Here is a 144179-nt window from a genome sequence, read left to right as displayed (position 1 = left end):
AAATAGAGTCAAGACTTAAGTAACACAAATATACCTAATTAATTTGTATTATGGGTTCTTTTTTATTTTCTTGATTTTCTTATTAAAGTGCAAAAATCTATCAAATAGCTAAGTGAAATAAGCACTATTTGTTATCTCATGCCTTAGACAGAGTCAAGAAACAGTGTTTGAGAATAAGACCTTTAAGATTGGTACTGAAAGTAGAGTTAATTCCATAGGAGAATGCTTAGGAAGCTGGCAAAAGAAGGGGAGAAAAAGTGTGTGTGTGTGTGTTTCCAGAGTATACATTTTGACTAAACCTCTGTGTTTCTAATCCTCTTGGTCTAGATTTTGCCCATTACCATCCCTTCCTGCCAATGCTTTGATCAAGGTCACCATTGTCTTTCTAATTGTCCATTTAATGTCCTCTTTTCTGTTTTTGATCTTTTGATCTTTGTGTAGCATTTGCCACTTCCTTCCTCAGGAGTCCCTGTTTATTTTCTTGAATTTCAAAACATCACCATTTACTCAGACTTAACATGCCCTAGTACTCTCCTTTTAACTGTCCTCCTTCTCTGATGCTTTTGCACACCTATGATGAGGCAGTGACATTCGCTGAATCTTCTTCCACAAACTTCCAGTGTCCTACAACAGATCTTTCTTTATGACTCAAAATGTCCTTTTAGTTTAAAAGTAATTCCCATATTTGTCTCCTTTTGTCTATTGCCATTGCTTTTACCTTTGTTCCAGCTTCACTGAATCATATTTTTAAACCACTCCTTTGAGTATTTTCAATATGTCTGTGCTCCTGATGGAGAAAAAAATCTCCCAGGTTCCCAATAGTTTATTTTTATTCTGAAGATTGCTTCAGGATCCTCTCTCAGCTGTTCACTTTCCCTTCCCCAGGCTGTCATTTTGTGTGACTTTAAGCCTTGCCTTATTCTCATCTCTCTTCCCTTCATGCTGTTCCGGGGAGTCGTATGTTCTGCCTCCACTGCGTTTGACTGAATAAAGCAACTTCCAATCCAAGCACTGATGGGAAGAAGGCTTCTCGCAGAAACTACAGGATACTTCCATTCTCCATTGGATTTTCTTGTTAGGCAGTTCTTTGGAGTGGCGATTTTCTTTCATCTGGAACTTCCTTGAAATTTCATGTTTATAACTCTTTCTTTCACTCTTGGGAAGTAAAGGTCAAAGTCTTTCCAGTGAACTACAAGGTTTCACCTGGTCTAGCCCCATTTAGCTCCTTAAGCCCACTGAACATTCTGCTCTTCTGCTTACACAGCCTGTCATACCGTCCTCCTCATTGTTCTTCAGACTCAGCAGGCATAAACCACCAGGGGTGTTTGAATGAGCCGGTCCCTCTCCCTGGATGTTCTTCCCCCAGTTGTCCACAGGAGTCCTTACTTCTCTCTAGAGTCTTTGAGCAAATGTCCTTTTCACAAGGCGTCCTACCTGATTATCCAACTCACTACTCCAAGCCTATTGTTTTAAAGTATAGTTATAGTATATTAAGAGGCGGGGGGGAGTGGCTCACGCCTGTAATCCCAGCACTTTGGGAGGCCAAGGCAAGAGGATCACGAGGTCAGGAGATCAACACCATCATGGCTAACATGGTGAAACCCTGTTTCTACTAAAAATACAAAAAATTAGCCGGGCGTGGTGGCGGGCACCTGTAGCCCCAGCTACTCGGGAGACTGAGGCAGGAGAACAGCGTGAACTCGAGCTGGGGAGCTTGCAGTGAGCCTGGGCCACAAAGCAAGACTCCGTCTCAAAAAATAAAAATAAATAAATAAAATATAGTGTATTAAATATAGCATGGAGCATATTAATCTGCTTCCTGCCTGTTATACTAAAATATAGGGAAAATTTGACAGAACGGCCAACAGAGTAGAAATTGATTGCCATTTTCCACTGAAAATATAGTTTGTTACTCATAGTTCCCAGAGCATCCACCATGGGGACCCATGTAGGGAAGCACTATGGTCAGTCACAAGGTAGAGGGAGTGAGGGGAACTAAGGACAAGAGCCTTTATTGTGGGTTCTGCAGGAAGGACTGGACAAAGCAGGGCAAGCAGACTTCAGATTGGCAATTCGAAGAACTTCAGCAGGTTCTGGGACATAGGAATTGTCTCTAGTGATCTGGCACCTGGCCCTGGGGTGATTAAGGCAGGTATGTGGTACCCCCAGAGAATGAGAGTCCAACAAGGAAGGTGGTTAGCGGTGTGGACTCTTGGTTGGGTGGTTTATATTTGAAAGGCACACCCTCAGGAGTAGAGTTGGGGGACAATCAGGGAGGCAGGAGTCTCAGACTAGGCAATTCAGGCATATCATTGTTTTGTCCAGAACAAGGTGTGTCCAGCATATGCATGTAGGGCAGATGGTAAAGCACCAAGTTTACAGAAGCTAGTAACATGGTTAATATATTCATATTTCTAATTCTCTTTTCCTTTATCCATAGTATTTTTTTTTTTTTTGAGACAAGTCCTTGCTCTGTTGCCCAGGCTGGATTGCAATGCATGATCTCATCTCATTGCAACCTCTGCATCCCAGGCTCAAGCAATTATCCTGTCTCAGCCTCTCTAGTAGCTGGAACTACAGGCATATGCCACCACATCCAGTTAAGTTTTGTATTTTCAGTAGAGATGGGGTTTTGCCACATTGCCCAGGCTGGTCTCGAACTCCTGAGCTCAGGTGTTCCACCTGTCTTAGTCTCCCAAAGTTCTAGGATTACAGGCGTGAGCTACCACACCCAGCCTCCACAACATTTTATCACCTTCTAACTTACCATACCAGTTACCCATTATGTTTATTGTTTATTACCTGACTCCTCTCTTTAGAGTATGGGCTTCAAGGATAAGGAATTTAATTTCTATTTTATTAACTGATATCTCAGAACCTATAAAAATATGTAGCATGTAAGTACAATGACTGTTTATGGAATAAACACCTTTACCTTTAGCTCTACAAGCTATAAACTGTTGGCATTATATCCCATGTCCCACCCAAGATTCTGAGATGCTCTAACCTGGCTGAAAATCTGGCCCCTGATTGTACAGGACAGTCTGGACTCCAGAAACAAAATCTAACTGCTTAAGAGGTCTTATTCTTAGTTCATTTAGTTTTCATTTTGTTTTTATGTTGAAGACTATCTGGATGGAATAATATAGCTTCTACAACTCAAGGTCTCTCAAGCCGGCTTCTTTGTTAATAAATAACAAGATTCTTCACCTGTGATCTTTAGGTTATTGTGAATTCAAATCCAGAGGTGGATACACACACACACAATGGATGTGGATGTGTGTATCACAGGTGAAAGGGGAAGAGGAGGAAAGTGTGTATGTACTTCCACAGACAGGCCAGAGAATAGAAAACTCAGGATGATATTCATGGAAGGTTTCTAGGCCTTCTTTTCTGGTAAATCTCAATGTCTCTTTACATATTTTACAGAGTTATTACCATGGTAACTATTTTAAAAAGTCAAAAACATTGTAGCTTTATATTCTCCACTTAGAGCTTCTAAAAAGGGGGTGTCCCAGATACTTAACTTCCAAATCTTTTCTTTCTAATTACACAGCATATTGACCTTTTATACAATAACAAATTAGACATTTGTTTTGTCAGTGAATAGCTGTGTACAGTCCATGTCAGCTTGGCCTTATCACTCACACAGTGTTGTGGTTGAATTTCAAAGGAAATATACCACATTTGGTATCTCGATAAGATGATTATCTCCTGAATAAGTTTTCTGAATTTAACCACATTTCTTATTTTGTGCTTAAAACTTCTTTCACATCTATGATGGAATGAGAATAATATTTTAAATATCTCATGTGATAGGAATTATACTTCTGACAAATGTTGTCAAAACACCATGGAGATTAAGTCTATGCTGGAGTTTTTTTCTACCACCTACTTTCTTTAAAAAATTGAGAACTACACACTGAGACAAAAATTATGAAAACATACTTGGTATGCTTGGAACTAGAAGCTCTATCTTTTGTTGTTAAAATATACTACAAAGATCGAGTGTCTGGAGAACTGAAATCCATTTTGGGTTTTCGCTGCCATGCATAATATGTTGAGATACAACAATTGCCAGTTGGATCTCTTCCTATGCTGTCTACATTCACACAATATGTCTTCTGCTAGGCGTGATAATGAATGACAAAAAAAATTATACCCGTTGGTGGCAATGTTGTTTTCATAGCAATGGTCACTTAGTTAAAACCACAGGACTTTGCTGATTTTTCCCTTATAAACTCTGTTATTTTGACTTTTTAACTTGTGCTACAAGTTATTTCTGGCTTAAAAATGAGGCCAGGTTTTCTATAACTTCCAAGTATTCATCTTGTTATCTTTAAGCCTTTTTTCATTTCTGAGGGCAAACTAAATGTGAAATAATAAATAACAGGGTTGTGTGACCTGAAAAAGCAAATTCTGAAGACCGCAGGAAATTCTGTAAAACATTGCCTTGCCTCATCAAGAAATTACACATACATGTGGTAGAGAGCTATTTTGAATCCTGATTCCTGAATGCCTTTCATCTGGTATCTGTTTCAGAACTTATTACTTAATAGGCAGAATATGTGATATTTAGTGAAAACTTCCCTGAACATCAATTTTCATCCAACTGAAATAAAAAAACTTTCCAAGATAAGCAATTGATAAAGTTTAACTGTCTAAAATGATTTCATGTGTAGAATGGACATATGGGATACAAGAGTACATCTGGTGGTTGGAAACTGAGCATGTTCATGCATTGGCCTAAAGCCGTACTAGAATTCTTCACCCTCTTGCTCAAATTCCAACTCCTACAAGAAACCTTTCTAAATCACACACAGCTTTAAATTAATATTTCTACATCAACTCTTATCAACTTCTAAAACACTTTATTCATATATTTAGTGTTGTACTTATCACAACTTGCTTTACATTGATTATTTGTGCACACATTACACTCCATAGATATCAATTTAATTCAACAAGTTAACTGGACCCCAATCACGTGCTAGTCCCACTGCTGGACATCGGTAAGTAAATGAACTTTGCAAAGTCCGTGGCTTAGTCTTACTGAATTGTGTATTCCTCTTTCTTCCTAGAATGGTGTGTTTGTTGACTTTGATGAAATCTGAGCCTTTGTCATTCAAGAATGATACTGTCCTCCCTGTTTCTTGAATAAATGCTAGCAGCAAACCTAATGTCAAGAACCAAATACATGAATTGATGAATAGATAGTGGGCCGAGACTCAGAGACTCAAATACCAGGGATAAAGCAAGTGGGTTTAGATGCGGAGATAGGAGGAAGTGGAGAAAACAATATAGTCATCATAACAGAAACTACAACCACCACATTTATTGAACTAAGGACTGTGCTATGTGCTTCTTATAAATTAACTCACTTATTCTTCCCAACAATTGCCAAGGTGGGCATTATTTCCGTTTCATAAACGAGGAATCTTATAGGTGCTAATATCAGCTACCCGTCTGAGTTCTGTTTCCTAATTTTTTCTTTCTCTCAGAACCCTGATTTGGTTCAGATAGTCACCTCTTCCCAACACAGACCAAACACCTACAGAACAGGAAACTGATATTTTTACCTGTAGGAGAGGTCCTAATTGGTTTAATCGTAACTCCATACCTTGCCAATGATCTGTTCAGGAACTCAGGCCTAAAATGTTCAGCTCATGGTACTGCCTGGTTCTCAGAATTTGTTGAGAAATAGGCATGTGACCCAATTCAGGTTGAAGGCTTGCCTGAGGGCTCCCAGGAAAAAGGATTTTCCTTTACTTGGAAGCAAATCTTTCATTTCTTCCCAATTTAATAGTGATCAGATAGGAAGGCAGAAATTGCTACAGACATTTTGCCTTCATGACACAACTAGGAAGGATTTCCAGTTGGATGAACCAATGTCAATCTGAATCAGATTTTTTTTTTGTTTTGATTTGTTAGTCAATCTGAATCAGATTTTTTTGTTTTGATTTGTTAGTTACTGCTGAAAGCATCCTAAATGACACAAACTTGAAGCATGCAAGAGGACTGAATAACTTCCAAAGTCACACATATTGCAAGTCAAGAGCCAGCTTCAAACTCAAGTCCCTGTGACCAGAGGTCGATGCTCTAAACACACTTCTGCATGACCTGCTTGTGGCACCCTGGAGAAATTCTACATCAATCTTCTGAGAGTGCATCTGTACTTTTAATGTGCCCCTTGTGGGCTTCCTAAATAGGCTTCTGTTTCTGTCGCTTTTACTGACAATTTCTTCCCAATGTTGTGGTTCTTTTATCAGGGCCCTGACTCAGTATTTTCATAGCTAAGTTCCACCTCTCTCCCACAGTGACTGGAGACACTTTCTTAAACTCTTGGCTAGTGGCTGCAAGGCTGCTCCAACTCAGACGAATCTCTCAGGAATCCCATTTCACCCACCTGTGAAGCCATCTCTCTTTAGACCACCCCTCTATCCATGTGGACTCAGCAGCTCGGTCCCCTAAGAAATTCTGTAGCAATCCTGACTGGATTAAGAGTTCATTTTGTCTCACAATACTGACTTGGGCTGCTACTCTTGTTTCTCTTAGTCCTAAATATATTAGATTCCAGGGTATTTCTTTCTTGCCAACCCTGCCTTTCAGAACCTATGCTTTGCAATTGAAATGGGACTTGGCTGTGACAGTATGTTGGTTATGGTCAAAGATGGGCCGTGTGTACATATCACTATCGTACAAGGCATGATAAGAATTATAATCGACATCTAAACATGCAGTTGGTGTAGAAGGGAGATTAATCCAAACTTTATCTACAGAAAGGCAAAAAGACAAAAAGAATAAGAGAAAGAAGTTTATACAATGGATGAGAATATCATGTCTTATTTTTAACAAGCATCTGAGAACCCACAATAGTCAATGTTTTTCCTCTGCCCTGCCTTCTAACTCTGCCCCTTAAAGGTTTGTGCTGGCTTCTTTTATGATGTGGAGTTCTTGCTTGGTGAATTTGAAAAATGGAGACACAAATTGCTGGCATATTGAATTGCTCCAAGGACATAATGAAGTTATCTTGGCAGATGAATCAAATGATAGTTGTTAAGCAAAAAATCAGGAAAATAATTTAATGTTTATACAGTGTTGCCAAGAGTCACATCTTTTTAGATTTCAAAGGAGCAACTAGCTGCCCAGAAATCTTGATAAATGTATGTTGACATCCTAGAAAAGAGTGGCCATTCAATTACTTCCATACTATATCAGCTGAACAAGGAGATGAAAAGCATATGGTTGGAAAATGCCCCCAAGTTCATGAGGCCTTTGACTGTTTCTAAAATATTTGATATTAATATCCTTTTCAAGCTGGTCTCAGAGAATTTCCTTTCAACCAAGAAAGCTAAAGGGGGAATATTAGCCCAACTTAGGTATCAATTTAGATCAAATACACAAATTTATATGTATTCATCTATTCACTTATTCAGCCAGTTATTCATAAACCCTGAAAATATTTATCAGGCAACTACTTTGTGATAGACTATGTGTGAGGCTCCAAGCTTATCAAAACTAATGTGAAAAGAAGCTCTTTTAAGAAACTCACAATAGACTGGGCATGATGGCTCATGCCTGTAATCCCAGCACTTTGGGAGGCCAAGGTGGGAAGATCACCCGAGCCCAGGAGTTTGAGACTAACCCTGGCAACATAGCAAGATCCTGTATGTATAAAAAATAATAATAATAAATTACTGATGCTGGCAAGATTGCAGAGAAAAGGGAACATTTTGACACTGTTGGTGGTAGTGTAAATTGTTTCAACCATTGTGGAAAATAGTGTGGCAATTCCTCAAAGAGCTAAAAACAAAGCTACCATTCAACTCAGCATTGCCATTACTGGGTATGTACACAAAGGAACATAAATTATTCTGCCATAAAGACACAGGCGTGCATATGTTCATTGCGTCAATATTCACAATAACAAAGACATGGAAGCAACCTAAATGCCCATCAATGGCCGATTGGATAAAGAAAATGTGGTACATACACACCATGGAATGCTACATAAAAAAGAATGAAATCATGTCCTTCGCAGGGATATCGATGGAGCTGGAGGCCATTATCCTTAGCAAATTAATGCATGTTTGTTGCATGTTTTCACTTATAAGTGGGAGCTAAAGGATGGGAATACATGAACACAAAGAGGGATACAACGGACACTGGGACCTACTTGAAGGAGGAGGGTGGGAGAACAGAGGGGGCAGAAAAATTATCTATTGAGTACTAGGCTTAGTGTCTGTACAACAAATTCCTGTGATATGAGTTAACCTATATAACAAATCTGCACATGTACCCCGAACCCAAAATAGAAGTTAAAACAGGCCTGGCGTGGTGACTCACGCCTGTAATCCTATCACTTTGGGAGGCCGAGGTGGGTGGATCACGAGGTCAAGAGATCAAGACCATTCTGGCCAACATGGTGAAATCCCATCTTTACTAAAAATACAAAAATTAGCCGGGTGTGGTGGCGCTCACCTGTAGTCCCAGCTACTCGGGAGGCTGAGGCAGGAGAATCGCTTGAAACCGGGAGGCAGAGGTTGCAGTGAGCCAAGATCATGCCATTGCACTCCAGCCTGGTGACAGAGCAAGACTCTGCCTCAAAAACAAAACAAAACAAAACAAAAAAGTTAAAACAAATGAAATAAAAATAATAAAAAGGATATTTTTTAAAAGTAAAAATAAAAACAAAATAAATAATAAATAAATAATTAGCTGGGGACAGTGGCTCATGCCTGTAGTCCCAGCTACTCAAGAGGCTAAGGTAGGAGGATCACTTGAGTTCAGGAGTTTCAGGTACACCATAGTTGCACCAAACCACCGTAGCCTGGATGATAGATAGAGATCCTATCTCAGAAACAAAGAAACAAAAAAAAAAAAAAAAAAAAAAATCATTTCACAATGTAGTAGGATGTGGGAAAAGGGATTAAGATCCTGTAAATACTACTCATTGCAATGCAATGTGGTTAATACATGCTCAATCAGAGGCTTAAAAGATGATGTAGGGGCAAAGAGGAGCTAAACTCTCCAGGGAAGAAGACCCCACTGAACTGACATGTAGACAGAGACAGAAAGGAAGAGTCTGTGTCCACCATCCTGGTAAAAGGAGAGAGAATAATAAGAAAGAAGATATGGAGGCATGAAGCAGCTTGTAGGATGTTGGTGATATGGGTTCAGCAGGACTTAGAGGAAGACAGAACCTATGAGGCTAGAAAGATCTATGGCGCTGGATCAGAAGGGGCTGTGGGCTAAGACATTTTGATTTTATGCTACAAGGATGCTAGTCCTGAAGGCTTTGTTTTAAAGACGCTTTAGGAAATTTACTTGGCAGTAGAAGACAGGATGGGGAGGAGAAGAGCAATATGTATTCATAAAAACCACGGTAAGCATGCGATGCTTTCTGACCAGATATCTTCTTCAGGTCACTTTTTCCTTCTGAAGAGATACCCAGCCCTGGCAAACACTACACAACCAGAGACCCAAATAGTCTGGGTGAACTGTAGCAAGTTATTTAATTACTGAGTCTGTTTCCTTCTTTGAGAACAATCAATGGACTTTTCCATTTCTTACAATTTATTTAGAAAGGAAAGTGTTTACTATACGAGGGAATTAAATTCAATTAATATCTATGGCAGACCCACTATGTACTTATTATTCTGCTGTTTTAACAGAATAATTTAGCCCTTGTATTCTTCATAAGAAGCAAATGAGATGATATATATGGAATGGTTTTATGCATGGATATACAGGGATATTTATATAGTAATATGCTGGTTATTTTTTTTCTGGGTAGAATTATAGTATCAAGTGAAGAAAAGTGAGTAAAAATGGTGGATAGAGATTATCTGGATCAACCTCAACTTTTTAGTTAGTGTATTCATTATATACCTTAACTCATTTAAAATAAGTCACATCATTTACACATGAAGAAACTAAGTCCTGAGAAAAGATGGTCTCAGGGAAACATGGTTTTCTGGTGAGAGAGGGATATTAGAACTGCTTCCCCTTAGCCCGTCCACTGCACTTTCTCCTTTACTTTTCTCTTTTAGATGAAATTTATGTGGTAATGTATTTTAAGAAAATAATTGGAATCTCCCCTTAGAAACCAAGCAGTTAGTTCTTGTTTTTATAATTTTCTGATTGAGAACATTTGGTATGTATATGTGTCTGTGTTTGTCTCCTCCACCAAAAGACACACACACACACACACACACACACACACACAATAGTATTCTAATGTCTGATGTTCCAACTGACTCTGGTACCTTCAACATTGTAGGTAAATTCAACTACCCCTAGTTAAAAATGGAACAATAAGGGTAAGAATTAATATTCATTGAGCAATTGCAATGAGTCACACATTTAATACTTATGAATTAAAGAATTAATCATCCCCATTCTACAGATGAAAAGACTGAGGGACAGAGAGAGTCACATACGGGTTTAAGTTTACATAGCTGTTTAGTAATAAAGCTCAGGTTTAAATCCAAGTAGTCTGACTCTAGACCCCTTCTTCAGTTCTAATCTAAGGAAAACAAATCTGATCTAAAGAAAACACCATCAGCCCATGAAACTCAGCCAAGATGTTGATAATACTGGAGCTAAATTCCATAGTCTCACCTGGAGCTTTCCCTGGTGACCCTTGCAATGTTGAGATCCTACAGGGGACTGCATAGGAATGTTTATCAACATATCCTATGTATATGATAAACATAGGAATGTTTATCAACCAGAAAGAGTTGGGCAAGGTGAGTTGCCTTGCCTCTCTTATTAAGTTTATAGCAGACCTTCAGGCTGGAGCAAGCGTGGCTGAAGAGTGATGCAAAGAGTAAAGACCACCTCCTCGTTTTGTTTCCTTGACTGTTTTCCTTTCTCCCCACTGAAGCCTTATCTGCCTGAAGACTGGGTCTCTCAGACACACTGTCAGACAGAAAAAAGGCACGAGAAACTGCTTGGTGTGTGGTAGGGAAAAGAAAAATAAAAAAGCATTGGAAATGTTTAGCTAAAGTAAGAATCATGCTTGACTGGAATGAGGGAATCTTGCAGGAGATAAAAGCACAGATGGGGATGTAAGATTCTGTGATAAGCACAGATCCTCTTTCTTTTGTATGTTGGAGGGGAGGCAGCAGACAGCTAAATTTCCTTTCTGTATGTTATCCACCCATATTTCTTCTCTCCATTTGAAGGGAATATGTTGATCATAAGAACACGTAACAGAGAACCAAAGGCTCAAGATATCTTTTCTAAATGGAGGCTAGTCAGAACTCTGGCCATTCCAGATCCCTTGATTCGATATGCTATCATCTGTAGAGTAGTTCTCTAATAAGTGCACAGAGAAGAATTTTATATTTCATAGAAACCTGTATTAGACCAATTTAATTTAAAGCTAAAGAATCACATGTATCCCTGTAATGTAATGGAAATACAGCCTCTAACTCTGTAGGATGCCACACTACTGATATTTTTATAACAATAACAAAAAAATGCGTATTGAAATATCTTTTGTATTTCCTTGAAAAATAATGAATGTCCTTCTTTGTGCCTCCACCGGCTGTTTTGTCTAATCAGCTTTCTCGGACAAGTGGACAGAAAACATTTGTTGAATAACTGGTGATAAAAGCTGTCAGGAGTGGTTGAGAATGCTTTTCTTTCTTATTTTATGCAACCGTGGAAGAAATTAGATATGCATGTCATGCTGAGGGCATCTCATTTTGAGACTAAGCCAGTGCTTTTGAAACAATACTAATTTTCCAATTAGAGTGTGCGTAGACCATGGAGCTCCTTATGAATGAAAATCAAGCATGGATTGCATTTAGACGAATTCTGTGAAGCAGGATTAACAATACACAGGCTGGAGGAAATTGCCTCCGGCTGTAGTCTTTTATAAGTGGTTAGAGCCAGAATTGACAATCATCTAACCAAATTTCTCACTTTATAAAGAGAGGTGTTGCGACAGAGAGAAGAAAATGTTTTTCCTGTTGTTGGCAGAGGCTCCCCACACAGTGCCCATGCCCATTCCCAGGGAGATCTGTGTTTGGATTTTTATATATTCTTCCACTTTATAGTTGATGTCACTGTTTCATTTAATATCCAATATTTATTGATTTACAATGATGGCACCACTTTTATTTGATGTTTTGTCTTTGCAGTCACAATGAGGATGTTTATTAGCTTGTCATTTTCGTTTCAAATTTATTCTCTTGCCACTTTGCAAAATGGATTCATCACAAAATTGGAGATCTGGAGGATGCAGAAGTTTACTTTTATAGCATTTGTGTTTTTCTGATTGAGCCAGAGACTGGAATATTGCACTGAAATTATAACACTTTTCTTTACCAGAATATGTCAAAATGGCCATGTTTTGTATGTACTTCTGAATAATTCTGGAACCAAAAGGTCACTTAAAGAATTCTCTGAGCTCCCACTCACAGCATTTTACATTTAAGAAATTTAGACAGATTATTTAAATGAAGTATCACAAACTCAAATATTTACATGATACAGGCAGGAATCCTGGCATGACAATAGGACTAAGCTACTTACATTTCATGAAACAGCCTATTTCACATTCCATTTCAAAAACTGAGTAGTCCAAGTACAGCATTGGAAGGCAATATCCACACAAGTCTTCCCAATTTGGACCTGGATTTAAATTCAGTGTCTGATACCTAAACCTCTGTATTTGGAAATGAGGATTAAGACCCTGCTCTCATGAATCCCAGTGTCAGGGTTTTTCCACTCCACTGTATGGCTTTTCCTGTCTTCTAACTTATACGGCTACGCCTTTATTTGAATCCATCATCTATGCTGGTGAGGACAAATTCCAATGAAGAGTTTTCATTGGCAGCACCAGTCAGGCAATAATAAAAAGTATTTGGAGGAATTTTCTTGATTTTTCATCTCAAGTGTGTGTGTATGTGTGTGTGTGTGCGTGCGTGCATGTGTGTGTATGTGCCTGTGTGTGTATGTTCATGTGCGTGTGTCTGTATGTGAGAGTATGTTATGTGAATGAATACAAATGTGTGTGTACATGCATCTTGGTGTGCATGTGTATCTGCACGTGTGGGCACGTGCATGCATGTATGTATGTGTGTGTCTCTGGGTATGGGTTGGCAGCCTGGCACATGACCTGAATTTTTCCCTGTATTGCCCTGCTCAATTGTGTGGGCACATATCTATTTGCTACCATATTTTCAATGTCCGTGAGCTTTGGAATGGTTTGTTCTCTAATCCATTATGGCATGTTTTCCCTATTTATCATGACCTGCCTAAATCAAGAGTTAAATGCGTGCTCTTACAGGCTTTCTTCAACACCATGGATTGGCCAAGGGATATTTGCAGAAGGGGCAGGCTCTAGAAATTAATAAAAGCATCTGCCATTTTCTCCCTTAACTTCTCACTGATGCCTGCTTTTAAATTTCTGCACCCTTCTTCAGTAGACACCAGTGATTTTTGGACTGCTTATATTGTGCTGTTTTTGCCAAATAGGAAAGGGTTATAATTGATGTAATTTGATGACTTTCTCCCTAATTGTAGCGAGAGCTACTCAAATTGTAGAGAAGCAGGACGTACTAAAGACACATATACTTTTTTTTTTTTTTTCTTGGCTGGAAAAGCTTTTCTAGCAGTTACTTGTCCCAGAAGCCAGTCTCTAATCTTCAAGTGTTTCTGGAGAAAACATCAAAACCAAGGAGAAAAGTGTTTGTACACTGGTTTGTACACTGGGCACCTGCAGGTGGAATTTGTGAAACCTTGAAATACAAAGGGAGACAAAACAGCTTCATCTCTGCAGAAACTCACCATATTCTTGGGAGGATCCATTGGTCCATTAGTGGTTGAAGTGAAACCTATATGTGTAGGTTGTAATACTTAATTGAACTGCTTAGGAAAATCATGTAATAGTTTTTTTAAATGGCTTTAAACAAAGAATCTTTTTTCAAAGCCCAGTCAGGAAAAGTCCCAGTTATAGAAACTACCAGGCTATTTAGGCTGCAGCCTATATATCAAAAATACCCCAAGTGACCAAGAGATTTGTTGGTGCCTACACCAAAATGGACAATCCTTGGGTGTTGACATCTACCTACATCAGGCCTCATCTCTTTGGTAGGAAAGAAAGGAAGGGGAAGATGTTTTGCGAATGCACTATCTTACACTCATATAATACATTTCCCACAGTAAAGTTACATTTTCAGACACTCAGCTGTTATTGTCTTTTCTCTATACTGGGGATCAACAGTAACTTGTATTTCTATAGCATTTTCCCCATTTAAAGCTCCTGCATGTACTTTATAATGACCTTTCCTACTAACCATCATGCAGGTGGAGTCATTCCCACCTTACAAATGAAAAGAAAAAGGAACTAAGAATTCATGAAAATGGAAGTTGAAAACAAAGATTTATCCATGGTGGCTGAGGAGCCTGAGGTCAAGAGTACGCAACAGTCATCACAATTTACTGAAAAGTCAAAGCTTGTTAGCGGCAGAGCTAGAACAATATCACTGGTATTGTGATTCCAAAACCAGTGTCTATTCTGTGACTCATTCAATAAATCTTTATTGAGTACTTGTCACATGACAGTCAGTATCCCTGTTGCTGATGCTACAGTGGTAAATAAGACATGATTCTTGTTTTAAAGGCTCTGAAATTCAGGTCATGGAGACAGTGAACTATGCAATCAATTACAACATATAGTGTGATAAGTGCTGAGAGGAATCCAGGTATAGGAAGCCACTGAAACTGGGCACAGATCTGGGCAGTAGTGACCATTTCTGGAAGGAATCACTTTTGTCCAAGTTCTGAAGGACATATTGGTATTTTATAAATAAAGCAAGATTCTTAAAGGCATTTGGAACAGTAGGGAGTGAATGTGCTAGGACCCAGAGGTAAGAGAGAATGCAAACAAGAAACAGAATAACTGAACATGTCAACCTTGGCGACCTGGATGAAATTCAATCTTACTAGTGTGTAGTGGCAGGAGACCAGGCTGGAGATATTAGCAGGGGGCCTTGTTAGCTGGACCTCCTCTCTCTCCAGCACATTTGGCTACATCCCTGAGCACGTAATTCAGACTGCACCCTGTTTCTAATCAGAAAAACCCTGCTGTTCTTGGTATCTGAATGCAGTCAGACCTGGTAATGGGCCTTGCTTTGACCTTTGGTCTTTGAGGAAGAGACTTAGGATCTTGAAGACTGTCCAGGGAGTCATTGACTTTCACTTACAGAGAATCAAGTCTGCAATTAGTGAGGCCTGGGCACTTGGTATTGAGTTTGGCAAAGGAAAAATCCCTCTGCTGATAGGGGAATAGCTCTTCAGAAGGTGTTAGACCATCAGTTGCTTGCCAAGATTCTTTAAGCACCAGATACTGGAAGGTTAAACAGACCATCAGAGTACCTGGTAATTCAATATTTGGTACAGACATGCTAGTCTACTTGTAGGCTTGTTTTACTGAGACAAGCTTGTTTTATGAGAGCGATACACTTTCTAATATTTCTGTGATTTGACTTAAAACTCATGTTTGTTCATCTCAGCTAGACTCAAATCAAACAGAACAAGTAATCTGGCTCATAAAATACAAACTCAAGCAGTATGTATTACTTTAAATTGGCTATCTCTGGGTTCCCAAGAATTCCACATAGAGCTGCAGAAATTACCTTTGGTGATTACAGAGTTCCTACTAAAGTGAAACCATAACTGTGTTAGAATATTTAAGACACATTTGTTGATACAATTCTGTATGGTAGTTCCCTGATTCACCATGGAGAATGAATAACACAAGACAATCAGATGGCATAAATTCTTCATTTCAGGGAATATTTTTACCGAAGATCAGGGGAGACTTCCTTCTTGTCAGGCCATAAATAGTTAATTGTTTCTCTACAAACTGTAGTGAGTAAACATTGTAATTCTTTATGTCAGGTGTCAGATAAAAGTATATCTTAAATAAATTTCATTTGTTTTCAATTTAAGAAAATGATAAGTAAAAATAAAAATTGTGCCTTCATTGTTTTCTCAGTCATTTTCTGGTGAGGGTCTCTTTTAGAATTGCTTAAATGGTGTTATGGGTTGAACCATGCCCTCCAAAAAGATGTGTTGAAATCTTAACCTCTAGATCCTCAGAATGTGACCTTATTTGGAAACAAGGTTGTTACAGATGTCATTAGTTAAGATTAAGTCATGCTGGAGTAGAATGAGACCCTAATACAATATTACTGGTGTCTTTTTTAAGAAGAGAAGAGGGAGATACACAAGAAGTTCAGGTAAAGACAGAGGTAGAAATCAGAGTGACGCATCTACAAGTCAAAGAATGCCAACAATTGCTGACTGTCTCCAGAAGCCAGGAGAGAAGCAGGAAACTGATTCACTCAGAGCCCACAGAGGGAACCAACTATGCTGGTAGCTTGTCTTTGGACTTACAGCCTCCAGAATTGTTGGACTATGTTGTGTAAGGCTTGTGCTACTTTTTTATGGCAGCTCCAGGAAACTAAAACAAGTGATATAAGCAGAAATGGAAACTCCTCCCTTCCCCACTTTCCAGCTCAGGACGTAAGAGTGAATGTGATCGTGAGCTCCATGCTTATGACGTGGTTCCTGTTTGTTTTAAAATGAATTGCCTCCTTGCTTGACAGGAAGGACATCCAATTTAGAATTATCCTTTCCCATTGGAGCATTTCTATTCTTTTACAGAAATGTTACAAAATGAAAAGCCCTCAAATATTCGCATGATTCTTAGTGTAAGGGATGCTGGCTGTAGGACATCTTTTATTGTCCTTGTTGATGATAATGTTTATGCATTAGCTATTGGGACGCTGACACTCTAGGTCTTCTCTACCATGCTCTCCTCATGACAATTTAGCAACACTGTATGTTCACAGATGCGGAAAAAAATAATCCCAGGGCAAGCAGCCAGGATTGCAGCCTCCTAGGGTGGGGTTGTCCAGGGGTTCATGGCACATTCTGTTCCTCAGTCTTCCCAGTGATTGAGAACAGATGGGCACTAAACTCTAGGAGGCTTGGAAAAAAAAATCCTTGTATTTGACCATTTTCCAAGGCAAAATGAGAGAAGGTAGTCAGTGTTAGTTTGATTTGGCAATAGCACCAGACTAATAAAATAATGACAGCCAGTAGATCCTTTTAAGGTTCAAGGATACCCGTCTTTAGTACTATTATCACAGAAGCTCAGAGCCCACCAGTTGCATGTGTTAGTTTGGGTTCTAGTATGTGTCAAGTTTCCCCTGGTTGTTGGGTTAATTTAATTTCCAGATATGTAGCTGCTCCTTGGATTAACTTGTTGCATGACGCCAGATAAAATTTTTCCATTTCAGTTTAATTTAGATTATGAAAATCTAAAACTGAAATAAACCGTCATTCACCACAGTTTGGTAAAGTTTGTTTATTATGAAACAACAAATATCATACAATTCTCCCTAGGCACAACCTTGTCCTTCAGCTATTGAGGTGGTTTGAGTACCTGGCTTCTCCAAAACCATGGAGAACATAGCCCTCACATGGCACTCTAGATAACATTCATTGGTTTAATTAGTTGTGACACCAGATTTATTGACCTGAGGTTGGATTGGTCCAGCCTTTCCATGCTGTCAAAGGGGTGTTTTAACATGGTACCCACACTCCTTTAGAGCAAAACCAGCTGCCAGAAGAGCCCTAACTCAGCTGTAAATAAGGAACTAAAACAGAAAACAGGATTATTCAGACCTGTTGGGTAATTAAGACTTTGGCAGGTAGACAGTTTATCCACAAACCAAGGGACATCAAAGCAGAATGAGTTCCTTTTGGTACCATGAACCCAGGCAAGATGGCCATGGGGTAGTCTGAAGTATTGACAATGAGATGTGGTTTTCCTAAGTTTGGAAAAATTTGAGAACTATAATCAAAGCGTATATTTTTCAATATAGTCTGAGGCTATATTTCAATTTAGTCTGAGGCTAAAGCTGCTTGCATTAATGAATTTATAATTTTAGAGTTTTTGAATTTTGAGCTTTACATGTGATGTATTCTCTCTCCTGATTAACTAATCTTTGTGTTTGTCACATTTATTTTTGAATATGGAGGTTAAGGAAAGTGTATCATTGAGTAGTTGTGGTACTGCCTTTATGTGTCATATGAGAGGAAATTTGGAAATCAAAAAACATCAGGTCAGGCATGGTGGCTCATGACTATAATCCCAGCACTTTGGGAGGCTGAGGCAGGAGTTTGAGACAAGCCTGGCCAACATGGTAAAACCCTGTCTATACTAAAAATACAAAAATTAGCCAGGCGTGGTGGTGGGCACCTGTAATCCCAGCTACTGGGGAGGCGGAGGCAGGAGAATCGCTTGAACTTGGAAGACGGAGGTTGCAGTGAGATCATGCCACTGCACTCCAGCCTGGGTGACAGAAGGAGACTCCATCTCAAAAAAAAAAAAAACAAAATGTGTCAATTTAAATCCGACTATGCTGTTTACTAACCATGTGACCTTGATAGACACACCTAACCTCTCTCTCTCTGTGTGTGTGTGTGTGTGTGTGTGTGTGTGTGTGTTTTCTTTATGTGCAAGAAGTTTGCTAGAATAAAACTTTGGCGAGCTGGAATTCAAGTTCTTAGTGCTGGATGTAATTTATCAGTTGTGCTTGGAGCAAGCAGTAATACACAGAAACAGGAGTATAAAGCACTGAACTTCATTACAGGTAAGGACCATGAAACCTATCTTCCATTGCAGACAAGGGCAGACTCCAGAAAGGGTCCATATAAGGACCTAATAACAGTAAAATATTGTTGGGCTTAGAAAACAACTTCCTTTAAGACACAATATTTGTTCTCTAAAAAAGCAAGGGGCTATGATGATATAGAAAGGAGAATTTTTTTTCACATATTTTCAGTAGACTAGAGGCTATGCATGATTCTCGTTGTTTTCTATACATACTGTTTCCCTGTCTTGTACACCACTGCATTTTCATGAGGTCAGTCATGCCCCGTGAGTTTCTGCCGCTTTTCATTGTTTTCCCAAGTTTACGTTCCTTTAACTGGCCAGTATGTGTTAAAGTTCCTTAGGACTGGGCCTGATCCTTATTCTCACCCTGTAGGAAACCTCACACACAGCCACAGTTTTAATCATCACCAGATGTCAAAAACTCCCAAATAAAAATCTCCAAGTCCTAACCTTTCCTTAGAGCTTCAGATCTGTGAAACCAAGTGTCTGTTTCACATTTCCACTTGAATATAACAAAGTAACCTCAAATTCGACACGTCCAAAAACACATGCCTGGTTGCCATCTGCAAACCTGGATTTTTTTCAGGTGTTCTAGTTTAATCAATGATACTGCTTTTCATCAAATTGCATAAACAAAACATTGGAGTCCACCCTCGAAGCCTTTTTCCCCATCTTGAATTCACCAACTTCTCTATATTTCCACCATTATTTTCCTATCCAAGCTAGTGTCATGTCTTGCTTGAATTACAAGTCTCCGTCGATTCTTGTCCCTTCCAATCCAGTTTATATTTTCAGCCAAACTGATCATTTTAATGTGTGAATTGGAATAGTAACTTACCTTTTTACTTCCTGTAGGTGTGGGTGCCTATGTGCACACAAAAGTGTGAGCTTGTATGCATGCATTTAAGAACTCTTATTCCACTGTTGCTAGGATGAAATACCAGTTTTGAATATATGGTCTATAACGCTGTAACAGTCAAAGGCTTGGCAGAAAACAGATGACACATTCAAGTGAATAATTAAGAAGGATTTAATAAAAAGACTATTTTAAAAAATGTGGGCTGGCTTAAGGGAAAGCAGCAAAGGATGTAAAGCACCCTGTGGTTAGTGACAGTAGGGAGCTATCACCTCTCAGAAGTAAAGACACAATGGAAAGGAACATTACTGGAAAGGAAAGCGGGGAGAAGAGAGAGAGAGAGAGAGAGAGAGAAAGAGAGAGAGAGAGAGAGAGAGAGAAGTGGGCCATCATGCATGATCTGTGTTAAGTAGAGGCGCACAGCCACTGCTAACACAGGGCACAGCAAAGAAAGAGGGAGAGGAATACATTATTTCCTTACTGTCATTTCAACATTCGGTTTCCTGACAGTGACTCCCATTGGCTAAAGCACCACACCTGGAAGCTGGAAGGCAGGGAAGCCATTGATAGAGTTGTTAAAGATTGCTCTTGGAAAAGAAAGTAGGGCCGATCTGGAGGACCACATCCAGCAGAAAGATTTTCAGCCCCATGATCTACTAGTCAGTTTCCTGCCTCATCTCCTGTCTCATGTTATGCCATACCTTTCCCTAATACTCCTGTTCCATCCGCATAGGTCTTCTTCTTTCAGTTACTCAGATTTTGCATATGCTGCTGTCTCCACCTAGAAATGCCCCCATGTCCAACATTTTTCTTGGATAACTTTTATCACTTTCTTACACATTAATTTCATTATCATTCCCACATGGAAGTGTTTCCCGTACTCCCAGGCCTCTATTGTATACTCCATCATTACCATGCAACTTTCTTACTAGTAGTGTTACAGGAAAGGGGTCCCATCCAGACCCCAAGAGAGGGTTCTTGGATCTTGTGCAAGAAAAAATTCACGGCGAGTCCACAGTGCAGAGCAAAAGAAAGTTTATTTAAAAAGTGAGGTGGTGAAAGTCCAGCTACTCCATAGGTAGAGCAGGGCATTCCCAAAAGTAAGAGAAGGAATGTGTCTACCCTAGGTACAATGCTTGTTTATATATAGAATTGAAAAAGATCATGGGGACATGTGCTCTGGTACAGGGTTTGTGAGAAAGGATTAATTTTCTTAATTACTCTATTTTGCAAGTATCGATATTATTATCTTTAAAGTAAAATTTGGACTGCTTCTATTCTCAAGATATAGGGATATCAGGATGCTCCCAAGTCTGAGTCTGTTTAGTAAATGTTAACCATCTGTTCACTTAACTGTAAACATCTGGAGGCTAAGAATGCCTAACTTTCTGGGAATGCAGTCCAGCAAGTCCCAGCCTCATTTTTCTAGCCCTCACTCAAGATGGAGTCACTCTGGTTCAAATGCCTTTGACAGTACTTGTTAGAGGCCTAAATGTATATGTATTTCCCTGATTTTTTATTAATCCAAAACACCCTTGTGATACCTCCATGATGTAGCTTCTTTGCATCTAGCACAATGCATGGCACATGATAGCTGTATGTACAATATTTGTCAAATGAATGAATGCATTTATCATTCTACTATAGTCTGTAAGTGAAAAGGGGAAAAAAAAAGTTTTGAATGGATGACTCCCACACCTTTATTTTAGGATCTAACATTGGGAAGAAAGGGCATACTCTTTAAATAGTATATATCAATTCAGAAGTTGAACGTTACAACTTAAAGAATGCAATATATAGACATAAAAATAAGAAGACCTTAATTTTCAGAGGAAGAGTTAGAGTTGGGTAAAGATTTTTCTAATTGCAAAAGTTGTTACAGGATACTTAAAATATCATGGCTCTGTCCCTTGGTTTAGATTTTCTGATAGGAAATCAGCCAAATAAATGTAGCTTTCTAGAGATTTGTTTCCCACAAATACTTTCTTTGATTTTTATTGTCAAAATATGCATACTTCTGTTGCTAAAGGAAATCCTCAAAGGCAAAAGTAGCGACTTTCAGTCTGGGTCTGAAGCGGGGATGTTTGTCTGAAGCAGTTTTAGACACCAAATGGAAGAATGTTTTCAGTGAGGGTTCATGAGAAATTCATCTTCCTCTGAGTCTCAGAGGGAAGCTGAGATCTGACATGATTTTTTTTCATTGTATTTCTTGGTAGAATGGAGAAAGCTGAGATCCAAGCAAAAGAGCACTCCAAGTGTTCAGGTATTGAGCGCTTAAGTTTTAAGGATTATTTTTGAGAATACTGAGTTGTGCAGAGGATTATATTAATGAAATATGAATCTATCACCTGCCACTTGTGGTTCAGATTCCACTTGGGTGGGAAATATATACAATATGTTTCACTAGCTGTTGTATTTTAAAGGGTGTATGTAAAACATATTGGGGGTCTGCATTCAAATCCCTGAAACTACATACCACCCTCCTAATGGGTATTGTCGTCTAAAATATCAGTATGAATTTATATTATCCCATAATGTGTTCATACAATTTTTTTAGCCCAATGGGTTAGTGAGTAGCATAGTAAGTAGGAGTCCTTGGAAAGACATTGACTCTGACCAGACAAGATTAAGAATCCCAAGTTCTCATCTTTCAATTTTTTAGTATTTTATTTCATAAACTTACATTATTAATTGACTTTCAAAACAAATCATGTAAAATAAAAGGAGTCTTTCCCGTGTTTTTTGTGTGCAGATCAAAATGACAAATGACATATTATTATATTATTAGAGAACCAATATTTATCAAATAACTATTTTGTGTCAGCTATAGTTTTGGACACTGTATTATTTAGCTCATGATTCAATATAGCTGTATAACAAATTATCTCAACACAAAGTGGCTTGAAATAGTCATTTATTCTCATGGATCTGCTGGTCAGTTATGGTGGTTCTGCCGATCTAGGCCGGGCTACACTGGACTGCTGTACTTCGAGCTGCAGATCAGTGATGTGGCAAGTGCAATTTACCTCCTTTTATGTCTCTCATTTTCCTTTACCTCCTTACCTTCCTCCTCTTTACCTCAACTAGCTTACTAGTTGAGGTAAGCTCTTCTCATGACAATGGCAGGAGTGCAAGGAAACAAAGATAAATACCCAAGATCTCTGAGGATCTAGGTTCAGAACTGGCATATCTCTCATGTTTACCCAAATGTCACTTAACCAAAGCCAATTGCAGACAAGCTCAAAGTCCACCTGAAGCGAAATACACTCTGCCCATAATGAGGACATGGCAAATTGTAGGTAGGAGAAGGGGATGAGAGACTGGTGCCAATTATTCCATCTACCACAGGGTACTTTCAACTCTTGACCTTACTTAAATCTCACAGTAACCTTATGACATAAGTATTATTACACTACTTGGCTTGAATATATTCCTCCAAAATTCATGTTGAAACTTAATCTGTCATGCAACAATATTAAGAGGTTGTGTACAATATTTGTGTACAGAACAGTAAATGCACCTAATCACCTTAGGAGGTGATTAGGTCATGAGGACTCCTTACTCATGAATGCAATTGAGGCCTTTGTAAAAGAGGCTTCAGACAGCATTCAGCCATTTTTTTGTTGTTGTTTGTTTTCTGTCCCTTTCTCCTTGTAAAGACTCAGCTTTTGTTCTCCCCAGAAGATGCAGCAATCAAGTGCCATCTTGGAAGCAAAGAGCAGCCTTCATCAGATAACCACATCTGTCGGTTAGTTGGACTTCCCAGCCTCTAGAACTGTGAGAAATAAAGTTCTTTTATTTATAAAAATTACCCAGTCTCAAGTATTCTACTGTAGTAGCATAAATGGACTAAAACATCCATATTTTAGAGATAAGAAAACCAAGACTCATGAGTTTGAGTATCTGTCTTTGGTTCACAAATCAACTAAATAGTAAACCTGAGATTCAGCATCAGGTGTCTGACTTCACACACCATGCTTTCTTCACTGGAACATCTTTGAAAATTTTATCATGTTTCTAATAAAGTTTAAGCATAAATCTCTCAGTAGAAAAAAGGGAAAAATATATTTTGTTGATATTCTCTCCTCTTTTAACTTTTTTCCTGAAAATAATATACTAAGTAAAAAAAAATTAAATCTATGTCGGCAGATTTTTGGTTTTCCTTGTATCTTCATCACTGCTAGATGTTAGAAAAGAGGGAAAAAAACACAATAGAAAAAAGGATCTCACTATTTTTCCAGAAAAAAAATAAAATTACATTTAAAATCAAAACATAGATTTCAGTGTGATTCAGTTTTATCCTAGAATGCCTTGGGATTATGATCTCATGAATTTATCTTATTTTTTTCTTTTTAAAGAAAATCTGAATACTTGAAGCTGTAGACCTACCAAAGACTTCACCACAGGACATGAAATGAGTTTTGTGTGAGTCCACCCGGTAGAGGGTCAACCTATAAGAATAGTCTAGTCACACAAATTTTTTCCAATGCCTGGAAGAGATGATGAGTCGAGTTTCTCTGCAGTGGGGACAGTTGAGCATTTTACCCAACCAGGTCAAGCATATAAACAAATGAGGTTGGTCAGTAGCAAAGACCAGTGTGAAGGAACTGCAACCTTGCCACCAGAGGTATTTTCTCCCTTTCCTCTCTGTCAAAACATCATAGGACTATAGAGAAAGGAGGACACGTGGGAGAGTAGACAATATCTCTTTCCTTTCTAATTCTCTAGAAAAAAGATTTTCAGCTGGGGCATTACCACTCCCTGGGGGCAATTTGAACATTCAGGAGGTGTGTTACTATTGTCACAATAATATGAAAGTTGCTATGGACATTTATTGGACTGGAGTCAGGGATGCAATACATCTTGCAATATGTGGAAAATCCAATACAATAAATAATTGTCCTTCATCCATATAACTGTCAAGTGTTGTAAGCCCATTCATGTAGGTGAAAAATCTGTTAGGAGAACCTGCAGCATTACTCTAGTTCTTACATAAAAATCCAGCATTTCTTGGATGTTTTAGTTTACGCAAATTTTTTTCCAGGAATGTAATTACTGTGTATACATAATTGCTTTGTAATGTGTACAAAGATTATATCCTGTTTTATATGGAATTTATTTTTTAAAAGCTGTTCATCTTTTTGGAAGATCACACACTGATGGCAATGTTGCCTGTTAGCATTTATAGTTGGTGTTCTTGAGGTAGTTCTACAGAATCTGGCAAATATCTGACTACTGCATCATATCTTCTAGTGTGGTCATATCTGACTGATTATACATTTTAATTTGCTATATAATTTTATTATCGGCTGGGAGCAGTGGCTCATGCCTGCAATCTCAGCACTTTGGGAGGCTGAGGTTGGTGGATCACCTGAGGTCAGGAGTTTGAGACCCTCCTGACCAAAATGGTGAAACTCTGTCTCTACTAAAAATACAAAAAATTAGCTGGGAGTGCTGGCAGGAGCCTGTAATCCCAACTACTCAGGAGGCTGAGGCAGGAGAATCCTTTGAACCTGGGAGGTGGACTCTGCAGTGAATTCAGGTCAGGCCATTGCACTCCAGCCTGGGCAACAAGAGCAAAACTCCATCTCAAAAAAAAAAATTATTATCAACTCTCATTTTATATTAGTCATATAGTAATAATTGTATTGAATTTAAAATATACATGTACATGAAATAGATTGTGTTATAGATTAATTTTATCTTGGAATAACATGTTATAGCATATGCATTACAAAAGCAGTGCTAAGGTCTGAGTGTGTCTCCCAAAATTCATATGTTAGAAACTTAATTCTCAGTTCAACAAAGTGGCTTGGGTACCAGCTCAGCTATGGTAGAATAGAGCACCAAGTCGATTCCTAAGGTTTCCATTTTCAGGCCCTGGCTCCTGGACAGAATCTTTGGATCTGCCCAAGAGTTGGGGAACTTACTACCCTGAAAGGCCTGGTTGACTTTGCTGTCTGTTGATTGTAGAGCCCCAAGGTCTTGAATGAACGTAGGTCAGGCAGTGGTTACTGTGGGCCTTGGGTGAGACCCAGTACTATGCTGGCTTCAGATCTGACCCAGCACAGTCCCAGTGGTGGTGGCCACAGGGATACTTATATCAACCCTTCCCCAACTCCAGGCATCTCAGCACAGACAGAGAGACTCCATTTGTTTGGGAGAAAGTAAGGGAAGAGAACGAGAGTCTCTGCCTGGTAATGCAAATAATTTTTCTGGATCTTATCTAAGACCACCAAGGTGATACCTTGACAAGTCTACAAGAGCTATGGTGTTACTGGGTTCAGGGTACTCTCGGATGCAGATATGGCTGCAGTGACCAAAAACCTAGATTACAGCACCCAAGTCCCTTTGAATACCTGGAAAGCTTTCACAACAAGGATAAATAAAATAAGCCCAGACTGCAAAGACTATAAAACGTACTTAACTCTTCAGTGCCCAAACAATGGTAAACATACGCAAGCATCAAGACCATCCAGAAAATATGACCTCACCAAATGAACTAAATAAGGCACCAGGGATGAGAGACAGGTATATACGACCTTTCAGACAGATAATTCAAAATAGCTGTTTTGAGAAAACTCAGTGAAATTCAATGTGACACAGAGAAGGAATTCAGAATCCTATCAGATAAATTTAATGAAGAGGTTGAAATAGTTTAAAAGAATCAAGCAGAAATTTTGGAATTGTAAAATGCAACCGCCATACTAAAGAATGCCACTGAGTCTCTTAATAGCAGAATTTATCAAGTAGAATTAGTGGGCTTGAAGGCAGGCTGTATTTGAAAATAAAACCAGAAGATACAAAAGAAAAAAGAATAAAGCATGCTGCAAGATGTAGAAAATAGCCTCAGAAGGGCAAATCAGTTGTTGGTCTTCAAGAGGAGGTTAAGAAATAGGGGTAAGAAGTTTACTCAAAGGGTAACGGAATACGCCAAACCAAGGAAAAATATGTATATCCAAGTACAAGAAGGATATAGAATAGCAGGCAGAATTAATCCAAAGAAGACTACCTCAAGGCATTTAATAATCAACCTCCAAAAGGTCAATGGTAACAAAAGGATTCTAAAAACAGCAAGAGGAAAGAGGCAAATAACATATAATGAAGTTCCAATACATCTGGTAGCAGACTTTTTCATGAAAACCTCACAGGCCAGGATAGAGTGGCACGACATATTAAAAGTGCTGAAGGAAAAATAAACTTTTATTCCAGAATAGTATATCTACTGAAAATGTTCATCAGACACGAAGGAGAAATAAATACATTACCAGACAAACAAAAACTGAGGGACTTCATCAACACCAGACCTCTCCTACAAGAAATGTTAAGAGTATTCTTCTAAATAAAAGAAAAGAATGTTAATGAGCAATAAGAAATCATCTGAAGATACAAAACTCATTGGTATTAGTAAGTTCAAAGAAAAACCACAGCATATTATAACATTGTAATTCTGGTGTGTGAACTACTTATACCTTTGTGATAAAAGAGTAACCTATCAAAAATAACTACAACTTCTCAGAGAGACTACAAGAAGATAGAAATAGAAACAAAATGTGGGAGGATGAAATTGAGGTGTAGAGTTTTTATTAGATTTCTCTGTTTGTTTGCGCAATAAGTATTAAGTTGTAATCAGTTTAAAATAATGGATTGTAAGATATTTGTAAGCTTCTTGGCAACCTCAACAACAGATAGAAAAAAATTAAAAGCAAGGAACTAAAACATACTACAAGAGAAAATCACCTTCACTAAAAAGAAGACAGAAAGGAAGGAAAGAAGGAAGAGAAGACCACAAGACTGCCAGAAAATAAATAACAAAATGACTTAATAATCCTTATCAATTATTATCAATAATCTACTGTTAAATGGCCTTAAATTGGTTATTAGATAATGATAGATAATATCTAATGATAATTATATTCATCATAGATAATTATCTAACCATCATCTAATAATTTAAGTTTCTTTAAATGGGTTACACACTCCTATAAAAAAAATACAGAGTGGCTAAATGGATAATAAAACAAGATCCAATGATATGTTGCCTATAAGGAACACACTTCACCTATAAAGACATACATATATAGAAAATAAAGTGATGGATAAAGATATTTCATGTAATGGAAACCACAAAAAGAGCAGGAGTAGCTAGCTATATGTATATTAGACAAAATTGATTTCAAGACAAAAATTAAAAAAGACATGACTGTCATTATATAATGATGAAGGAAATTTTGGAAAAGGATATAACAATATATATGAATGTAATTGTTATATAACAACATATATCAATATAATTGTCAATATATATGTACTTAACACTGGAGTACCCGGATATATAAAGCAAATAATTTCAGAGCTAAAAGGATAGACCCAAAACAATAGCTGGAAACTTCAACACCTCACTTTCAGCATTGGACAGATCTTTCAGACAGAAAATCAACAAGGAATCATCGGACTTAATCTGCACTGTAGACAAAAACGGACCTGACAGATACTTACAGAACATTTCATGCAATGGCTGTAGAACACACATTCTTTTCATCATCACAGGGATCATTCTCAAGGATAGACTACATATTACATAACAAAACAAGACTGAAAACATCCAAAAATTTAAAATTATATCAAGTATTTTCTCTGACCACAGTGGAATAAAACCAGAAATCAATAACAAGGGGAATTTTGGAAACTATATAAATACACAAATGTTAAACAATATGACCCTAAATGACCAATGGGTCAATGAAGAAAGTTAGAAAAAAAATTTAAAAATTTCTTGAAACAAATGATAATGGAAAGACAACATACCAAAACCCATAGGACACAGTGAAAACAGTACTAAGAGGTAAATTTATAGCCATAAGCATCTACATCAAAAAAAAGGTAGAAAAATTTCAATAAACCATCTCATGATACATCTTAAAGAATGAGAAAAGCAAGAGCAAACCAAGCCCCAAATTAGTAGAAGAAAAAAAAAAAGATTAGAGAAGAAATAAATGCAACTGAAATTATGAAAACAATGCCAAATATCAATAAATAAAGAGTCTGCTTTTTGACAAATTAAACAAAATTGAAAAAGCTTTAGTCAGACTAAGAAAAAAAAAGAGATGACCCAGAGATGAAAAAGGAAACAACCAATACTGCAGAAATTCAAAGGATTAGTAGAGGCAACTATAAGCAACTATATTCCAAAAATTAGACAACCTAGAGAAAGTGGATAAATTTCTAGACACATGCAATCTACCAAGATTGAACCATGAAGAAATCCAAAACATAAACAGATGAATAACAAATAATGAGATTGAAGCTGTAATAAAAAAGTCTCCTACCAAAGAAAAACCCAGGACCCAATGGCTTCACTGCTTAATTTTACCAAATATTTAAAGAAGAACTAATATCAGCCCTCCTCGAACTATCTGAAAAATAGAGAAGGAAATACTTCATATTCATTCTACAAGACCGTCATTAACCTGATACCAAAACCAGACAAAAACACATGAAAAATAGAACAGAAAAATAGAATGTCCCTTCTGAACGTTGATATAAAAATCCCCAAAAAAATACTAAAAAGAAAATTCAACAACACATTAAAAAGATCATTCATCACGACCCAGTGGGATTTATTCCAGGGAGGGAAGGATGGTTCAACTTAAGCAAATCAATCAACATAATACATTATGTCCACAGAATGAAGGACAAAATCCACACGATTACTTCAATTGATGCTGAAAAATCATTTGGCAAAATTCAACATCCCTCCATGATAAAAACTCTTAAAAAAACTGGGTATAGAAGAAACATACCTTAACATAATAAAAGCCATATATGACATGCTCATAGCTGGTATCACACTGAATGGGGAAAAATTGAAAGCCTTTCCTCTAAGAACTGCAACACAACAAGGATGACCATTGTCACTACTCTTATTCTACATACTAGTGTTAAGTCCTAGCTAGAGCAATCAGGCAACAGAAAGAAATAAAGAGCAACCAAATTGGGAAGGAATAAATCAAATTATCTTTACTTGCAGATGATACAATATTATATTTGGGAAAATCTCAAGACTCCACCATAAAACTGTTAGAACTGATAAATAAATTCAGTAAATTTGCATGATACAAAATCAACATAGAAAAGTCAATAGCATTTCTATATACCAACAGTGAACAATCTGAAAAAAGAAGTCAAGAAAGTAATCCCATTTACAACAGCTACGAATAAAACAAAATATCTAGGAATTAACTAACTGAAGATGTGAGAACCATCTCTACAATGCAAACTATAAAATATGTATGCAAGAAATTGAAGAGGACATACAAAAATTTCAAAGATATTTCATGTTTATGGATTGAAACTATCAATATTGTTAAAATGTCCATATTACCTAAAGCAAGCTTGTTCAACCTGCAGCCTATGGACCACATACAGTCTAGGATGGCTTTGAATGTGGCTCAACACAATTTCATAAACTTTCTTAAAACATTGTGAGATTTTGGCCGGGCGCGGTGGCTCAAGCCTGTAATCCCAGCACTTTGGGAGGCCGAGACGGGCGGATCACGAGGTCAGGAGATCGAAACCATCCTGGCTAACGCGGTGAAACCCCGTCTCTATTAAGAAATACAAAAAACTAGCCGGGCGAGGTGGCGGGCGCCTGTAGTCCCAGCTACTCGGGAGGCTGAGGCAGGAGAATGGCGTGAACCCGGGAGGCGGAGCTTGCAGTGAGCTGAGATCCGGCCACTGCACTCCAGCCTGGGCGACAGAGTGAGACTCCATCTCAAAAAAAAAAAAAAAAAAAAAAAAAAAAAAAAAAAAAAAAATTGTGAGATTTTTTTGTGACTTTTTGAAAGCTCATCACCTATTGTTAGTGCTAGTGTATTTTATGTGTGGCCCAAGACAATTCTTTTTCTTCCAATGTAGCTCAGGGAAGCCAAAAGATTGAACAGCCCTGGCCTAAAGCAATCAATTGATTCAATGCAACTTCTATCAAAATACCAATAACATTCTTCACAGAGAGTAAAAACAATTTTAAAATTTTTATGAAACCACGGAAGACCCAGAAAGGCCAAAATTCTCCTGAGCAAAAGGAACAAAGCTGGAGGAATCACATTATCTGACTTCAAATTATACCATAGAGCTATAGTAACCAAAACAGTATGGTGCTGGCATAAAATCAGACATATAGATGATGGACAGAATAGAGAACCCAGAAACAAATTCATACACCTACAGTGAACTCATTTTTCACAAAGGTGCCAAGAATATTCACTAAGGAAAAGATGATCTCTTAAAAAATGGTGCTAGAAAAACTGCATATCCATGTTCAGAAGAATGAAACCAGATCCCTATCTCTCATCATATACAAAAATCAAATCAAAATGGATTAAATGCCTAAATCTAGGACTTCAAACTATGAAACTCCTATTAAAAAACATGGGGGAAACTCTCCGGGACATCTGGATTGGGCAAAGATTTCCTGAGTAATACTCCACAAACACAATCAACCAAAGGAAAAATAGACAAATGGAATCATATCAAGTTAAAAAGCATCTGTGCAGCAAAGAAAACAATCAACAAAGTGAAGAGACAACCCACAGAATGCAAGAAAATATCTGCAAACTATTCATCTGACAAGGGATTAACAAGGCACTTGAACAACTCTATAGGAAAAAAAAATCTAATAATCTGACTTAAAAAAAGGACAAGTGATCTGAAAACAAGTCTCTAAAGAAGACATACAAATGGCAAACAGGTATACAAAAAGGTACTCAACATCATTTATCATTAGAGAAATGCAAATCAAAACTACAATGAGTTACCATTTCCCTCCAATACAGATGGCTTTTATGCAGAAGACCAGAAATGACAAATGCTGGTAAGGATGTGTAGAAAGGGGAACCCTTGTACATTGTTCATGGAAATGTAAATTAGCACAACCACTATGGAGACCAGTTTGGAGGTTTCTCAAAAATTTAAAAATTGGGCTGCCATGTGATCAGCAATCCCACTGCTAGGTATATGCCCAAAAGAAAAACAAATCAATATATCAAAGCAATATCTGCACTCTCAAGTTTATTGTAGCACTATTAGCAATAGCCAAAATTTGAAGCAATTCGATTGTCCATAAATAGACTAACAGATAAAGAAAATGTGGCACATATACACAGTGGAATACTATTCAGCCATAAAAAGGAATGAGATCTTGTTATTTGCAAGAACATGAATGGAACTGGAAGTTATTAGGTTAAATGAAGTAAGCCAGGAACAGAAAGGGAAACTTTGCATTATTCACTTATTTTAATAATCTAAAAACTAAAACAATTGAACTCATGGAGACAGGGAGTAGAATATTTATGAGAGGCTGGAAAGAGTAGTTGGTGATGGAAAATGAAGGGATAGTTGACAGGTACAAAAGTATAGTCAGATAGAATTAATAAGATCGAGTAATTGCTGGCACAACAGGATGACTATAGCCAACAATAATTTGTTGTACATTTAAAAGTAACTAAAAGATTATAATTGGATTGTTCGCAACACAAACAAAGGACAGTTAGTTAAGGTGATGAATACTTCATTTACCCTGCTGTGATTATTATACATTGTATACCTGTGTCAAAATATCTCATGTACCCCATAAATATATATACCTATTTACCCACACAATTAAATATTAAAAAAATAGGAAAATAAATTTTAAATATAAAATACCCATCTTAAAGATCCTCAAATATCAAAATAAAGACATGGTACAAGTCAATAAAATGACATATGAACAAAATGAAAATATCAATAAGAAGATTTTTTTAAAAATGAAAAAGAAGCCAAAAAGTAATTATGGAGCTGAAAAGTGCAATAATTGAAGTAAAAATTTCATTAAAGGGATTCAAGGGCAGATTTGAGCAGGCGGATTTGAGCAGGGTGAAGAAAGGATTAACAAACTTGAAGATAGAATAATAGAAAGTATTCAATGGGAGGAACAGAAACAAAAAAATATTTAAGATAAGTGAGCAGGGCTTAAGGGATCTGTGGAACATCATCACACAAGTCAACATATGCATTTTAGGAGTCCAAAAGGAGTCCCAAATATATGCATTTTTCTCAGAGGAGGAAAGGGGATAGAAATAATATTTTTTAAAATAACGGTGAAACTTCCCACATTCGAGAAAATACATGAACATAAACATCCAAGAAGCTCAATAAACTCCAAGTAAGATGAACTAAAAGAGGTTCACATGAAATATTTTTCAATCAAACTATTGAAAGACAAAGAGATAATTTGGAAAGCAGCAATAGAGAAGTGACTCATTTCATACAAAAGATCCTAAGAAAATGAGTAGATGTCTCATCCAAAATTTTCTCATCCAAAAGTCAGAAGTCAGTGAGCCAATATATTCAAAATGCTAAGAGAGAAAAAACTGTCTGCCAAACACAAATTCTATGTTCAGCAAAACTGTCCTTTAAAAGTAAGGGAGAAATTAAGACACTCACAGATAAACAAAAGCTGAGCAAGTTCGTTACCACTAGATGTCCCTGATAGAGTTTCTAAAATGAAAGGACACTATACAGCATCTCAAAGCTGTCTGAAGAAATAATGATCTCAGTAAAGGTAAATATATGGGCAATTATAAAATTTAGTCTTTGTAATAATAATGGTATATACGTCTACTTTTTGTGTTTCACATGATTTAAGAGACTAATATATTAAAGTATATTAATCTCAAAGCTAGTATTATAATTTTGATTTATAGCTCTGTATTTTGTTTCTACACAATTTAAGAGATTAATGTATTAAAAGCATTAGTTTGTGTTTTTGGATACACAATTCATAGTGATGCAATTTTGTGACATCCACAACCGAAAGGGGTGAGGACAAAGCCATTAAAGAAGTAGAGATTTTGAAGTTAACCTGGCATGAATTCTGATTACTGTTTTAACTTAGGATGTTAAATATAATCTCCATAGTAACCATAAATAAAATAGTTAAAGAATAAACACAAAGGAAATGATAAAGACATTTAAATGTCTCACTCAAAAAACTCACTGAAGACAAGAAGATAGTGATGGAGGAAATTAGTATTAAAAAGCTATAAAGCATGTAGAAAATAATAGCAAAATATCAAAAGTCCTTCCTGATTAGTAATTACTTCACATGCAAACGAATTAAGTTCTCTAATCAAAAGTCAGAGATTGGCAGAATAGGTTAAAAATAAGCAAAGAAGCAATGCCCTCCTTCATCCTGGAAACCATTATCCAACTATGTGTTGTCTATAAGTAACTCATTTTAGATCTAACGACACAAACAGGTTGAAAGTGAAAGGATGGAAAAGAATATTTGACGTAGTAAGTAGTAATTAAAAGAGAGCAGGAGTATCTATACTAATATCAGACAAAATGAACTTTAAATCAATGCCTGTCAGAGGTGAAATGACGTAGTGGAAATTGCTCTAGGACCAGATCTCAGCTGTATAACCTACAAAGCTAAATTTAATACAATGCATAATCCTAGATTGAATCTTCGGCCAAAAAAGGTGTTATTGTAAAGGACATGAATGGGAAGGTTGGCACAACCTAAATATGTGTTGTATGTTAGAGTGTTTTTAATATTAGATTTTTAAAATTTGGTAATTGTACTATAGTTAGGTCAAGAGAATATCCTTGTTCTTAGAAGATACATACAGAGTATTTACAGGACTAAGAGCCATTATACCTGTAACGTACTCTCAATGGTTCAGAAGAAGAGGAATTAAAATAATGATAATATATGTGTGTGGAGAGAGAGAAACCAAATGCATAAAAATACTAAAAAGTGGTGAATCCACATGAAGTATATAGATTGTGTTTATCCTACTATTTTTCCAGTTTTCTCTTGCTGTGAAATTCTTCAAAATAAAAAAGTTGAAAAAATAAAAATGGAAAAGAATTGAGGCAAAACAATGTGATTTATTACAATGTGGAATATACATATACAATGTCTGTCATGGATACATATTATTGAGTGAATACTTACAACTTCTGAGAAATATATATTTTACATTATCTACCAGAACATCTAGACATATTTATGCAAATATGAAATGGAAACGAGTTGCACAAAACAATACTTATTCTCATTTGTTCTACTTGTGGTATTGTATTGTATTGTATTGTATTGTATTGTATTGTATTGTATTGTATTGTATTGTACTGTACTACATTGCATTCTATTAGGTTTCCTTTTTCAAAATCTTTTCTATGCCATCCACTGAATTGGTTCTATAATCCACTCATAGATCACAAACCACGGTTTGAAAATAATGGCTCCATGTGACACATTGTGAATATCTGGCAAGACATTAAGTATGAGAAGAATTTAGAGGCAGATGGAATTACACGGACTGTGGTAATCTGATATATATTCACCAATGGGAGGGAATTAAAGTTGTTTCATCAAAGAAGATACAGTTTGTAACAGGCATACTCATATACAAGCTGAATAGTATATTGGTCCTCTTGAATTTGATGCTTTTTTTTTTTTTTAGAAATCAGTATAGTTACACTATAGTGAATGGGAAGTAATAGTTTGGTAGAAAGTTGCATAAAAGTTTCGTATATTGATTCCTAAATAATAGATATGATTTAATTATAATTACATGGATTTCAGTTAATGTAAGTTTTGCTGCATTAAGCATTTGTTTGTGTATCATGGCATACTAATAGAGATCAAATTAGAGACACAGTTCCCAAGAACTCACCATTCTTCTTTATATGAGATAATTCTAAAAACTATATCCCTAATAATAAATATTGTGAATATATTCTAAACTTACCATGGGCTAGCCTCTGTTTCAAGTGACATATAAGCATCACCTCACTTAAATCCACTAATGACTCTATGAGGTGATTTCTGTTGTTAAACTTGATGTACAGTCAAGAAACTGAAGCTCTCAGAGGTGCAGCTCCTGCCTAACTCTATGCAGCTAGTACATGATGAAGTCAGGATTGGAACCCAAGTCTTTTTCAATCCAATGTCTAACTGCAAAAACCTTAAACAATATACAATAAGATGGAAGATGCATGAATGGATTCCCCCAAGCTTCTTTAGGAAGTGTGATCCTGTCAATACCTTGATTTCAGACTTCTAGCACCAGATCTCTGAAAACATAAATTACCGGCCGGTCGCAGTGGCTCACGCCTGTAATCCCAGCACTTTGGGAGGCCAATGCGGGCGGATTGCGAGGTCAGGAGATCGAGACCATCCTATTTAACACAGTGAAACCCTGTCTCTACTAAAAATACAAAAAATTAGCCAAACGTGGTGGCGGGTGCCTGTAGTCCCAGCTACTGGGGAGGCTGAGGCAGGAGAATGGTGTGAACCCAGGAGGTGGAGTTTGCAGTGAGCCAAGATCGCACCACTGCACTCCAGCCTGGGTGATAGAGCGAGACTCTGTCTCAAAAAAAAAAAAAAAGGAAGGAAGGAAGGAAGGAAGGAAGGAAGGAAGGAAGGAAGGAAGGAAGGAAGAAAAGGAAAGAAAGAAAGAAAGAAAGAAAGAAAGGAAAGAAAGAAAACATAAATTACCATTGTTTCAAGCCACCCAGTGTGCGATCATTTGTTATGGTAGTCCTAGGAAACCAATACAAGCAGTGTGACAAAAATAGGGGCATTAATTCAATAATCAAGATTTTCTTACAAACTGAATGAGGGGAAGTTTGAGGATTTAGGGAGAAAATGTGAGTTTAGGAAGCACAACTTTCAAAAAAATTACTCATACCTATATTATTGAATTGCTAGGTGCAAACTGAATATTCACTGTCCAATCCAATACAATTTTGTACATAATACTGATAAACATATATGTCTCTTTGTTGGGTTAGTGCTTCGCTTCATATATAATTCAATAGCAGCGTGGCTACTGATTCTTGAATAAGTTCTATAGCAGAGATTAATCGTGGCTTTGTTTCATGTGCACTTGGTGACCAAGGAAAAATAATTACAGCAAGCCAAGTCATCAGTGTCTTTACTGTCAGGGTGCCAGCCCAGAGGCAGGGGGGAAGCTGACATTGAGCCATGAGCAGCGTAAGTAAGATGGAAAGCCTTGACTCTCTCCCTGGCTGCACTCAGCGGTCCAAATCCAATAACACAAGCACACCCAGCAAGGGGCATCACAATTCCAAAGAATGAGTTGGGATAGATCCTTATGATTCTGCGATCCCACGCAAGAACTGAGCCTTGGAGTCAAGAGATCTAATTTTTTACACACACACAAAATTGATTGTTAAATATTCACAAATAATTCAATGAAATAACACTGTGCAGGTTGTACAGAGAACATCCGCAGGCTATATACAGCTCTGTGTAGCACAGAGAGTTCTCTTATTAAATATATTTCTCTTTCCTGTTGGGTCTGAGGGCAGCAGGACTCAGGGAATGAATGTAGAAGGCAGAGTTAGGTTAAGAATTTTAACCTTTGTCATCTGCAGGTGGCATTCTGTTCTACAGAGCTGAGCTCCGCTAGGATACATTGGCATAGTTAGCAGGTTAAAGAAACAAACCAAACCAAAAACCAAATACTCTTGGTATCAAAGAGAAGATAGGCAGGGAGGGACTAGCCTAACTGATTAGCCATCTGCAATCCATAAGATCAAGGGAGACTGAGAACATTTCTTGTTCTCTTTCCTTAAAGTATGAGAATTTGCATGGTTAAAGTCTAGACTACTTTTTAATTCATTTATTATTATGGCTGGAAATTTTAATATTCTGCCAGAATTGTTTCTCACTTTTCTAGGGTTGAATGAGGCTGAATCTTACTTAGGTGGCTACTTTTATTGCTTATAATAGGAAAAGGGCTGAAATAAGTAGGGACTGATAATTTATGATAAATTAAATGAAAATTTAGCCCTTAGAGTTGTGTTGTCTAGTACAGGAACCACTGGCTCTCTTTGTTAATGCTTGTGATGAAGCCAGGATTTAAAATACTCGTGAGTCACATGGGACTATGAAGCTCTTGGATGTGGCTGGTCCAAATTGAGATGTGCTGTTAATAAATACATGATGGATTTCAAAGACTTATTACAGAAGAAAAAAAGAAAAGGAAAAAAGTCAAATATCTTATGTTGAGATAAAAGTATTTTTGCACACATTGGGTTAAACAGAATATGTTATTAAAATTACTTTCATCTGTTTCTTTTTACTGTTTGTAATGTCACTACAAAATTTACAATTACATGTGTGACCTGTATCTGGGGCTCACATTTATTTCTGTTGGACAAGACTACTTTAGAGGATCATGAGTTAGTTACCATTTGTTATGGAAACTTAATTTGCTTGTTAATGAGCAAATGTTTCTCTTGGTAGCTGGATAAAATAATGTGATGCAGAACAAAGTAGTTTAGTTTGCTGGAATTAGGCAAATAATATGACCTCATGAACATGCCTTTTACAGGGTAGGTATTTCTTATAAATATTTATTCCAAATACTGTGAGTCAAATGCCAGAACAGGAGGTAGCTGATGAATGCCTGTCAAAGCAATCTTCACTTAGATGAGAAAGTATAATTCTAAATCATAACACAAATTATAGCTGCATGCTGCATTAGCCATCCTAATCTGCATAGTATATTTTCTATAATGAATTTCCATGTGATAACACCAAGTCCAGATGTAGCATTAGGATGATCAGTAAGCTTTTTAGATCAATTTATTATGAATGAAAGAGGCATTTGTCTCTTCCTCACACAATTTAATTTGCATTGTCTTTCTAGAAATCTTAAAAACCCAAGAGAAGGAACTGCAATAGACATTAAACTGATTCAAAGATGTAAGCCCTTAGTTTCTTTATGTAACATGGCTGTTTTTTGAATAGAAATGGAGGTATTAATTTGGAAAGAAAGTATAAATTTTGCTTGATGATGAAGGAAATATTGGAGTTTATGCTCTTTGGGCAAATGGAGAATAGTTTGTCAGAAAATTATTGTTTCTAACCAGAAATCTGAATATTGTCAATTTGAATTCAAATTATAGAAAGGATTGCTATATCCTTGTAGGAAGACAGGAATTTAAATGAGCGCCATTACTAAGACATGCATAATGTTCTTAGCATTATCCTATAAATAGTGCTATTGGGTGTGTGTGTGTGTGTGTGTGTAATTTTGATGTCCAGATCAAATGATCCAATGGCACTTGTTAAATGTCTTTTATGTGCACACAATATTAGTTTCTGTTAAAATGACAGAATAACACACATTTTTTTTGAATTATAAACTTTTAAGATTGGAAAGAAAAGAGCCTATAGTCCAATCCTCTGCCCAGAAGTGACAGACATCATTCTCAGACTTTTATTATCAGGTGCCTCTGCCTCAAACCTCTAGCCTTAAGTAATTCACAATCTCATATAGAACATTCACGTTTTACAACCTCTTGAAATTTTCAGACATTTCCAGTTGTCAGCCAAGGACATCTTTATATAATTCCAAATTCTACTTCCTTAAAATATAGATGTGTAGGGAACTATCTCATGCTGTCAGACATACTTCATTCCTGGTAGTTCAGAGCAACACTCAGTACTTACTTTTGAATGAGTCGTATGAAAATTATACAAAGTCATCCTCTTACATATTATCTTACCTAATCAGGTGATGCAATACTCTATTCTGAAGTCTCAAGGCTAATGTCTTGAGAAGGTTTTATAATATGAGGTTATGTAGTAGGTAAGAATTTGGACTATGGTGTAGAGGGTCTTAGATTAACATTTCTTAGCATTTTTACTTGTTCTTTGACCTGAGACAATTTATTTGACTTCCATTAGAGAAGCTCTGCTTTTATATATTCCATGCATTGGCATATGGAATCAGATTTCCTTTGCTAAGTGAATGAGCTAAGTGAATAAGCTATTCTTTTTAAAAAAATTCAGAGGGTACTAAGCAAACTCCTTACTTCACCAAAATGACCAGCTCTGCAGAATCTGTAAAAGATAAACAGAGGAAAAGGAAAACTTTGCTTATTCTCAGGGATGTTGTCATTCAGTTGAGAAAATAAGATATAGTCACACGGAAGGATAGCTGATTGATGTGTACCAGAGGAATGATATTAAAGAGCTGGGGAGTGTAGTGGTTAAGAGCATGGGCCCTGGAGCCAGGCTGACTGGTTCATGTACCCACTTTATAACTTATAGCTGTAGGTCTTGGGCAAGCTACTTAATCTTCCTGAGCCTCATCTATAAACCAGGGATAATAATAGTACTATACAGTATTATGACAATTAAATGACATAATACATGTGAAGTTTTTGAACAGTACTAGTAGTATAGTAGGCATTAATTGATTATACTTTCATACCTATATTAATGCAGAAAAGAAAGAATATTTTTATGCAGTGAAGAGCATAAAGGAGGTCCAAGTGTAGTTAGTAATTGTCCAGATCCACGTGGGTAGCCTGTGTGCTTATGCCAATCTTGAAGCACCACTCTAGTCTTTGACACAGCTCAGAGTCACTTGATTCCCCACAAGACATACACAAGAAATTGATATTTTCCTAAAACAATGTGAGGAGATTCAAAGGAAGGTTCAGGACACTTAACCTAACCCAACATCATGGATCGCTCTTTGATCCACTCTGTTTTCCTCAAATCTCTTTCTGATGTTAAACACCTTATCCATGACTTCTCTGGCAGCATTGCCTCTACCACTTTTCTCCTGGTAGACCCCAACATACTACCTCAACTCAGAGTCTCAAGATGTTTCTGGTTCACAGCCTCCCATTCGCAATTCTGCTCAGCAACCAAAGAATCTACTTCAGAAATTCTACTCATTAGATGAAGAAGAGGCTGCTAGAATGTATTTCCCCTCTGAAAAATCAAACAAAAAGAAACCAATGGAGGAAAATGTGATCTCACTACCAAGCAATGTCAGAGGACTAACGTTGGATAAGAATGCCTGATAAAAACTGTTGGACTTTTTTTCAGTAGGTGCAAGAAACCACCACAAGCTTTTGGGTAAGGGAAATAAAGAATAAACACAATCCTTCTGAAGAGAACCTACTTGTGTTGGTCAAAAAAAATCAGAACTGGAACCAGAACATCTAAGTTTCTGTGATTTGACCTTTAGAAAATCAGTTTGTCTTTGAGATTTATTTCTCCATCTTCACACAATGTGGAGAAAGGCTTGAGTTAAAGGACAATTTGTTTTTCTTTTTGAATCAGAAATCTCAAATCCTAAAGTAGTTCACCAGATGTCACACCATCCATTAGAGTCAGAGCTGAGATTTTTAAAAGACCTGAGTTCTGAAGGCTGCAGACTCTATAGTGCTTAAGACTGAAAGTGTTTCATTTCTGAATTGACATTTTCATGACTAGCTAGAGTGATTAAATCCCCTTTATAGATTTTCTTTCATAGTATGCCAATCAAGGTTGAATTCCTTGCGTTACTCTTTTATGCAAACTTTCACGGGATCTTCCCCTTCCTTTGGGGTCCGACCTTTGTCCATGCTGTCTTCTCTGCAAAACATCTTGTCTTTCTAGATAGAGGTTGAAGAATAAAGAAACATATGGATGAGCACCTTGTCTGTGCCAAGCTAGGTCCACACACAGACAACCACATCTGAAAGTGAAAGGATGAGTTTTATGCATTTCTGAATTAGAATTTGGAGAAATGAAATGACTTATTGAATTACTGGAGAACAGGCTTAACCTAAGTCTAGGGATACTCATTTGGATGATTTGACTATTTTTTTAAACACAGAAAAGTGATCATTATAAAATTTTGGATAATGGTTACTTAGGGGAGGATGGGAGATGGAAAGGATATGATAGGAATGTAGCTCTTGAAAGTGGCTTTTCTAATAATGAGCAAAAGGCTATTTCTTGCCTTGGTTAGTTTCTATTAATAGTAATTAATTAAGCTATACATTTGCCTTTCGTGGTTATCTACATTTATGTTTTAGTTTACAGTAGAAAGAGTGTGACAATTATCCAAAACTCATCAGGACTTTTGGTGTTCGTGGTATAGGTAGAATTTGAAACCAGTGATGAGTCTACAAAGACTCAGAAGCATTGTGCCACTCCAGGCAGTAAAAAGGTGCAGCTAAAAGTATTAAAAACCTTGGTCACCAAAACTTTAAAAAACCCACAGAGGTTCTCTCTCATCTTTCTTCAATTTCTAATTTGATTTCAGAGAGGCAATATAAAAAATAATCTTACTTTTAAAGATACAATTAAATAATGAGTAGTAATTCCACTAAATTAGTCACTGCTTACTATTAAAAAAAATAAAATGCTATTTGCCAGAAACTGCTTTTTGAGTAAAATAATTCAAATGATATTCATTCATGATGCCATTTCAGATACCCATTGGTCCAACATGTTAAACTTTTTATTTGTGTTCTCCTGGGTCTTCAGTAACTACGTGATATAGGGGTCTAAGTGGCTTAGGCAGCTTTGTTCTGAGCTGTCAGGTCTTTCACAGTAAACCTGTGCAAAGACCTTTATTTCATTTCTACGCCCCGTAGTGCTTGAGAGAGACCTAAAAGTGAAGAATGGATTTTACATTGTCTTGAAGTTCATGATTGCCCTGCTGTTTAAAAAACATTTTTAATATAGGAGACCATTAATTACTAGGATTCTGATTGTAATTGCCTGGTCTCAGAATTGATGAACAAAGCCATTTTAGAAAGCAATCAATTTGAAATCTAATTTGTTGGCGAAATGAACCATATAAACAAAATGCCACTCGCAGTTTGTCTAAAATGAGATGTGCTTAACGAGCCCATCATCTTCTGCGATCCTCATCACTACGGGTCGCAGCTACCTCAAATGTCATCAGTTGGATCCAGCCCACAGAAAGCTGAAACAGAACACTGCCCTGTGAGCAGACTGAAATGGGAAACAGATGGCTTTGCAATCCTGCAGGGTGACTTTTGGGGGCAGCTCTGGGGTGAAAGCAGAGTGGCTACTGAGATCGACAAAGTGCCATAACACACTCATCTGCTCTGTGTCATCCACCAGAAGTAGCTGTGATGGTTTAGGGTAACTCATTCCATTCACCTGTGTTCAGAATACAAAAGACAAAAATACAAATAATTATATTTAGGAAAGAGGATATCTGAATTCTTTCTTATGAAATACACACACAATCACACACATATACATGTAAAACATACATATATAAAATATATAATGTGTATGTGCGTGTAAATATGTATATTTATATGTATGTGGAGAGAGAAAGAGAGAAATACATCAAAAGGCAACTGACAGGCTCTATTGTAGAAACTGTGCTTTGCACAAAGTTTGGTATAGGACTCCCTTCTTTTTCATTATTTAAAGAAAAAAATGCATGTAAAAGTTTTACTGGGTCATCTTTGATAGAATTACTTCATGGTCTTAAGACACTGTAAATTCTTAAGTGGATCATAAGAGAACTATTAGGGTGTATGAGTTAAAGTCTTAGAGTTAAACTTGTTTTCTAATATTTTAAATTTGATAGGCCATGTGTATCTTGAAGCTTATTTTTAAAATTTTACTCAGTTGGCATACAGAAACCAGCAATTACTTGAAAATAGAGTGATCTCGGAGCTTTGTAAGATTAAAATTATAAAAACTGAAATAAACACGAAAATGACTACTTTTATCATGAGATTGTGGGAAGTATTATACTTGAGAACTGGAGGGAGGTGAGCTACTTAATTCTACAGCAAAAATCCCTTCTGATTCAAACGCTCTATGTTTATCTAACATCAAGCAGGGGCTTTACAGAGACCTTTGGGCTGCTGGCAGATTTATTTTCCAATGGATCGCTATCGAGAATATTGTATCCTATAGAAATTACTATGAGTCGGCTGGGTGCAGTGGCTCACGCCTGTAATCCCAGCACTTTGGGAGGCCGAGGCAGGTGGATCACGAGGTCAGGAGATCGAGACCATCCTGGCTAACAGGGTGAAACCCCGTCTCTACTAAAAATACAAAAAATTAGCCGGGCGTGGTGGCGGGCGCCTGTAGTCCCAGCTACTCGGGAGGCTGAGGGAGGAGAATGGCGTAAACCCGGGAGGCGGAGCTTGCGTGAGCCGAGATCCGGCCACTGCACTCCAGCCTGGGCGACAGAGCGAGACTCCATCTCAAAAAAAAAAAAAAAAAGGAAATAAATTACTATGAGTCATACAGCTTTGTTGCTCAAAGTCATGGACTGGTGGTATGTAAAGAGAGTTCATAGTAAATGCAACATCTCTGGAGAAATAAACAGCATTTTAAGAACACTGGAGAAGCCCTTATTTATGAAACTCTTTAAAATTATTCCTTCAGAGAACTGCCAATCCTCTTTGGTAACATGTAACTCTACATTAACCAGAACTCTTCATTATTCAAAGGATGAATTTCCCTTCACCTTTTAAGATAACACTGGAAATTTATTTTGTTTTTGTAAAATAGCATCTAATTTCTGAGAATTAATGCTAATTGGATGGCAAATGGATGCCAGAAAGAACAAATGTATATGTTCTTTGGTTAAATATAGATATGTACATTGTTACCTGAGAAAAATACTCTCTAGTGAAAAATTAAAAGTGAGTATGAAAAAAGTAATGACAATAATAATGTCAGTGTTGAATACTGACACACACAAGCCACATACATACCTACATGCACACACACAAACATATGTGCACACACACAAACATATGTGCATACACACACATCACATCCAGATCTAGATCCAGGAGTATATTTTATATGGGTAATATGAATTCTCTTTCTTGTTTTGTATAATGTTATATGGGCTTTATTTTTTAACATTTTAAACATCAAAGAGTAAAGAGACAACCTCCAAAATGAGAAAAAAAATTTGCAAAATATTTGCAAATTATTCATCTGGCAAGGTAATAATATTGAGAATATACAAGGAACTCAAACAAAAGGACGAGAACAAATAATCTGATTTAAAATCGGCAAGTGATCTAAATGGACATTTTTCAAAAGAAGATATACAAATAACCAAGTATATGAACAAAATGCTCAACACATTAATCATAGGGAAATGAAAGTCAAAACCATAGTGAGATACCATCTCACCTCAGTTAGACTGGCTGTTGTAAGAAAAAGTAAAAGAGAATAATAACAGCAAACACTGGTGAGGGTGTAGAGAAAAGGGAACTTTTATACATTATTGATGGGAGCCAGGGGATGAATGGTCCAGGACATGCCATCTGAGGATCAGGACATGCAGACTCAGAAAAGCTGTCACTACTTCTCTCTTCCTTAGCAAAGTGGCACCTTCACCCATGGCATGCTGTTCCTTGCATGGCTGGTTCTTCCCTTCATTCTTTGCCTACTTAACGCCATCCTGTTCTCAGATCTAGGCTCATACATCACTTTCCAGGGAAGTTTCCCATGATACTCTGGGAAGATCAAAGTCCTTGTAATACTCTCCTAAGACTATGCACTCCTCATTCACAGAATCTAATAGAATAGCAATTTTAGGTATGTTTCTATCGCTAACCTTGTCTTCTGTTTTAGAGTGTGTGGTCTTAAGAGAGATAATGTCTGATTTTTGCTTACCATTGAATCTCTAGCACCTGTATTACACTTGGAAAATAATTGATTCTCAGTATGTATTTTTGAATGATTTAATGGGTCCTTCCAATTTTGTGTCATTTACTGATATATCGGCCTTTTCCATGTGGTTCTATCTAGTTAAATACTTAACATATTGACTAGCAAACAGATAGCCTATTGTTATGACAGAAGACAGCCTCACTGGCCCCATTTCTGGCAGCTGCAGCATCTGGCTAACCAAAATTCAGGCAACTTCGCTGGCTCCAGGATTTATGATGTTGGAATAGTGTAGAGCTTTGTGCCCTCCCTGCCTGCATTAATCCATGGTTCTTACCTCTAGCTTCGTTAAACTCCAAGACTTAAAAAAGCCACAGGAGATAATAGAAGAAATTTTAGAAAACAATAGTTGGAATAGAATAAAACAACAACAACAAGTCATTAACCTGTTTTGGACTATTTGAGAACTTCTTGAAAAACTCAGAAAATAGTTGCTGGATTCTACCACAAGGGCATTATATCAGGTTTTATCGTATTAACGCGTTCATCAGCTGCAGATACAGATAGAATACTTTTGTGACAAAATGGGAAGTCAAAATAAACTAAAATAGATCAAAATTTAGGCACGATAAATTTCATCATAAAACTACAGAAGTAGGTTGTGAGATGGAAGAAATTACAAGGAGTGAATTAATTTTTACAGTTTCTCAGTTGAGTTATATAGAAGGACAAAAATGGGCCAGGCATGATGGCTCATGCCCATAATCCCAGCACTTTGGGAGGCCAAGGTGGGTGGATCATGAGGTCAGGAGTTCGACACCAGCCTGACCAAAATGGTGAAACTCCGTCTCTACTAAAAATACAAAAATTAGCCAGGCATAATTGTGTGCACCTGTCATCCCAGCTACTCAGGAGGCTGAGGCAGGAGAATCGCTTGAACCTGGGAGGCGGAGGCTGCAGTGAGCCAAGATTATGCCACTGCACTCCAGCTTGGGTGACAGAACGAGACGCCGTCTCAAAAAAGAAAAAGAAAAAAAGAAAAAAAAAGGAGAAAAATGTAGTGGGGGAAAGAAGAAATAGATTTTCCTAAGCTTGTGAGGCACCTTGGTTAGGACATGAGAATCTTCGAGGCTTGCCAGGGCATGATCTGGCCATTAAGAGGATAGCATTAGAAGTCTTCAGTTCATGTAGGAAGAGACAGTGGAACCACTGGGGAGCTGTAGCTATTGAAGTGATATGTTAAAAATGGCAGCCAGGAGAGCAATTCTGCAAGTATTAGGCTGAGCTTTTGTCTCTAGAATAAGGGTCTTCCTGATTCTCCTGGATCATCCACAAAGCCATCTATTGACTTCCGACTGCAGCCGAGGCCATTGAAGACAGTGTCTGGGGAGGGAGTCTGAATACGAGGCAGTTATGACAAACACAGAGCTCTGCCTCCTGAGGGGGCTGACTGTGCCAGGCTCTCAGAGGACATAACGCGCTTGTTAACGTTTGGTTGAATAGCACCAGTCTCCACAGAGGACGATTTGGGTTCCCATGGAGAAGTCATCAACACAGGGGAAGAATTCAGCCAATTATGCCTCACCTCATCGATCCTATTTAGATGGTAACCCCATGGGGCATGGACCATGTCTTTCTCTGTGTATTATACAGTGTTGAGGAAACACTTGGCACTCAATAAATACTAATCAGGAGCTTGTTCCTTGTCCCTCTCAGCCTCCCACTGAGCTGATCTGAGGAAAGAATTCCCTTTGAAGTTCCTCGTCCCCATGCTTTTTGATAAACAATATGGAGGCTCGGAGAGAGATGAGAAATATATACAGTCCTGGAGCTGTTTCTGGTGTCTGTGGATGACAAATGCTATCTCTGTAGTGATATACTTGGGGGTTAAGGGGCATACTTAGTGGGAACATGCAGTGGGAAACACCCCTCTTTCCTCTTCCATAAACGTCTTCCTTTTTGTTTCTCACAGATTCATGATTTGTGCTTTCAAACATTCATTAATGCTACTACCAAGCGGTCTGGCTGAGCTGAGAAGTACAGTCTTCATAAGTTTTAGTTCACTTTAGTTGTTCATGCACTTTACCTTGCACATAGAGAAAAGTAAAGTATAGCTGGGTAACAAATTAGAGGAGAGAATATAAAAAGAAACATTATGAAAATTAAAGTATATTTAAAAGATACCCTGTGATAACTTTAACAGGGCCTTGTTCAGAAGTTTCATATAGCTCTGAAGTGTCTCTATCCAAAAATGACTTTGTTTATTACACTGTAAAAATTATAATTTTTGCATCAAGAAAAAAATACAAATCTTTATAGGCATTAAGATTTAGGAAAAATGCAGAAAATACTATCAGTGAAATAAGGCATTATGTGCATAAAATATGCATTATATATGCATATTACGCATGTATACTATCAAAGGAATATACAATTTGCTTTACCTACTAGGGAAAGTCTCAAAGTTTTGTCTCTGACTAATGAGACCAAGACATCTAACATCTTTAGACAGGTACTAACAAGGTTAAATTATCTTTAGAAGATGTTACCATAAGTTGAAATGATGGCAGTTCTAACATTTTTATGTACTCAGTTCCACTTTTCTCTCTCTCTCTTTCCCTCCTTCTCCCTTTCTTTAATCTCCATTTCAATATTTTATTTATAAAAACTATTCCATCTGACAACTTACAGAGATGAAGGTTTACCTAAGACTGATTCCATATGCCACTGGCATCTCTTACTTTGCATAAGGTACGGAAAGAGAATGAGGCATGATGCAGCAGGACTTTAAAGAGAAGTGTAGGCTGGATGCGGTGGCTCACGCCTGTAATCCCAGCACTTTGGAAGGTTGAGGCAGGTAGATCCCCTGAGGTCGGGAGTTCGAGACCAGCCTGACCAACACAGTGAAACCCTGTCTCTACCAAAAATACAAAAATCAGCCAGGCGAGGTGGCATGTGCCAGCTACTAGGGAGTCTGAGGTAGGAGAATCATTTAAACCCAGGAGGTGGAGGTTGCAGTAAGCCAAGATCTTGCCACTGCACTCCAGCCTGGTTGATAGAGTGAGACGCTGTCTCACAAAAAAAAAAAAAAAAAAAAAAAGAGAGAGAGAGAGAGAGAAGTGTAATGCCTACTCAGATTTCTTTTAAGTATAAAGTCAAATAGCTAAATTTTGCCCTGACAGGTGTTGCAGTTCTAAAAAGGAAAGTAGGAAGTAGAAATATCTTTGCCTAAAGGTAATATGGACAGGAAAATTTTGTTTCTGCAAATTTCCCATTTTGGTGTTGTTTTCTTAAACTTAATCTGTCCATAAATTAAGGCCAAAGAATAAGATGTTAAAACTGTAATAACTGAAACACGTGGAAGTTCACTGGATGCACTATTTTTTCACCTTTGGTCATAATGAGTCCTCAGGTTGAATTCATAGAGTTACAGAATATCAAATGAGGGTGAAGTTAGCTCTGTTCTGTATAGGAGAATCACATCATGTTTAGTGTTATATTCGGTTTTGGAGACTAACATATTGGAGAGAATTGAAACCCAATATATTAATGAAAGTTTTAGGAAGTGGAGAAGTATTTCGCTCAGAACAAAGAAGGATGAGAGGATAGGTGAGTTGGAAAAATTACATTGATACGAGTTATTTTTGGTTTTAAACCAAATTTTAAAAACAATGGTTTGGGCCTGGGAATAGTTAAATCAGCCATTTGAGTGATGATCTTTTCTGTCATAGTTGCTGAGACTGGGTAATTTTTAAAGAACATAAATTTATTTCTCACAATTCTAGTCACAGGAAGTCCAACATCAAGGTACCAGCAGTTTTGGTGTCTGTGGAAGTCCTGGCCTTTGCTTCCAGTATGGTGCCTTGTTGCCATGTCCTCTGGAGGGGGTGAATGCTGTGTCCTCACATGGTGAAGGGGCAGAAGGAAAGAAGGTCCTAAGCCAGTTCCCTCTAGTCCTTTCATTAAGGTTGGTGCAAAAGTAAATGTGGCCTTTGGCATTCAAAGTACTGGCAAAAACCACAATTACTTTTGCACCAACCTAATATAATTCACTAAACCATTCATGAAGGTGAAGCCCTCATGACTTAAATCACTTCCCCAAAGGACCCCCTCTTAGTGCCACCACAATGGGGTTAAAGTTTCAACACACAAATTTTGGAGGACATTCAGGTCATAGCAGTGCGGCCTAAGTGATGGTGATGACCAGAATGTTCAAATGTGAACAGTGATCTTTAGCTCAAGATCAAATAGCAGTTAATGCCCACAATCAGATCTGTTCATTCAGATAATCTTTCAATGAATAATGATTGAGCTCATACACTGTAAGAAATAGCTACTAGGCAATATGTGGTGGAATGAGAATGCTATACTATCTGAACCTAAGGGTTTTAGTTTTTAGAAAGGCTTTAATGAAGGAACTACAAATTTGGTCTTTAAATATATTTGGTAAGTGCTAATCTATAAAGTGCTTAGAGGATATGCCAGAGGGAATATGATCTTTCCTGATGGTGGGCTGGGTTGGTCATGAATGACTTCACAGAAGAAGTGATATTATTCTGAGATGTAGATATCAAGAGAGCACCAAAGAGAACTGTGAAAAGAAAAGTTTTAGGTGAATTAAATTTAAAATAGTTTAAGCAAAGAACAACTTGTGAATCGGGCAGCCTCCTGAGCCACAGCAGGCTCAGACACTTCAGCTCGGCCACGTGGTGGAAGATTTATGGATGGAAAAAGGAAAGTGACATACAGACAATGAAAGTGAGGTACAGAAACAGCTGGGTTGGTTACAGCTTGGTGTTTGCCTTATTTGAATCAGTTTGAACAGTTGGCCACCTTTGACTGGCCAAAACTTAGTGATTGACACAAGAGTAGACTACAATCTGTATACAACTCCATTTAGGTTATAGTTCACAATGTACAGAGAAACCTTTTGGTCAGACTTAAAATACCTAAGGAGACAGCTTTAGGCTAAATTTGATTTAACAGATTGGACCAGGTACAGCGAAGAGCAAGTGTGAATAAAGACATGGGAATAATGTTCTAGGGAAGAAACAGTGTGGTGCATTTCAAGGAGTGATAAGACACCCTGTATGAAGAGGACATGGAAAATGAGAGGGAAAGGGCTGTGTGATGAGAAAGGGGAGGACTTGCAGGCTTTGATGCAGACTTTGGATTTTATTCTAAGAACAAGGAGAAGCTCTAAGTGGGGGATTGGTATCATGAGATTCACCTTTTGGCAAGATCACATTGACAGTAGTGTACAGAATGGTGTGGAAGCTGTCATGGTCATCGGTGGAGAGATGTTTTAAAAAGTCGTTGAGTAGTTTTCCACGCACAATAGCCAGAGTCACCTTTTCAAGGTCCCTAAGGAAGGTGTAAGTACAGAAGACAAAATCAGACAGGTAATTACTTACACTCCCTACAGAACTCCTTTTTCACACTCCCATCTATTCCGTGATCCTGAAATAGATGGACCCCATGGAAACCACAAAAATTCCCTCTTTTTCACCTCTCAGGGTAGAGCCAGGTTGAAGTGACTAGCTCCAAATTCTCAACATTAAACCCTGTCTCAAGTGTTAGGTAGTCCAAGAGTTTTTATTCCTTTCTTATCAGGGTGAAACCACCAGGTTCCTTCTGCATAACTCAGGGTCTCCAAATACAGCTTTGTCCCCTGTGGTGGAGCTCCTCTTCCCTAAGGTGGAGTGAAAGGACAACCCTGCCCGAATGAAACTTACAGATGGGCATATGAAACATTCTCATGAAACATTGCATATACTTAGTGAGACATGATTATCTTCCCAAATTCTATAGGGAAACATTCCACAATTGGCCCAGATTTTCAAAAAATGGAATTTTCAATTTTCCCCTTGGGAATACATTTACATCTTCTGATCTTAAGTAGAATGCTGTTTAGAATTCCTTGTTCTATTTATTCACTTGTTTTGCAACTATTAGCATTCTCTATATATCAGGTGTAGGAGCATGTGTGGCGGAGGCAGTGGTAAAGGAAGCCAACATCATGTCTGTCTGCGTGGAGTGTACAGGCACTAAACAAGCACACTTAATATTGAAGATATTTGTTGACTGCACACTATGCAAACACTGCATTAAGGACGTTGCATATAGAGGTAAACTGAGAAGATATTATTTCTGCACCTAATCGACCTTATATGGACCAGTGGTGGCGAGAGACAAATAGCAGAGCAAATAAAAATACAATTACAAGTTCAGTTAATGCTTAAAGGGAATGTCAGGGGACCATGAGAGAGAATGATGGTGAATTGAAGAAGCCAGTCTGAGAAATCATGCTTAGTTGACAGTTGAATAATAATGATTAGCCAGGTTGAGATTAACTGGGAACATTATTCTTGCAGAGGTAATAACATTCATGTAAAGGCTTACCTAGGGCCTTGTAGCATGTGGATATTTAAAGATGAGGAAGGTGACACATGTAAACAGATGTGTCCCTCAGTAGGGCTACTGAGGAAGAGCAGGGCCAGCCCAAGAAAAACCTGTAAGGCCAGACTCAATATTTTGTATTTTATGAAAAATGGAAAGCCACTGAAATATTTTAAATAGGGGAGTGTATAAACTCTGTTACATGTTACATAATCACTCCGGATGTGGGTGGGGAGCAGACTGATGGGGAGTACTGAGAATAACATTGTATAAGGAGGAAATTCTAGAGAAATCAGGGCTACTTGAGTCACGTAGTGGCAGTGGAGATGAAGAGATGTGGAAGGTTTGCTATGGGTTTGGATACAGAATTGTGAGATGAAAAAAATAAAAATAAAAATAAATAAAAAAAAAGAATTGTGAGATGAGTAACTATTTCTTAGCAGAACTGACACTGTATTCTTCTAAGACATTCCGTAAAATATCTAGTGTAAAGGGCTTCCTGCTGGAGAACACAGGATACTTGGAATTTCATGTACATAAAACATCCAAGAATTTTCTCAGACTATACTTACATCAATAATTTTAAAACTTTGGATTTATATAATTTGTATCATTTTAGTTGACTGTGAAAACTGTAACCTGACAGTCACAAACATGTTTTTTCCATATTTTATCATTCATAGAATTTATATATATTGAGTACCTACTAAGTGTCCGGTGATTAACATACATTATTTTAGCACATATAGACTCTCCCCCATAGTATATAGAATAGATGACATGAAAAGATATCCATATCTTAATCCTGAAAACCTGTGAATAGTTACTTTACATGACGAAAGGTACTTTGCATGTGTGATTCAATTAAAGATCTTAAGGTGAGAGGATTATCCTGGATGAGCCAGTTGGGCTCAGTATATTCACAAGGGTCTTTATAAATGAGAGACCAGAGGGTCAGAGTCAGCAAAAGGAGTGTGATGGTGGAAGCGGAGTTTAGAGGGACATGCTGTAAGGATAGAGGAGGAGACCATGAGCCAAGGAATGCAGGTCCCCACTCCCAGCTGGAGAAGACAAGAAAATGAGATCTCCCCTGGAGCCTCCAGAAGGAGCACAGCCCTGACCACACCTTGATATCTATCCTTGTAAGACTCACTTTGCACTTCCTAGCTACAGAAGTGTAAGATAATAAATTTGTGTTATTTTAAGACAGTAAGTTTGCAGTAATTTGTGTGTGTGTGTTTTAAATTTTTTTTGTTTTTATTGTTTTTATTTATTTGTTGTATTAGCTTTTATTAAAAAGTTCAGGAGTATATGTATAGCTTTGTTACATAGGTAAACTTGTCATGGGGGTTTGTTGTCCAGATTATTTTGTCACCTAAGTATTAAACCTAGTACCCACTAGTGATTTTTCCTGATCTTCTCCCTCGTCCCACTTTCCATCCTCTGATAAGCCCCAGTGTATGTTGTTCCCCTCTATGTGTCCACGTGTTCTCATCATTTAGCTCCCACTTATGAGTAAGAACATGTGATATTTGGTTTTTCTGTTTCTGTCTTAGTTTGCTAAGGATAATGGCCTCCAGCTCGATGCATGTCCCTGCAAAGGACACGATCTTATTCTTTCTATGGCTGCATAGTCATAGTATTCCATGGTGTATATGTACCACATTTTCTTTATCCAGTCTATCATTAATGTGCATTTAGGTTGATTCCATGTCTTTGCTATTGTGAATAACAACACAGGAAACATACACATGCATGTGTCTTTATGACAGAATGATTTTATATTCCTTTGTGTATATACACAGTAATGGCATTACTGTAGCAAATGGTGTTTCTGTCTTTAGGTCTTTGAGGTATCACTACACTATTTTCCACAATGGTTGAACTAATTTACACTCCAACCAACAGTGTATAAGCATTCCTTTCTTTCCACAATCTCATGATCATCTGTTATTTTTTGCCTTTTTAATAATAGACATTCTGACTGTTGTGAGATGGTATCTCATTTGCATTTCTCTAATGATCAGTGATGTTAAACTTTTTTCATATGATTATTGGCCATTTGTATGTCTTCCCTTGAAATGTGTCTGTTCATGTCCACTTTTTTATGGGGTTGGTTTTTTCTTGTGAATTTGTTTAAGTTCCTTACAGATGCTGGACATAAGACTTTTGTCAGATGCATAATTTGCAAAACTTTTCTCCCACTCTGTAGGCTGTCTATTTTGTTGATAGTTTCTTTTGCTGTGCAGAAATTCTTTAGTGTAATTAGATTTCATTTATCAATTTTTGTATTTGTTGCAATAGATTTTGGTGTCTTCATCATGAAATCTTTGCCCATGTCTGTGTCCTGAATGGTATGTCCTAGGTTTTCTTTCAGAGTTTTTATAGTTTTGGGTTTTACATTTAAGTCTTTAATCTATCTTGAGTTAATTTTTGTATATGGTGTAAGGAAGGGGTCCAGTGTGGTAATTTGTTATAACGGCAATAGGAAACAGATCCTTCAGTAGGTTTGGTGCTGAAAGATAGGAATGGGATGGTAAATTGAGGTAGCACGTTTAAAAGTAAGTGCTTTCTAGGATATTATGTGAAAAAAATCGCATAATATCTTGAAATTATGTGAAGAAATATGACATTTTATAGAATGAAGATAAGGATTCAGTGGACAGGAAGAGATAAATCATAAAAGGGAGAGAGGGGAAAACTGATGAAAATACAAAGAAGATGGGAATGGCAGTAGAAGAAGAGGAATAGGTGATCTAGAGGAAGAAATAGACTGTTTTTAGTTTCTGAGACCACATAAAAGATACAACAAAATCTTGAAAGGCATTTAATAGGGAAGTTGAAGAGATTTGTTATGGTGATGACATTGATGTTGGCAATGTAGAAAGTAATGTCATTTTCTTTTCTTTCTTTTCTTTCTTTCTTTCTTTCTTTCTTTCTTTCTTTCTTTCTTTCTTTCTTTCTCTCTCTCTTCTCTCTCTCTCTCTTTCTTTCTTTCTTTCTTTCTTTCTTTCTTTCTTTCTTTCTTTCTTTCTTTCTTTCTTTCTTTCTTTCTTTCATGTCATCCAGGCTGGAGTACAGTGGTGCGATCTTGGCTCACTGCAACTTCTGCCTCCCGGGTTCAAGCGATTCTCCTGCCTCAGCCTCCCAAGTAGCTGGGATTACAGGCACCTGCCACCATACCCGGGCTAATTTTTGTTTTTTTAGTAGAAATGGGGTTTCACCATGTTGGCCAGAATGGTTTCAAACTCGTGTCCTTGTGATCCACTCCCCTCGGCCTCCCAAAGTGCTGGGATTACAGGCAGGAGTCACCGCACCCAGCCCGAAACATCATTTTCAATACTGTAGGGCTTAATGGTTAATGAAGTAAAAAAAGTTGTGATTTCAATTAATCAAATAGAATGGTTTTCTGATTTAACCAAACCAGGCCAGACTTGAGTCAAAGCAAGCAATAACAACAATCACAACAAAATAGCTTGTGTGAATTGTAACAAAGGCATTCAGAATAGACTTGCAAAATTATAATAGAGGGGCATTCAGAATAAACTTGCAAAAGTACTTTCTAGAGGAATTAGACACTTACTAATGTCATGGCCAAAATAAAAATACAAAAGAGGGCCTGTCCAGCCACACAAAGGAGTGAATCACCTAGAAAACACATCCAAAACTCTTGTTCCCAGTCTCAGTCCATATTGGTAACCTCAGGTGACTTGAGGCAGTCATTTGTCTCACTAGATTAGGAAGAAAACTTCCTAGGAATAAACACAAATCTGAGTTAAAATTGGAATACTAAAAAAAAAAGTAAAAAAAAAATTAAAACCCATTGCTATAGCATAAATATGTCGATTAGTTTTTATTCACTCTATATTTTTCTGTTTGCTTTTTAAGGTTTTAAAAGTATTTATGAGAATTTCAGTGTTGATTTGAGAAATGTATAATCAATTTGAAAATTTGGGGATATTTAATTTGTTAAATCCTCACATTTTTGGGTTATGAGTTAAGTGAGTAATGTGTGAATATTTAGAGAATATTGGCTATCTAATTTTCTAAATTGAACTTAGAAGAGAATAGGATCTAGGTAGTTCTCTTAACACTCCAAAGTCCCTGGTAAACTATAATGAGCCATCCCCAAAGAGTTAAGCCAGAGAGACACCTTCCTTCTGGGAGCTTGTATTCTCCTTTGCATGCCTGAATTTAATAATATATACTATCCTGCTTTGCATAGCTGTTCCATTCAGTATATCTACCCATTAATTTATCAACTGCCTTTTATGCATTTGTCTATTCATACAACTCATTCATATGTTCATTAAACATTCATCAAGTGCATACTTTTGGTGAAGAACAATGGTGGCACTGGGTATAGAAAATCAAATAAGACAGAGGCCCAGCTGTCAAGGAGCATTCAGACCAAAGGAACCTGGAGATAATGTTATCACAGAAAATGAAGCAAGTTCTGTAACAGAGCTAACTAGAGAGTATGGGAGCAAAGGGAGAGGAATCTTAACCAGCCAAGAGGAACAGCAAAGGTCTTCAGGAGGAAAGTGTCCTTGGATTGAGTCTGTCCTTAAGAAAAACATTCCTGGGAGAGGCAAAAGAATAGCCAAAGACTCTGAGACAGCACCAGCATGGGTCATTCATGAAACAATAAATAGATTAGTTTGTTGGAGCTAGGGGTTTATTTATTCCAAGTCATCAGCATCAATTGTTGCAACATCCTCTGGTAGGCCTTGAAGGATACAGTGGTGCATAAGAAAGATGTTGACCTAGTCTTTTTGGAGTGCGTATATTATTATGGAATGACAAAATAACTAGAAAATTAGGCAGAAATAAAATTACAAAAGGCCTTATGTATGAAGCCAAATTATCTACATTTTATCCTGCACAAGTAAGGGAATTACAATGTCAATTAAGCTTCATTTAAGAAAGATCAACTTGGTTGCAGTGTAGAGAATGGATTGGAGAGGTGGAGGTATTTGAGAGTTGACATAAAAAGACTACTTAGGAGTCTATTCTGGGAATTAAGGCAAGAAGGAATTCTGAACTAAGGCAGGAGGATGTTGCAGATGAGATTTATTTAGAGCTATTAAGGAGGTAGAATCTATAGTACTCTGGGACTAACAGCTAGCCATGGGGGAATGAGAGACAAAGGAGTCAATGGTGACTCCTGGTATTCTGACTTGGGTTGCTGTGTGAATGTGTTGCAACTTATTAAGACTGGGAATGCCAGATGCACAGGTGTTTGAATAAATCCATAAGCTTATACATTTATGTATTCTGTTCTCACGAAGTTATGAGCTCCCTGCAGACAGGAAGCATTTCTTAAACCTTCCTTATAACTTTACACCTTCCCACTCTCTAAGCAGTCATCCCCATCTATATTAGAAACTCAATAAGTAACCATTGAATCATTTGAGGATTAGATTTGTCTTCTCCTATAGAGATTACTGAAGAGGAATTTCAGCATTTCCTCATACATTATGTGTGAAACGGGGTGACAATTTTTCCCAATTGGAAGCTTTCCCGTTATTACTGAGAAAAGACGATCTAGCCTATTAGCTGGAAGCAGATAAGGTTCTCTATCTCTGAATTAGATATCATAGAATGATGTCTCTAAAGAAATACTGATTTATTCTTTTCTGAAACACGTCTCAAATACAAAAGGTTCCTGATAACTTAAATAAAAATGTAACACTATTCTAAATCACAAAGCATAATCTATCCCTATATTTTGGAGATCTATGGACTAAAGAGAATTTCTCACAGCCTCACAGCCTTCCGTCTCAGAAAACTAAGTCTTCATGGAAGAAGCAAAGGTGTGCTAGTGTCAGGGCCATGCAATATCCACTTAATTCACAGGGGATGCTACTGGAAGGGTTGTGCAGGGAAGGGGCAAGGGAATATTGCAGCAGCTTCCCAGTGGAAAGTCAATGTGAGTGATGAATGTTTCACTAATTCCCAGTGTCCTTACTAGATTGCTGATGCTGATTCTCCCCACCTCCTCGACACACACCTCCACTTTAGTTGAATCTCTTCATATCCCTCTTGTCTCTTTTCTCTATTTAGGCCAGTGAAGGAGGTTCACACTCACCTCAAGAAGAGCCTGAGGATAAAGGGGAGCACAACATGTCTTTTGCAAATCAGTATATCAATCAACTAGTATTTATGGACTATTAAATTTGAGTGGAGCTACACGTTTGCAAAGACAAAGGAAACAGGTATGATATAAAGGGGTTGCCTTCAAGTCACTTACATTTTACGTGCTGAGCCCTAACCAATGAAAAGATAACTAGTAAACATATCTTTGGAATGGTTCTTATGAAACTATGAATTGGTAATCTTCTCTTCCATAGAGCTTAGTTGCCTATCACAATGAAGATTATTATTTTTATTTCTTTTTTTTATTTTTGTAAGTGCTGGAGAGGGACAAGTCTAAACATAATATCATCTCTAAATTATACTGAAGACATTGAATATTGAAATAGAGTTTCTTATAGCCTTCATGTAACACGACATGATAATGGTGTAGCCTATTTGATATCACAAGGGAATTAAGTTTGCTCTTTTTAATCATCTGGAGACGAGTAATTTGGCATATGTTGCAATTACAAGGATGCCTTTCTCTGAGACTATTTTTAGAGATAGCCACAGCTTAAGACAGAAGAGCATTGTTCGATTTGAGAGCTGTAAGGAAGGAGACGACATCAAAGGCTCCTGAATGTAGTCGGACACTTCCTCTTCTCTGTACAGAAGGTTGATTGGGTCTGCAAAAGTGCACCAAGGGCATTACTACACACAAGTTCAGCCTTTCCTCATTGCAGGTTTATGGGGCTTGTAATGTCAAGATTCATGAATTTCAGGGACTGTTCTTGTCCTTGGATCAGATTTGGAAGCAGCTTTTGATCAGTGAAGTGAAACAATTAATTATAATAAATAATGCTACTAGAAGTCCTCACACAGTCAGTCAAAGGAGGAGGGGAGCCAAAGAAATAAAGCTTGTCTCTGGCAGAACCTCATCATCTGGGCTGCCTGGACCCTATCCTGTTTGGCTACAGCAACCACAGCTCACGAAGCCTCTGGTGAAAGGCACAGTTGCGCCATATTCTCAGCCAGTAGGTGGTGTTGGGTTTCGGAAGAGGGGAGGGGGTGATAAAAGAAGCTCTAAAGGATCAGAGAGGAATGCAAAATTGTTTTCCATTCATCTGTACTTGATTGCTTTGTGCCCTGAAGCACATGATTTAATTATTTTCATCATTGCCTCAGCTTCCTCAGCTACCAGTCTCGTTGATGGCAATAAAATTATTCAGCCTTTACAAAAAATGCAGCCATAATAATTCTTGACTCAATGAATACTTAAGGCTATAAAATCAGCTCCTTGAATGACCACATCCAATTGAAAACATCAACCCAGGGCTTTCTCAACAATTAAAGTAAAATATAAACTTACGTGAGATAGAAGTGTCCTACTTGTATATTCATAATAGCTACCTGTTATTCATTGCCTTCAACTTATATTCACTATCTCTAGTCCACACAAGAACCCTCTGTGAAGGTATTTTTTCCCGTAAGGGAGCTCAAAAAAGCCCTGAGTCAGTGTTTTGAGTTGATACTGTAAGGTGTGTGGGAAGGAGCAGGAGTGGAGCTGGAGAATGGCCAGAAATGAATGCTTGAAGTACAGACAAAAGCAAATCAAAAGATAAATCTGCAGCAGAAAATGCTGCAAATGGAGAGAAATAGAAAGTTTCAAGCCCAGTCCGAAAATCCTGTCGGAAACCCGGGGGAGATGTCAGAAATGAGCTACATGGCCCAGGAGTTTCTCTAAAAGTGTAATTTTCTTGAAAGGCCCCAGCAAGAGGTAGTGGCTGTGTCTGGCACTCTCACAGGCTTCCATTGCAGGGTGTATGTGCTTTTTAAATCTGTGTGTGCACACAAGCATGTGTGTGCCTATGGTGTGTATTTTAATTTAACCTCCTTTATTTTTGTAATTTCTTTATTAAAAGTGCTTATGGAATCCAAATCTTGGCTCATTGTAAACTTAGATGAGTTAATCCTAAAATTTGCTTTTGTCATCTGAAATCAGGGACAATAAAAATGCTATTTCACAAAGTTGTATGGCATAAATGGATGTGTAGCACTTAGCATAATGAGTGTTTAAAATAAGTATACAATGATTGTCAATAATTATTTATTTTCTAATTTATTTACCTCTCCTCTTTCTTTCTTATACACTTGCTCACTTATTCACTTCCTCAGACTCACCATGCTGCAAGGTTTCAGGTGATGTGTTATTTAGTGCTGTGTACGTTCCATCAGGTAGAAAGGATTGTGTTGGAGTGACAAAGCTAGGAGTGTATGTGTGTTTGTATGTGTGTGCCAGCGTGCTAGGGGGTGGTGGGGGGCGTCATCTTGAGGATATGCTTGGTTAAAATGTGGTATTTATTCAATGACATTTTCCTACTCATATAAGGGTATATAAGGTGGGCATACAGTGCTAGGGTGGTAATCAGCAGATACCTGGAAAGTATTACTGTCCTTGCCCTGTGGCTGGTTGGTTTTGTTCAAAGTCACGGATGAAGTGGCTTTTCCATTAAACATCTGGGCAGAGAGGCATGGTTGACCGCTCATTTTGAATCAACTGGTGGCTGAGAGATTTTAAGTTCTTTTATAACTTTCATGTTATTAGTACTTCCCAAGTGCATATTTGTTTTTATAAAAAATATATTTACTGTCACCCACTAGGAAAACTGTGAACTACAGTCACTCCTATGATTCTACTGTCTCTCAGAGTTTACAAAGGGTCTTGCTGGGCTGTCTGTAAATACCTCAGGGTAATGGGCTGCTCATGGGGATTGTGATGAAGAGGACGGGTGGGTTTTAGTGTTGGGCAGTGTGGCTCTCAAGCTTAATTTCACCACTTATCAGTTATGTGACCTTGGGCAAACGACTTTATCTTACTGATCCTGAGTTTCCTTATTGTCTGTAATTAATTCCTATCTCCCAGAGGTGCTGTGAAGATTAAATGGGGTGAAGCATATTAAACATCTATCACAGTGTCTGGACCAGACTAAGTATGCCATTAATGTGAACCCAGTTGCTACTGCCCAAAAATACTAAGGACAAATCCAAGCCTTGGTTAGGGTGTTAGATGAAATGATCTTTAGGAAACTGTCCAAGCCTAAGATGCTATGACACTGAGGTTACAAACCAGGCAGGTATACTGAGAAGTGATGCCTTACAGTGCGGGTATGCTACCTCTCCCTGCCTGCTCTTGTAAATTACTGCATGGTTGGGTGCACACATCATCCGACCTCTTAGGGCTTGACATTTTCCAAGTATTAATGGGATGGTCCCATTTATATGATAACGATGGGAAATGATTGCTGATATTTAAAATAAAGGGTACTATATATTCCTTAGCAATTAATCAGTGTGTTTTTGCCACATGAGAATGAATTTAAGCTATAGAGGGAAAATAGAATTTAGAGTTTAGAGTCCACGACAGCTGAGTTCAAGTTCTAATTGTAAGTGGAGGTTAACCCTTTGACTTCTGCTTCCATTGTTGATGAAATGAGAATGATGCTCACTACCCATTGGATCGTGTGAGGATTAAATGAAATGAAGCACATAAAGTACCCACACATCAAGCACATAAATTACCTACGCATCATTTCTACCAGTGAAAACAATTATGATGTTCAAAGAGTGGATTAACAAAATAATGACGGGCAATAAAAATATCCAAATTAGATGCTAGAATTTCAAATTTTAAAAAGTTTCCTAATATTACAAAGAATGAGAAGTATTTAACATATCAGAGTTTCGATCTCTTTCCTTTCTTTCCATTACAATAGGTCTTTATAGACTTTTACTAGAAAGGACCAAATAGTAAATATCTTAGGTTTTAACTGGTCCTATCCTTTCTGTCGCAACTATGAAATTCTGCTGTTGTGTGATGACAGTAATAGACAATAGGTAATAAGTGAGAGTGGCTGGGCTGTGATAAAACCACTCACAAAAGCAGGTATCAAGCTGGATTTGGCTTGTAGGAGCATAGATTGCCAACCTTTGCTTTAGAATACTGATTTATCCAACAATATTCATTAAGCATCTATAATGTTTAAAATATTGCCTTTGAATGTTCAAGAGGCAAAGATGCATCAATGTCTAGTATAGAGAAATAAACATTTAAAACCAAAACAAAAAATTTCTAATACTAGAAATTGATTGACCAGAGTAGGCTAAAAAAAAAAAAAAAAAAAAAAAAAAAATTGTTGATAAGGTAATGGCTAAAAGCCCATCCTGTATCCTGGGTTAAATCTTGCTTTTTTACCAATTTATAATTATGTGACTTTGAACGAGTTACTCAAGTATTCTAAACATCAATTTGCTCTAAATCTATTAAATGGAGATAATAGCTTCTAACTCACAGAGTTTTGAGAATTGAACACCAAAATACACACAAAGTACATAATAAGCAGTGAATACAGTTAGTTATCATCCTTCAGAAGATTGAAGGAACACAGTCACTGCTACTGTGCAATCCCTACTCAAGCCACAGTGGACTAAACCATTGTCTATGTTGCTCCCTCTTCCTGGTTTAACTTTCAAAATCCTACTCATCTTCAATGATGGTGAGCAGATATCTTTTCCTCTGGGAAGATTTCCCCACAATAACAAATATGGAGTCAGTACCTGCATTTATAACTCAATTTTTAGGCCTCTTGATCAGGAGCCTCCCTTCACAGTATTAGTCCCTGCCTCCTATCACTCTCTTAGCAAATTTTGTTTACAGTTATAGCATAGCACATGGTTCTAAGCAGATTAATACTATGTTAAGCCATGATGATATAAGAGGTGTTGCACACCAAGAGTTCCCATTTTGTCATTATAATCACCTGCCTATCAACTTCTTTACGTTCTCTGTTGCTGCTGCCCTGTTAGGGATAGTCAAATACATTGTATGCATTTTAAATATTTTCTGTCCATATCTTTATCAATTTAGGACTGAAAGGGTTTACACCCTGCATAAAATTCTGCAAGGGGCCTGTTCCTTGTTCCACTCAGTCATTCAGTCCTTCTGCCCAAAATAAACACTGCCTTGTTTTCTCAGGCTCACTGGTAGTGGGAAAAGAAGGACACTGCTTTATTGTTATTAGGTTGAAGCATAAAAATGGCTATGTTTTTATAGGTCAGATGGTTGAGTATTAGTAATTTCACATGGATCAACCAAGTGATGTTGTTATCATTATTATTGTGGTAGTGATTTGTGCTTTTTGATTAGAGTTTGAGCTGAAAATGAATTTCCAAAAGAGGGCAGAAATATTGATGTCATGATTCTTATTTGTGTATGCAATTAAATATCTATCTCTTTCAGTCCTAGCTACAACAACTTAATCACTGTTTAATCATTTCACCACCAACAACAAAAAAAATATATATATATATGCTTTATATATTGCCATTAGTTTATTAATTCAGCAGGTGCTTTATAATATTTCCAATACACATTCATGCATTTTTTTTCAAACTAAATAAAGAAGAATTGTATGTCCTTGGAAACACACATTAGGTTAAAAAATATAATAGACAGGGACAGGGGTAAAGTCTGGGGAAGCATGTAGAATAAATTTATTAACTTATTCTAGAAGAATAAAGGTAGATTTAATGGATTGATTACCTAAATAGCTATGAATTTTTATGCATCCCAGTATTCACATCTTTGTAAAGTGACCTTATAACTCTACTCATCAGGAGATGAAATCCATTGGTTAATCCCTTGACTTGAGACTGGCTTTGAAATTTATTTTGATCAATAGAAGACAGCAGAAGTGGCATTGTGTTAGGTGTGGTTGTAGGTTTCTGTATCCTTTCCCACACCCAATTGCTTTCATAGATGCGTGTTCTGTTTCCTTTTGAACAGCCCAGCCGGACCTGCTGGAGAATGAGAAACCATGTGGAGTAGAACTGAGCCATCCCAGAACAGCAGCACCCAGCTGACCTGGCAGACAACTGCAGATTCATGAGTAAGTCCAGTCAAGAAACACCCAGTGGAGCCCCACCTAAACCACAGACCCACAAAATCCTGAACCCAACAGGCCCCTACATGTTGGGATCGTTTGTTACACAGAAAAAGATCATTGATACGCAGACTTCAGAGAGAAAGAGTCCAACTAGTTCTTAAAATTAAATGAGAGATTGCCAGAAAGACAAGAGGATACAGGGAATTCAAGGCAGGGCAGATATTGTACTAACAGGCTCAGATTTATGAAAGGGCATCTATTGTTCTAAAAAGTGAGAAATGCAGCCGGGCGTGGTGGCTCATGCCTGTAATCCCAGCACTTTGGGAAGCCAAGGTAGACGAATCACAAGGTCAGGAGTTCGAGACCAGTCTGGCCAACGTGGTGAAACCTCGTCTCTGCTAAAAATACAGAATTTAGCTGGACGTGGTGGCACATGCCTGTAATCCCAGCTACTCTGGAGGCTGAGGCTGGAGAATTGCTTGAACCCAGGAGGTGGAGGTTGCAGTGAACTGAGATCATGCCACTGTACTCCAGCTTGGGCAGCAGAGTGAGACTCCATCTCAAAAAAAAAAAAAAAAAAAAAAAAAAAAAAGAGAAATGCAGTAAATCATGATCATACTGATTTTAGGATATAGAATACGGAATGTACTTGAATGTGTGCATGTACGTGTGTATGCATGTGTGGTTATGATACATGGTTATGTGTGTTGGGGAAATTGGTAGGGTACAATGAAAAATGAATCTGGAAGAGCAGGTTGGAACAAGGCTGAAGCTTATGAAGCTACAAGACCAAGCTCATGAAATGGGTTCTTGTTGCAGTTGATTTTGGGGACTTAGCAAAAATTCGTTGCCAAGCCCAGTGTTAGGGAGGGTATTTCCTGGGTTTTCTTTTAGAATTTTTATAGTTTGAGGACTTACATTGAAATTTTAATTCATCTTGAGTTAGTTTTTGTGTATGGTTAAAGGTGAGGGTCCAGTTTCATTCTTCTTCTGCATATGGCTAGACAGTTACCCCAGCAGCATTTATTTAATAGGGAGTCCTTTCCCCATTGCTTAAATCTTAACTGAATTAACACAGGAACAGAAAACCAAATACCATATGTTCTCACTTATAGGTGGGAGCTAAACATGGAATACACATAGATATAAACACGGGAACAATAAACGCTGCAAACTACTAGAGCGGGGAGGGATGGAAAGAGGGAGATGTGGGTTGAAAAACTACCTACTGAGTACTATGTGCAAGACTGTGGTGTAGTATGCCCATGTAAGACACCTGCACATGTACCCCCTGCATCTAAAATAAAAGATGAAATTTAAAATATAAAAATAAATAACTCAATAGGAGAAATGGGTTCTAGCTTGAGCATTTTCTCTACTTATCTGTAAACTCTCCAATTTGAGATAGGGAAAAGGATTGGAGGATGAAGAGAGTGAGCTACCAGTCATTGAGGGACTACTGCACGCCGAGGACTCTGTTGAGTGTTTTCTACAACCAGTATTTGCTATAGTCCTTGAATCGCTTTGGGTGATATTGTGCTAACTTGTGCAAAAGGAAACAGAGGTGGAGAGACTGTATGTTCAGGTTTGTCAGGACAGTCTTGACTTACACTTATTGTCTGGGCAGAAAAGAATGCCCTCTTCAGAGCTAAAAGGTATCTGTCTTTGCATGGCAAATGCTATAATTGTCCTCCTTATAGGTTATATAAATTGCCTGATTTAGCACAACTGATAAGTGACATAATTGAGGGTTTTGTTTTTGTTTTTGTTTTTTCTTCCTTGGCGGGGGTGGATAGAATCTTACTCTTTCGCTCAGGCTATAGTGCAGTGGTACGATCTTGGCTCACTGCAACCTCCACCTCCTGGGCTCAAGCGATTCTCCTGCCTCAACCGCCCTAGTAACTGGGATTACAGGCATGCGCCACCACATCCGGCTAATTTTTGTATTTTTAGTAGAGACAGTGTTTCACCATGTTGGCCAGGCTGGTCTCAAACTCTTGACTTCAAGTGATCCACCCACCTAAGCCTCCCAAATTGCTGGGATTATAGGCGTGAGTCAAGGCATACTTGAGTTTTGAACTCCCACATTACACTAATATCTATATGACTATGCCTCTCACACTGTCTGGTACATACAGTTGTATTAAATAATTGTTTAGTATTTTGTTTGTATAATGATTTGAGGAATGAACTTTTTGTCCTATGGGATACGTCTTAGGCATGATCATTTGATTTGGGGGAAAACTTGCCCCAATTGATAGAAAATCAAATGGCCGTAATAACACATCTTTGATACCAATTTAGATTCACCTTTACTGACAAATAAGAAGAACCTTTTCAAAAAGATAGTATATAGATCATGAAAAATGTATACAGATATGTGTGTGGCACAGAAAGGGCAGAAAGGTCAATCATTTTCACTCAGCTCCTAACCACAGGTTGACTTAAGTCAGTAGATTGGCTTTGGCTTTGGGCTTGAAAAGGAATCATACCTGTCTCTGCCTGCCAACTACCATGATTACTGAGTATATTTCCTGTCTCTAAGCCAATCAAAGCACAATTCTAACTCTAAAAATTCAGAGAGGTGACGTGGTTCCTGATGCAAGTATTGAAAATAGATCCCATTCCTCACATGGTCCCCCAGGGTACGTACCTCTCAGCAAACTTGATATTAATTGCTTTGTTTTCGGGTAGGTCAAGTGTACTGTCACTTCTCTCTGATTATATTTTTCCTGGAGCTTTTTAGTATCCAAACTTGTCTTGCTCTATCACACACAATTGATGTCCTACATGATCAGCAAATTAACACACAGCCCAAACAATTTCCTGTGGTTATTAGGCAGTCTGATCAGAACTGCCCTAAGGTTCACCACAAACGAGGAAGTCTAACCTGAAAACTATTAAAAGAAATAGATGAAGCAAGACATTCAACTCTACAGGGTGGACGAGAATGCTCTCTTTTAGTGAAGACTTGCTGGACATGGCATAGGTGTGTTTACACAAAGGATTATCATTCTGGGAGATGTGACCCTACACCACATCATTTAGAAGGACTTCTGAATTGGGGTTTACAAACATTCACTGAGTACCTGCTGTGCTGTCCCTGTGCAGGTACAACAGTCAGACATAACTCTTGCTCGTGTGCCAGTGAAACCACCACCAAGATAAACCAAACTGAGTCTAAATCCTACATCCTAAAATTATTACTTGTGATTTAATTACTGATTTTCAAATTTCCAAATAACAAATTTCTGTTTTCTGTTTTTATGATTATAAAAGGTAGGCAGTTACAAATTAGAACATTTTGTAAAATTCGTAAAAGAATGGAGAAAAAAATCACTGTACAGACTTGGCAGCTGTTAAATGATTAGTTATTTTCTTCAAATCTTTTTCTCTTTGTTTATACATATATGTATGATTATATCATACTTGGGTTTATGTTAGATCTACATAATTTATACCTTTTTTTTTTTTACCATATAACATTAACAAAATATGTACTTTCCTAACCACTTAATGTGCTATAGAAATATTTTACTGGCTTCATGTGTTTCAAAGTTATGGATATGCCATCATTTTCTTAATCCTTCTCTTATTTATGAATATTTAGATTAATTATAATCTCTCCACATTATTACTAACTTTGTTAGGAGCATCTTTATACATTTGTATTTTTCTCTGTCTTGGATTGTTTCTTTAGTCTAGGTTGGAGAATTGCCATTCCTAGATTCAAAGGTATGATATTAATAATTATTTTTGTATTTATTTAGTGATACTTGTTAATAATTTAAAAAACTCAATAATCCTAATGAGTTTATGAGTAAATGGTACTAGTTGTAAATTAAAAGTACCCTGGTTTTCTCCTGCACAGAGGCAATAATCTGCAGAAATTTCTGTTTTTTCTTTTTATGGTATTTATCACCCTATCACTTAACATGTTTAATTGCTATATCCTAACTTTTAAAATTAGGTAATATTATTATATTTCTGCCATGGATGACAAATATTCAGACCTTATACAACTTTTCTCTTTCTCTTCATCATTTCCCCAAGCATTTCTCGTCTCTCATTACTTAATATAACTTAAAAGTATTGGTTACATCAATATTCAGTGTTTATTACATTATGCAAGTAAACTATGAACTATACATAAACACCATAAAATTTATTATGTAAATGTTATTTACAGGTGGGCCAAAGTGTATATGTTGGAGCTCATTTCTTATAAAACTTTTCACTTTTCTCAGAATTTGTAATTGCCTTTATTTTTAACTGATGTGTATCATATCTACCTGTGACTAATTCATCTCCAAATTCTCTATCAAATCTATAAAGCAAGCATATAATTAAACATATAAGATAATCTATAACTTTTTTAAAAATATCAATATCCTTCCTGGAGTCTTCTGATCACCTATTTTAAATAGAACAGATTATTTCTTCGCAACCTCAGTCCCTGAAACCACTAATCCATAATTATGTGGATTTAAGTATGCTATATAAATGTAATCAGAGAGTATATCACCTTTGGAGATTACCTTTTTTCACTTAGCATAATTCCATTAAGATCCATCTATGTTGGATGAAACAATGGTTAGTTGCTTGTTATTGCTGAGTAGTATACATGGTATTGATATATACCATAATCGTTTAACCATTTTATCCACTGAAGAACATCTGGTTGTCTCCAGTTTTTGGCTCTCTGAGCACTTATGTTCCAGAAAAGTTGTCCCAATTTTAATTTCCAAAAGCAGTATAACAGGAAAATATGTCCGCTCCCTCACTTGAGAGCAGAAGGGTTTTGCAACTTAACAATGTGTGTGTCCTCAGAACTTAGCATTGTCTGACCATGTCATAAATAAAATACATTTGATTTCTGAATGACTGAGATGTTCTAAGGCAGAGGCGTAAGTAACTACTGTAGAACCTCAGAGATCGCAGTGTTTGAGGATTCAATGGAAGAGACTTGTGTTGTCCTTTGAAGAGTGGATATGATGTGATCAGGCAGCAGGCTATGAGGGACATGGTCGCATTGTTAAAAAAGGGACATTGTCCTTTAGTTAAAGGGACTGATCAAATAAAGTATGTTAAAAATGATTGAGTAGATCAAGTTGGATAAAGAGTAAAATTTGCATAGATGAGGCAAGAAAAACAGTATGAAAAGATAAATTTGAGAGCAGATTGTGGATGGCCTGGAAAGTGCAGTTGAAAACTGATGTTTTTCTGATAAACTTTTGAAAGCCATGCCCAGTTTGTGTTTAGAGAAGGACTGATGAAGGGTGCATTGTAATAAGTCATTTGGTGGCCTTTGTTGCAATACCACAGTTGCTTATATCCAGATAATATGTATATCTTTGCCTGTGGTCAACAAAATCTCAAGTGCAATATCATTTTCAGATAAGCAATCATCAATCACATCAGAAGTCAGAGTCTATGAAGAGCTTCTGTTACCAACTAGAGGAGGGGGTAGCAAAGTGAGAAGGAGCTCTGAAGACAGTCACCGGAATCCTTATCAGTCAGAGAAGGATGAGGACTGGGATATTTCAGGTCCCTCAATCTAGAGCCATTTTTTGCCTTGCTTTCTGTCCTGACTATCAAAGCCTCCTAATGACAGTAAAATATTGCCAATAGTGCCAGCCCTCACAACTTCTGCACCTTCCATGTATTTTACAGGCAATGTATCATTTACCCCTTACTACAAGCTTGCATGGATGTTATTTTTACTCTCATTCTAGATATTCAGTGCCTTGGGCCTAAGGACACATCCTGAGAGGGCACAAATAGGGTAAGAAAATGCTACTTGTCACAAAAAAAGCAGAGGCCACAGAGAGAAAGAGAGAGAGAGAGAGAGAGAGAGAGAGAGAGAGAGAGAGAGAGAGAGAGATTGGAGGATCTTCAAGAGCCAAATCAGAGAAATTCTGCTACTATCACTAACTCAAAAGTGCTGCAAAAGGGCAATAACGAGGCCACACATAGAAGGAAATAAAGTTTGAAGAGCAGGAAGGAAACTGGAGTGAAATAGGAGTGGGTGACCCAAAGGGAGTCCTGGAGAGGGGCCTCTGCAAACACTGCAGTGATGATGGTTACTTGCCTTTTGATCCCTGGAATATGAGTAGATTCACTCAACATAAAGGAATGGAATAGCTTCAGACAGGGTCTTAAAGTGTCAGAGAGATTTTCCCATGGGAGAAGAGGCCTGAAGACCAGAAGCTGCCCAAGGGCACTGTGGCAGATGGCAACAGGAGGAACAGTTACTAACGCTGAGCTTAATATAGTGACACACGTTTCTTTCTTGCAAGTAATGCAAGTAGCATTACTAATGCGACTAATACAGAGGGCGTCCCTCTGTATCAGTCAGGGTTCTCCAGAGAAACTGAATCAATAGGATGTGTATGTATACAGGAAGATTTATTTTAAGGAATAGGCTCATATGATTGTGGGGACTGTCAAGTCTGAAATCTGCAGGCCAGGCTGGGAGTCTGGAGACCCAGGGAACAGTTAAAGTTGCAGTCCAGGTCTAAAGGCAGTCCGGACACAGAATTTCTTCTTTCCTGGGGACCTCAGTCTTTCTTCTTAAGGCCTTCCACTGATTGGATGAGGTCTACCATATAAAGAAAGGTCATTTGCTTCTCTCAACGTACTCTGATTTAAATCCTCATCCCATCTAAAGAATATATTCAAATTAAGATTTAGATTGGTGTTTGACCAAATGTCTAGACATCGTAGCCCAGACAAGTGAACACACATGAGATTAACCATCATGGTCTTGAGCTTCTGGGTCATTTCAGGTTCCTGTTCAAAGTGAGAATGAAATCATCCCCACTGCACGGCGGCCAGTTCTCCTCCTGCTGCACACCAGCTCTTGCCATACTGTTGGAACTTTCCTCATGTGGGGCTCAGAAAATGAAGAGGAAAGTTTCTTCCTCCTCAGGGCTGTGCGTAGTGAATCTGAGCAATAAGCCGCAGGCAGTCAGTTCTCTGCATTCTTGACAACAAAGCAGAAAGTGGGTTTCTGGAATAAACTCTCTAAACCTACCTGCTCCCTGGAGGATCACAGCTCTATCCAGGATTGGCAGCACATTCTCCTGCTCAGAACAGATGAGGACTCTTGGAAGGATAAGTTGAAAAGCTAGGTGCAGAGGGCTGACCCTGGCAGGGGCCCAACCAGACCTCATCAGTCACACGAGACTTCCTCATGAGATCACCATGGGACTGAGCCACAGACTTAACCTGGACATGCAGAAACCCAAGAAGATGCTCTACGTGCTGCAAAAATGAACCCCCAAAATCATCAATACATGACTTTTCTGGCGACCGGAAACATTAACTCCCTTCCTGTGCTAGGGAGAAGAGAGTGATTCTATTTTGAATGCTCGGTCGATTTAGAAATCATGCCAGATTCAGATGTGGTCAGCAAACTGTGGACTAGATATTGTCTGAGGCCTGATTTTATGTGACTAAAGAGCCAAGAGTGGTGTTTACACTGTTAGAGGTATGATGAAGAAGAACGAGGAGTGGGAGAAGGAGAGAAGGAGGAGGAAGAGGAGAAGCAGAGATCATATACGGCCTGCAAACTTAACATACTTATTATTTGGCTCTTTACAAACAAATTTGCCAACTCCAGGACAAAAGAAAGAATATATGATCTAAAATCAGATTCTTGAACAACATTGGTGTTGCTCACCGTCTGTAGAACTCAAGGATGATTATTTTGACTTTGAACCTAGGTGTCGTCACCTGGGGAGCACTGCACACCCACCTTCTCCTCCAAAGAGAATTCTTGCAGGAAAGAAACGTGTGTAACTATATTAGGTTCAGCATTTAAAAAGGACATCAACATAACAGTGAAAATACTTCAAAGATTCTGTTAATATAAAGTTTAAAGTAAGCAAAACTCTGGTAGGTGTGTGGGGTATGGCTACTATTTTGTTGACCTGAGTGCTGGTTACATGGGTATCCCTGCTTATGAAAATTCATCACAATTTATGTTCCGTTAGGAACATTTTTTGAAATGTGAATTACACTATATTAAAACATTTTAAACTACATCTAACTGAGAAACCTTTAGAAACTTCAAGAAAAACAAAAGGTTTTTCTTGAAGTCTAGCAATAAAATAATATCTGAAGGGAAGTTTGTGTTCAACAAAAAAAGGGAACAGGATGAGATGCGCCAGTTTGGCTTAATCAAACCACACTATTCTTTACATTGACTTGCAGCCCAGTGTTTCTTCCACTTCACCACGATATTTCACCTTTTCTGCACCTGGAGAGGTAAACACCTGTTGGATGGTGGTGACCAACAGGGCATTTAACTGAAGCTTTGCCTATGTGATGTCCCAGTAAGGACTGGCTCCTAACAATCTGCCCCTGCCCACTCCCTCCTCATATCTGGTTCTGTCCACATGTAAACACATACTCTGGTCACATTAAACTATTCCTTTTCCTGATCATATCAAGATGCCTCACAATTCTGACCTTCATACATTCCATTCCTGCTCCTCAAAATACCATCAGCTTTTTAAAAAACTGCTTAATTTACTCTTATCATAACTAGTAACATAGAAGAATTTTATATGTAGTTTATTAAAAATAACTTTGGGAAACTGTACTTTTGACTGATCAGCAATAAAACTATTGAAAAGATAAGGTTATCAAATAATTACCCCATGTTAATCCTGAAAATAATTGTTATAAGCCAATCTTGTAAATTCAAGACCAGATACATTATAAATAATCACAAATATTAGAAACATATTCAAAATGTCCATATGTTTAGTATACATAGAAAATTCATTGACTGAAATAAGTCATGAAACATGGACTGGAATTTTGTGGGCTCTTAAGCTTCATTTTGTCCCTACTGTTTTAAAATTTCAATGGTTTGGCCCATTTCTGCATTTGTTAAAACTGTAATCTTAAAATATATTTTTTAAAATAACTTTACAAACACATAAATATGCTTAATCACTAACTTGGGAAACTTCTGTTGCTCCAAATCAAGTACTTCTCTTTGTCTATGAAACATTCTCCAGCCAACATCACGACTGCTGACCGATTTCCACTATGTATGTGACGCGTGCTTCTATGAGGGAGTCCAGGACACATACATGATTATTTATTCGTATGTTTACCTATCCTAGTACCTCAGACCTCTTGAAGAGAAGAAATGTCCTTTCTCCTGGTGACTGATACCCAGTAGAGACTCAACATGCATTTGTTAAATAAATGGCTGGAGAATCCTTATGACTTGAAGATAATGTTTTAATATGACAGAAAATTGTTTTTTCCATTTGTGTAATTCTTCCTAATGAAGTAATATTCCTTCACGAATTGGTTAAAGCTTTCTTTCTAAAACATATATTTATGTCAATGAATTTTAACACACATAGTGCTGTGATTTTCAAAACCAGTCAATTTTATTTAAGAAACTCAATAGAAAAGTTAAAGACTCAGTGAATTATACAAACATTTCAGATTATTATTATCTGATTATGGGTTATTTCTTTCATGAAAGAGAGCCAAAAGCAAAAATGAAGTCAAAAACAAATCATTTTTTAATGAAATATTGACATTTAACTCCTGGAATAATTAACTAAAAAATAATATAGAATTTGTTTCATAGACTAATTGTGAATAGTTAAGAAGGTCTTCACTGAATAACCAGTGGTTTATATAGTAAAAATGTTGTTAGATAAAAGGTAAGAGTTAATCTTGTGCTTATTGAATAATACATTTTTGTGTTTGAGAACCCAGCTATTTTGATATTATTTAAAACACTGCCATTAGCTTAATGTGAGTCTTTTGGAAAATATCTTTCAACTATCTTCCTTCAATTTCTCCATCTATAAATAGTTATAATATACTGCAACCCTAAAATAACTCAAGATTAAATTTAACCTATTTGTGTTGAAGAATGATCTGAGATGCGATACCCAAAATGCTCACTAGATGGCAGGGTTCCCATTTCAAAGGGAGCTCTACCTTGTTACAATAACAAACAGAATTCGAAATGTGTTTATTTGCGTGGCTATAAATATAGCACATCTGATCCAATTTTCCACTGGGTTCCATGTTTTTCAGTGATTTTTCAGCCAGTTTTTTAAAAAGTCAGATTAAAGACGTTATTCGATATGCAGCCACATTCTTTCCAAATAATCAAAATTAACCCGTATTCCTTATTTTTAATCAGACATTGCATATCCACAGTGTCATTAGCTGAAATAAATTATGAACCCATTTATTGAGTGGTGTGTGATTTTTGAACACAGTTTTGCCAAGCCCTCAGCATGTGTAAGTATGAACATCTCTGGAATTTATTTACAATTCCAGAAAACCAAAGCAACACCTGCTAAATTTTTTTATATTCCTGACAGGGTGCTCACTGCTGTTTAAAAGCCATTCCTACTGTGGCCAGTTGTGACTGTCTGAGACCAAATATTCTCAAGGTGAACTGAACTGAATTTTCAGACAAGTGAAGGTGCTTTGATCAACTAAGTAAATGTATGTGGTTAATCTTTGAAAAATAAATGGCATGCATACAGGCAACGCTATTATTATTACCAGTTATCATGATTATTGTTGCTGACTATTTTATTTCTAAAACTTTCAGAGGAGTACTTTCCAAGAAATTTAAGATCAAGGAAAAGAAACGTATTTCTTCTAATCTAACATAGCAGATTTGGTGTTTCAACCAAAAGAAATTTTTCCACTTGCATGGTTCATACTGAGTAACCTTTTATTAATGGGAAAAAGGAATCTTCCAGACTTCCCTGAAAATTCCAGATTTGCTTATTCTCAATATTTGTCATAAATTGCTAAACTTTCTAGCCTACATTTAAATTATTTCAAGGCAGAGTCATTGGAAGCATAACCCTGCCTTTCCATTTGCAAAGCCACACAACACTCTGAAAAGAATCCCTCTTAACATAAAACGAAGTGATATATCATGTGGTCTTCAGGGTAAAATGTGAAACAAATATACCAAAATCTATCTTCCTTCCATAACAACAACAACAGCAACAATAACAACAGCAGCAAAACTAGGTCACACTTGAAACGCCCCCCGCCCTTGTCATGGACAATAGGGTTTTTTAAATCTCTCTTCAGTCTCTGGGCAGTGTTTAGACACAAAGTATTTTAATATATCATGAGGTCCCTGCCTTTCTGCCTAATCCTACTCTATCATAATGCATCTAGCACAATGGAGATGCATGCATGCTTAATTTCCATAAATTACACAGCCCGGCATTTTCATAAAGACAAATTCCAATTGTAAACTATTAAACCTAAGTCAACGTCCTTTGATGTCTCTGAGAAAGATTGTGGGGGAAGTGTAAGCATTCCCACATGGGGACGTGTTCCCTGGAGTAGGTGAGGAGGGAGGTAATATTTTTTTTGCCCGTTGTATCTCTTTATTAACTTGGATGTGTTCTTTTGAGGCTGAAGTGAGTTCCTTTACAGAAACTTAAACAAACAAACAAACAAACAAACAAACAAAAAACTCTTAAACACTGGGGGGAAAACCAGAACCACACATCACTTCTCCCAAAAGCTAAACTCTTAATCAGAATCAAAAGAAACTCTGTTTCTCTGAAGCCATGGCTTGGTTTCAACCTCTAAGGTGGGAACCAAATCTAGCTGCCCCTAACCAATAGCCTTACTCTTTGGATTATTGGATTTTATTTTTTTTTTCTTTGTTTCGAAACTCTCTCCTTCAAGCTCCCTTATAACTATGTAGTTAGATCAAAGGGAATACCATCCAGGCCTCTCCATTCAGGTACCATGGAGCTTTCATTATTTAGCTGTGGAATTTCCTCAGCAGATCCTGTTCTCAGCATCCTGTTGACATAATTTAACATACGGGTTACAAAGACTTCTGTGCGCCTTCTCCCTTCCTGTTTACTTTCACTCCTCAGTGGAGCCCAGGGCTCAGAAGCCGGCTCTTTTACATCCGAAAGCTGGATCACCTCCCCTCAAAGCAGGAAAGGTGTGAAAAGTAAGCAAGGGAAAGCAAGAAAGCAAATACAGTGGCTTTTTAACAGTGCTGCAGACCTGGCTCGGTCTGAGAGGTGATTCAGTGAGTGAGAATTCTGAGCAGGGGGCAGGATGGGGACCATGGATACATTTCTAGGTCCTGCTGAGTTGGTCCGTCACAGGGTGGCTTTGTTGTGAGATGTGACACGTTATGAATTCCTGGAACCCCACACACACTCGCATGCAAATGTAAGTTGATTTAAACACAAGAGGTGGCTCTCAGATCCAAGGCCACTAACCAGAACTGGTGAGATGGAAGATTTCTTAGTTCTGTAATTACTCCTGAGGCACACCTCTGGGAAGACGATGTCTTCCTAACTGTGTTTGCAAATGTTGGCTGGAAACCATGGGGGCCTGGCCAGAAATCGCCACGTGAGCCATCTCAGGTCCGGATGAGTCAAAATGTCATAACAGAGGAAAGGCGCCAAAGGGTATTTCAACAGCAATTTGAATTTTGTAAGCACAACACAACGCAGCTGTTGAAGGTTCAGGGCTTGTGGCATGCAGTGGGGGCAAGCCCAGGGTGTTGGTGTAGGGAAAGTGTCAATGCGTCAACTGCCAAGTGATTTTGAAGCAGACATAGAGAGACCACAGATGATGGACAGAGCAGATGAGGAAATGCTTTATTTGCATGAAACTGCTGAATGATGCACATTTCAGAGCAGGTAGCACAACCTTTTCCGTTTCAGGTGCCCCACGAAAAAGATTTTCTTAAATCCATTTTGGCAAGCCAGCCACAAAAGGTCAGGCATGTGGACCCAGAAAGTATAGGGGTGAATCAGTGTTCAGTGTGGATTACGGGTATCTGAATACCAACTTAGGCAAACTACAGCCCCATCAATTCAATGCACACCTTTCTTTGTAAATTCGCCTTGGGTATTTAGGTATAGTTTATGTGACATTTTTTGAAATCATCATCATTAAGAAAAAAACATATATATATGTTTCTATACCTATACCCTTCCCGAATACAATGGAAACTAAAATGATTTTATTTTGCTACTTTCAAACCAAATCCCAATTTTTGTTGATAAAATCTGAAATTTAAAACCACATTAATAGTAAATGTATACTTTATATTATGATTATGTTACTATTATAAATATATGAATATTTATATATTTTAGTTATATTTATAATTCTTTGCAAAAAGTATTGTCTCATCTGTTTTAGTGTATAAACTTTAATAATTCTTCAAACTTATAGTATATGTAGTTTTACTTCTCATTACTATATATTTTTAATACCATAATGCCTCCATAGTTGATGTCTATATTTTGGTACTAATTACAAGTGGGCTTTTTGAAAAATTTATTTTATTTTCTAAAACATTTCGCTTAAGGGCATTATTTTGACTGGAGTGATCCCAATTTCCATTTCATCAATTATATAGGAGTTATATGTAGAAACTTGAGATAATTGGTACAGTATTTTCCATTTATTTTAGTACCCTTAAAAGACTGATGCTCACAAGGTTATCCTTCAATTTTCCTCTGTGTGTCTTTGTGTGTGTGTGTGTGTGCACGCGCATGCGTGCATGTGGTTAGGTACCATTGTAAAAGGACTTGAAGACTATACTTTTATTCATTTGTCAGCTGTCTGTGATGCAAACTGACTTTTTCTTTTTTTTTTTTTTTTTTTACAAAGGGTATGGAAGGAAAGTATGCTTTGCAAATCTCATATAAAGTTGTGTTTCCTTTGTTCTGATAGCAGGACAACAACATAGCTTGTTGTAGAAATTTTGGGTCAAATGTTTGTTTACTCACAACACTGAAATCTCATGTATTTAACATATTTGTGGAATATCCACTGTCTGCCAGGCACCCTCTTACATTTTGCAGACCAGGGAACGAGAGTGCAGATTCCTCATGTAGTTGAACTTGCATTATTGTAGTTTAAAAGACACCTTTTACTTTCTTATCCCTCCTTTCTTTCTGTTCCTTTTTATTTTGAGTGGGCACATGTAGAGACATTTTTCTCCTTTAGTTTTGAATGTGGAAAGTATTATTGAGTATATATGTGAGGGTACTTCAGTTTTTTACTAATTGTTCTTGTTTTGGGGAGGACCTTCCAAGATGGGGAGGTATTCTATTAAATACATGTCACACACACCTCTTCATGTTTTATTTGAATCTTTTCTCTCATATTTCATCCCTTGTCCTTTCACTCTGACATATAGAATAATTAGGTGAGCTCTCTTCTTGACTATTTTTTCTTCCATTCTATTCCATTTCTGTCTACATTGCTGTTTTTATTTCATCAATGACATGCTTAATTGCTAGGTATTCTTTCCTGATCTTAGTTATCTCTTCATGATTGCCTATTCCAGTTATTCCGTGCTGTGTGTCTTCTCTAATTTGTGAGAAACAAAATTTAGATATTTTCAAAAATATGGATTTCTTGTAGCGCTGAGGAACACATGCACATTCCTCTGACTGCTTTCTCTCTTTTGAAGCACATCTCATATGTATATATAGTGTTTTTTTTTTCTTTGAGATGGAGTCTCGCTCTGTCACCCAGGCTGGAGTGCAGTGACATGATCTTGGCTCACTGCAACCTCCGCCTCCCGGGTTCAAGGGATTCTCCTGCCTCAGCCTCCCGAGTAGCTGGGACTACAGGCATGCACCACCATGCCTGGTTATTTTTATTTTTATTTTTATTTTTAGTGGAGACAGGGTTTCACCATGTTAGCAAGGAAGGTCTCAATCTCCTGACCTCATGATCTGCCTGCCTTGGCCTCCCAAAGTGCTGGGATTACAGGCATGAGCCACCGCGTCTGGCAGAGAACAGCATCTTTTACGTGTCTGAAAATTTCTCAAATTCTGCTCATGTTTACAAAGAGAGATTTCGGCTGGTTTTGTGTAGATTGTGTAGATTAAAATGAATCCTGTTGTTGAGGCTTCCTGTCTGATTCTTACAGATCCAAATGAAGGGATAAAGAAGAGGTTTTAATTTACTCTAGATACACTTATTTCTGAGATTCAGCAATGAAGAACAGGTAGATGGTGGGGACTAAAAAGTGAGCTAATCCTATAATTTCCTCTAGGCCAACTCATTTCTTTGCCATTTTGTTGAGCGTCTCAGGGGGCCTCCTACATAATTCTCTTTTCCTGACTATTGCTGTAGAGTTTTTATGTTTGTGGCCTCTGGGATCAGAAGTGCCAACGTATCTACAGGGGTCCTTGACAGTGACACAGTCCCTCTCAACTTCTCTACTTGACTTTCTGACTTGGTAGGAGAGGTTTCGTTAAGTTCTTTCGTATTTTTCCTAGAACACAATGCTGTCCCTTCATATAAAAGGAGTTTCTACCCACTTTTCCATTTAAGTGAGTTTATGCAAACTCTATGGCATAGACCATTAGTTCTTCCCTCAGTAACTTTCTCTATTTCTTCTATACAATTAGAAGCTTCAAATGCCACATAGATGACCAGCTAAAGACCACATTCACCAGCTTCCCTTCTAGTAAATTTTCATCATGTAATTGGATTTAGGCAAATGGTAGGAGAAAAAATGTGGTATATGCAATATCGTGCCTTTAAAAGAAAAGGGATGTGTATCTGTGTGTGTGTGTATACACACACACACACACACACACACACAGAGAAAAGAACATTCTTTCTCTCTCTATATATATATGTATATATAAACACAAGACAAAAGATATATATGTAGTCCTATGGGATTAGGTGACTTACCTTCTGTGAACCCCCAGAACTTATTTAGAAACTGAGGCTGATCACAGTAATGGGTTTTTGTAAGAACTAATTGGGTAATTATATTCGATTTTATTTGATAACTGTAAAATCTTCTAAAGAGCCATTTGTTACAACTGGCTCTCACTATGTAACAGACTTCCCATATTATTAACTATTAAGTAAATTTATAACTTACGAAATGAAATTTTAAATTGTGCTTTTGCTTTTGTGTGTAATCCTGTCTTTATATTTTTGGATATATATATATATTTTAATAACTTGGGGGGTACAAGTGGTTTTTGGTTTTAGGAATGACTTGTACAGTGGGTACATGGATGAACTGCATGTGTGTGCATATATATATATATATAAAAAACAAGAAAAGTTCCCTTGTCCCCCTCACAAGGTGTGTGATGGGGGTGTTGCTGGCTTCTTCGATGCCCTGCTGCTGAAACCTCTAGGGGGAGCATGCAGATGGGCAGGTTGTGGGGCTCCAACCCCATCGCAGCATCTAGGGTTGAGTGTTTACAGCTTCTGAAGCCCCACTGTGTGTGTGCTGCCGTGCGCTCTTTTAGTTTAGCCATCCACAGGCAGCTTGTGTTAGTCAGCTCCACTGGACTCCCTGACTTATTGCAAGGGCAGAGAGCGTTCTGAATCCTGGGGTTTCTTCCTTTGGTGTATCGGGAAGGGATCAGAGGGCACGTGGGCTTAGAGAATGAGTGCAAGGTTTTACTGAGTGGAAGTAGCTCTCAGCAGATGGAGGAGCCAGAAGGGAGATGGAGTGGAAAGGTGGTTTTCCCCTAGAGTCAGGCTGCTCAGCGGCTGGGCTCTCCTCCAACTGCCCCAGTCAAACGCCACATTGTTCGGCTGGTCGATGGGCTTCCAGTGACTTTCTCCCCATGTCCAGTCACTTGTCTTCTTCTGCTGGTGTGTTCCTCTTGACGTCCAGCTGCTTGTGTGTGTGCGTGCTAGGGTCTCCGGGTTTTTTTATTGGCACAGGATGGGGGTGTGGCGGGCCAGGGTGGTCTTGCGAAATGCAACATTTGAGCAGGAAAACAGAAATGCCTGTTGGCACCTAGGTCCATGGGCGCAGGCCCTGGCTGGAGCCCTAGGCAGGGACCACACCCTCCTCTACCTAACATTTCCCTGAATCCTTTCCATCTCATATGTGTGTGTGTGTGTGTGTGTGTGTATTTGTGTGTGTGTATATATATATATGGAGAAAAAGAATGTGTATACATATTCCTTTCCTCTCCTTTTTCTGTTCATTGGAATTTGCATGTGGTGGAAGGAACTAAAATAGTGTCAGAGTCAAGAGAAAACTTCCCCTTTGCCTGCTGAAGGTTCACTGAAAAATCAACTCACAGAATGACATACAAATGTATTTAACATGTACACACAGGAGTCTTTAGAAGGAAAAACCAAAGATACAGGGGAAATTGTCTATTTTATGCTTCGATTCAACAAACTATGGACAGCTGTGTAGACATATCATTGGACAAAAAGGGTATGATCCAATTATAACAGACTGAGTTGGGAAGCCCAGCGAGGCCTGTCTGTCCAGATTCTTCTTGGCCTCTCTGAGCACGCATTTCTTTCTTGTGGGTGTGAGGCAGGACCCTCTCTGGAATGGGGGTCTTACGACCTACAGTCAAGTAAGGTGAGATAGGTCATTTCCTTGTGGAGAGTTTTTACACAGAAAGGTGTAGAAGAACTCAGAGCAATATTATTGGGTTTTATGGCTGGTTTAGGGGGGAAAAGTGGTTCTGATTTCAGTGATCTGCCTTGGGAAGAAGGATTCTAGGTTTTATGGGTAGCCTTTGGGGAGAATGGGACTGAGAGATAGGAGGGCAGGAGAATGTCAGAGAAAAACTTTGACTTTTGAGGCTGCTTCTGAGGGCTTCCTTTTAGGGTATTGTTTTGGGCTATTTTTTGGGGTATTGTTTTCTGAGTCCCATCATTAGTCATCTTAAACCACCAGATGGGGACCTGCATGTTAAAGTTGACAGAACAATAAGACAGAGTAAGCCTGGGTTCCACAGGGGAGAAAAGATTCCTTTTCTTACCCATCACAAGTTTCATAGCTGAGATCCCCCATAACCAAAGGCAGATAGACAAGAGTAAAACATTCAGATTTACTTGATATAACTTTTATGTGACACGGGAGGCTTCAGCATAAAGATCCATGGAAAGGAGGAAAACTATTTTTGTGAATACATGTGCAGAAGTTGGAGTGGAGGGCTTGAAAATGGGTATAATCTAATGGTAATGCTTGGCGGGGGTGGGCGAGGAACTTAGCAATGTCTGTTTGTTCAGATTCTTCTTGGTGTCTCTATGGGGCATTCCTTCCCTCTGGGTACAGGGCAGGACACTTGTCATGTGAGGGTCTCCAGGGAAGAAGAGAGAGAGAGGCCAGAGAGTGACCGTCTTAGGTTTTATAACCTGCTTCAGGAGAGAATGGTGAGAGAAGGTTGGAGAGACCTTTCTGCTTCTGTTTTTTTTTTTTTTTTTTAAATGCCAAGGTGGAATATTTTGGGTAGCATGCCCTGAACAATTTCAAAAGTGTGCAACTGTATATCACAACCGTGTAGGGCCCCAAAACACTTTCCTCCTGTATCTGAATGAAGATTCTATAATCGAGTCTGCTGAAATGAACTGACGATAGATAAAGCAGGGGGAAAGGCATACAAATGTATTGTGTGCATAAACACGAGAGTCACACAAAATATGAGGTTCAAAGTGGGGGCCAGGTGGCAGAAACTTAAGTAGAAAGAAACGGGGGCCTCTGAGGGGGAGGGGAGATGGTGACACAGACCATGGAAGGATAAGGAGAGAAAGAATGGTGAGCAAAGGCTGTCTTATGTAGATCAAGTTTCTCAGGTAACAGCCCTTAGAAGAGTAGCTGAAAGAAGAAGTGAAAAGTCTGTCCCGGAGTGTTGTCCTGGGCATGGTGAATTTTAATTTCCTTTCCTGCAATACAAATTAATCTTCCCTGGTCAGGAAGATTTCAGAAAGGAGATTGAAGGCAATTGTGTTTCTTATGGAAGAATTTCCCTCAGTCAGACAAGGAAATTTCAGGGACAGCTTCTCCCTGCACTTGGTAGGAGAAACTAGGGAGGGTCGGAGAGTCCTTGATTCCAAAGCACCTTCGAAACCTCTCCAGTTTCCTTTAGTTCTTCATGCTCAGTGTGCCAAGGCACCAAACATTGGGGTATTGTTTTCTGAGCCCAACACCTGGCCTGCTTACCTCTGGACTGCTGTGTGAGTGAGAAACAAACCTTCCCATTGTGTATGTGCTGTTACACTGGTCTTTATCACCTTGACTAGAAATCTCTTTGCAGGGCACCTTGCCCTGGTTTCTGGTAGTGAGGTAGGTAATTATGTCAATTGTTTCTTGTGGAATCTGGACGACATCACCACCTCCTCTCACTCGTGAAAGAATTTCAAAGCTAAGACAATGTCACTTTACCAGCGATTGTTTCTCCTCTCCCTTCCTGATTTTTGCATACTACTATAGTACGATCTAGAGGTAGTGCTTTTATTCACTGATGAAACACACATTACTTATGTCTACTATCCAGTCTTCACAAAGCACCAAGTTAATTCAGGATTCCTCAAATAATTTATCATTTAACAGAGGGAGATGGAAGTATTAAAAAGTAAGCATACTAAAACGAAGGAGAGGCATGTCCAGGTGACAGTGAGAGCATAGAGGAAGGGTGTTGACTCAACATAGCTCATACTGCTCTTACGTAGTTTTAAAGAAACTCATATCATTTTAATATCCCATTTCTATGATGCTTCCATCACATAAGCTGATTTTTGCTCTCCCTTTGTTGTGAGGAATGGATAAAGGGCAATTGGTTAATAAGTTTGAGATCATTGTTCATTGAGTTGTAAGCACTGGTCATATTGCGAGATGACCTTAACAAATTCTACAACTCAACTTAAATGCTTAAGTACTAACATGCAGAATTATTTCCTGTCTGAACTCCTACAACAGATGGTTTTCTTGCTACAAACTTTGCTGTAAATTATATGCTAAGATAGGGCACAGACCCCCTGCCCATTGCAGTGCAAAGTGCTGGACAAGGAATACCATCAATAATCACTTGTTGAGTTTGGCAGGGAGGGAATGAAGAAGGGAAGGAAAGATGATAGGAAGGAAAGAATGATATAGGAAGGAAGGAAAGAAGGAAGGAAGGAAGGGAATAAGGAAGTAAGGAAGGGAGGGAGGAAGGAAGGAAGAAAGGGAGGGAGGGAGGTAGGGAGGAAGGAAGGAAGGAAGGAAGGAAGAAAGGAAGGAAGGAAGGAATGAATCATGGCATAGCCTATGTTACTTTCTAGATCACAAGAAACCAAAAATAAGTTGGTGCTTAGTATGTCTTATGCATTGCTACAAGTGTTATTATTGAAGCAAAAATAGAAAAACAGGTAGCTGTATCATTCAAGTTACTGTTAGACTCCTAGGTTGGTGATTTACTAGGTCCTTGGCATAATAATTAACCTCAGTGAATCTCAGATTCCACATCTGTTGTTTGGGCATCATACCTGTCATGCAATGTTTTTGTGAAAATGAAATGGAATATCTGTGTAACTTCTTAGCAAAGATCCAAGTTCATAGTAAATACTCAACAAATGTTAATGGTATATGCATTTTAATAATATACTTGTTATTTGCAATATATTAGCTATGTTGAAAAGTACATATTTCAAATAATAAATATCCATTTACCAATCTCTCAGATGTATTGAATATTACAGATATACACAAACTCCTTTATAGGAGGTAGGCATTCTGCATCAATTTTAATCTTTGAAATCATTTTTTCATTACAATTTCCACATATGTTATCTCAATATATTTTTGCTTTTCAAAAATTCTTTATTGATTCACCAATGTATATAATAAAATAATTTATTCTGAAATTAGAAATGAAAATAATTTGACATTAAAATTATTATTTATTTATTGTGGCCATAAAGGTCTACGTGTTTTGTAGTTTTTCCTGGATTACATTCTGAAGTTGAAAGTTAATATATAATTGATAAGAGCTTAAACATATTAAAATATTGTTAATAGATATTAAATGCAAAATGTAAAATTTTGCTGGAAATCCATCTGTTGTTGAGATAGGCAGGGCTGGATTATCTAGTTATGTAGGAGCCTTTGCAGATATTTCTATTTTGAACTGTCTCTTTGTTAAATACACCTCTTTAAAGCAACTCTTGATAATTGTATTAGGGATAAGGGCATCTTTGTCTTATTATTATTATTATTATTATTTACTTTAAGTTCTAGGGTACATGTGCCCAAGGTGCAGGTTTGTTACATATGTATACATGTGCCATGTTGGTGTGCTGCAGCCATGAACTCATCATTTACATTAGGTATATCTCCTAATGCTACCCCTCCACCCTCCCCACAACAGGCCTTGGTGTGTGATGTTCCCCACCCTGGCAGCTTCTTCTTTTGAGAAATAAAGGATTAGTTATTGTGAAACAGGATATGAAGAAGGAGATCCTATCGTCACCTTCTCAGTTTAACTTTAGGATATATGGCATATATTGAAGACATGAAAATTGCCTCCCTTAAATTCCCTTAAATTATCTATTTAGCTTTGTGGGGAAGAGCGATATGAAGAGGAAGCAAAGATAATACAAATAGGAGTTAAAAGATAGTACATTGCCTTTGTGTATTTTTTAAAGCATTTTTGTTCCGTTTTCTAAGTATAAAATACATGCATTAGTAGTAAAAATTTCTACCAATTGAGGGCAAGCATATACATATAAACCCAATATTCTATGATAAATACTATAAACACTTTGTATATTATACTTTCTGATGCTTTTTTCCTTTTATTATTATACGTTAAGTTCTGGGATACATGTGCAGAATGTGCAGGTTTGTTACATAGGTTTACAGGTGCCATAGTGATTTGCTGCACCCATCAAACTGTCACTTACATTAGATATTTCTTCTAATACTATCCCTCCCCTAGTCCCCCACCCCCGAGAGGCCCCAGTGTGTGATGTTCCCCTCCCTGTGTCCATGTGTTCTCATTGTTCAACTCCCACTTACGAGTGAGAACATGTGGTGTTTGGTTTTCTGTTCCCGTGTTTCCAGAGAATGATGGTTTCCAGCTTCGTCGATGTCCCGGCAAAGGACATGAACTCATCCTTTTTTATGGTTGCATAGTATTCTATGGTGTATATGTGCCACATTTTCTTTATCCAGTCTATCATTGATGGGCATTTGGATTGGTTCCAAGTCTTTGCTATTGTGAACAGTGCTGCAGTAAACATACGTGTGCACATATCTTTAGAGTACAATGACTTGTAATCCTTTGGGCATATACTCAGTAATGGGATTGCTGGGTCAAATGGTATTTCTGATTCTAGATCCTTGAGGAATCGCCACACTGTCTTCTACAATGGTTGAACTAATTTGCACTTGCACCAACAGTGTGAAAGCATTCCTGTTTCTCCACATCCTCCTCAACATCTGTTGTGTCATGACTTTTTAATGACTGCCATTCTAACTGGCGTGAGATGGTATCTATTGTTGTTTTGATTTGCATTTCTCTAATGACCAATGATGATGAGCTTTTTTTCATATGTTTTTTGGCCACATAAATGTCTTATTTTGAGAAGTGTCTCTTCATATCATTCACCTGCTTTTTGATGGAGTTGTCTTTTTCTTATACATGTATTTAAGTTCTTTGTAGATTCCAGATATTAGCACTTTGTCAGATGGATAGATTGCAAAAATTTTCTCCCATTCTGTAGGCTGCCTGTTCACTCCGGTGATAGTTTCTTTTGCTGCACAGACAAGCTCCTTAGTTTAATTAGATTCCATTTGTAAATTTTGGCTTTTGTTGCCATTGCTTTTGGTGTTTTAGTCATGAAGTCTTTGCCCATGCTTATGTCTTGAATGGTATTGCCTAGGTTTTCTTCAAGGGGTTTTATGCTTTTATGTCTTACATTTAATTCTTTAATCCATCTTGAGTTAATTTTTGTACAAGGTATAAGCAAGGGGGTACAGTTTCAGTTTTCTGCATTTGGCGAGTCAGTTCTCCCAACACCATTTATTAAATAGGGAATCTTTTCCCCATTGCTTGTTTTTGTCAGGTTTGTCAAAGATCAGATGGTTGTACATCTACAAGCATCTGATGGTTTTTTTTCCTAAGACTCTATTTACATTTTAAATTTTTAAAATTATATATGATATTTTCTTAGATTTTTTTCTGCATAAAAGTATTTAAAAAGTATCATAAAAGTATATTCCATCAGAATATAACATTTTATATTTTTATTATAATTCAGTTCAAAATATTTTTAAATTTTTCATGTGATTTCTTCTTTAACTCATGACATTTTTATAAATGTGTTATTTAATTTCCAAAAAATTTGAGTTGGTTTTTAAGCAGCCATTTGTATCCTTTGGTCTTTTTTTAAGCCGCAGCCAGAGATTCCATTCATTTGTAAGTTGGCTTACTACAATTCTTCAAATTAAGACAACAAATATTTTATAATACACTATTATTTTATATATGATGAAGAGAAAAAAGTTACCAATCATACCATGTATTACATCATTGGATGTAAGACATAGCTCTATTTTAGTGCTGTTAATATGTGAAAACCAAAACAAAACCTATGCCTTTGAATTGACAGAATGTATTATTGCCTTCTCAGCTCCGAACTCATGACCTTCAATCTCCTAGGAAAATCCATAGTTATTACAGTAACCCCCAAAGTCCTTATGTAGTCTACCAATTTCTCTCCCTGACTTCTAATCTCTCTTTCCTTATACCCTGCTACACTCATCCTTACCATGCTCGCCATTCTGAACTTACTGAGCTCAAGGACTCCAGATGTACTTCCACCTCGGAACCTTCATTACAACTTTGTCTCCTCCCAGGCGCCCACGGCTTACTCTGTCACTTCTCTCAAGTCATTGCTCAACTTTCTTCTTCACAGCGAGACCCTTCCCAGCCACCCAATTCAAGCATGAAATATTTGCTTTCTCTATCACCTTCCTGATGGAAACTCCTTCCTCATTTTCTTTCTCTTCATTGCCCTTATCCGAATTTGACCTACTACAGAAAATTCTACAGAATAACTCACAGTTAATATTTTCCCAGTTTGCATAGTACTATGTTATTAATATCCATTGGATTTATATTTGAATGCAACATCTTTTGAACATATTTATACAAGAAAAAAATTACTAGGCCCACAAGTCTAAAAGCAACATTTTAAAATGAAATAATATTCATGAACAGTCTTTATATTGCAAATATCATTGATAGAACATACAAATCTCAGGAAGTGAGAGTAGAATGTCAACTAAGGTGATGCACAACATGCTACCATGTTGATGTTAACTATTTATTAACATCAGTTGTTGGGTGAGCAAAATTAGTGTTTCATTTATTTTACTTCCCAATGTAACCATTTGTTATTAATATTTATATATTTGATATTTTTATTATATTGTAGGATATTGGTTGGCTTGGAGATTAATGTGTCATATATTCCTCATCTGGAACAATGGGGAATATATTTCTATAATATGTTTTACATTTTTCATGGAAGTTACAATTTTCATGCAAAAACATTTTGCTTTCAAGAATGGATGAGAGATTCTGGCTTATACGGTGAAACCCCATCTCTACTAAAAATACAAAAAATTAGCTGGGCGTGGTGGCAGGCACCTGTAGTCCCAGCTACTCAGGAGGCTGAGGCAAGAAAATGACTTGAACCTGGGAGGCGGAGTTTGCAGTGAGCCAAGATCACACCACTGCACTCCAGCCTGGGCGACAGAGTCAGACTCTGTCTCAAAAAAAAAAAAAAAAAAAAAAAGAATGGATGAGAGAATTAGTGATGGGAGTATTAGTGATGGGAGATACCTATGTGTATCTTACTTGTTGCTTCATTATTATTATTGCTATTAGTAGTGCCTTTCTCCCAAAGAAAAATTCAATGAAGGAAAGCCTTTATGTCTGTTTTTTTCACTAGAGCTAGGATGGAGCCTAACACATTGTAATGACTAATAAATATTTGCCAAATGAATGAGCATTGCTGGCCTCTTTGACATTTTTTAAATAATTTTGTAACCAATTAACTGAATTAGTTTTTCTGTTGCTCCTAATAGTTTTTCAGTTGATTTTTGTATGTTTTCTCAGTAGAACATAGAATTATTTGTGAATGATAAATTTGACTTTCTTTTTCAAAAATGTTTCATGTCTTAATGCATTAAAACTTTGAGAAGACATTCAGTTTTGGTTTTTGTAGCAGGCTGTCTTAGTCCGTTTGGGTTGCTGTAACAAAATACCTTAGACTGAGTAATTTGTGAACAACAAACTTTTGCTCACAGCTCTGGAGGCTGGGAAGTCCAAGATCAAGGCACTGGCAGATTCAGTATCTGGTGGGGGCCTGTTCCTCATAGAAGGTATCTTCTTGCTGTGTCCCAACAGGGCAGAAAGTGTTAACTAACTCCTTCAGGCTTCTTTTAATAGGCAACTAATCCCATTCATGAGGTCAGATCCATCATGACCTAATCACTTCCAAAAGCCTCAGCTCTTACTACTCTCATAATAGGGATTAGTTTTTCCTCTTTCTCTCCCTCCCTTCTTTCTTTCTTTCTTTCTTTCTTTCTTTCTTTCTTTCTTTCTTTCTTTCTTTCTTTCTTTCTTTCTTTCTTTCTTTCTTTCTTTCTCTTTCTTTCTTTCTTCTCTCTTTCTCTCTCTTCTTTCTTTCTTTCTTTCTTTCTTCTCTCTTTCTCTTCTTTCTTTCTTTCTTTCTTTCTTTCTTTCTTTCTTTCTTTCTTTCTTTCTTTCTTTCTTTCTTTCTTTCTTTCTTTCTTTCTTTCTTTCTTTCTTTCTTTCTCTCTCTCTCTCTCTCTCTCGCCTTTCTTCTTTTTCTTTCTTTTTTAGATGATGTCTCACTCCGTCATCCAGGCTGAAGTGCAATGACATGATCACAGCTCACTGTAGCCTCGATCTCCTAGACTCAATTGATCCTCCTACCTCAGCCTCCTGAGTAGCTGGGACTACAGGCACGCCACTACACCTGGCTCATTTTTCTTTTGTAGAGATTGGGTTTCACTGTGTTGCTCAGGCTGGTCTTAAACTCTTGGGTTCAAGCTATCCTCCTGCCTCTGCCTCCCAAAGTGCTGGGATTACAAATGTGAGGCACCACACCCAGCTGGATTAGTTTTCAACATATGAATTTTGGGATAAAACAAATATTCAAACCATAGCACAAGTATAACTACCTTAGTTCTAATTTTAATGGTTTATGTTTTAATATCTGTTTGTTCACCAATAGATATGATGTCAATTGATGTTGATTAATATTTATTATATAAAGAAAAACTCCTACTATATAGAGTGTTTTCAGTTTTAAGTGGAATGATTAATTTTTATCAGAATTTTTACATAGTTTTTCTTCTGTGATGTGAAGCTGGTACATTTCATGATCTTGATCTACCCTTTCTTTCCCTGTATAAACCCTAACTAGCTCTTACATGTTACATTTTTAGTGTTCTATTGAAATTGATTGGTATGTCTGTCAGGATAGCCTAGATGATGTCATGGTTAAAAGCAATCTCAAATATCAGTGACTTAAAAATAACAAAGACTATTTCTTGCTCCCATAGAGTTGTCTTGGGTCTGGGTAAATCTTTGGAGCAACTGTTTTCCATGTGCTAGATCATTACTAAACCTATATATGGACACAGCTGCCACAGACACCAGAGAAAGGGAAGAAAGTGGTGAAGAATCAAGCACCGGTAATTAGTTCCTACTGTGCAGGAATCATGGCAGTTCTGGCTCATCTTCTATTGGCTGTAGAAAAATCACATGGCCATGGTTAAATTCAAGAAGCCACGTAAATCAAATCCTTCCACATGCCATGAAAGAGGTGGAAGATGAATACTGGTGAATACTACAAAGGCTGCCAGACTAGGCTAGTATTTTATTAAGGATGTTTACACGTTAATTTTTAAGTAAATTTTTGTATGTAACTTTTTTCTTGTTCTATTTTTGTCGAATTTAATTCCTAGGGTTATAAAATGTATGTGACAATATAATTGGATTTGTATTTTTTCTTTAAAGTTTGATACATTTGCTGAAAAGACTTTCTTATACACCCAGGCTTTTTTGGGATTACAGTTTGGCATTTTGAAAAAGAAATATATAAATCTTTAATGTCCTTTTGATCTGATTATTTCATTTGTATTTTTATAGAGAACTGTATATTTCATTGAGATTTTCAAAAACTTTACAAAGAACCTTAAATGTTTATTTTTGTTATTATACTTTTGGCCGCTTCTGTTTGGATAGCATAATTTTAATTTTTAATTTTGTGTATTTGTGTTTTTCTCCATTTCTGATGTTAAACAATCTGGAGACTTATCTATTGCAGCTTTTCCTTAAAAAATTATTTCTGAATCTTCTATATGTATTTTGTTGTATCATCTCATTTGTTGTGGTTTCTATTTTTCTCTTATTGTTAATTTTATTGAATAGGCAATCCAACACAAGGATATGCAAGGAAAAATAAAACTTTCTCTAACCTCTGTTCCTCAGCCACACATTTTTTCTTATTCAGAGGCCAAGTCAACTTCTTGTGAATTCATTCAGAGATACTCTAAATTATACACATGTATTTATAGTAATATATACATATTTTCTACGAGTCTTCTGTTTCACAAATGAGATTGTACTCTACATTGCATTTTCAAATTATCTTTTTGAATATAACATATATCTTCAAATTATCACATGCCTGTACCTATGGAGACATTTTATTCATTTCTATTGCTATGCAGTGCTGGTTTATATTATGGGACCGTTATTGGTTTATCCAGTCTTCTACTGTTAGAGCTTTGGGCATTCTCTGCCCCCATACCTTGATGCTACAAAATGTAGTAATGAATATCCTTGTACATCTGTCATTTTATACACATGCCAGTGTGCATGTAGAAGAGATACACAGGACTATAACCTGGACCAAAGGGGAGATACAATTTTTACTCTGATAGAAACAGTCAAATTGCTCTCCATAGAAGTTTCAATTTGCTCTCCCAGGAGTTGTGTATGAGAATACATATTTCCTGAGACAATACATTGCTATTAAATTATTTGATCTTGCCTAACCTGGCCAGTTAAAAAACATCAGATCTTATTGTAAATGTAATTTGCGTTTTCTCTTATTATGAATGAGGTCTATATATATTTGTTTAAGAGCCATTTGGAATTCTTTTTTGGTGAATTGAGTGAGCTTGTAGCCTCTGGCCATATTTTCTATTAGAATGTCATTCATTTTTTGTCTTAATTGAAAAGCACATTAGCACTTCACCTGCGACATGAGTTGCAAATATTAATTCACACTTTATCACTTTTCTTTTGGTACTACATATAGTAGCTTTTGTCCAAGCAGATTATTTTTTATGCCTTCAAAGTTACCAGATTTTTATGGCTTCTGTATTTTGGGCACTCCTAAAAAGGTCTTTGCTACACTGAAAATTCTTAAAAGCTCTATTACAGTTTGTTCTATGTCTTTTATGCTTCTTTTTTATGTGTTAAAATCTTTGATTCATGAGGTATTTATTTTGATGTGAAGTGTGAGGTAAGAATTTTACTTTATTTTCTTACACATGGCTATTTAATTTGTTGAACGAAATTTATGAAATAATGCATATTTTCCCTCAGACCTGAAATGCCAAATTCATCATACATTAAAATTCCATAATAGGCCAGGCGCGGTGGCTCATGCCTGTAATCCCAGCACTTTGGGAGGCTGAGGCAGGCGGATCATGAGGTCAGGAGCTCAAAAACACATGGCTATTTAATTTGTTGAACGAAATTTATGAAATAATGCATATTTTCCCTCAGACCTGAAATGCCAAATTCATCATACATTAAAATTCCATAATAGGCCAGGCGCGGTGGCTCATGCCTGTAATCCCAGCACTTTGGGAGGCTGAGGCAGGCGGATCATGAGGTCAGGAGCTCAAGACCATGGTGAAACCCCGTCTCTACTAAAAATATAAAAATTTAGCCAGGCGCGGTGGTGGGTGCCTATAGTCCCAGCTACTAAGGAGGCTGAGGCAGGAGAATGGCATGAACTCGGGAGGCGGAGCTTGCAATAAGCTGAGATCACGCCACTGCCCCCAGCCTGGGTGACAAAGCGAGACTCCATCTCAAAAAAAAAAAAAAAAAAAAAAAAACCGTAATATATTTGGTTCTATATGTAGACATATTTTCTGATGCATGGATATGTCTGCACACTGATATACCAATACTAAAGTATTCTTTTACTGTTTAGCATACTTTATTATCTACTATGACTAATCTCTCTTTATTCCTCTTGTTCAGAAATTTACAAGCTATTTCAAATTTATTTTTTCACTTAAACTGTAGAATCTTCTTTCATAGTTCCAGAAAAAGAAATATATTTGTATTTTTAATGAAATAATAATAAATTTATGGATTAATTTAACCTACAGCATGGTATAGCTTCCCATTTTGTAAGGTGAACTTTTATTTATTCTTAACTGGTATGCTCAGACCACTTCATCCCACCTTTATATTCATTTATATACCTACTTATATATACTATATATACACACTATATATAAAATGTACATATATAGGATATGTATATGTACATATATGTGTATCCTAACTCCTTTGTACACATATATACACATATATGTGTATCCTAACATCCTATATATAGGATGGGGGTATATATATACATAGGAATTATGATATGAATATGTACACAAATACATTTGGGTAAAAACCCTGCAGGGGGGCACAAAAACACTCCTTAAAAAACCCATGATCAGTAATCTCAGAGAGCCAAGAGAAGTTATTAGGTCTATGTAAAAATAAGATATTATCAAAAGAAATATTCAGATGACAGAAACAAGATTTTTGGAAAGCTATAAAACAGGAATACAAAACTTCATAGATATGCACCAGAAAAATTTGAGAAACTTTTAGAAGGTAATGAAAAAACACAGAAAAAACACAAGAACATTTAAAAAAAATCTGAAATGTTAAAAACGGGAATAATAAGAGTTCCAGAAAAAGATGATAGCAGAAATGATGTCACGAGAATATTCATTAAAATATTATAAAACAAATGACTTTCCATATCAGAAGGATCTTCTGAGAGAAGAAACACTATGAATTGTCTTATCTAATGAGTTATAATAGGTCATCCAAAATAGTAAATTTTTTTTTTTTTTTTTTTTTTTTTGAGATGGAGTCGTGCTCTGTCGCCCAGGCTGGAGTACAGTGGCTGGATCTCAGCTCACTGCAAGCTCCGCCTTTCGGGTTTATGCCATTCTCCTGCCTCAGCCTCCCAAGTAGCTGGGACTACAGGCGCCCGTCACCTCGCCCGACTAGTTTTTTGTATTTTTTAGTAGAGACGGGGTTTCATCGGGTTAGCCAGGATGGTCTCGATCTCCTGACTTTGTGATTCGCCCGTCTCGGCCTCCCAAAGTGCTGGGATTACAGGCTTGAGCCACCGCGCCCGGCCTCAAAATAGTAAATTTTTAAAAGTAATTATTCATGATCTCTCATGGTGTCTATGGGTCAAGCATGCAGAATTAGCTTGGTTGAGTGTCTCTGCTTTGGGATACCTCATGAGGTTGTGGTCAGATGTTGGTCAGGGCTTCAGTCTCCTGAAGGTTTGACTGGGGCTGGAGGATCCACTTCCGAGGTGGCTCCTTGCATGGCTAGCAATTTGGGGCTGGTTATTGGCTGAGGACTTCTGTTCCTTTCCATGTAAGTTGAGTGGTCAGGCAGTTATCAGTATATTGCCTCTGAAGTGAAAGAGAAATTGCTACATATTTATCTATTAAGGGTTGAATTGTGCCCCCTCCCTCCAAAAAATGATATATTAAAGTTCTAACCCCTCATACCTCAGACTATCTTATTGGGACATAGGGTCTTTATAGAGATAATCAAGTTGAAATGAGATCATTTAGGTGGGCCCTAATCCAATAGGACTGGTGTCCTCATAAAAAGAGAAAATTTATTTACTCACATATGAAGGTTTGTTACAAAGATAAACACACGCCATGGGAATTTGTTGTACATATTATTCCCTCACCCAGGTATTAAGTCTGGTACCCAATAGTGATATTTTCTGCTCCTCTTCCTCCTCTCATCCTCCCACCTTGAGTAGATCCTAGTGTCTGTTGTCTCTGTGTTTATAAGTTCTTATCATTTAGCTACCACTTATAAGTGACAACATGCAATATTTGTTTTTCTGTTCCTGTGTTAGTTTGCTAAGGATAATAGCCTCCAGCTCCATCCATGTTTTCACTAAAGGCATAATCTCATCTTTTTTATGGCTTCATAGTATACCATTGAATATTTGTACCACATATATCCAGATTATCCAATCTGTCATTAATGGACATTTAGGCTGATTTCATGTTTTTGCTATTGTGAATAGTGCTGCAATGAACATTTGCCTGTATGTGTCTTTATGGTAGACTTATTTATATTCTTTTGCGTATATACCCAGTGATATGGTTTGGCTGCGTCTCCACCCAAAACTCATCTTGAATTGTAGTTCCCATAATTCCCATATGTTGTGGGAGGGACCTGGTAGGAGATAATTGAATGATGGGGGCATTTTGCCCTATACTATTCTCATGGTAGTGAATAAGTCTCACAAGACAAGATGGTTTTATAAGGGGAAATCCCTGTCACTTGGTTCTCATTCTGTCTTTGCTTGTTGCCATGTAAGATGGCCCTTTTTTCTTCCTTCATCTTCCACCATGATTGTGAGGCCTCCCCAGTCACGTAGAACTGTGAGTCAATTAAACCTCTTTCCTTTATAAATTACCCAGTTTCCACTGTGTCCAGCAGCAGCATGAAAACAAACTAATACAGTAAATCGGTACTGGTAGAGTGGGGCACTGCTATGAAGATACTCGAAAATGTGGAAGTGAGTTTGGAACTGGATAACACGCAGCATTTGGGACTTTTTGGAGGCCTCAGAAGAAAACAGGAAATGTGGGAAAGTTTGGTACTTCCTAGAGACTTGTAGAGTGCCTTTGACCAAAATGCTGGTAATGATATAGACAATGAAATCAAGGCTGAGGCGGTCTCAGATGGAGATGAAGAACTTGTTGGGAACTGAAGTAAAGGTGACTCTTGCTATGTTTTAGCACAAAGACAGGCAGAATTTTGCTCCTGCTCTAGAGATTTGTAGAACTTTGTACTTGAGGGAGATGATTTAGGGTATCTGGAAGAAGAATTTTCTAAGCAGCAAAGCATTCAAGAGGCGACTTGGGTGCTATTAAAAGCATTCAGTTTTAAAAAAGAAACAGAGCATGACCGTTCAGAAAATTTGCAGCCTGATGATGCAATAGAAAATAAAAACCCATTTTCTGAGGAGAAATTCAAGCTGGCTGCAGAAATTTGCATAGTAACAAAAAGTCCAGTGTTAATCCCCAAGATAATGGGGAAAATGTCTCCAAGGTATGTCAGAGGGCTTCATGGCAGCTCCTCCCATCGCAGGCCTGGAGTTCTAGGAGGAAAAAATGGTTTTGTGGGTCAGATCCAGGGGCCCCCTGCTGTGTGCAGCTTAGGGACTTACTGCCCTGTGTCCCAGCTGCTCTTACCATGACTAAAAGGGGCCAAGGTACAGCTCAGGCCATTGCTTCAGAGCGTGCAAGCCCCAAACCTTGGCAGTTTCCACATTCTGTTGAGTCTGCAGGTGCACAGAATTGAGGTTTGGGAACTTCCATCTAGATTTAAAAGGATGTATGGAAATGCCTGGATGTCCAGGCAAAAGTTTGCTACAGGGATGAGGCCCTCATGGAGAACCTCTGCTAGGGCAGTGTAGAAGGGAAATGTGGGGTTGAAGCCACCACACATAGTCCCCACTGGGGCACTGCCTGGTGGAGCTGTGAGAAGAGGGCCACCATCCTTCAGACCCCAGAATCGTAGATCCACTGATAGCTTGCACTGTACACCTAAAAAAGCTGCAGACATTCAATGCTAGCCTGTGAAATCAGCTGGGAGGGAGGCTGTAACCTGCAAAGTCACAAAGGTGGAGCTGCCCAAGACTATGGGAACCCACCTCTTGCATCAGCATGACCTAGATGTGAGATATGGAGTCAAAGGGGATCATTTTGGAGCTTTAATATTTGTCCCACTGGATTTCAGACTTGCATGGGACTTTTAGTCCCTTTTTTGGGAGGCCAATTTCTCCAATATGGAATGGGTATGTTTACCCAATCCCTGTATCCCTATTGTATCTGGGAAGTTACTAATTTGCTTTTGATTTTACAGGCTCATAGGCAGAAGGAACTTGCCTTATCTCAAATGAGACTTAGGACTGTGCACTTTTGAATTAATGCTTAAATGAGTTAAGACTCTGGGGGACTGTTGGAAAGGCATGATTGGTTTTGAAATGTGAGGGCATGAAATTTGGGAGGGGTCAGGGCAGAATGATATGGTTTGGCTGTGCCCCATCCAAATCTTATCTTGAATTGTATTTCCCATAATTCCCACATATTGTGGGAGGGACCCAGTGGAAGTTAATTGAATCATGGGGGCAGTTTCCCCCATACTGTTCTCATGATAGTGAATATGTCTCACAAGATCTGATGGTTTTATAAGGGGAAATCCCTTTCACTTGCCTCTCATTCTCTCTTTGCCAGCCACCATGTAAGATGTTCCTTTGCTCCTCCTTCATCTTCCACCCTGATGGTGAGGCCTCTCCTGCTATGTGGAACTGTGAGTCAATTAAACCTCTTTGCTTTATAAATTACCCAATCTCAGGTGTGTCTTTATCAACAGCATGAAAACAGACTAATATACCCAGTAATGGGATTACCAGATAGCATGGTCGTTCTGCTTTTAGTTCTTTGAGGAACTGCTGTACTCCTTTCCACAAAGGTGGAACTAATTTACCCTCCACCAAAAGTGTGTGTGTTCCCTTTTCTCTGCAACCATGCCAGTATCTATTATTTTTTGAATTTTTAATAATAGCCATCATGACTGGTGTGAGTGGTTTTGATTTGTATTAAAAGAGAACATTTAAACAAGAGGACAGACATGAACAGAAAGATGATAACATGAAAACACTGAGATAGCACAGTGTGAAAATGGAACTCTAGAGGAATGCATCTGCAAGTTAAGGAATGCCTGAAGCTACTAGGTATTAGAAAAAAGGTATGGAAAATTCCCTTTTCTAGTGCCTTCAGAGGGAGCATGGTCCTGCTGACACCTTTGTTTCAGATGTCTAGCATTCAGGACTGTGAGACAATAGATTTCTGTTGCTTTAAGCCGCCTGGTTGGCACTTTGTTACAACTACCCAAGGAAACTAATATGGCATCCATATCCATAAACCAAACAAACATGACACTGAGTAGGCCTTTTTGAATTGGAGAGTGAACTAGTCTGTTCAGGCTGTCAAAACAAAATACTACAGGCTTAAACATTAAAAATTTAAATTTAAATTAGGAATGTATTTATCTTGGCTGGGAAGTCCAAGATTAAGATGCAAGCCCTGCTGATCTCTGAATCACTTTTAGGGTCATTCTTCCCTTTTCCTGAAGGATAATGCATGTTTGCAGCTGAATAGCACTTCGGTCCCATTCTACAGGATTGCAGAAGTCCAACTTCCTCCATTCCATCTAGTTTTTTATGTCCTTTAGTCCCAGCTGGCAGTGTTTCTGCTGGTGTAGTCCCATAACTATTTCTTATCAGATTAGATCTTTTGTTCACACCCATACCAATCTCCCTATCAAATTGTTGTTCAGCCACATCCCTAGCACTCTTTTCAGACTATACTTCCTCATATTTTTGAAATATGAACAAGCAGGTAGTGTTTCAAATCTTTAAGTTGCTGTTACTTTTTGATTAGCATTTCCTTTGTCAGTTCAACTGTCACCTCTTGCATTTTATTATAAGTAGTCAGGAGGATCCAGTCTATACCTTGAACATTTTACTTAGAAATCTCCTCACATAAACATGCATTTCCACCTTTCACAAGTGGTATCTCCCCTGAAGCACTAGAACACAATTTAGGCAAGTCCTCTAGCACTTTATAACAGTGATCACCTTTGCTCCATTGTACAATAACAATTTCCTCATTTCTGTCTGATACCACACTGGAATGACTTTAGCATTCTTATTTTTACCAACATTCTATTCAGGATTATTCTCTACATATTCTCTAAGAACATGGAGGCTTTTTCTTTAGCTCTCCTCTTTTCTTCAAAGCCCTCAAAAGAATTGCCTTTAATATTTATATTTCTACAACAAACTTTTCATGACAATCTTAATTTTATTTTTAGCAAGCACCACAAAACTCATCTAGCCCCTACCCATCACTCAGTTCCAAAGCCACCTCCACATTTTTAGGCATTTGTTACAGCAGCACCTTACTTCTGATACCCAAAACTTTATCAATCTGCTCAGGTACCATAACAAAATATCATATACTGTGTTGCTTAAACTATAGAAATTTATTTTTCACAGCTCTGGAAAGTGGGAAGTCCAAGATCAATACCGTGGCGAGGTAGGTTTCATTCTGAGTTCTCTTTTCTTGGCTTTTGGCAGCCACCATCTTGCTGTGCTCACATGACTTCTCTCTCCATGTACATGCACCAAGGAAAGGCCATAGGAGGACACAGTGAGAAGGTGGTCATCTACAAGCCAGGAAAAATACATGAGTGGAGAGTCATGGAGGCAAAGATGGAGGCTACCTAAGGGCCCAACAGCATAGACAACCCATTACTAAGGCTGATCCTGCTATTGCTTCCTCTGAGTGTTCAACTTTTCAGCAAGAGAAATGAACACTGAACTCCCTCCTCCCGGAACTCCTTTATGGCACTATTCCTCAGGGAGACCACCTGGCCACCTGGTGGCAATTTGATATCAGGTCCCTTATATCCACAAAGGGCCAGTTATTCCTCTATTTCAAGTATAGATTTGTTTTTCTTGCTAGTAGAGTCTTAGCCACTACCACTATCCAGGTGCTTAAAGAATGCCTGGTACATGGGCCTGGAATCCCAAACAACAAAACATCCAACCAGGGGACCTACCTTATAGTGAAGGGGATGCAGAAGTAGGCCGTGGTCCCTGGGCCCACTAGTCATGTCATGTACTTTATCATCCAAAGGCCACTGGCCTCATAGAATACTTCTAGTTGTACAACTGAAGTACTAGTTTACAGAAAACACTCTAAAAATATGAAGTGCCATCCTGTAGAAGGTAGTATGTCTATTAAATGAGATATTTTGATATGGCTCTGTGTTTGCACAAAGATAGATGAATGGTTCCAAGACCCAAGGCATGGAAGCAAGAGTGGCCTCATTTATCATTCCTCTTAAAGATCTCCAGGGGATTTTCTCCATCCTGTCTCCTCAACTCTGAGCTTCCCTGGGTTGGGGTTCTTGGTCTCAAAAGGAACCAATAAACACAACAAAGGTCCTGTTGAATTATAATTTATAGCTACCACCTGGGCACTTTGGAGTCTCTGAGCCCAGAAACCATCAGGCAATAAGAGGACTTGCTATACTGGGAGGGTGAATTGACCTTGATCAGCAGGAACAGATAGGGCTGCTTATACCAGTGGTGGTAGAGAAGAGTATGTGGGGAACCCAGGTGATCTACTTGGGTGCCTCTGGTACTCCCTTTTCCCGTTATAACTGCTAATGGATCTGTGGACAAACCCTGCACTGAAGAGGGTATGGCTATCAAGTGTTCAGATCCTTCAGGTATGAAGGGTTAGGTCACACTATCAAAGTAATCCACCAAACTTTGCCAAGATGACAGCTGAGGGTGAGCGGAATTTAGAACCGGCTAGTGGAGGCAGGAGAAGACGAGCACCCGTCTCTCAAGATCTGAGGCCATGAGCAGTTGGTCTCAAGTCAACTGCAGCCACAGGGGCTATACATCATCCTATTAATCTTTCTCTGAGTTTTCCCTCGTGCCAACACCCCCCATAGGCCATGATAAGAGGTGTGTGTCCATGTAGGATACAGTCTGTTTTAATTTGAGCTGATGTTTCTGAAAGAGGCTTCTTCCAAAAGTCAACATGTTACAGAAAAGAAAAACTAATCATTACTACCCAGTCTGATAGAAGCTGTGAATAGCATTTTAATAGTTAAAATAATGTAAACATATTTAACCATGTTGTGAGGTGGGGAGAATAAAAATAAATGAGTATATTTGAGTGTATGTGTTGGAGGCTGACACTGGAAATAGAAGCAAATATTTATCTTTCACGGAAAAAGTCAACAGATAAAGCTAAAATTGAAAAAGAAAGCAATAGAGTGGTAGCAGACAAAAGGAAAGATACATAAGAATATTCAACTCAAAGAATTGAGAGTGATTGCCTCTGGAAAAAGAGAAATAAGGTAGAGATTACTCTGTTTTAAAAGGAAAAGTAGTCTCCTTGAATATGGATTTTTACCTCCTCTTAGTTCTTTCCCCATCATCTCTTTATAATGATATAGTTTAGAGTTTTCAATTCATTGTTGTTAGTATTAAATTATAAATGTTAACATAAGGCCAGTCACGGTGGCTCACGCCTGTAATCCCAACACTTTGGGAGGCCGAGGTGGGCGGATCACCTAAGGTCAGGAGTTGGAGACCAGCCTGACCAATATGGTGAAACCCTGTCTCTACTAAAAATACAAAAATTTACCGGGCATGGTGGTGGGCACCTGTACCTTCTGTTTCATGTTTAGTTTTATATTTTTAATGATTTTATAATCATATTAAACAGCATTTTAGATGTAGCCACATTTAACTAGTTTTCCTTTCTTCCTCTCTCCTTTTCTTCTTTCCTGTCCTTTCTTCCTCCTTTTCCCCTTCCTTTGTTTTATTTTGTTTTGGTTTTTGAGACAAAGTCTTTCTCTGTCACCCAGGCTGCAGTGCAATGGTGCGATCTCAGCTTACTGCAACCTCTGCCTCCTGGTTTCAAGCGATTCTCCTGCCACAGCCTGCAGCATAGCTGAGATTACAGACGCCTGCCACTAAGTCCACTAATTTTTGTATGTTTAATAGAGACAGGGTTTCACCATGTTGGCCGGGCTGGTCTTGAACTCCTGACCTTCAGTGATCTGCCTGCCTTGGCCTCCCAAAATGCTGGGATTACAGCTGTGAGCCACCACTCCTGGCCTCATTTTCTCTTTTCTTCCTCCCTCTTTCCTGGTCCCTTTTCCCTTTATCTTTCAATTCCTTCCTCTCTTTCTTCCTGTCTTTTCTTCCTTCCTTTTTTCTCTTCCTTCTTCCCTCCCTCTCTTGATTTCTCTCTCCCTCCTTCTCTCCCCTCTCTTCCTCTTCCTTCTTTCCTTCCTTCCTTCCTTCCTCCCTCCCTCTCTTTCTTTATCCCTTCCTGCTATTTTTCCTTCTTTCTTTGTTTCATTTCTAAACTTAATTTTGTCATTCTCAAGCTTCTTACTTTGATTTATTTCTGCACAGCTGGACTAAACCTTGAATATTTTTAATAGCACAGTCAGAAAAAGCAAATGGGCACTTGTACCCAGTGATAAAATTCCAGAGACAGCATTATACAAGGAGTCAAACAGTGTTATAGCATGAAAAGTGCCATATTTCAAGAAAGTGACAATACTGTGCTCTGGAAACTGGTTTTGGATGACTTGAATCTTGTCTTCAGTGATGATAAAGGCAATGATGTTGACTATACATTTGAACAACTGCAATAAAATAGGTTCACAAAATATGAGTTGAAATAACAATTTTTAAAATTCAAATACTACTTTACATAAAACATTATCTTACACAAGAGTTCATATCATAGTATTATGAGAATGCATTTGCATATTTTAAACATATCTATTGAAACGTAAAATATCAAATTTGCCAAAAATTTCCTTTTGTGTATTCTTATCGAAGAAAATGGTATCAGTCTTTACTTAGGGAAGTAAGATATTGACTATTCAATTTCAGATAACCCACGAGTTACAGTCTTACCTACGCAGATGAAAAAACTAAAGCTCAGAAAGTTTAAGCTCAGTGTCACAAAGCTAGGACAGAGGGAAGGAGGGATTTGAATCCGTTTATAACTTATGCCCAAGACACTCTTAAGACACCTTAGAATTAGCTATACCAATGCTTCCCTTTAGGGAACTAGTGTTAAAATCTGAGCTAAGGATGGGAAAGGTCAGGTAAACAGGGGTTCATGTTTACCTAACAGTAATGTGCAACCTAATAGTACATTCTTAGGTTGAAGGTTATTGTAGAGATTCTGGGAAACAAAGGAAATACTCTAAAGCACTTAAGTAAGAGAGAAAAGGTTGCAGTGGACTGAATGCTTATTTCCTCCCCAGTATCATGTATAGCAATTCTAACCCCCAATGTGATGGTATTTGGCAGTAGGGCCTTTAGGAGGTAACAGGTCATGAGGGTAGAGCCCTCATGGATGGAATTGGAGGGAATGGGAAGTTGGCACTCTACACCCCAGAAGGTGGTTCTCACCAAAAGCTGACCACGCTGGTACTCTGATCTCAGACTTTCAGCTTCCAGAAGTGTGAGAATAAATTTCTGTTGTTTATAAGCCAGCAAATCTATGGCACTTTGTTATAGCATCTTGGACTGAATAAGACAATGATGAAATACAACAAGTCTGTGGATAGATGGTACCTACCTTAAAATTTTGTTGTAAAGTATTCCTTGCCACCTGTGTGAAAGACCATCTCTCCTGAAATTGCTTATAAATCTCTTGCTCCTCCATTGAGGTTCTCTAACGTTCCCTCCCTCTGGAATACTTTCCCTGACCTACCCATTCCTTCCCCTGAGCTCCCTTGCACACAAGTCTATCCTCCTGCTCCTTTCCCACCTCCACATCCTCCTCCTCTTCATTCAGTAATTTAAATGACAATTATTTGTTTATTTTTTTGAGATGGAGTCTTGCTCTGTTGCCCAGGCTAGGGTGCAGTGGCACCATCTCACTCACTGCAAGCTCCGTCTCCCAGGTTCACACTATTCTCCTGCCTCAGCCTCCCGAGTAGCTGGGACTACAGGCACCCGCCACCACGCCTGGCTAATGTTTTATATTTTTGGTAGAGACAGGGTTTTACCACGTTAGCCAGGATGGTCTCGATCTTCTGACCTCGTGATCTGCCTGCCTTGGCCTCCCGAAGTGCTGGGATTACAGGTGTGAGCCACTGCACCTGGTCTAAATAACAATTCTTTATTTGAATGTCTGGGTCCACATTGTACTGCTAAATCCTTGAGGGCAGTGTTTATGTTTTTTAAAGGTATTTCTCTGCACAGCCTGGTGAAGTATCTGGAACATAACATGTAACCAATAGTGGAGCTGTGGTTTGAACCTAGCTCTGATAGTTACGTGAATGAATAATGAATGAAGGACAGACTCCCTGCAAGTCTATATGGGCAATGGGTTTGGGAGTACATTTTACATGAGTTTTTCTCATTTTTTACTTTATTATTTTTTATCCTGTAGAAAATTTTGTGATATTACACAAAACAGTAGATTATGTTTTAAAACTCAAAACATAATTTAATAAATGATTATCTATCACTTTCTGATTAGTTTTCCAGACAGAGTTGTTTCTTATTATCTCAGATATTTGAACCTTGCATTGAGAACATGAGGTGTTGAGATACACCATTAGGTCGTGTCATAAAGGATGAGAAGTGTATGGTTATGTGAGGGGGGTGATGGGAGCACACCATTCTGTTACTCACCCCATGATTAATTTAAAAAATTTCTACTGCCTTTAATTTGAAAGTTTTTAAAATTATAGAACCAACTTTGCTATTAGGCATCTTGACATGTTTGAATAAAAAAAGTAAATAATTTTAGAAAATGAGTCCCAGTCTTTGACTCTATGGAGGTGGATATTCTGAATTGTCAGGGCATATCAGTTGTACTTTGATCAATCAATCTGAAGGAGAAGACACAGGGTTTACTTTGGAGACTGCATTTTAGAAGAGCTGCCTGCTTAGATATTTGCTAACCAATGGAGGGGTAACCTGATATTCCCCTCAGAACTGCTGTTCTTCTCATGAGTAGTAATTTTTCTTCATGTTACAGAAACAGAACCACAGACTCTCAAGAGTTTGTTCTAGGAAGTTATTCAGCTCGGCAGCAAACTAATATTTCTCTGCTCTCCTATGGAGACATTTCAAATATGCTTTTCATCCCTCACACCTAATTTATGCAAAGAATCTCTTGCCCTGGGGGCTGTTCTGCTTTTTAATGAATTCACTTTGATGACAACTAAATGTGGCAGGTGTTTCAGGAAGCAGTTCAACCAGGGATAGTTTAACTTTAAAATTCTCTCACATGTGTAATATCTCTGAACCTAATATTTTGGTTGAGATGTGTAGATTCAGTTTGCTTTTTCATGTCTTTCCTTATGAAGCATTGTGCCTGAACTTATTATGGACTTCACTGCTGGGCTGGGAGTGAAGAAATCTTTAGGCTGACTCTGCTTAAAAGTAGCCATTTGCCCTAGCATATGTCTCTGAGTAAACTTTCCTAAACAACAGATTTCAAAACTGTAAAATAAGTTGGTGGCAGTGAGGAGAGAGCGTTGGATGAGATCATCTCTCCATGGCTTCAAATACCTCCTCAGTGCTAAGGATTCATACATCCTCAGTGTAGAATCTGAAACATAGACTGACATCTTCATTCAAAGATTCCTGTGATATCTCAAGGCCAACATGCAAATGTGAGCCAGGCAGGCATCTTCACAGTTTGCTTGTGTTCTCTGTGGCTGTGAATAATGTCATCTTCTCAATTAATGGGAAAGATAGCTAGACATTACGTCTTTCATCCCCCACCTCTTTATCCAACCCCTCCACTTCGGTGAACATCAATACGTTAAAAAAATTCCAACTAAAGCGTCACCTCCTCTGTGAATCTTTCCTTTTCATGTGCCCAGTGGCAAAATTAAGCATTCTCTATCTTGCACACACTTCAAGCCCAGCAGCTGTAATACTTTTTTTCTTCTTGTGTGCAAATAATTTGCATTATAATCAGTTACTTCAGTTATTTAGAGTTACGGATTATGTCTTACTCATCTTTGTGTCTCTGGAAACTAGTGTGTTCTCTGGATGCTAAGAGGACAAAGTAATATTTGTTCAATGAATATCATCTATAGTTCTTCCCGTTCTAATGAGCTGAGATTAAAAGAATAAGTGGATTCTAAGATTAGAAACACAATTAGATTGAATTCCAAATTGCCTGTAGGATATCATGGCTACTTGATACTGATGAAACTTCTTAATATTTTCTAGACCTGAGATAAGCTGAATGAAGCCCAAATGTAAAGAGGAGATACAGTAGATGGGTCATGACATGACTACATTTTGGTTCTAACCCTCACACACTAGCTATGCAAACTTCGATAAGTCACTGGATACACTTGACTTCAATTTCCTCTTTTATTTAAGGGAAAATAATGCCTATCTTTAATCTTTAAATAGTGATTATAAGTTTAAAAATTGCTGGCTGGGCATTGTGGTTCACGCCTGTAATCTCAGCACTTCAGGAGGCCGGGGTGGGCAGATCGCAAAGTCAAGAGATTGAGACTATTCTGGCCAACAAGAGGAAACCCCGACTCCACTAAAAATACAAAAATTAGCTGGGCATGGTGGTGCGTGCCTGTGGTCCCAGTTATTTGGGAGGCAGAGGCAGGAGACTCTCTTTAACCTGGGAAGTGGAGGTTGCAGTGAGCCGAGATTGCGCCACTGCACTCCAGCCTAGTGACAGAGACGTCATGTCAAAAAAACAAAAAACAAAAAACAAACAAAAACGCACACCCAAAAACAACAACAATAAAAACCAAGCAACAAAAAAGTGCTAATGTATGTGAATCTTTTTTTGGAGATTGTAAAGCAATATTGTTTATTGAGATAATGTCTTCTGGGAAGTTCCTTGGCTCTCTTTAATTCTTCTTTCAATTCAGAAGCAGAAAAAGAAATCCTAGTATAAAATTTGGAGGATATCGATTGGGAGAATAAAATAAGAAATATTTCTATAATGACTAGTGTTGTAATCATTGCTAAGATTGGCTCTCATTTTGTAATGAAACATGATTCTGTGAAGTCGTAGTTAACTAAATGTCAAATTAAAGTTCTTTCATTAAAATGCTGTTTTACTCCATTCAAGCAAAGACACACTCATACTTCTATTACTATTACCGAGTACAGCTATTAGTGTTTTTTGTGTTTATGCAATTTTCTTCTGCTGGAGGAGTTTCTGCTATTCTTTATTCAGCCTTCCTACATTAGAACAATTTGGCTAGGATTCTTTGTGCTAATGAAAAATTACACATTTCACATATAATGTATATTACAAATAATTCTGCAGTGTAATAAGTGTGTTTGTATGTGCATAATTGTAATCTGTTTTTTCAAATAGGACAATGTGTTAAAGGAATTAAAAAAAAGCATATGCGATGCTTTGTCTTGATGCTGAGTTTGGTGAAACACATAATGCTCTACTGAAAGAAGAACAGGCTTTTGAACCAGGGCTGAATATATGTCTTAGGCACTACAACATCAAGTGAGCAAATAACTTAAACTTTCTGAGGCTCAGTTTGCCTATCTATGATATTGATGTTAAAATGCCTCAACTTTCTTATCTCTTACTTGTAGCAATGTTAAAAATAATCAGAGATGTAAAAATAAATCACTTTCATCCTGGAATGTACAGTAACAGATTAAACAAAGATTATTATGGAGCCCAGAACTTTGGGGCAGGCTACTGGGCTCATATTTTGTGTCTACGAATTACTAACTGGATAACTTTAGGCTGGTTAGTTAGAGCACTTAATCTTCTTTCTTTTTTCTTTCTTTCTTTCTTTCTTTCTTTCTTTCTTTCTTTCTTTCTTTCTTTCTTTCTTTCTTTCTTTCTTTCTTTCTTTTTTTTTCTCATGCTTACAATGTATTTTATTGAAGTAAAATTCATGTAACATAAAATTAACTATTTTAAAATGTATAGTTCTATAGCCTCATTTGTATAAGGGGGGAAAAGAATGTGCCTTACAAAGTTGTTTTGAAGAATCCACGGGGAGGACATTTCTAATACTCATATGCCAGACACTCAAATATTAGCAATCCCAGGGCTCTCCCCTCTAACCATGTCTCTAAATCCAAACAAATCAAGTATTTTTTTTTAGGAGGGGGAAATTAGTTGAATACATTCTCACTTGTAATTACCATAACTTGCTTTCTATCATAGTTTTAATATTTATTTTTTGTTTTAAGAAATGAGGTACTTGTGCTTGAATTTGGATAACTTGTGGACCACCTCTTGCACCCATCTTTCTTCCTCTTTTCACATTTCCTTGGCAAATGAGTAGGTGGAGATGAGTCAAAGGCTCTCTACAAGTCACATAATATATACTTTAACAAGCATGCCTTTACTAAAAAATGCAGCAAAATTATTTACCTTTATTTGTATTAGTTTATTTTGTTTTATTGAGGCAGAATTTAGGGGCTAGAAAAAAACTAATGAAATAATGGACATGATAGAGAACACATTCATTGCTAATCCATCACAACCTTTCTCTGTACTCCTTGCTGAGAAGTATAGAGTGATAGCATTACCTACAGAGCAATGATAAATATCTTCAAAAGAGTCCCTTTCTCTCTTTTTAAAGCATAGAAATCGAAAACCTGTTTTATTGCAGCTGAATGGAGTTAGCACCATTTCTACCTCATCTCTTTGTCTTCTTTCTCATTCTTTATGCTCCTTTAAAGTTTCAATTTTTTTATATATCATGTGAGTACACATATACAAATATTTATTTGTATACATATGTATAAAATATGTGTGTATATACATATATACATTTACATATTGATGTGTGTGTGTGTACATTATGCACCCATCGATATGTATCTGCATCTCCATCTCTGTCTCTAATCTCTCTATCAATCTGTGTATCTCTCTCTCTCTCTCTCTCTCTCTCTCTCTCTCTCTCTCTCTCTCTATCATCTATCTATTATCTATCCATTCTGAGAACCACCAGTCAATGTAATTCATGATCTCAACACAACACAAAATTCTAGAGTTTTAGACTTGGGAGGGACTATTGGTAGCTGACATTTTTCTTTTCATAAATCTCCTTTTCAGAATTTCCCTCTGAATATGGCCTGAGAAGGACTCTGTACTTCTACATTTGAGTCCTTGTGGATGAAATGCAACCTAACTTAATAGGTAGACAAGACTGAAAGGCTAATCTGGGAGTATTTGCCTGTAACAATAGCTGAGTCTTGACCAATCCCAGCAGCCATACTTCAACCAGTCATACACTGCTGAGTGTTCAAATAAGGCAAATGCTGTGCTGTAACCAATCCAGTTGTTTCTGTACCTCGCCTCCGATTTCTGCATGTCACTTCCCTTCTTTTGTCTATACATTTATTCTGACCATGAAACATTTCTGGAGTCTTTCTGAATCTGCTGTGATTTGGGGGGCTACCAAATTTGAGAATTGCTCATTGCTCAATTAAACTCCTTTAAATTTAGTTCAGCTGAAGTTTTTCTTATAACACCTCTAAAACAGCTCCCTGGTTGGCACAAGCTCTGCTTTATTCCCAGACACCTTGTCAAATGACTGTGAATTGTGTGCTATGAAATTTCCTTCTCAATTTTTCCTTGTTGGAAGATTTACAACATCTTGAGTCCAAACTATCCATGGAAAGAGGCAAGATAGACCGAGAAATTTCCAGAGCCAGAGGAATACACAGAGGCTCACTATTTAAGTTCTCTTCAGAGTTCAGAGGAACTAAAGGCATGGAAATAGGGACATTGGAGATGTTCAGGGCTGTGCCCAATGTACAGGATGCAGAATTCCAGAGTTTCAATCCAGTATGAACAACAACAATTACTTTTGTTTAAGGCTTTTTCCTTTTCTATAATTTTGCTGACAATAGAAATTAAGAATATTTTCTAAAATGAAAATATTTGTAGAAGATGACAACTGCCAATATGGATATTTAATCAAATATTGCCCCAAATTTCATTCAATGTATTTCTTAGTAGGCAGATTCACTTATTAGTTATGTGACCCAATGATCATTAGTTCATCCAGCCTGCCGCCCATCCAGTAACACTCATTGAACAGGAACTTATTTATCAGGAGTACAATTCTGTGCTAGACTTGAGAATGAATATAATGATAAATAACTAGTCCATGCCTTTGAGGTCCTTACAGCGTACTGGAGGCTAAAATATAGTCATAGAATGGGCTATAGTTCAAGGTAAAATGCAGTATCCTGAGAGAGTCATGAGAAGGGCACAGCTAATTACCACTGAGGTATGGAGAAAGGAAAGTTACTTCTAACTGAGACTCAAGCTGATGAGAGAAGAAGGCTAATGGAGAAGACAGTTAATTCTAAGAAATAAATTGGATAAATATTCAGAGATAGGACAAATAATGAAGATTGAGGAATTAATTTTATTGAAGGATTTCATGCATGAAGAACGTAATGAGAGGTAAAGATAGCCAGGTAGCATAGGAACTGATCTTGAAGAGCACTGAATAATAAAATACAGAGTTTGGTTATGAAGTAGTGGGGAGTCATTGAATGTTTCATGCATAAAATCTTGGGGAGGAAAATGAGTCAATGAAAACTACTTTCTGAGGGGGGAGTGTTATATGAGCTGAGCATGGAATTTTAAACAAACGTTGGGAAATGAAGAGTTTGATAAGGTTGGTGTAATGATGCATACATACACGCATACACAAACATTGGAGTGACTAGAATGGGTTGTTTGAGATACAGTTAATTAGAATGATCATGGTGGAAGCTAGGTTAAAGTAAGATGTAAAACAGTGACTAAATAGGCTGGTAATAGTAGATGAAAAAAATCTTTATAAATATTTTAATAAATTTGCTATTAAAATTTATTATTAACAGGTATTTCCCTGTTAGCATCTGCCATGGTAACTACCACATAGTAAGGATTCAATGAGTATTTGTGTAATGAATAAGGTAAAGATAGATAAACTTGATAAGCTACATGTTTTTCTCATTGTGGAATTAGCTATAGCTACACTTAACCACGTACATAAAACCAGCCACCTGGTTCACTAAGGAAGAAAAAAAAACAAATCTACATGCTTGACAATTTCAAAATGTATATCTAAGTTTGGAAATATTTATAGAAATTATGGAAAATTGATGTATTGAAGATAAGAAATGAGATTACCTGAGTTTTACTATTTACTCTTCCTTAGGCCAGTTCTCTAATCTCTCTGTGCCTCAGTTTCTTCCATTCTGTAGAATGGGGATAATAAACTAGGTAGCTTATAGTGATCAATGAGAATTAGGAATTAATACATGAAAAGTGCTTGGAATAGGCTTTGACACACGGTTCACACTATATTAATGTTTGGTCATTATTATTTTTATTACTCGAGAACCTATTTTGTAGGACTGTGTAATCTGTTTAAATTTGCATTTCATCTTAAAATTCACAAACCATGTTGGCACATAATATCTTGATTTATTCCTATGTCTCTCCTATTCCTTCCATGTTGTCAGTAAGGATGATAAAACTGAATATCAAACTCAGATCTTCTGGCTAATAGCCATTTATTTCCAAATGGTCACTGTGTAGCAAACATTGTTTAAGAACTTTGTAAACATAATCTCATTTAATTGCTATTGAGCAGGATTAGGAAACAGAGGATCAGAGAGGTTAAATATCTTACCTAAAGCCACCCAGCTAGCAAGACATTGGAGAAAGAATTTGAAGTCAGATCTTATGTCTTCAAAGCCTATGCACTTAGTCATCAGACAGAAGTGTCCTAATGTGAAGTGAGAGGAAGACAGCAGTCACTTGGTAAAATTGGAAGAAAGGCATCTGTAAGTGTGCTCAGTGAACCAGTGAACCAAGCCTTTTCAACCTCCCCAGGATCTCAATTAGGAATCCCTGCTGCGGGCTGATGCCTTTCCAAGTTCTAACATGTGAGAGCTAAATTCTTCCTGTCTTAATTTCTGAAGTCCATCTCTCTGACTTCACTGGCCCTGCTCTGCCTTGGGTCTGAGTAAACAACCACAGCCATAAACCTTTTGTGAAGGTGTAGAGAAGAGCTGTTTTTCATCAGGTCACTGTAGGCAGCCTGAGCTGCCAACTTACCATCAAAGCCTCATAAACCCTTTTATGAGGCCCATAAAATGCTGCCTACTCCAGTTAAAGAAGAGGACAGCCATCAGATCCAACTCATGCTGGCTTCAATTCCTTCATTTCCATACAGGAGACTTTTTGGAAAACCAAAAGCAAGACATAGCTTAATGATAAATTGGTCTTTGTGTTTCTCTAGCGTTCCTTTACTAGGTCTTCCACACTCCATACCCCATGCTACACAGTGGTGTTTCATGACTCTGGAAAGCAATTCTGGGTAGCAGAGTCAGCAGCAAGAACTGCTGGGAACCATGGCTTCCATTCAGAGATGGAAGAATATTGGCTGCAAAGTGGATTCTCTTTTTTCCTCATGGACATTGAAAAAGAAGGAAACTTCCCTACAAGTTCTCACAGCTTCTTCACTGTAGCTGGATATAGAACCTTTCCTATTTGTATCCATGTTCCTGGTATGGATTGTGGTTGCCAAAAGGAATGATAACCCCCTTGTTGATTAGTTTCATGGAACATTCCAGTCTCCAAGTTTCTCTCATCAAACTGACTCACGTATTCATTAATTTTCTCTACTTTGTTGTAACGAACCAGACAATTTTAGAATTCAAGGGATGGGAATAAAATTGGAAGACAATTTGTAGGTAATCTAATTCTCCAGTTAGTATTTTTATCTCACTATGGCATAAACTGCTTTAGGGACAGGCATTACTTCTATTTCTTTATCTGAAAGTATTTACTGTTAAGCCTGTTATATATAGAAAGCACAAAATTGTTCAATAAAGAAATAATTATGATTACATGCATCAGTCACTATATGCTAAGTTATGCTCTGGTAACAAACAGTACTGGAGGATTACTTCTCATGCTTGCTGCAAGTGGATCTCAAATTGGTTGTTCCATAACATATTTACTCAGAGATCAAGATGTATAAAACACCCTTTTTCTGTAACATTCCCAGTCTCCTGGCAGAAGGAAAGGAGGACAGTGATGTAAATCGCATACTGGTTTGAAAGTTTTTGCTTGAAAGTGAGATACCTCATGTACAGTCTCATTTCATTTGCCAATTAACATGAAGACTAGGTCTGACTTCAAGGGAATGAAGAATTATAATTCCCTCCCACAATACCACTTTATTAATATCTTTCATGTTTTATTAGAGTTTAATATTTACTTGAACTAGCTATCCCAAGGATGGAATTTAGTGATTTCATTGTAATTTCAAACAGGCATAATTAATCTGAAACAGGTATATTTTGGGGATTTGAAGTGAAGCCAGTAACAAGACAACAACCAATATTGATAATTTGGAAGAAAAAATCCTCAATGAGGTTATGTTTTGTGTTTAACATCCCAATACAAGACATCTAAAGTCTTGTATGAGAAGATTGAACTCTCAGAACAGTGATGCTTATAATACTGGAAAAATCTGTAATCATTAAAATCAGACTCTTACTGTCAACAGCTTGTAGTTATTAAGACAATGCAAGAATTTGATATGTTTTAGAAATATTTTCAACAAAAAGTAATTGAAGCAAACAAACATAAAGTTAGCTAAAATTACAAAAACTTGTTGATGGATATACAAAATAAAAGATGTAGATTGTGACTTCAGTGGGAGAGAAGAGGTAAAATGCAGGGATTTGTGTTTAACTGAAGTTAAATTGTTATCAACTTCTGTCAAACTAAAGGATTGTAAATGCACCAATCAGCACTCTTGCTGCTGCTCACTCTTTGGGTCCGCATCACCTTTAAGAGCTATAACACTCGCTGGAAGGTCCACAGCTTCATTCTTGAAATCAGTGAGACCACGAACTCACCAGAAGGAAGAAACTCTGGACACATCTGAAGGAACAAACTCTGGACACACCATCTTTAAGAGTTGTAACACTCACCACGAAGGGCCATGGCTTCATTCTTGAAGTCAGCGAGACCAAGAACCCACCAGAAGGAACCAATTCCAGACACATTTTGGCAACCCAGATGGGAAACAATATAACTTCACAAATTTAACAACTTATAAAGGAAGACAACAAGGTTGGAAAAAAGGAACAAGGGAATAACTAAACAGTCAGTAAGCTATTAAACTATCAATAGTAAGCCCTCTTTATTAATAATTACTTTAATTGTAAATGGAATAAATTCTCAACTCAAAAAAAGAATGACTGGATGGATTTTAAAAAATAGATCCAGCAATATGCTGCTGCTATGGTTTGCATAATGGTATCCCCTCCAAAATTTATGTTGAAACTTAATCCCCAATATATCAGTTTTAAAAGATGTGGGCTTTGGGAGGTGATTAAGTCATGAGGACTCCACTCACATGAATGGGGTTATCACCCTTAATAAAAGGGCTCGAGATTGAAAGTTGAAGGAAGCTCTCTCTTGTTTTCTACCTCCTTCTACCAAGTGAGGACACTGCATTGTTCCTCTCCAGAAAATGCACCAATAAGTTTCCATCCTGGAAATAAAGAGCAATGCTCATCAGGCACCAATCCTACCTACACCTTGATCTTGAAATTTTCCAGATTCCAGAATCATCAGAAAAATTTTCTATTATTTTAAATAAATTACCCAGTATCTGGTATTTTGTTATAGTGGCACAAATGGACTCAATGCCTACTCATTGTAGCCTTAAGAACCCACATAGACTGAGAATAAACAGATGAAAAAAAAAATTTCATGCAAATGGTAACTAAAACAGACTAGGAATTGTTATACTTTTATTAGAGAAAATAGACATTCAGTCAAAATCTGTCACAAGAGAAAAAGGAAGTCACTGTATCATGCTATATGGATCAGTCAATCAAAGGAATATGATAATTGAAAATCTATATGCATCCAACATTGGAGAACCAAAATATATAAAGCAAGCATTAATACAACTAAAAGGAGAAATAGCAACACAAAAATAGTAGGCAACTTCAACACCACATATTCAACAATGTACAAGTTATCTAGACAAAAAAATCAAAATGAAAATGTTTGACTTGAACTACACTTTAGACCAAAAGACCTGACAAACATATACAGAACATTCCATTTAACATTAGCAGAATAACACTCTTCTCAATTGCACAGGGAGCATTATCCATAATAGAGTATATGTTGGATCAAACAAGTCTTAATGCATTTAAAAACATTGAAATCTTTTCTGACAGCAATTGTTTAGAAATCAATAATGTACAGAATTTTTAAATGCATATGAATATGTAGAAATGAAATAGCACATTCCTGGACAGCTAATGGGTCAAAGAAGAAATGAAAAGAGAAATCAAAAGTATCCTGAGAGAAACAAAATGGAGACTCGACATACCCAAACTTATGAAATGCTGCAAAAGCAGTGCTAAGAAGAAAGTTTATAACTACAAATGCCTACATTAAGAGAAGAGAAACATCTCAAATAAACAATGTAATGTTATACCCTAAAAAAACTAGAGGCCAGTCACAGCGGCTCACGCTTGTAATCCCAGCACTTTGGTAGGACGAGGCAGGTGGATCACCTGAGGTCAGGAGTTCGAGACCAGCCTGGCCAACATGGTGAATCTCCGTCTCTACTAAAAATACAAAAAGTTAGTTGGGTGTGGTGGCGCACATCTGTAATCCCAGCTACTCTGGAGGCTGGGACAGGAGAATCGCTTGAACCCAGGAGGTGGAGGTTGCAGTGAGCCGAGATCGCGCCACTGCACTCCAGCCTGGGTGACAGAGTAAGACTCCATCTCAAAACAAACAAACAAAGAAAAAACTGGAAAATGAGTAGCCTAAGCCCAAAGTCAGCAGATGGAAGGAAATAATAATGATCAGAATAAAAACAGATGAAATACAAACTGATAATAGAAAAACCAACAAAGCTAAGAGATTTTTTTTAAAGATCAATAAAATTGACAAACCTTTAGCTAGACTAAGCAAGAAAAAAGAGAGGACTCAAATAAAATTACAAGTGAAAGGGGAGACATTTCAACTGATACTACAGAAATACAAAGAATCATGAACAATATGCCAAGCAATTGGATAACTTAGAAGAAATAAATATCTAGAAACATACAATCTACCCAAACTGAATCGTAAAAAGTAGAAAATCTCCTGACCAACATGGAGAAACCCCGTCTCTACTAAAAATACAAAATTAGCCGGGCGTGGTGGCGCATGCCTGTAATCCCAACTACTTGGGAGGTTGAGGCAGGATAACAGCTTGAACCTGGGAGGCAGACGTTGTGGTGAGCCGAGATCGTGTCATTACACTCCAGTCTGGGCAACAAGAGTGAAACTCCATCTCAAAATAAATAAATAAATAAAAGTAGAAAATCTGAGCAGCCCAACAATGAACGAAAGATTGAATGAGTAATCAGGCACCTCCGTATGACAACGACAAAAACCCAGGACCAAATGGCTTCATGAGTGATTTCTATTTAACATCTAAATAATTAATAATGTCAGTTCTTCTCAAACTCTTTGAAAAACTTGAAGATGATAAAACATTTCCAAATTCATTTTCTAAGGCCAGAATACCCTCATACCAAAGCCAGGTAATGATGCTACAAGAAAAGAAAATGGAGTCCAATAACTCTGGTGAGCATAAATGCAAAAATATCATCAACTAAATACTGGTAAAACTGAATTCAACAGCACATCAAAAAGATAATATAGCATGACAAAGTGGAATTTAAAGAACCTTTTAAAAGTATTCTTCCACAAATTATATTTTTAGGAATTTTTATGGTCTATCCAGAAGACATTATTCAGAAATAATAAATAACTTTATTTTTAATCACTGAAAGCCTCTGGTCAACATGATAATCTGGATGACTGTGGTCTGTGGGTTAAGTCAGTAAACCTGCTTTACTGAGAGGAAGACCTTTTGGAAGCACAGTAATATGGCTAAGTTATTTTTCCTTCATGATATTTATTGAGCATTCATTATGTGTTTTATATGTTTTTTGGTAGACAGGATTTTAACCTTCCCCTCACTCCTCTTTCGCTGCTGCCAAAGATGGCCTGCCCTAGTTCCTGGAACCTGTAAAAACACTGAGATGTGACTCCTGTGATATTATGCTTCAGGGCACAAATGACTTTAAAGTAGGGAGTTTATTCTGACTTATCCATGTGGGCTCAATGTTTTTACATGAGCTCTTAAAACATAGAGCTTTCTCTGGCTAGTGGTAAGTGAAGAAGTCAGAGATACAAAATATGAGGGAGATGTAATGTTTCACTGTTGTTTCAAAGACAAAAGCTCCCGTCCATAGGAGTTGAGCTAGGGCTCAGCTATAAGCCTACAAGAAAGAAATCTCAGTCCTTCATCTGTAAGGAACTGAAATCTGCTAATAGTAAGGTTGAGAGAATAATCTCAGGAGTGAATTCTTTCCCCCAGTCCCCAGAGAAGAGCCTCGTTCAGCCAATATCTTGATGTCAGTCTTGTGATACCCTCAGCATAGATCTGGGTGTCTCATGATCTAGGGAACTAACAGCTAATAAATTGGTATTGTTATAAGCCAGAAATTTGTGCCTATTTGTTATTCAGCAATAGAAAACTATGGGAACCCAATTTCTGCATTTATGGAGTTTATATGATAAAGAAGGATACTCTGTAAGTAGTAGTTGCTTCAAAATATTTTTCAGTAAGTGAATGAATAAATTATTTGTTTACTTCACTATTACTAACAATGGCTAACTCATAATTTTTTCTCTGTGCAGGCATTGTTATACGTGCTTTATATGCATTTAACCATTTAATCATCAAAACCTCATGTAGTAGGTAACTATTATTATTTCTATTTTAAAGACAAAGACGCAGGCATAGGGAGGTTGACAACTTGTTAAATGTTGCAAAGGTAATGAATTCAGAGCTGAGATTTAAGCCTAGATGTCTAGCTTTAGATTCTGAAATATTACCAGCTGCTCCAAGTTGCTTATCAACTATAAGTGATAAAAAAGAGAAATAGTGGGTGTCACATGAGAAGAGATGACCCATGGGCACAGGAAAGGCTTTTGTAAAGATATGAAACTTAGGCTAAATTTTAAGGGGTGGAGAGTGATTAACCAGAAAAAAAAAGGCTGCAAAAATATTTTAATGAGAAGAACATGGGGAAATTGTAGTGAAAAGTATGGAAGACTGATATTTCTGTTAGTGCATACTAGATAAATATATTGTCTTCATCAAACTTTAACATTGAGAAAAGTTTAAGAAAATTCAAAGATCTGGTTATCCCAGATTAGCAACTGCTAAATGATGACAATAGATACTCTAATGGTTTCTTAACCACATGGAAAAGGAAAACATAAAATAAAACAAATCAAAACACCTTTTTATTCTCTTAGAACTAGATTTGGAAAAACTACAGCCCATGGGCCAAAGCTGGCTGACTCAATATTTTTGTAAACAAAGTTTTATTGGAACACAGCAACACTCATTTATTTACCTATAGTCTGTGGCTGCTTACACACTGCAAAAGCAGAGCTAAGTAGTTGTGGCAGAGAGCATATGACCTGCAAAGCCTAAATATTTACTATCTGGACATTTTCAGAAAGCATTTGCCAAACTCTGTGTATTAGTTCATTCTCACACTGCTAATGAATACATACCCGAGACTGGGTAATTTATAAAGAAAAGAGGTTTAATTGACTCATAGTTCCTCATGGCTGGGGAGGCCTCAGGAAACTTGTAATCATGGCAGAAGGGAAAGCAAACGCGTCCTTCTTTACATGGTGGCAGCAAAAAGAGCCGAACAAAAGGGAGAAAACCCTTTACAAAACCGCCAGATCTTGTGAGACCTAATTCACTATTACAAGAAAAGCATGAGGATAACCACCCCCATGATTCAATTACCTCCCACCAGGTCTTTCCCACAACACATGGGGATTATGGGAACTATAATTCAAGATGAGATTTGGGTGGGGACACAGTCAAACTGTGTCCGGAATTGGTTCCTTCCAGTGGGTTCTTGGTCTCACTGACTTCAAGAATGAAGCCGCAGACCCTCGCGGTGAGTGTTCCAGCTTTGAAAGATGGTGTGTCTGGAGTTGTTCATTCAGATGTTCGGACATGTCTGGAGTTTCTTCTTTCTGGTGGGTTCGTGGTCTCGCTGGCCTCAGGAGTGAAGCTGCAGACCTTCACAGTGAGCGTTACAGCTCTTAAAGGTGGCACGTCTGGAGTTGCTCCTTCCTCCTGGTGGGTTCGTGGTCTCGCTGGCCTCAGGAGTGAAGCTGCAGACCTTCACGGTGAGTGTTACAGCTCACAAAGAGTGAGCAGCAGCAAGATTTATTGTGAAGAGTGAAAGAGCAAAGCTTCCACAGCATGTAAGGGGACCCCAGCAGGTTGCCGCTACTGGCTCAGGTGGCCAGCTTTTATTCCCTTATTTGTCCCCACCCACATCCTGCTGATTGGTCCATTTTACAGCATGCTGATTGGTGCTTTTACAAACCTTTAGCTAGACCGAAAAGTTCTCCAAGGCCCCACCTGACCTGGAAGCCCAGTTAGCTTCACCTCTTAAAACCGTATCACTCTCATAGAGCAAAGGTGCTAATATTTTAAAAAAATTATTTTTGGTTAATTACATGGCACCATATTAATTTTTAGTTCCAGGAGTAACATCCATACCTATTTTGTTGACTCTGGAAAATCTGAAGGAGCTGGCAGTTAAATTCTTGTTTGCATAGAGATTATCTGGATGAGTGTGGTCTGTGGTCTGATAAACCAGCGCACCTGCTTTACTGAGTAAGAGGAAGGCCCTTTGGAAGCACAGTATTATGGCTAATATATTTTTATTCAAAAATGAAAATGCTTAAAAATTGTAGGAGGTTCAATTTCTGCTGGACAGAAATTCCTGTGACAAACTGTTTGTGACAAATAAACTATATTCCCGTGACAAACAAACTAACGTATTTATAAAACAGCATGGAAACAAATCTAAAACATATATGTCATTAATTTTTACAGCACTGTATATGGATTTCAGCATAAATTAGAAGATATACATCAAGGCGACCAGAGTTCATTGCTAATGTTTATCTCTAAAACACTTGTTTTCATTCATAAGTGTTTAGATAATTTTAAAAACATTTCACATTGTTTAGATCCACTTAAGGAATCAAGGACTAAGAAGTTTGAATTCTTTAAAATATAAAGCTCATAGCTGGGCTTTTTCTGTAGTGTTGAAAACAGAAAACTAATAAATGTAGAGGCCTTTTTAAAAACTTTGTATCAAAGTAAGACCTGTGTACAGAAAGATGCACATGTCGTGTACTCAGCTTAATGTATTCTCACAGATTAAATATGTATGTCAAAAAACAGAAAGTCACCACCCTCTTAGAAGGCTCCAGATTCTTCTTTTGAGTAAAAACTCATCCATAAGGCTGATCCCATCCTCATTTCAAACCCAACACATTAGCTTTGTTTGATCGTAATATTTACTCTTTTGTGTCTTTTGGTCAAGTTGATGTTTGTGAAATTCATTCATGCTGTTATGTATAGTGGTGTTTTGTTATTCTCATGGGTATAAAGCATTTCATTGTGTAAACATATAATTTTTGCTTATTCTACTGTTGAGGGATCTTGGATCATTTCCAGATAGAGGCTACTATGAATAGCATGATAATGAACATTTGATTATATGGCTGGTTTTGAATATACATATATATATATATTTATGTGTATATATGTAGATATGCACATACATATGTCCATGTCTATATAGATATATGCATAGATGTATTTGTGTATATATGCATACATAGACATAAATGTATATATATCATAGATATATATGAATGCATCTGTAAATACATGCATATATATGTATGTATATTCAACTATATATATTTAACAACACACATATTTATATTTGTTTTTAAATGTAATATTTTATAAATACAATCTCTATTTGTTGAACCTCTGTGAAATGACTTATTTTCCTTTAATGTATTATTTCTTGCCCATAATATAAGAAAGTAATTTATTTGAAATTATTCTCAATAATAAATCTAAATAATTCATTGTCACATCATCACTAAATATTATGTTTTGGATAATTTTAGCGTTTATCTCCAGGAATAATTTGATGTATGTGTCACTTCTCTAATATTATCAACAAAGTAGTAAACCAGCTTCAGTTTAATTATCTCTAGGTAAAAGAAATGTATTTCCTGAAAAGGAAGCTACCTTGATTTTTACAAAGTTGTAATTTTAAAAAAAGCAATCATTTATATATGAAGCTGAAGTATAGCTAATACAACTTTACCTCTTTGATACTACTTTTCTTTCAAAAAAGATATGGATTTGAACTTAATTATTCTTCTGCATGATGATCTTTTAGGTACTGCAAAAAAAAAAAAAAACAAAGAAGTCATTGTGCCTCTAATAAAAGCCACTTTTCCCATTTTTAGTATTAGTAGTTGTTTCTCGATTCTTTACCATCATGTAAACATTATATTAATATAGTTTTATCTGTCACCATTCCTTTGAAATGTTGATGCTTTTTAAATTTTAGAAGAAGACTGGAAAATAGCCACAAAAATAATCAACAAATGTTATTTCTGGATTCCAGGGAATTCAATATTTGAAATAATTAATTTTTTTGAGGATTTCATAAATAAACTTAGCACTGTTTGTAAAAACAAACAAAAAATAGTCATTAAAGAGCATGGTGTCCAAAAGTGAGGAAACCCCCCTGGAGAATTGCTAGTTCAGTACAGAATGGAGCACAACTATTTCCTCATGTACTGAACATAATTTTTCTATGAATAGTATTTAATTATTTTAGTTATATTTTACAACCCCATTTGATTATTATTTCATATGTGTGATATGGTTAATCAAAATCTTACAATAACTTTCACTTATCCATTCAAACAATTATTTAGTAAACATCTACTGTCCAATACATACGAGTGCTTTAGTTCCTGCTATCGATGAGCATTCAGCTGGTGAATGAGATAGATTTGTAAATTCCAATTACAAAATGTATGATAACAGCTGCAGTATAGGTAACCAAAGCATGGCACTTAAAACAAGCATCTTAACCCATTTTGGAGACTTGTTTCATGGAATACCAAGCCCTGGAATGAAGATGGACAAGGCTTCTAAAGAAGGGAACCACAACAGGGAAGACTGTGTGTGTAATGTGGTTCTAGAAGACAGTTAGTGACATGGAAATGAGTATAGAGAGGAGGCTGAAAGTAGACCAAAGGCCAGGTTCTTAAAGGCTGACTGAAAACTCTCCTGTATTCAACAGGGCATTGGTAGGACATTTAGGTAGGAGAGTAACACGCCCGGATTGGGTGTATCTAAAGCCTCATTACAGATGCATGTTGCTCCATCATTCAGTCATTTTCACAGCACTGTATATTTATCCTTAAGAGTTTCAATTTAAATGAACATTTCATCACTGAATAAATAGCACCTCTGTAGTCAACATATAGTTTATCTTTAATGGTCAGGGACAAAACTAATAAAAAGATATTTCTTAAATCAAAATTTTGAAATTTTCATTTTTCCTGGCTCCTTTATAGATGCTAACTTCAGACTTCAAATATTTACTTAATTTTACTGGTGTTGGTGGATTTACTATCTTTGAAAACCAAGTGTGACATAATATTTCATATTAATAATGCTGTCTGAGCTTGGTTTCTCTGACTTTTGGATACTCGTTGGAATATAAAGACTATCTTCTGGAAGTGAGACGAGACCTTCACAGCTGTGCTTGCGTTAAGTGGCTTCAGTCCAAAAATAATAATGTTCTTGTATTACCATAGGGCACTGGGCTTTCCTTTGTGTTCAACATCGATTTGGGGATCTATAAAATTTAGTATGCCAAGTTTGTCATCAAATCCTTGAAACTCAGGAGAGAGAATGCAGTTTGAGGTTATTTTTGCAGAAATAGAACTTTTTATTAATGTTGGAAAATAGCCACATTAGTTCAAGAAAGAGTAGGAAAGCAGCACAGTGTCTCTTTCAGTTTGAAACAACATGCAATCTCTTCCTAAGTGCTTTATTTCAAAGAGCTAAAACTGTACAGTGTTAAGCAGCCTGAAAAGAAATCAGCTCTGGAGTGAGGACAAATAATTGAATGATGTCTTTCCTCTAAAAGACATCAGGCTTTTTGCCTGCTGCTCTTTGACATTCATCAAATCCTGCTCTTTAACATCAGTCAAATTGTCCAGGTGATAAGCACAGAACTTGTTCTGGCCAATGGCCCTGTGCCTGAATTTTCAAATTTGGCGTGGTTGGCTTGGGTTTCCTAGTTCAGCTCAGCAGGCTGCCACTGGAGTGAGTAAAGAGAGACTGTGCCCTCAGAGAACCTTGCATTAAAAATTACCTTCAGCTTTCAAACCAGATCAGCCAACCTGTACATGAGGCTGCTGGTGCATGAAATAAGAGAACCTTGAATTACCAAGCCCATCCAAAAATCTTGTCTGGTTGGCACCTGTCTTTTACTGCTGCAGTTACTCTGTGCTAAGAGTTGAATTGTGTGCCTCCCTAACCCCCACTTCCTGGATGTTGAAGTTTGAAATTTCACTATCTCAGAATAACACCTTATCTGGAAATAGGTTTGTTACAGATGTAATTAGTTAAGATGAAGCCATACTAGAGGAGGATGAACCCTTTATCCCAATATAACTGTGTCCTTATAAAATGGAGAAATGTCAACACTGAGGCATGCACACAGGAAGAGAACTCCATGAAGAATCTTCTCGAATGCTATCAGAGGGAGTTCAGTTCTGCTAATACCTTCATCTTGGACTTCTAGCTTCCAGAACTGTGAGAAAACACATTTCTGTAATTGAAGCCACCCACTTTGTTGTGTTGTGTTACATCAGTCCTAAACGAATATACTCTGTTTACTGTACTATCTCCCGGGTTTAACAAAAATTTTGGTTTTAGCTTTGTTTCATGAGCACGTCCATTGAAATAAAGGTAAACTTGACATCTTGGTACCTTGGCCTGAAAAGCAGTCTGGATTTCCTCTCCAGGTGGCTCTGCCTTGAGCTGTTCTATTATTATTATTATTGATTATTATTATTTTCTTGAGGTGGAGTCTTGTTCTGTCACCTGGGCTGGAGTGCAGTGGCGCAATCTCAGCTCACCGCAACCTCCGCCTCCTGGGTTCAAGCAATTCTCCTGTCTCAGCTCCTGAGTAGCTGGAATTACAGCCACGCTCAACCGCACCCAGCTAATTTTTATATTTTTAGTAGAGATCGGGTTTTGCCATAGAGCTGTTGTATTATAATTGCTATTATAATTGCCAAAGAGTTGTTCTTTGCAATAGAGCTGTTCTATCATAATTGCTTCTTTTAATAAAATCCAGGACTGGCACCCAGACTCAGTATCAACCAGCTTAGTGGCACACTTGCCATTTGTTCTAGAAGTTCTGTGGAAGTGATTATATACTCTCCAAAGCCCAGCAATATGCCACAATAGCAAACCTTTCCTCATGCCAGGCTAGAAAGGTCATGTGAAAAGTACTTTTGGCATAGCCCTGAAGTTACTTATGGCTGCCAAACTAGTATCACAATTCATTTTTCGTACATTGGCCCATGTACTATCTTTAACTCTGAAAATAAAGTTTACCAAGTGAAATGTTAGAAGTATGTTAGAAGTGGCATTAGAACCATCAAGGTAATTTAAGATGAGCTTAGCCTTATCTTAATTTGAAGGAAATCAGGTTACCAGCTTACAATCTTTCAAAACTCTTTATGTTGTACATTCAACAGACATGTTTGAACATTAACCGTGTGTAGCATACTCTGTAGAAGATACAAAAGTGAATTTTTAAACAGTTTCTCTCAATGTCCAACTTAATAAATATTTAGTAAGTGAGAATAAGGAATATTAACTCATTCAATAATTGATTATTTGAAACTCACTATTTGCCTGGCCCTATGCTATGTGTTATAGAAACAGTCATTCTTCTATCAAAAACATTTAATTGTGGGGAAAGACCTTTTTTAGGTTCTCAAGGAACATGTACTCTAAAAGGGAGATAAAATAAATGGAAAAATAAGTATATTAAAATCAAACGTGAATAAAAAGACTTGAATGCTAGAGGATTAGTCAAGATTCACAAATAAAATATATACACATACATAGAGAATATACATAGGATATATCTATATATAATACAGGGGATATATGTAATACATATAGAATACATACACATATACACACACACGTACACACACATAGAGCAAGAGAGAGAAGGAGAGTTTGATACATAAAGCGAGCAAGAGAGAGAGATTGATTTATTCTGAATAATTGACTAATGCAATTACAGAGGCTGAGAAGTCCCAGATCTGTAGCCCAAAGGCCCAAGAACCAGGAGAGGTAATAGTGTACGTTTCAGTCTAGGTCCAAAAACAGAAAAAAGGCTGATATCACAGCTCAAAACCATTAGGCAGAGAAAGTGAATTATCTCTTACTTAGATGTTACTCTACTCAGGCCTTTAACAGATTGGATCAGGCCCACAAACACTGGGGAGGGCCATCTCCTCTACTACGTCTATCTATGCAAATGTTAATCTTATCTAGAACCACCCATACCGGCACAACAAAAATAATGCTATTCTAAATATCTGGGCACCTCATGACCCAGTTAAGTTGACTCATAAAGTAAACGATCATAACTTCACCCCTTGTCAAATTTGCATTCATCTACATCTTCATTCATTCAAATACATCAATACTTACATTTATTCATTCATATGCATCCGTACTTTATTCGTATACATGTGTACTTAATCTACAAATAAAGGTAATTACAAAATCATAATTTCACTTAACATGATATGACCATCCTTGTACAACCAAAAATGCACTAACTCCTTCCAGAGGAAAAAAAGAAATAAAATCTTTGAGTGGTATTTACTCTTCCACTTAGTATTCTGTAACTTAAATACTATTATGTATAACGATACTTAAACTATGATGTGATGTTAATATTGTATGTTATATGAGAAATGAGTAAGAGCGGGAAGAAAACATATTTGGTGTATATATACATTTAATGATATAAGGAAAAACACTCATGGCAATTGTAGTTCTTATTTCTGTAACTGTTCATGTGGTCATAGCTGGTAATTATAATTACCTTTTTCTACCACCCACCCTGAATTTCCTTGGCCTTTAGCAAGCCCCTTAGCTGGTTGGTCTTTAACCTGTTGGAAATTCATTAGTAGGATGATTATTCCTCATTAATCCTTCCTAAATTGGGTTGGTTTAGCTTTTTATTGACCTTCATCTCAGAACATGGTGATACCAAGAAATCTCTTATATTCTAGACATACTCTTCCTTACCTCCATTGTGAAGTGACATTCCAGTTTCCCTTTGGTAGTCAGTCAGTCACCCCAGGCAGCACAATAACTCTCTTTTTTGCTGTTGATTCAGATGCATAAGGAGCCTGATGGCTGGGTGGCAATCTTAACTTCTAGTTCAACGAAATCATTGTGTGTCTCCTGATGGAAGCATTTGTCCTTTTAGAACTAAGACTTCTAGGCCAGCCAGCACTACATATAGTTGTGGGAAGAGCAAACAAAAATTTTGCTAGTGGGTCACTAGAAACAATAGTAAGTGATGTCAGACCCATTTCCATTCCTTGATTCCTAGACCTATGAATTCTGGCTATTGGAGAAACAGTCCCATATATTGGATACTGATTCAGAGCAAATACAGCCTTTGGGATAATTGCCTTAGTTCATTTTTATTGTTATAGCAGAATATCTGAGACTAAGTAATTTATCAAGAACCAAATTTATTTCTTACAGTTCCAGAGGCTGGGAGGTCTGAGATCAAGGGGCTGACACCTGGTGAGGGCCTTTTTGCTGCATCATTTCACATAGAAACAAAAAGGTAAGAGAAAGAGAGTGTGAAAGAGGGTGTGAACTCATTCCCATGAAAACAGAATTAGTTCATTTATGAGGCCACAAACCTTAAAACCTAAACACCTCTTAAATGTCCCACCTCCCAATAGTATCGCAATGGCAATGAAATTTCCACATGAGTTTTGGAGGAGACAAACATTCAAACCAGGGTATTCTAACTTTGGTCCCTCAAAAATCATTTCCTTCTTATGTACAATGTATGTTTATTCCACCCCAAAGCCTCAAAAATCTTATCACGTTCTAACATTGACTCAAAATTCCAAAATCCAAAGTCTCATCTAAATCAGACATGGATAAAATTTAAGGTACAATTCATTCTGAAGCAAATTTCTCTGCAGCTCTGAGCCTGTGAAATCAAAACATATTATCTATTTCCAAAATGCAATGGTGAAACAGGCATAGAATAAACATTCCTATTTCTTTTTTTTTTTTTTTTTTTTTGAGACGGAGTGTCACTGTGTCGCCCAGGCTGGAGTGCAGTGGCGCGATCTCGGCTCACTGCTGCAAGCTCCGCCTCCCGGGTTCACACCATTCTCCTGCCTGAGCCTCCGGAGTAGCTGGGACTACAGGTGCCCACCACCACGCCCGACTATTTTTTTTCTATTTTTAGTAGAGACAGGATTTCACCGTGTTAGCCAGGATGGTCTCGATGTCCTGAACTCGTGATCCACCCACCTCCGCCTCCCAAAGTGTTGGGATTACAGGCGTGAGCCACCGCGCCCGGCCTGAATAAACATTCCTATTTCGAAAGGCAGAAATAGCAGGCGAGAAGAAAGGGATAACTGGCCCCAAGTAAGTCCAAACTCCGACAGAACAACAACATTAAATCATAAGACTCTGAAATAATCTTTCTTGGTTCCATGTCTGCCCTCCTGGATATACTGGGATGGGGTTGGATCCCTAAGGCTCCAAGGCAGCCCAGCTCATGTGACTTTAATGGGAACAGCCTACACAGCAGCTTTTGTGGTAGAAAGCTGTGTGTCTCATACCTGCAGCTCTTCTAGGCTAGAGTTACATGTTGGTGTATCTCTATTTCTAGGTCATGTCATGGATTATCAGGGCTTTCTTTACTACTAATAGTAGAGTCATTAGTATCTTTCAATCTAGTCAGATTACAGACCCAGTTTCAGAAAATCTGGAACCAATTCAGGAAACTTATTCTTAATATTCTGTTCCTTCAGAACCACTTCTGGTGCAAATAGGATATATCTATATATATAGATGCTGGAGATTGCGATGGGTATTGAGGTGGATCATATGAGTAGTGCTAGTGTGAGTGGGAGGAAACTTTTTCATAGTAAATGTATAAGTTGGTCGTAATGGAATCGGGGGTATGCTGCTCGGATTCATAGGAATAGGGAAGTCAGGAATAGTGTTTTAATGGTAAAACATGTCGTGAATAGTTCTGGTGAGTGGGTGGGGTAGAATGTGCCTAGGAAAATTGTGGTTGTTAGGGCGTTTATTATGATGATGTTTGTGTATTCGGCTATGAAGAACAGGGCGAATGGACCTGCAGCGTATTCAATGTTAAAGCCTGATACTAATTCTGATTCGCCTTCTATGAGGTCAAAAGGGGTTCGGTTTGTTTCTGCTAGTGTGGAAGTAAATCATATTATGGCTAGGGGCCATGATGGTAGGAGGAGTCATAGGTGTTCTTGCATTGTAATGAGTGTATTAAGGTTAAATGAGCCGCTTATTAGTAGGACTGATAGTAGGATAATAGTGAGGGTGACTTCGTATGAAATTGTCTGGGCGACGGCTCGTAGGGCTCCGATTAGGGCGTAGTTTGAGTTTGATGCTCATCCTGACCATAGGATGGAATAGACGATTAGGCTAAGTATGGCTAGGGTGAATAGGAGTCCTAGGTTGAAGTTGATTAGAGCGTTGGGTATGGGGAGGGGGGTTCATAGGAGAAGGGTAATGAAGAAGGCTAAGGCGGGTGTGATAATATAGAGGGTGGTGGTAGATGTTGAGGGTTTTAGGGGTTCTTTAGTGAAAAGTTTTACTGCATCAGCGAAGGGTTGTAGTAGTCCATATGGACCTACAACATTGGGTCCTTTTCGTAGTTGTATGTAGCCTAGTAACTTTCGTTCAACGAGTGTGAGGAATGCTATGGCAGTTAGTGTAGGTATAATTAGAAGTAGGAGGTTTACTGTGGTCATGGTGTTAAGAAGAGGGGTTGAACCTCTGGTTATAAAGTTTTAAGTTTTATGCAATTACCGGGCTCTGCCATCTTAACAAACCCTGTTTTCGGGTGGAATATGTGGTATTTTGCTAAATTGAGACTAGGTCATTTATGTAATGAAGGCGCTTTAGTGAAGTGGGCCTTATTTCTCTTGTCCTTTCGTACAGGGAGAAATGTACAATAGATAGAAACCGACCTGGATTGCTCCGGTCTGAACTCAGATCACGTAGGACTTTAATCGTTGAACAAACGAACCCTTGATAGCTGCTGCACCATTAGGATGTCCTGATCCAACATCGAGGTCGTAAGCTCTATTGTCGATATGGACTCTAGAATAGAATTGCGCTGTTATCCCTAGGGTAACTTGTTCCGTTGATCAAATTATTGGATCAATTATGAGTTAGTTCGCTTTGACTTGTGTGGTCTTGGCATGTATTGTTCGGAGGTTTTATTGTGCTCCGAGGTCACCCCAACCAAAATTTTTAATGCAGGTATAGTAGTTTAGAGGTCCGTGGGTTTGTGAGGTTTTTGATTGCATTAATAGATTAAAGCTCCATAGGGTCTTCTCGTCTTATTATTTTATGCCCGTCTCTTCACGGGCAGGTCAATTTCACTGGTTGAAAGTAAGAGACAGTTAAACCCTCGTGGTGCCTTTCATGCGAGTCCCTATTTAAAGAACAAGTGATTATGCTACCTTTGCACGGTCAGGGTACCGCGGCCGTTAAACGTGTGTCACCGGGCAGGCAGTGCCTCTAATACTAGTAATGCTAGAGGTGATGTTTTTGGTAAACAGGCGGGGTTTGAGTTTGCCGAGTTCCTTTTACTTTTTTTAACCTTTCCTTGAGGCATGCCTGTGTTGGGTTAACAGTGAAGGTAGCATGGGCTTGTTTGTGCTTGCTATGCCTGGCTGTTAAGTGTCGGTGAGGCTTTCGGTCCGATTTAGGCTTATGCAGTGGAGAAAATATTCATGTTACTTATACTAGCATTATTGCTTCTATATGGTGATAGATTAATCCAATGTGGTGTGAGGAGTTCAGTTATGTGTTTGGTATTTTTGAGATGGTTGATGTTGAGCTTGAACGCTTTCTTAATTGATGGCTGCTTTTAGGCCAACTATGGTAGTTGAGGGTTTTACTCTCTCCGTAAGGTTTTTTCCTAGTGTCTAAAGAGCTGTCCCTCTTTAGACTAGCAATTAAGCTTACAGGGGGATTAGGTAGTTCTGTGGGTAAGCTTAAGGTTGAACTAAGATTCTGTCTTGGATAACCAGCTATCACCAGGCTCGGTAGGCTTGTCACCTCTACCCAAAAATCTTCCCACTATTTTGCCACATAGATGGGTGTGCTCTTTTAGCTGTTTTTGGGTAGCTCGTCTGGTTTCGGGGAATTTGGCTTATAGTTCTCTTCGTAAAATTGTTTCTAGCTAATCCATTATGCGAAAGGTACAGGGGTTAGTCCTTGCTGTTTTGTGCTTGGGTAGTTTTCTATCTTTCCCTTACGGTACTATATCTATAGCGCCAGATTAAAATTTCTATCTCCTATACTTTGTGTAGGTAAATGGTTTAGTGTGTGTTGGTTTGTTATTAGTGTTGATTATGCTTAGGGCTAGTGTTGGCTCAAGGTAATCAAGTGGTATTGAGATTTCCTGGGTGTAAGCCAGGTGCTTTGTATTAAGCTATGCCTTGATTTACCCAAGTGCACCTTCCAGTACACTTACCATGTTACGACTTATCCCCTCTATATAAATATTAGGGTGTTTAGTTAAGATGTTCCTTAAATATATTTGAGGGGAGTGACGGGCGGTGTGTGCGCGCTTTATGGCCTGGTTCAATTAAGCACTCTATTCTTAATTTACTGCTAAATCCTCCTTGGACTCTCAAATTTCATAAGAGTTTTCGTGGAATTTTCTGATATAGAAAATGTAGCCCATTTTTTACCGTCTCATGGGCTACACCTTGACCTAACGTTTTTGCGGGGGGGGGGGCGTTTGCGCTCACTCTGTAACCTTCATCAGGGTTTGCTGAAGATGGCGGTATATAGGCTGAGCAAGAGAGGGTGGGGTGGATCGGGGTTTATCGATTATGGAACAGGCTCCTCTAGGGGGATGTAAAGCACCGTCAAGTCCTTTGAGTTTTAAGCTGTTGCTTGTAGTATTCTGGCGAGTAGTTTTGTTGTTTAACTACTGAGGTTTAGGGCCAAGCATAGTGGGGTGTCTAATCCCAGTTTGGGTCCTGGCTATTGTGTGTTCAGAAGCTTTAAAGCCACTTTCGTAGTTTATTTTACATCGGCTAGGGTTTTACAGTTTAGATGGAGTTTAGCTTTATTGTGTCAGATCTTAAACACCCTCTACGCCGATCTCTATTAGCTAGGGTCAATCGTGTGACCGCGGTGGCTGGCACGAAATTAACCAACCCTAAATATAGCATGGCTTAGTTAAACTTTCGTTCATTGCTAAATATTTATCACTGCTGTCTCCCGTGGGGGTGTGGCTAGGCAAAGCGTTTTGAGCTGCATGTGCGTGCTTGATGCTTGCTCCTCTTGGTCATGATGGTTTGTAGGGCGTCTTCACTGGAGCGAAGATGCTTGCATGTGTAATCTTGCTAAAAGCCAATAGAAAGGCCAGGACCAAGCCTATTTGTTTATGGGGTGTGCAAACCCATCTAGGCATTTTCAGTGTCTTGCTTTGGGTGGGTTTAAGCTACATAAACGGAGGTGTTAGCACAATTGTGAGGTAATTTCTTTCGGGTTGTGTGGAGGGAGTTTGTTGAGGGTCAGTGTTAAGAGTGTTTAGCGAAGTAAATACTTATTAGTTGAGGGGATGGCAGTTGGAGTCGTGCACACCTAAAAGATGAAAATATAGGCTCCGATCGGATATATTAAGACTTTTGTTTTTGGGGTTTGGCAAGAGTGGGTTTTGGATAAAGATTGGAGATGGGGGTGGGGGGGTTTGATGAGATATTGTTGTGGTTTGTGGTGTGGTGGGAGTGGTGTTACTAAGATGATTATTGGTATGTCCTACAAGCATGGATTAAATAACACCTTGCTAAGGTTTGCGTGGAGCTAGAATATTGAACGTAGGTGCGATCAACAACTGCATTGTACTAGGAATCAAAGACAGGCGCATTCAGGACGGGATGTGGTGGGAGTCAGCATTCTGCAATGAGGTTGCGTGCAGACCAGAGATAAAAGATACCAAATGCATGGAAAGCTCCCGTGACTGGTTAATAGGGTGATAGACCCGTGATCCATCGAGATGTCTTATTTAAGGGGAACGTGTGGGCGATCTTGATTGTTATGGCCCTGAGGTAAGAACCAGATGCCGGATACAGTTCAGGTATAGCTACCCCCACGAGTTATGGGCCCGGAGCGAGGAGAGTAGCACTCTTGTGCGGGATATTGATTTCACGGAGGATGGTGAACAAGGGACTCCTAAGTGAGGGGGGGCATCCGTGGTGAGGAGGATTGTTTAATAGATATGTACTATGTACGATGAACGACTTAATGTACTATGAACGATTAACATAAATTGGTGTAGTTGATATTCGTAGGGAGGACGGGTTGGATTTGGAGTAAGCCATATTATGTGTTACTGTTGATGGTTCCTATTGGGGTTCCTGCTTGTAAGCATGTTTTTCAAGAATGTTAGGTTGGTATGTAATAATATGTTTTATGTACAGTCAAGCATATATAGTACTATATAATATACATGCTGACTAGCAGTATATAGATATATAGATATATCCTATTGGTTTATTGAGGAATAGAGCATTGCAGTGGGAGTACTCATATCATAGTAAACTATGTGCATATTCAGGAACATAAAGGGAGACAAAGGTTTTTAAAGTAAAAACAAAAAATTTTATATAATTGTCTTGAAATGATTATCCTTGGCTGCAAAGATCAATAACAAGGATATATTTATCTTATTGGTTCTGGAGAACCCTGAATAACACAGGTTTTGGTACCAAGAGTGATTCTAGAGGAACAGAATAGTTAAAATAATATTATATATTATATTAATATAGTATATATAATAGTAATATACTATAAATAATATTAATATATACATTAATAAAATATATTAATATATTAAGGATATATATACATATATACACACACATGAATTTATATTATAAGGAATTAGCTCACATGCTATTGGAGGCTGAGAAGTCCCATGTTTTGCTATACGCAAGCTGGAGACCCAGGAAAGCCAATGTTGTAATTCTGGTCCATGTCAGAAAGCATGAGGATCAGGGAAGACAACAGTGTAAATACCAGTCCAAGGGCAAGAGAACTGATGTCTCAGCTCAAGTAGGCACACTGAAAGAAAAAGGGGCAGATTTCTGCTCTTCAACATTTTATTCTATTCAGGCCTGCAGTGGACCAATGATGCCTACCTACATTGCAGAGGACAATCTCCTTTTATGAATCCATTGATTCAAATGCAAACCTCATGAAAACGCGGAAAAGTTGTGGTTAATCTGGGACCCCATGGTACAGTCAAGTTGAAATATAAAAGTAACCATCACAATGTATATATGACAATTTCTTATAATCATTGTGTGTCTATATATATACACATATATACACTCTTTGTGTAAATACATGTCCTGCATACATATATATATTCTCTCTGTATATGTATCTATATATGTATACAGATATATACACATATGTATATATTCTGAGAATATATATGTGTATATAGAACATATATAGATATAGATATTGTATAGGTATATATACAGAGAGAATATATAGGTATATAGGTATGTAGAATATGTAGGTATATATATATGGTAGGCATATATATGGATATATATAGAATATGTAGGTATATATGGTATATAGAATATGTAGATATATGTATGGTATATATATGGACATTGTGTGTATATATATACACACACACATGCTTGTATATAGTCATGAGTCACTTAATAATGTTCCAATAACATTAGTAATAATGTCAATAACATGACATAGGCAATGTCATTGTGTGAACACGATAGAGTGTTCTTCCACAAACTTATGAATATGGCATAGCCTATTGCTCCTGGGTTACAAATCTGTACAGCACATTACTATATTACTTAGGCAATTGTAAGATAATAGTGAGTATCTGCATATATAAACATAGAAAGGGTACAATAAATATAAAAGATAAAAAATGGTACATCTGTATCGGGCACATGCTATGAATGGAGTTTGCGGAACTAGAAGTCATTCTGGTGAGTCAGTGTGTGAGTGATAAGTGACTGAAGGCCTAGGACATCATTATACACTTGCAGCTACACTTAGGCTACATTAGATTAAAAATAATTTTCTTTATCCAATAACAAATTTACCAGCTTATTTAACTTTTTTTTTACCTTATAAGCTTTTTAACTATTTTAGCATTTAACTATTTTAACATTTTAACTCTTTTGTAATAACATTTAACTATTTTAACTATTTTAACATTTTAACTCTTGTAATAACAGGTTAAAATGCAAATACATTAAGCAGCTTTAGAACATATTTTCTTTCTTTGTATCCTGATTCTATGAACTTTTTTTCTATTTTTCTATTTTTTACTTTTTAAATATTTTTGTTAAAAAAAAAGACATAAACACACACATTATCCTAGGCCTATACACGTTCAGGATCATTGAGATGTCACTAGGTGATTGAAGTTTTCCAGCTCCTTTATAATCTTGTGGGAACACTGTCACATATCTTGTCCATTGTTGACCAAAATATCAATATAGTGTATGACTATGAGCACACACACACATACACACATACACAAAGCATATAAGTATATATGTGTGTATGCATATAAACACACACAGATAATATATGTATATATAGAGAGCACATAAGCATATACACAGAGTATATAGCACATATATATACACACATACACATATATACATACACTATGTATACATACACACACACACACACACAGACTGATTTGTTATAAGGAATTGGTCTATCCTCACTAGGGAGAACAGTCTACTTTACTTAGTCTGCAAAGTCAAATGTTAATATTATCCAGAAACACCCTCACAGACACATCCAGAATAATGTTTAGCCAAATATCTGGGCACCTTATGGTCCAGGCAAGCTGACACATAAAATTAACCATCACATAGAGTTAGTCTGGAAAAATATCTAAAATGAAAAATACCTATTTTTTTCAAGATTTCTCTTTATGTTGAGGAAGATAATTGCCAGTGATGATTTATCTGACAAGCAATAGTATACAAGGGTAGGAACTAAATCGGCAGCATGAATTCCTGAGTTCTAGTTTTTGCTGTGCTGCCAACGTTCTGTGTATTTATGGATACGCTCTCTCAGTATTATTTTTATCATCTTTGTAATCTGGTTAATTGGCCTGGATAATCATTAATTTTCCTATTATTTTTGAGATGATATCTTACCAAATTAGCACAATTGGAGCAAGAGACCAATGATTTACACATTTCAGATTTTCTCTGACTGCATGCTGGCCTGCTACCATTGTCTGTACAAGACTGAAACATCTCCAATAACATGAGCTATTGATGAAATAGCTAGTAGTAATAGAGAACTTTCTTTTGTTTTTCTTTTTTTTTTTTTTGAGACAGAGTCTTGCACTGTTGCCCAGGCTGGAGTTCAGTGGCATGATCTTGGCTCACTGCAAGCTCTGCCTCTTGGGTTCATGCCATTCTCCTGCTTCAGCCTCCCGAGTAACTGGGACTACAGGTGCCCGCCACCCCGCCCGGCTAATTTTTTGTGCTTTTAGTAGAGACGGGGTTTCACTGTGTTAGCCAGGATGTTCTCAATCTCCTGACCTTGCGATCCGCCCTCCTCGGCCTCCCAAAGTGCTGGGATTACAGGCGTGAGCCACCACGCCCGGCCAAGAACTTCCGTATCAGATGCAATGCTATGAATCTGACTGTTTCTATCATGTGATTTTTCACTACAAATCCAGGGCATAGGTGCTTATGCTATCCGCTACATTTGATAGATGAGAAAAAGGGCTCTGGGTTATCAGTTGGTAACTGAACATCAGATTTTCACCCAGGGGCACCTGACCCCAGAGCCTGAGATCTTGAACTCTAGGTTTATTTGGCGAGTTGAATGATGGTCCCCAAAAGATATGTTCTAACCTTTCCAATGTGTGAAGGTGAACTTATTTGAAAAAGGTTGTTCATGAATATAATGAAGTTAAGGATCTCAAGAAGAAATCACACTAGGTTAGGAATAGTTGCTAAGTCTAGTATCACCTGCTTTTATAACAGACAATGAAGAGGACACACAAGACAGAAAACCAGGTAAAGACAGAAGCAGACTGGACTCATACTACTTCTAGGCAAGAAACATCTGGAGACACAAGAAGATTGAAATGGTAATATAGGATTCTCACCTATTGCCTTTGGAGATACTGTGGCCCTGATGACATCTTAATTTTAGGTGTCTCTTCTGTGGAATTGTGAGAGAATAAATTTCTGTTGTTTTAAGCCAGCAGGTTTGAGTTAAATTTTTACAGTGAATCTGGAATACTGACAGAGCTTGAATCTGGTGGTTCTTCAAAATCATATGAAGCTTTTCTTCAGTAATGTCAGGAGGGCTTGAGTTCACAAAAATTAAGTAAGGATGATATTTGTACTCCAGGTCATTTAGTTGCCACCAGCCAGTAGAAAACTGTACTTGGCAATGATCAACCCACCCTACACCTCCATAACCCTTAGCTGTGTTAGGGTGACTGCAATCACCCACATGCATGGCAACTGCCTCAGCAAGATATCCACCGTTCTGTACTGTGAGTGCAGTGAACTTTCCTTATGAAATCATGGCTCAGAAATTACTGACAAAATATTGCAATGGCTCTGATTTTTTTATTTGAACTATAAAATACAATATTAACAGAATGCAAAACGTTTCAAAATTAGAGAGTTAGTCATAGTGTTCGTGAAGCAGTTCCTTTCTCTGATCATCTGAAAAGTAGATTATAATTATTCAGTGAGATAGTAGGAAAGTTAAGGCTACAACGCATGTAAACTCTCTAATCTGAAATCTCAGAGTTTTGATGTGTTATTTGGTTTTATCATAGATATTTGATTCAGTGGGAAATAGCCACTTCAATTGCATATACTCCTTGGGATTTATTTTTATTTTATTTTATTTATTTATTTATTTATTTTTTGAGACGGAGTCTCGCTCTGTCGCCCAGGCTGGAGTGCAGTGGCGCGATCTCGGCTCACTGCAAGCTCCGCCTCCCGGGTTCACGCCATTCTCCTGCCTCAGCCTCCGGAGTAGCTGGGACTACAGGCGCCCACAACCGCGCCCGGCTATTTTTTTGTATTTTTAGTAGAGACGGGGTTTCACCGTGGTCTCGATCTCCTGACCTTGTGATCCGCCCGCCTCGGCCTCCCAAAGTGCTGGGATTACAGGCGTGAGCCACCGCGCCCGGCCACTCCTTGGGATTTAAAAGGAATTTTAATTCCTTTTAATTTTAATTCCTGAAGCAAATTTCTCTGCAGCTCTGAGCCTGTGAAATCAAAACTTGTTATCTATTTCCAAAATGCAGTGGGGAAACAGGCATAGAATAAACATTCCTATTTCATTTTTTTAAAATTAAAATTTACCTAATTTTAAAATTAAAATTAAATTTAAAGGGAATTTTTAATTAAAATTAAAAAAGGATTTAATTTTCTGGAAATTTATTCTTGGCTAAAAAGTTGTTTTGCTCCCTCTTTGTAATATTAGAAGTCACCAGATTTTTGTCAAGTCCCTAGGTGAAGAGGGCTTTAATTTTGGGAAATCCCATAAAAGCTTAGTATAAGTATAGTGAGAACATAAATCTATATAAACCTTAGTCAATAAAATAATCTCAAAGGTGCAATTTCCTAGTCTGTAAAAAGAGCGTGGAAATAACACCTACCTTGTAGGAATCTTTGCAAGATAACTGTGAAAATTAGGTGATACCTAATATAGTTCTTGGAACAGAGACATATAGTCCATATTGCTTTTATTTTTGCCAGTGGCTTTAAATAAACTTGAAATAGATTTTCTTTTTCAATCTCATCTGTTTTATATGTTTTCTTAAGTACATGTTTCTTATAAATAGTTTTTTAGAGAAACATTATTCTAGGGTATTCTATATGTATTAAACCCTTATAAGAATTTTTGTTAGGTGTTTATTTAGAAAAGATGTGCAATCCTTGTTTAATGAGCTGATCATAAAGGCAATACACTCAATAAGGAAAGATAATGTATTATGGTAAAGTAATAATTTTAACTCCATGCATGCTTTGTTGAATCAAGAATATTTTTGTCTCTATACAAGAAACAAACAGAACTTGTTCCTTTTAAATCCCAAGGAGTACATGCAATTGAAGATTATCCATGATTTTCTCATTTTGCCGAGCTTTTCAGCAGTCTATTTTATTCAGCTTTGGGAAAAGGATTGTTCACAAGAAAAGAAGGATTTCTTTGATTTACTATTTTGTTTTGATTTCATGATGAAAATAACATATTTAGTTAATTAAGTTTTTGAAAGACCAGCTTTTCCCTTTCTTCTTTCTTTAGCTTCTTTTTCTAAGAAGTACCACTGAGGCCCCTTTGGATACCTAGCAAACTTTTTTTTTTGTTTGGTAAACTGTAAAATTTTCTCTTTTCATTAGTAAACAATGAGTAAGAATGAGTAATTAGGAAATTATATCAGTAAAGTGTCATGGGAAAGCTGTCTTAGCTCTATAACCATAGGCTTTCTACTGGTGCAAACTGATTTAACAGGTAACTGGAATTCCTTTTATAATCTTTATAATAAGAAGAATTAAGATTTGCTAAATGCATTCTGTTGTCTGAGAATCATAATAAAACTTTCTAGATATTAACTCATGTAATCCTCATCCTATAGCCATTTAAAAAGTGAGGAAACCGGAGCTCAGAGCATTTATATAACTTGTTTAAGGTCACACAGTTAGTACCAGTTAATGATGAAGAAAAGTCAGCTGTTATTACAGCTACTAACAAAAATACAGTGATGATATCTAACTTATTAGTAGTGGATGATGTCTATTGAGCAAAATGACTCAGACAATGCATAGGTTTACATTGTCACTATGTGCTTAATCAAGTAGTATTTCTCACTAAATTGCATGGCAGTTTCCAAATGCATGTGTTGGTTCAGCTTAATGTTTTGGTTAAGCTTCAGAGACACAGAGCAATATCAACGTAATCAATAAAAGCACAACATTTAGAATTAAGTTGAGAAGTGGCAGAGGAAACTGGCAACCCATTGTTATCTATTTCTGCATAAAAATTACAACAACGTTGGAACTTAAAATAATATTCATTTGTTTACTCACAGTATTTGTAGGTCAGGAGTCTGTGCACAACTCTCCTGGGTCCTCTGCATCAGAGTCTCTCATGCGGCACCATTCAAAATGTCAACAAGGGCTACGGTTTCATATGCAGGCTCAAATGGAGAATCTGCTTCCAAACACACTTGCGTGGTTGTATGCAAAATCACATTTCACTGGGGCTGTTGGACTGAGAGCCAGAGTTTCTAGCTGTCTGTTGGCAGGAGGTCATCATCAGTTCCTTGATCCATGGGTCTTCCCAACATGTCAACTTGCTTCATTAAACACTCAAGGGAGAGAGTCAGCTACCAAGGTGGAAATGAGACTTTTTTGTAGTGTAATCATGGAAGTGACATCTCCTAACTTTGAAGTATTTCACTGATTACTGAAGAGAAAGAATTATGAAAGGTTGTAGATATGAGGTTACAGTAATTATTGACGGCAATCTTAGAAGCAATTTGTTACAATCCCTTTCCTCTTCTTTTGCCATTCTGCTATGTTCCAGAAATAATGCTCAGTATTCCTGATGCCTTGCTGGGAATAAAGAGGGGACAACATTCTTCAGTTGGGTTCCCTGTCACTGAAATCTCCTTTCTGGTGCCTGTGATATATTTTTTCTGGCTCTCTATCCTATCCTTTTGGATTGTACAACTTTATAGGGATTCATTCACTAGCTATCAAATGTACATTCTGTTGTCACACCGAGATGTGTAGTCTATTTTAAAAAATAAAGACTAGTTTTTGTAGCAGTTTTATGTTCACAACAAAGTTGAGCAGAAAAATACAAAGACTTTTCATATACCTTCTAACCCCACACACGTGCAGTATCTCTCACTATCAATATGCCACAGCAGAATGGTATATTTGTTACAATTAATGAATATAAGTGATATATCATCATCACCCAAAGTCCATAATTTACATTAGGGTTCATTCATGGTATTGTACATTCTATGGGTTTTGACAAATGTATAATGACATGTATCCATAATTATATTATAAAATAGAATGAATTCACTACCCTAATAATTATCCATATTCTTCCTATTCATTCCTTCTTCCCTCTCAGCCCCTGGCAACCATTGATCTTTCTACCATCTCCATAGTTTATTTTTCTAAAATGTCACATTGTTGGAATAAAACAGTTTGTAGCCTGTTCAAACTGGCTTCTTTCACTTGCTAATATGCATTTAAGCTTCTTCCATGTCTTTTCATAGCTTGAGAGTTCATTTCTTTTTAGTGCAGAATAGTATTTTATTGTTTGAATATGCCCATTCACCTACTGAAGGACATATTGGTGGCTTCCAAGTTCTGGGTAATAGTGAATAAACCTGCTTTAATCATCTGTGTGTAGGTTTTTATACAGACATATTTTTCAACCAGTTTGGGTAAATACCAAGAAGTAGGATTGATGGATTGTAAGATAAAGGTATGTTTAGTTATGCAAGAAACTGTCCAACTGCCATTCAAAGTGATGGTACCATTTTGCATTCTCATCAGCAATAAATGAGAGTTGTTGCATATCCTCACCAGCATTTGGTGTTGTTGGTGTTTAGATTTTATGCCATCCTATTAGGTGTGTGGTAATATAATTGTTTTAATTTTTAATTTCCTAATAATATATGATGTGGAATATCTTTTCATATTCTTATATGCCATTTCTATATTTTTTGATGAAGTGCCTGTTCAAATCTTTGTTCCAATTTTAAATCAGTTTGTACATTTTCTTACTGTTGAGTTTTAAAGCTCTTTGTTTATTTTGGATAACTTTTTTGATACCAGTTTTTAGATATCATTTGATATCATTTTTTGGATAATCATTTTTTGGTGTCTTCTGCAAATATTTTTTCCAAGTCTGTGGCTTGTCTTCTCACTCTCTTGACAATGTCTTTCTTTGTAGAGCAGTTTTTTTTTCTTTCTTTCTTTTTTTGAGACAGGGTCCCACTCCATTGTCCAGGCTGGAGTGTAGTGGCACGATCTCGGCTCACTGCAACCCCTGCCTCTCAGGTTCAAGTGATTCTCCTACCTCAGCCTCCCAAGTAGCTGGGATCACAGGCGCATGACACAAACTTCAGCTAATGTTTTTTTTTTTTTTGGTACAGACAGTGTTTCACCATGTTGGCCAGGCTGGTCTTGAACTCCTAACATCAAGTGATGCACCCACAACTGCCTCTCAAAGTGCTGGGATTACAGGTATGAGCTACCATGCCCAGCCAAAAGTTTTTAATTTTAATGAAGCGAGCTTAAAAATTATTTTTTTTCATATAGCATGAGTGGTTTTGTAAATAAAGTTGCCACCATACCCAAAGACCTTTATATTTTCTGCTGTGTTATCTTCTAGTAGCTTTATAGTTTTTCATTTTATATTTAAGCCAATTATACATTTGAGTTAATTTTTTTGTGAAGAACGTAAAGTCTGTGCCTAGATTATTATTTTTTGCATGTAAATGTCCAGTTTCTTCAGCACCATTTCTTGAAAAAATATTCGTTCTTTATTATATTGCCTTTTCTCTTCTGTCAAATATCAGTTGACTGTATTTATATGGGTCTACTTATTGGCTATCTATTCTTTTCCATTAATCAATTTGTACATTTTTTTTCACTAGTACCATACTGTTTTGATTACTATAGCTTTATAGCATGTCTTGAAGCCAGGCAGTGTCAGTCCTCTGACTTTGTTCTTCAAAATTGTGTTTGTTATTCTGGTCATTTTTCTCTCCATATAAACTTTGGAATCAGTTTGTTGATATCCACAAAACAACTTTTGGGATTTTGGTTGAATTTACATTAAATTTATAGATCAAGTCAGAATTTTGAGTCTTTTTTCTATAAATATAAAGTATCTCTCCATTTTTTTAGTTTTGATTTGATTTGATTACTTTTTTGTTACTAATATGACTGATATTATTATAACTAAAATTGTATTTGTAATTTAAAAATCCGTGTGTCTATTGCTGTTCTATAGGAAACCTATGGACTTCTGTATATTAAACTTGTATCCTGCAACTTGGTTATAATTGCTTATAAGTTCCAGAATTTTTTTTTTTTTTTTTTTTGGTCAATTATGTCAGATTCTCTGCATATAAAATCATGTCATTTGAAAACAAATGCAGCTCTATTTCTTGCTCCTTAGTTTGTCTACTTTTCTCTTCCTGTTTTGTTGCATCAGTTAAGATTTCCAGTATGATGTTGATAAAGTATGAAGGGGACATCCTTGCCTTTTCTTGATCTTAACAGGTAAGCTTCTAGTTCCTCATCATTAAGTATTATATTAGCTATAGGTTTTTAACGGATGTTCTTCATCAAATTTAGGAAGTTACTGCATTAGTCTGTTCTCAAACTGCTATGAAAAAATGCCCAAGACTGAGTAATTTATAAAGGAAAAAGGTTTAATTGACTCACAATTCCACATTTCTAGGGGGGCCCAGGAAACTTAACAATCATGGCAGAAGGCAAAGGAGAAGAAGGCACTTTCTTCACAGGGCAGCAGATGGACTGAGTGCAAGCAGGGGAAATGCCAGAAGCTTATAAAATCATCGCATCTTCTGAGACTCACTCACAAGCATGAGACCAGCATTGGAGAGACTACTCACATGATCCGATTACCTCCACCTGGTCCTGCTTTTGACATGTGGGTACTATGGGGATTACAACTCAATATGAGATTTTGGGAGAGAATACAGCCAAACCATATCACTGTCTGTTCCTAGTCTGCTGAGAGTTTTTGTCTTGAATAGCTGTTGGATTTTGTCAAATGCTTTTTTGTGTATGTCTAGTAATATAATCATGTGATTTTTCTTCCTCAGCTTTTTATGTGCAGCCTATTATTTTTTCAACTGGCTCTATTTGGGAGTGGCTGCAGTTTTGACCAGGTAACTTATTTTAGGAGAAAAAAAATACGAAGTCTAATTTTGCCCACATCTTCAAACTACCTTTTCCAATGAACACTTGTTGTAATAAAGCTAGTATTTTGTAGCCACCTGTCATCTTTTACCACGTATCAATTGTTTTGGAATGTAGAGAGGGAAAAAAGTGGGCTTGATTTTTTTCCATATAAATAGAGCTTTGGGATTCTCAGTTAAAAATACCATTAAACTTATAAGCATTTTTTTGTATTAAATAAGATTTGTATTTGATACTAGTTAAGTTTAGTGCTTAGTACATAATAAACAATGAATGTTACCTTTTTGTTCTTCGTCACTGTTTTCATCATTTTCCTCTTGCTCTTTTTTATTCTGCTCACTGTGATCAGTTTGAGTTTTCCTAGGATGATACTCCATATCTTACACTACCTAGATAATATATTCATATTCCAGATTCTATTATATATGCCATAGATTTTTAGTATATTACATATCCTACTACACAGTCTCGGGTAAGATAGAATGTACAAAATAATAACATTTTAAATAAAAGTAAGTAAAATTTTCTTTGTGTCTGACTGAAGGAAAAATTCAAGGGAAATATATGAAATTTTTATAACACTAATACAAGGAAAGAATACTATTATGGAATGATGAGACAAAATATTTTTCTACTGTGAGCATCCTTCCTAGGAAGATGGATTGATCCCTGGAAAGGCCACTCAGTGTCTGAGTTTCCAGTTATTGTGATTTCAGCATGCCAAGGATGGAGAGAACAGCAAAAGGACCAAAATAATCTGTAAAAGAAACAGAATGGGATTTAGAGACTGTGTAGCAGAAGGAGAGATGGAATCCTGTAGGTGATCACCAAAGAGGAACAATGATGACAAGATTCTAATTTTGTTGTTAGTCGTCTGGTGTGCAACAAGAACACTTTCATTCACCATGAATGTTTCCAGTAAACTTCACTAAATCTGCATTGCTAGTGAGTAGTTTGAGGAAAGGATTTGTTTTTGAATGGCTAATTTTTTAAAAAGATTTGTTTGGTGAAAACAAAGGTTATCCATTGGAAAATAAGCATGTGTTAACAAATAATTGTACTACTGTTATATGCTGGTTTATGGGCTATGTGATGTGGGTACAGAAATAAGTATGAAATAGACCCTGCCCTCATAGAAGTAACACTCTTCAGTAAAATCTGTCTTATAAATCCCATAGTGTATTATTTGAAAACCTGTGTAGAGAATCATGGGTAAATGCGCCCTGAAAAGGAATTTGTTGGTTAAAGCAATTTGAAAAATGGTGAGTAATCTTATTCTTCTTGGAGACTGACAAAAGTCTTTAGCACATTAAAGACAGAATCTGCAATTAAATGTACTCTAAGTCACAAGCACACACACAAACGCATACAGTCACATGTACTTATTTAAATTCGTTTCAAACAGTGTTCCACAAACATATTTGCTTGTGAAACTCATTCTTTAGAATAAAACCATGATTATCTTCTGTTTGAAAGTTTTCTCTAGTGGGAAACGAGCTAATTTAGGAAAAAAACTAAGAACAAAATAT

The 144179-nt window shown here is 37.5% G+C and overlaps 1 long non-coding RNA gene across 1 annotated transcript; it reads left to right on the top strand.

Annotated features, from left to right (window-relative positions):
• The first annotated feature begins 96922 nt into the window (after nt 1-96922).
• Nucleotides 96923-135785, top strand: LOC139362231 (uncharacterized). Its single transcript, XR_011620664.1, has 3 exons — nt 96923-97000; nt 126113-126197; nt 135682-135785. It is a non-coding gene; the product is annotated as an uncharacterized lncRNA (long non-coding RNA).
• The last annotated feature ends 8394 nt before the right edge of the window (nt 135786-144179 follow it).

This window comes from Macaca nemestrina, chromosome 3 (assembly GCF_043159975.1).
Source record: "Macaca nemestrina isolate mMacNem1 chromosome 3, mMacNem.hap1, whole genome shotgun sequence".
NCBI lineage: Eukaryota > Metazoa > Chordata > Mammalia > Primates > Cercopithecidae > Macaca > Macaca nemestrina.
Note: the sequence above shows the minus strand (reverse complement) of the source record. Positions and strands in the feature narration are given on the sequence as shown.